Raw genomic sequence first — 102,255 nt, 5'->3', positions numbered from 1 at the left:
CGAACGTGCAGCAATCAGGGGAGCTGTCCCGGGAAAAGAGGGACAGTCGCGACAGGGAAGGCCCTGAGCCACGGTCACAGGCCCTTCTCCAGCCGCCGCCGCCGTAAGTCCCTGGGCGCCGCCATGACACCTGCGGGCCGCCGTACGTCCCTGGGCGCCGCCATGACGCCTGCGGGCCGCCGTAGATCCCTGGGCGCCGCCATGATCCCTGCGGGCCGCCATAGATCCCTGGGCGCCGCTATGACCCCCGCGGGCCGCCGTAGAGCGCCCTCCTCAGGCTGTGCTGCCAAGATGGCTACCGGGCTGCGCTCTGCACCGCGCGCCCGCTGAGGAGCTCCCGGCCGCGGTGCTCGGCGCTGGCCGTGCGTTACGGCGCCGGCGCGGCCTGGAGGCGGAGAGCGGCCAGCCCCGGCCCTGCGCGCGCCGTCTCTCGGGGCGGGGCGCTGGGCCCCTTCCGGGGATGGGCCCCGGCGCCCGCGTCGGCCCGACTCTGCCCCGGCTCCTCCCCGCTCGGGCGGGCGCTCCGCCGCGTCCCCGCCCGTCAGTGCGCCCGGCCCGGCTGGCCGCACGGGGAGCTCTAAGCCGGCGGGCGTCCGGAGGCGTCAGCGCTGCCGCTGGCCCGGGGCGGGTGCCGGGTTGCGAGCGGGCCGGGGCGCAAAGGCGGCCGCACCATGTTCTCCTTCAAGCCGCCCAGACCCACTTTCAGGTCCTACCTCCTGCCGCCGCCCCAGGTAAGGGAGCCCCTCTCCGCGGCGCTTCCGGGGAGCCACCCCAGCCCCTGTCCGCGCCACGCGGGGGCCCGGGTCCCCAGTGGCTCCGGAGAAGCGCGTGGAAGGGCGCCGCGGCCGTGCTGCGCCCCGAGACCCGCGGTGTCGTCGGGGGCAGGACCCAGGGAGCGTCCACCAGGGGTTCCGAGCCCGGCGACGGTCCCCACGGGGGCCGCCCACGTGACTGCCCCGCTCGTGGGCACCTGGCGGGATGGGTCACCCGCCTGTCCCGAGAGGGGAGCACCTGGGAGCAGTTTCCATCTTTTCCTGGCCAACCCCCGAGTCACTAGCGAGCCGATCGCGAAGGCTCCGGGAACACGCGGAAGAATTAGACAGGGAGGGAGGGTGGTGTCTGTCATCCCTGTGTCATCGCGTCGGAGCAAAACTTGGCTTCAGTGTCTCACGGGGAGAAAAAGGGTCCGTCTTGATGTGTGTGGCTGCTGCGTTTCAGACTGACGACCAGATGAACTCGGAACCGAAGATTAAGAAGCTGGAACCGGTCCTCTTGCCAGGTAAACGTTCGCGTCCCAGCAGGTACTTCCTTGAGGGTGCTGGTCCGCCTCGCTCCACGGGCGAGCCCCGCGTGGTTAACTGTCCCCTCTTCTTACTTCACCTTTGGTCTGGTTAAAGCATCTGCGCACTCGGGGGTCAGACAAAGTAGCTGAGAACTAAATGTCATCCTCACAGAGGAGTGACTCATTGGTGTTCGCTCCCTGAAAATGTAAGCGTCGTCAGGAATCGTCAGGAATCGCACCCCTCCTTTCCCTGTCTCCTGGAAGGCTCTGTTTTTTTTCAGCAGACTCTGAACAGGTGGGTGGTGGAAGTATTCTCTGCCCTTGTCTGTGTGCAACTTCATGCGTTAATGCTTAGCGGTCAGGTCACCGGGTGAATAGTACAAAAAGCAACTTTTGTTGTGTCTGGAGGTCTCTGTACCAACGGCACAGCTTCGTGAACTTTGAATTGCTGACTTGGCAGTTTTGGGTTTTGTTTTTGTTTTTGAAGGTGCGAGCTGTATTTGCAGATTTACTTGGTTCAGTGTGGGGCAAGGCATTGCCCAATAGAGGTACTGCTGACGTTTTGGCGCCCATAATTCTTTGTTGTTGGGCTTGCTCTGTGCATTATTGGATATTTTATCAGCCTGGCCTCTACCCACTAGATGCCAGTAGTACCCCCTCTTCCACCTCCTAATTCAGACAACCAGTGTGTCCCCAGCATTGCCACCCTCCCCCTCCCCCAACCTCCACCCTGGGGCAAAATTTCCTCCCAGTGGAGAAGCACTGGGTTAGAATAAAATTTACTTTAGGGAACCTTAGACGTTGATATAGGCATTGCTAGTAGATAGTTTAGTTTTCTCTTCTAGAAGACTCAATTTTTTTTAATTGATTTTAGAGTGAGAGGAAGGTAGAGAAAGAGATAGAAACATCGATGAGAGAGAACATTGATTGGCCGAAGGCTTCATGTACCCCCTCTGGGGATTTGGCCCACAACCTGGGCATGCGCCCTGACTGGGAATCGAACTGGCGACCTCTTGGTGCAGGGTCGACACTCAGCCACTGAGCCACACTGGCGAGGCGATGGTTTAGTGTTAATGCACATAAAAGATTTGATTGGTATTTCAAATAGTGGAACAATCGTGTAATCATTACGAAAATTTGCTGTTCACTGTGACTCTTGGGATAAGTAGCCAGATACTTGGGGAAAGTTTGTTTTACCCGAAATATAATCAAATACCAGTTTGTATGGCTACTATCAACATTTAAAAACCTGTCATTACTTGATACTAAATCTAGTAACATGATTTGACTTTTATAGGTAGTCATGGAAGAAATATGGAACATTTAAACTTTGTGCTCCAAAATTTTAAATATTAAGTGGGAACAAACACATTAAAAACACCAACCAGCTCTGACCGGTTTGGCTCAGAGGTTAGAGCGTCATCCTGTGGACCAGAGAGTCCTGGGTTCGGTTCCCGCTAAGGGCACGTGTCTTAGCTGCAGTTTGTCCCTGGCCCTGGTTGGGATCGTGTGGGTGGCAGCCGGTCGATGTGTCCCTCTCACATCGATATTTCTCTCTCTTCCTGCATCTCTCCCTCCCGCTCTATCAAGATGGATGCAAAAATGTCCTCGGGTGAGGATAAAAGAAACAAAAAACACCAACCATGTTATACACCCATGATTTAAAAGTTGTTTTAAACTTTATTGTGGGAGTTAGTCAAAATATGCTTCCGTGATTTTGTGAATGCTTTTTATCCAAGCTGTGTGTACTAAATAATCCTTTGTACTTTTCCTCAGAGTGAACAATAGAACTACTAGGTGACCTTTGCCCCTTGTGTATGCTCTGTTTTTGGCTTAGTCACTCCAGGAGTTTAAAAGTCAGCTGTGGGAAATCACTTCTCTTGTGAGCTACTGAACTTTGGCTTCCTTTGCTTTAAGTAGGCCGTTCTCAGGCTTTGATTTTCTCTTCCAGTGATAGGATTTGACACTGACAGTGTGGTCTTAGCTATAAATACAGTACTTGATTTTTAAAAATTAGCTTTTATATTTAAAATGTGCTTATGAAAAGTGTTAATATCAGTAAGCTTGAAGAACTTTACCTTGAAGGATCATCCATTCTGTGGAATTAATTAGAAACTTACCTTTCTACTAAAATGTCAGTTTTCTGGGGAAGGTAAACTTGTTTCCTGACTTAGGTGGTTTACACGTCCTAGAAATCACAGCTGTATCTGGATCTTCTGACCTATGCTGATCTTTTGCGTTGGCTCCGTTTGCACATAGCTTGCATTCTGTTTGCACGTCACCTTTTCCTCACAAAACATTTAGCCAGCCCTAAATTAGTGTGTCTTCTGCCTTCTCATCCTGTCCTTCCCACATTCTTCCCGGTTTCTTTCCGTCTGGCCACCCTGTCGTGGTCTCCGTTTCTTGCTTCACCTGTCAGGTCGCTTCTCTGACTCCTGCTGGAATCTCCATTGCTCCTTTGCTCTGCAGCTTACTCGTGAGATCCGGAAGACAAGTGGAAGTAAGTGAAGCCTTGATGACCTGGCCTTCACCAGTCAGAAACCACAAGAAAACTTGGCCAGGTCACCTGTTGCTTTACATAGGCACACGGAACAAGAAGTAATTGTTCCGAGATGTGGTTTTGCATATTATGCTTTGGCATAGTGCCTTGGGTTCAAGGATATCCTACTTCAGTTGCCCAAAGTTTGAACTTGTAATTCAATAAGCAGATGAAATTAGAACACAAAAATCATTGTTTAGCCCTGGCTGGTTTGGCTTGCAGTTAGAGCGTCGGCCTGCGGACCAAAGGGTTGTGGGTTTAATTCCGGTCAAGGGCATGTACCTGGGTTGTGATTTGGTCCCCCACCCTGGTCGGGGTCGTGTGGACGGCAACCAATTGAGGCAACCAAACATCTCACATCGATGTTTCTCTCTCTCTTCCCACCTCCCACTCGATCTGAAGATAAGTGGAAAAATATTCTTGGGTGACGATTTAAAAAAAAAAAATCATTGTTTATTTGTGTGCAGTTACAGAGTTCTCTGTTGGAACTTAACAAACCTAAATTTAAAATGAGCCTCATCTTTTATAAAGCAGAGAAAAACAAGAAACTGACGAGTAATTTAGACTGTGATTTGTGCTACTGATTGTCAACTTGCTTGGTTCATGAAGCTCCTTAAGATGGAGATTGTATCGATTGCACTTTGTGGCTCTGGTGTCTAGCACAGTCTGCACTGATATGTTGATTGAGTGAATGGCTGAGTGAAAGAACCCCTCAGACCGCCTGCTCAAATTGCTGCATGGCCATGCACACACACACACACACACACACCCATGCACACGCACGCACGCACACCACTTCCGATTGAGCAGGAAGAGGAAGACTGTGTTTCACGCCGTCTCTGCCCTTTTCCGGAGCCACACTTTTCAAGAAAGTTATATCTGCGCCTAGAAGTGAAATACAGGGCCCAGTGAAACTGTTCGCTTTGCCTAGGCTTTCTCTTCATCTTTCCGTCATCACATGAATCTCATTCTTGTAATGACTGTATGATACATGTATCACCCCAGTCCTTTAGAAAGTAGGGCGAGGATGAACTGGAGAGTGTATGTGCAGCATGATAAGATCAGCTACTGCCAGACTGCTGTTTTTTTGTTTTAGCTGCTAGATCAGTTCATTGAGCATGTGGGCCAGACTGGTGCCTGGCCTGGAGCTGGACGGGGAAGTGCTAGGACAGCGGTGGGCCTGGGTCCTCAGCGGGGCCGGGGGCAGCTCCACGCTGCCTGTGACGGGGGAAGACCCAGACCTGTGTTCCCAGTTCCTACCAGGGCCTGGCTGGCCTCAGATCTGGGTGAGGTCTTTGCCAGCCCTAGGTCAGATGGAGAAAATTAAGAAAAATGCAACTTTTTTTTCATAAAGGTAAATGGATCTGATTTGAAGGATTGTGCCGTATTCTGAGATTATGCTGTTCAACTTTAGTGCAGGTAGGTTTTTTTTTTGTTGTTAAATGATGGTAATAGTAGCTGTGGCTTTTTTTAAAAAAGTTTTTAAGTTAGCAAAATAAAAAGTTAAGAAATCTGTTGGTTCCCTGAATAATTTTTGTAGTTTACCTGATTTGTGGAATCTGAACTGGAAATCACTCAATTAAATTATTATAATATTTTAGGTACGATTTAGCATCAGTTTTTCTGTCAGCCTGGGAGGAGTCTCCGCTGTCCTCTGAAAAATTCGCCCACCGTCTTTTAACGAGCGGGTCTTCTTCATCTCCATCCAGCCTTGTGTCCTGGCGTGACCACCCCAGTCTGCCAGTGTGCCACAGGGTCATCTTAGGTTGGTGCTAAGTGCTACCTTGATGGTGATGCTGCACACGATGACAGTTCCAAAGAATCTGTGCAGAAGAGCGAAGCCCTGTCCTGAGAGGCAGAAGGAAACACCAGGGGAGGGCCCCACTGTCTTGAAGTCCAGCTAATGCAAAAGCCACAGACTGCTGCTGTTTACTAAGCTAGTTCCGGGCCTGTGTCTGATGTTTTCAGCTAAGATCTGTAACTGATATATCGCCCCGCTAGCAAGGGCAGAACTGGAGTTTTGAGCCCCTCTCCCAGGCTGTGCCTTTAAGCACTAAGCAGGAGGGCCTGCCTGGCTGCACAGGTGACATTTGGGTGTAGATTTGTGCTTGGAACTGGGCACAGTGGCTTGGGGTCAGCCGAGGAGTTCTCCAGTTAGGTCAAAAGAGCTCTGTCCTTTCCCAGCGGTGGCAGAGTTTGCCCAGCTTGAGGAGCAGCCTTCAAACCATTTCAGAAGTGGAATGTCTTGGGAGGCAGAGAGCTTCCTGTTGCTATTCGTGCTGAAGCAGAGGCTGGTGGAGTGCCAACTGCTTTGTCGTGAGGAGGTGGGATCTGCAGGGAGTGGGGCTTGGTGACCTCTCTGCTGACTCTGGGACCTGATCTTCAAGGCTCCATGAGGGGGCAGAGGGAGGAGGTCCTGGAATGCTATGGCTGACAGCGAGGTAATTGTTCAGCAGGTACCCAGCTCGAGGTCCATGCTTATGGCAGACGAGTTAAAAGCTGGAAAAGATAGGATCCTGCCCTAGACAGTTTCAGTTTACTGGGGCAGTGCTCAGTACAGGAAGGCAGAGGTGGTAAGGGCTTAGAGGAAGGTCACCAAAGCCAGATCTGGGGGAGGGGGAGGCAGGTCCGGAAAGGACTCCTGCTCTGCATCTTGAGTGCCTGCCAGGCCTCAGCCCCTGTGCTCGGCCGTGTGGCAGCTCTGCTCTCCCCTCTTCCCATCTGCTGTGCCCACAGCATGTTCATGACTGAGGTTCACTATTCGATTGATAATGAATGCGCGGATTGTCAGAGTCTTTTGTAGTCAGATCAGAACAGCACACAGCCACGGGGCCAGCTGGAGAATGAAAATGGCCATTATTGGATGGAAGTCTTGTGTGATTTTTACACGTTCATTACACGTGTGGACAATTTTTTATGTACTGCTCTTGTTTTCTGCCTCATTGCCAGTCTTGTTTCCTCAATTGGATTATGTGTCCCTTAGGTAAAGACTTTCTCTTTCAGATGTTTTATGTTGTGTAATACCTTTTGTAGATAGGCTTTAGAGGTGATTGTAGACTGACTTGTGTAGTATTTTGATTCATAGGCACATTGCTTCAGACAGAGCAAAGGGCTCGGAACCATGAACGGTGCACCCGACTGCAATCTTAGCATCGGCTTGTGCCTCACCTCGGACTGCCTGGGTGGAGCTCTCCGCTCCCTGGGCTGCTGCTGCCCTGGCTGGGCCAGCATTTGCTTCCTCCCTCCTTTCTCCTCACCGTCAGTCTGTGCCTTGCAGCTCCTGCTCAGAAACTGTTCAGGAGCCTCCATGAGTAAAATCCTGCTTAGACAGGACCAGATTCAAACTCTTCAACCTCTGTGATTTGCTAGTGCTCCACCTTGCTGACCTCTGCACTGTTTCTCTGTACAGCAGTACCCCCCAATCTGCATTTCACCTGCGTAACTTTCAACCAGTCTGAAAATGCTACATGGGACATTCCAGAAATCAACAATTCATAAGTTTTAAATTGTGCACCAATCTGAATAGCGTGATGACATCTCTCACTCTCTGGCTCTGTCCCTCCCAGGACATGAATCAGCCCTTTGTCCAGCATCTCCATGCTGTGTATCACTGAGTCACAGAGAGAATTGTTTGGAGAGTATAACTGGAATCTTCGTGAAGTGGTCGGTGTTTGGGGCTTGTCAGGAAGCAGGTTCTGTCTGTTCCTGTTAAAGGGTTTTATACTGATAGAAATAAACAAAGTAGATCAGCACCCTAACTTTGCTGTCATTGATCCCGGAGGCGGATAGCTTAAAAATGTCTCTTGGCCCTCGCCGGTTTGGCTCAGCGGTTAGAGCGTCGGCCTGCGGTCCTGAGAGACCCGGGTTCGGTTCCCGCTAAGGGCGCGTACCTCGGTTGCAGTTTGTCCCCGGCCCTGGTCGGTTGTGCGGGTGGCAGCCACTCGATGTGTTCCTTTCACATTGATGTTTCTCTCTCTCTCTGTTCCTCTCTCTCCCTCCCACTCTACCTGAACAAAAAATGGAAAAATGCCCTCGGATGAGGATTAAAGAAAAAAAATGTCTCTGGGCCCTGGCTGGTTTGGCTCAGTGGTTAGAGCATCGGCCTGTGGTCCGGAGAGACCGGGGTTCATTGCCCGCTAAGGGCATGTACCTCGGTTGCAATTTGTCCCCGGCCCTGGTGGGTTGTGCAGGTGGCAGCCACTCGATGTGTCCCTTTCATGTCAATGTTTCTCTCTCTCTCTCTCCTTCCTCTCCCTCCTATTCTAGCTGAATAAAAAAATAGAGGAGTGTCCTCGAGTGAGGATTAAAAAAACAAAAACAAAAAAAACAAAAATGTCTCTGGGTCGGGTGAAGTTTTAGAATTTGAGATTAAGAATTAATGATAACTGCCCTGGCTGATTTGACTCAGTGGTTAGAGTATTGGCCCGCAGACCAGAGAGATCCGGGGTCGGTTCCCGCTAAGGGCATGTACCTTGGTTGCAGTTTGTCCCTGGCCCCAGTTGGGGTTGTGTGGGTGGCAGGCAGCCAATTGATATGTCTCTCACGTCAATGTTTCTTTCTCTCGTTGATGTTTCTCTCTCTCTCTCTCTCTTCCTTCCTCTCTCCCTCGCGCTCTATCTGAAGATAAATGCAAAAATGTCCTCGGGTGAGGATAAAAAAAAAAGAATTAATGATAACTAAGCGTTAAATAAATGATGGAAAATTATTCTTTTCAAAGCATAATTTAAATTTTTATTTTGGTTTCTTGTTTTTATTCTTTAATCTTCTCTTTTAACTCTAAAACTATATTTTAAAGTTTTATTACCAAGTTGTTATTTGATTACAGAGGGAAACTCAATTTGAATTTATGGAGTATACTTAAATAGATTGAATTATTAATTTTAAGGTTAAAGCTGAACTCTTTTTCTCATTTCTTACAAAATAAATCAAAGACATTGGTTTGAGAGATCTAGTGTGTTAATAAAATGGAACGATTCCATCAAATAATACTCTGAAGGGGAGGGTATGGTTTATTTCTTCAGAATGCCTTTTAACAAGCAGGGGCCAAGAGTGCAGACCTGGGTTCAGCTTTTCTGGTTGAGCCGTCTCAGGCCTCTGAGCTCATTGTGCCTCAGTTTTGATGTCTTGTAAGTGGAGCAAAAAGTCTTGTTGACACTTAGTGTCGTGAGGGTGAAGGTGCTCACTGTTCTTACTGTCACCATGATGAAACGGTCCTTCTAGGTCACATTATAGTGTAGTTGTAGCTCACGCTGTGATGTTTTTCTTTTTTTAAAGGAGAAATTGTTGTAAATGAAGTCAGTTTTGTGAGAAAATGCATTGCCACGGACACAAGTCAGTACGATTTGTGGGGAAAACTGATATGCAGTAACTTCAAAATTTCCTTTATCACGGACGATCCAATGCCATTACAGGTACGCTCCATCTGTGTGCTATTTGTGTCAAGGCTTTGACCCTAAAAATAAGTTAAGGCTTATATGACCATTGCAAGGTTATTGGGAAAAGAATTAACGTGACCATAACTTTTTATTTCAGAAATTCCATTACAGAAACCTTCTTCTTGGTGAACATGATGTCCCTTTAACCTGTATTGATCAAATCGTCACAGGTATATGTTATTCTTTACTTAGTCCATAAAGCTGATTCTGCCCTGGAAGAATTGCTTAAAGATACTCAGATACTTGTGTTGGAAAAGGGTTGTTTTCCCTTTTAAAAAAAATTTTTTTTTCTTTATTATTGATTTTTAGAGAGAGAGGAAGAGAGAGATAGAAACATTGATGAGAGAGAACATCGATTGGCCGCCTCCTGCATACCTCCCACTGGGAATCTGGCCCACAACCTGGGCATGTTCCCTGACTGGGAATCGAACTGGCGAGCTCTTGGTGCAGGGTTGACACTCAACCACTGAGCCACATTGGCCAGGCTCTTTTCCTCATTTTTTTGAGTCCCAGGAACATTAATGAAAGACAGAGGTCAAGATACCTTTTTTTTTAATCCTCACCTGAAGACATTTTTCCATTTTTTTGTTCAGATAGAGTGGGAGGGAGAGAGAGGCAGAGAGAGACAGAGAGAGAGACATCGACGTGAAAGGGACACATCGAGTGGCTGCCTCCTGTATGACCCAACCAGGGCCAGGGACAAAATGCAACCAAGGTACATGCCCTTAGCAGGAACCGAACCCTGGGTCTCTCTGGACCGCAGGCCAGTGCTCTAACCACTGAGAAAAATTGACCAGGGCAAGATATTATTTTTAAATGGAGCTATAGCCCAGCCAGTGTGGCTCAGTGGATTGAGCATCATTCCAAGGACTGAGAGGTCCCAGTTCAATTCCTGATCAGGGCACATGCCTGGGTTGCTGCCCAGTCCTTAGTAGGGGGCGTGCAGGAGGCAGCCGATTGATGTTTCTATTTCTCCCTTCCTCTCTCTTTAAAAAATAAAAACATTAAAAATAAAATGGAGCTATAGAATATATACCTTTTTATATTTTCTAGTATTCGTTCTCATTTAAGTTAAAATTTTAATCATAAAATGTATTTGGATGGTGGCATGTGGTATGCAAAGAATCATTTGAAGTGTCTTCAAAAGCGAAGTTAAAATCCATCTCCGGAAGTTCTAGGCACCAGACAAATGAATGTGAGAGGCCAGGGGAGCGACGCTCAAGTGGTGGGGGGCCTTCCAGTGGGTATTACTCAGAACTTGTTAAGGTCTTAAGGAGTGAGTAACAATAAAGAATTTTTTCACATGTTAATTTTTTTCTTTTTTTTTCTTTTCTTTTTTAGTAAATGACCACAAGAGGAAGCAGAAAGTCCTAGGCCCCAACCAGAAACTGAAGTTTAATCCAACTGAGCTAATCATTTACTGTAAAGATTTCAGAATTGTCCGATTTCGCTTTGATGAATCAGGTCCTGAAAGTGCCAAAAAGGTAATCCTTTCTTTGGTTAAGCTTTATCAGGTTCTGAGTTTTGCATTATACTTACCAATTTCAGTTCTATATGGAAGTTTCTCAGTTGCTCAGGGTTTTCTTTAAGGGGAAGTAATCAAATATCTCTTTAAGTAAGGTCAAAGCCAAGGATGTTAATAAAACTATTTCCTTGGATTAGTTTATGGCTGCTTTAAAAGATTCTATATACTTTTTTTTAATCAGCTCCTAAAGTATTAAAAAGTATCATGTGGAGATTAGTGTATCTTTTACATAAGACAATTACTGGCTGGCTTTTTTTTTTTTTTTAAAAAAGATGGAAAAGTTGGAGGTGTCTTGTCATTGAGGTTTGGTAAGACTTATAATTCAGTACCTCAGAACGTGATCAGCTAACTAAAAGTTAGACCTCGTTACATTGAGTCAGGCAAATGTATAGTACTGGGAGGGGTCTAATGAATATTAGTGCTTTAAAGAAGCCTTAGTGGATTAATCTGAGTGACAGTCCTTAGGGGCAGCTAAAAGCCAGGGAATTCTTAATTGGTTTGTTTTCCCCTGCCTTCTGGGGAACGTGCCTGTTCATGGAGTCAGAGTCAAGGACAGACGTCCTCACTTTGACTCCGCGTTGTGGCTTTGGGAGGAGTGGAGCCGGTGGACCCCGGGCCTCCTGGTCCCGCCTGGAGCGCAGCAGACGCAGAGAATAGTAGTGGAGTTCCTCGGAGAAGCTCGCTTCTGTGTCTGGAGGCTGGAGGGACAGTCCCAGTGGAGCCTAAGTGCTTTCTCGGCAGTGTGGCAGCTTGGCATCACCAAAAACTGGGGGTGTGTTTTCCATGAGCACTAGACTCACTGCAGCAGTTTCTGTTGGTATCAGAAGGAGGATGTCAAAGTGATCTCCAGGCAGCTGCCTGCCTCTACCTTGGTCAGGAGGTGGGGACCTTATTTTTAGAACTAGAGCCAGCAGTTTCTTCACAGGAAGACTGCATGAGATGAACATCTGAAAATGCATGGCCACTGGGACTAAGTTATCTAGCAGAGTGCTGGTGGGATCGTTTTCGAGTTGAGTCTGTAAAACCACCTTTCGGCAGGCTGCATTATTGGAAATTCAACTAGTTCCCTCTGAAGGCCCTTTTCAGCTGTTCGGTTCTGTAGTTCCTGGTTTGGGCATTTTACTAATTTGACATGCCCGTTCTTATATAGAAAGACTATAGAATTAATTAGGGAATAGACTGTATGTAAAGTATTTTAGCCAAGTTACTACTTTGAACTTAAATATCTGCTAGTAATTTAATCAATTAAAAGTATCAAGAATCTGTTTATGAAAACCCTGACTTCAGAATGTATAGAATGTCAAGAATACGGACAGCTCAGGGCTGATGAGACTGACTTAGAACAGAATATTTTTTAAAGAAAGAACCTGATACAGCAGCTCAGTATTCTTCCAGAAAGTTTACATCTCTTCCACTCTGCTGTATTTTTCAGATGACACCATTTCAGTCATTGGAAATCACAGTTACTTGGCTTGGTTCTTGAGCCATTTAGATTACTTGTCGGTCATTTTTGATGTCTGAGACAGTGTGCTGAGTTCAGTTGAGAAAATTAACCATGAACAAATGAAAATTAAGTATCAGTACAAAGTAGCAACATCAAAGATGTTCTCATATAAATGGTCAGTTGCCAGATGAATGACACACAGAGTCGGGGCTCTGGAGACTCAGGGTTCCCTTGTCTGTTGTGCTGCTTGTAAGTGGGGAGGGGTCATTGAACTAAACACACAAAACAGCTAATCCAGCTTTTTGTGCCCTTTCCCAAGACCCATTTTCTGGCAAAATCTTTTCCCCACTGTCTTAAAATAGAAAAAGCATGTTACCGCAAACCCAAAAGAAATACTCTTTTTGTCTTTTGTATAGTCATAAGGCGAGACATGCAGGAAAAAAATATATAAATAGAACTATTTTTTCCTGATTTACATGTCTTCAAGCGCAGAGGGTCACATGTCGCTGCCAGAGCTTAATTCTTTCATGAGTAATAACAAGAATTCTAGCTCACTTTTATTTCAAGGGAAAGTTTCACCTAAAATTAGGTAAGTTGGGAAGCTACAGATTGATTATCTCCTGGAAATTTTGAGTGCTGTTTTCTCTGGGACTGCTTTGATTTTATATATTGTTTTAAAATGACCAGATGCATGTTCAGACTTCTCTGGTGGGTCAAGTATTGATTACTTTTGAAATACTGAGAGTATTTCTATTTCTGTCTGAAATATGAAATCTCAAAGTGCTAAATTGGCTCACATTTTGGTAACTGCTGCGCTCAAGCCCTCCACAGTGCAGTCGGTGTGCGGGACGGTGTTCCGACAAGGCTGGAAGGCTCGTGCTGCTGCAGCGCCAGCCTCTGCCCGCACGGCCCTTGGGCCGTCACAGTGCATCAGGGCCTTGGGAAAGGCCCAGAAAGGAACCCGACGGGCACAATTGGACATCAAGCTTCAAAGCGACTTTGAGCCACCTTTTCCTTTTGAAGGACCTCTGCTCAAAGAAGGGTAAAAGAAAAAATTGTAGTGATTTATCACTTGTAATATACATATCACTTTATATTTATCATATATACATACACACACACACACTCACACATAAAGTTGGCAAGTGAAATATGTGCCCTTTGTCTCCATTTATTCTCTGATTCGTTGGCTATGGGCCACTTGTCTAGGCATCCTTTCTACAAGTGAGAATTCAGCTCATCTGTTTAGAAGACAGTTGGCCTTCCCTGCACTGTCATTTCGCCCTGAGTCTGAGGCTTGTCTCTAGGTGGCTGTAGACCACAGGAGCAGAGGAAGCCAGTTCGCTCTCTTCTAGGACAGGGCGCTCTGACTCCTGCTGCGCCTCCAGCTGGTCCTCAAGGGGAAGCCGCCGTGGGCGTCTGGCTGCTACCCAGACAACACCGCCTGGTCCAGAATCACTTCCGAGGTGGTTTAGGTGGTTTTTCCTACAGTGAAATATTTAATGTCTTTAATACCAAGATTTTCTTCATTTCCTTTGATAGCCAGGGCAAATTAACTATTTCAGAGGCAGTTTTTAAAGACATAGAGTTTTCCTAAAAAATTTTGATGCTTAAGGGAGTACGTTAAAAAATTAGAACAATTTTATATAGAAGTGAGACCTACTTTTTAAAGTCTTCCAGACGTAGTGATGGGAGTAGGAATGTGGACAGAGGCTTTTAAAAAGGTGTATGGAAAAGCTCAAGGAAGAGGACTTCTGGCTTGCTTTCTCTTCTCAGAATGTCCTGGACTAACAACATGAACGCAGCCCCAATAACTCACGTTGTGTGTGCCTTTGTCTGGGATCCCAGAGACCCCTTACTCAGGTCCTGTGGAAACGAGTCGTGCACATTTGTAATCCCACTACCAAACAGCTAGTTCAAGCAGTGCCCCTGCCCCCGAAATCCACCACTGTGCAAGAGATCGCACCGAGGTCCGCTTCAGTGTTTCTCAGGCTTCTGTACGTGTCCGTGCTGGTAGACACGCCGCTGGTTCCAGGCCCTTGTATATGTGATGTGCTGTGTTTAGGGCTTTTTAGAAACAGGCCACGTTGGGTTGTGCCTAGAAGATAGTTTTTGTTTGTTTTTGCTGTATGGCCATAGAAAACCTATTCTGTAATCAGTGTCGTGTGACTTTTGCAAAAACAAGGCCAAGGACTGCTTTCTAAAGGTCTGAGAGAGAGAGTGATGCAGTATTGGCTTGGAACCTTTTCCTTGTTATATTAGTAACTGATTTTGTCTAAATGTGAAAAATAAAAGGGAATTGGGTTGCATCTTCAGAAAGCTACTTCAGGGCTTCACTCGGGTCTGCACAGAGAGGTCTCCTGATCTCTGAAGAGACCTCTCTTACTAACCTGCTGCCTTCTTCCCTCACTGGAGTGCTTCATCTCCCCTCCCCTGCTGGATTCTCCTAGCACTGAGAGTGGTCTCACTTCTGGTTTTCGTATTTCTCTTGTTTGTTGTCTGCCTCTCCCTCAGGAATGGAAGCTTCATGAGGGTGGGTTTGTGTCTGTCCCGTTCCCTGCAGCTTCCCCAGGGCTCAGGTCACAGGGCTCAGTGACTGACTGTTGAGTGAAGAGATGTGGCATCCACCCTTGAGAAACTGAACTTAGTGAGGGAAGGAAAACAGAGAACTGTTTTTTGGTTTTTGTTTTGTTTTTTTTTATCCTCACCCAAGGACGTTTTTCCATTTTTTGTTCAGATAGAGTGGGAGGGAGAGAGAGGAAGAGAGAGAAACATCGACGTGAAAGGGACACATTGAGTGGCTGCCACCTGCACGACCAACCAGGGCCGGGGACAAACTGCAACCGAGGTACATGCCCTTAGCGGGAACCGAACCTGGGTCTCTCTGGACTGCAGGCTGACGCTCTAACCGCTGAGCCAAACTGGCCAGGGCCACACTCATAACTGTTATGTGACTACCTTGGAAGTGCAGCTACACAAGCACAGCTCACTGAAGAAACACTTTATGTTGGAGCTGTTGTTATACAGAGAGAACAGAGGGTTTCTGCCATGTGCTGTGAAATTGGCTCGGTGTGTGAAAGCCTGTCAGGAGATGAGAGCTGAACAGAGGTGGCAGGTTCAGGGAAGCCTGGTGGGCTGAGCAGTGGGGAGTGACTTCCTGAGCAGAGTGTGGCAGAGAAGACGCTGGGGCCAGGTCAGAGTATGTGCGGAGACGGGATGTTGGGAAGGGGCAGGGTGTGTCTGGAGAGGAGGGCCAGCTTGTCAGGAATCAAGGAGATGGAATTTGTTACGGAGCTCTCTGGGACCGCAGAGATCATCCAGAGAGTGGAGTTGTTAGTCAGAATTTCGTCTTTGGAGAATTAAGTGTCGTGGATTTTTTTTAAGAATGTAGGGCTGTGGTAGTGCAGAGAAGTGGGGCGAGAATGAAAAATAGACTTGAGAAAAGCACAACGGAGCTTATAAACTAAGCATGGTGCCCAGGGGAGCAGGAAGTGGTGGGGACGGTCTCAGGGTGCAGCTTCAGAGAGACTGAGCAGGTTAGGGACAGGACGCAGACAGAGAGCTCCTGAGTCCTGTTAGTGGGGCTCCCGCCGAAGGCTCCCATGGGCATTGACAACATAGAGGTGGTCTGCAGGTTTGGAGAAGTTTGTGGTTTCTGTTCGTGAAAACTACAACTACTACTAACTTGTCTTCTTAGTTACGTGTTTTAGTAACACAAGAAACATTTATTCTGTAGAAGGCTTTTTAGTTATATTTCCAACAGGAAGCTGACACCAGCATGTCAGTTAGTAGAATTTACATCAGCCTACCCCAGACTAACAATTAACGAAACTTCTCTTGCTTGCTCACTGGCAAAAGTATATCATGCTGGCTTAATGCTTTTCCTTCTAAGTGATATTTACTCTTTTCATAAGGTTTTCTCCTATTCTTTCCTTGTGTATGTCTTAAATTTCTTTCTTCTTGCTCATTTAAGAGTTTTTCTGCCACCATCTAGTCCAGGACTTTGTAAGCATAGGGCATTTTATCCAACTGCAGTGAAGAGTAAAAAGAACCAGATTTCATGAATGGAGCTCCTCCAGAGGCCCAGCATGCATTAGGGTTATTAACCCCTCCCACAGTTGCAGATGTTGTCATCATTTTGCAGATGTGCACACTGAGGCTCAGAGATGAGTTGACTTCACACAAGTTGCATGGCCAGTGCTCACTAGAGCTGGTTAGTGTGTAAGATTTCATCTGTTTGATGTGAAAGCCCACACTGTTCCACCACAGGTGTAGTCTCAAACAGTTTTACTTAAACACGGGTTTTGGGGTTTTTTGTTTGTTTGTTTGTTTGTTTGTTTCTTATGTACCTCTTTGAGCCACTCATGTATTTTAGGGTTTCTTGCTCATTTTTATTTCTTGTGATTATAGATTTTCTGTTACGTTTACATTTTTTAATCCATGATGTGTGAGCATTAACACTTTCATTCCGTATACTGAGCTTCCACATTGTTGGTTCTAAGGTATTGCAGTCCACCAAAAACGAAACTTCTTTCTTTGTTTCAGGAGTGGGGGCAGCACTGCCTTGGGAGAGTGCTTCTTTAGTTCTCAGGTGTCATTTACCTGAGTCCACTGACCTCCCTATGACAGGTCAGCTCAGCGGCACTTGCTGATTACTTCCCTCTACTCACCAGAGATCAGACAGTGTCTTGGGGACACTGCAGTGAAGGAGACCCCTGCCTTACGGATCGCTCACACCTTAGGTCAACAGGAAACGTGTGAACGAGTATCTGGTCACTGCCCCAAGATGCTCCCAGTAATCAAGGCCTTATTGTACATTTCATTTAACCAAGTGTGTTAACATCAAATTCTAAATGTAGAATTTTTCCTAGGTATGCCTTGCAATAGCTCATTATTCCCAGCCAACAGACCTCCAGCTACTCTTTGCATTTGAATATGTTGGGAAAAAATACCACAATTCAGGTAAATATGAAAATATTAAATATTGTGACTAACTTTACATTGTGTCAATTTTATTCTTATGTTTCTCAGAAGCCTCCTACTACCTGAGCTTTAATGATTGTTAGTTTCATGACTGTTAGAGAAGGGGCACTGTGTACAAAGAGATAGTGTTTGTCAGATTATTTCTTAAAAAGTGACCAGGAAGAACCTGTGAGCAGCTGTAAACAGGAATCATGTCAGTGTTTTATTGCAGTTGTCGGCTTGTATTTCATGGTGAAGAAAGATACATTCTCCCCTTTTTCATAGGTAGCTTGAAGAAAACTGGCAGAAAATTTAAAGATATTTGAAGTGCATGATCTTTTCGGGCAAGGTGTGATTTCATGCAAGAGCTGAAGTGGTTCAACTTTTTAGTGGACTTCATTACGACAGAGTGGGATTGAGGGAAGGAACGTGAGCCCTGTCCAGGACAAGGATATTCCAGGCAGTTTTCATAAATGTGGAAGAGTTCTGTTCACATTTGTGTCAGCAGTGACATCACCAAGGAAAAGTCTAGATGGTCATGTCATTGTGCACATTATGTTTATATACTGATATAATTTTAATCACCCATTATTTATTTATTTTTATTAACTAATTTTTGTTACAGATGCTTCTCCTTTTTCCCCCATTGACACCCTCCTCCCGATCCTGTCCCCTGCCCAGCATTGTTGTCTGTGCTCATTGGTTATGCGTATATGCATATAAGTTCTTTTTTTTTTTTTTATCCTCACCCGAGGACATTTTTTTCATCTTTTGTTAAGATAGAATGGGAAGGAGGGAGAGGAAGAGAGAGAGAGAAACATCAACGTGAAAGGGACACATCGAGTGGCTGCCCACCCCCACGACCCAACCAGGGCCGGGGACAAACTGCAACCGAGGTACATGCCCTTAGCGGGAACCGAACCCGGGTCTCTCTGGACCGCAGGCCAACGCTCTAACCGCTGAGCCAAACCGGCCAGGGCTATGCATATAAGTTCTTTGGTTTATCTTCCCAGCCCACCTCCTCTGAGGTTTGTCAATCTGAACCCTACTTCTATGTCTCTGGGTCTATTTTGTTCATCTGTTTATTTTGTTCATTATATTCCACAAATAAGTGATATCATGTGGTGTTTGTCTTTCTCTGATTGGTTTATTTCGCTTAGCATAATACTCTCCAGGTCCCTCCTTGTCATCTCAAAGGACAAGAGATCTTTCTTACAGCTGCATAGTACTCCATTGTGTATATGTACCACGACTTTTTTATCCACTCATCTATTGATAGGACACTTGGGCTGTTTCCAGATCTTAGCAATTGTAAATAGTGTTGCTATGAACATAGGGGTACATATATTCTTTCTAATTGATGTTTCAGGCTTCTTAGGGTATATTCCTAGAAGTGGGATCACTGGGTCAAATGGCATGTCCATTTTTAATTTTTTAAGGTAACACCATATTGTTTTCCATGGTGGCTGCACCAGTCTGCATTCCCACCAGCAGTGTACTACAGTCCCCTTTTCTCCACACCCTCGCCAACACTTGTTGTTTGATGATTGTTGATGGCGGCCATTCTGGCAGGTGTGAGGTGATATCTCATTTAATATTTGGAAAAACCGCAATAGAGTGAAGCCGCGCAAGTCGAAGTGCGAAGTGGTCAGGGACGACTGTATGTAAATAAAGAATCCTACTTCACGGAAATTCATTTATCGCAGTAGAGTCTGGAACTGATTAACCGTGATAAACGAGGGCAGACTGTAGTTGTTTTAATTTGCATCTCTCTAACGATTAGTGATGTTGAGTATTTTTTCATATGTCTCTTGGCCATTTGTATGTCCTGTTTGGAGAGGTGTCTACTTAGGAAAAGTCTAGATGGTCATGTCATTTTGCACATTATGTTTATATACTAATGTAATTTTAAACAGCCATTTTTAAAACCTCATAAAAGAATGGAGAGAAAATGGAGAGTTCGTGTCTTACATTAGCCCCTGTGGGTTAGTGACTGCTTGTCAACGTGCTTGCTGAGTCACGTGGCCCCTCGCTCTTCAAGGAAGGAAATAAATCAGTTCCATATGTGCATTGAAAGACCCGTTCACCCAGCTTGATCTGGATGGGATCTTACAGAATTATTAACTGTGCTGGTCTTTACATTTTGTTGTGTCAAACATATGGTAGTGGTGTAAATAATCTAGAATGAAAGTGTGTTCCGGTATTACTATATTGTAAACACATTAGAATGTAGGAGTAGTACCTAGTATCTGCAGATGCATATGGTATAAGTATAATTCCACTGCTTTAAAAGACACTTGGAAAGTATCTATCTTTCATGGATGACATGAAAGTCATGCTTTACATAACGAGTTGCTCTTTTCTTACGGCACTAGATATATAGAGATTGGACCACAAAGTGTTTGTAACTTAATTTCCTTACCAAAATATAGCTAATTATAACCTAGACATGAGTGATACAGTTGATTTTTCTTTTTAAGTTTGTTTTTTTAATGTAAAGAAAGTCCACTTACTGTCTGAAAGTGAAGCAGTGTAGACCCTACACTGTTAGTTAGGCGAGTATCCCTTTGGGTCATCACCACACTGTAGACTGATCATCAGGGCACTGTCGAGAACACAGCTGAAGTGGAAGTTTCAACAGGTGCGAGAGTCTCTGATTCTCGCTTACATTTCTGTATGGTCCTTTCCTGATAGAAACAGTTGAGCCCAGTGTGCGGATCTGTGACGTCTGCAGGACTGGTGCTTGAGCTCAGCAAGTCCGGTACTTCATATGCCTCGGCAACTTGATGCCTGCTCCAGCGACTTCGCGGTTTTCTCCATCCAGTCCGTGTGGCATCTCTGCGTTCATTATACCTTTAGTAGTTTGCTCAACACATAGCTCTTCTGCTGAATTTTCTTAGGTGCATCAATCAGTTCTCTAGATCTTGTATATAGTTCTTTGACAAGATTGATAATTGATACTTAATATACTCAGGAATGTTTTATTTACATCCTTCAGACTCCTCTTCCCCTAGCAAGTACTTCATAAACATAACACTTGTCCAGTGTTTTGTTAAGATTCCTTGCAGGGTAATGATCTTTAATATTCTTCCATGCTTTGCACAAGCATAAACTGTACCTTTCAGATCAAAAGAAGTCTGAGATTTCCACACACTGCAGTCAGAATTCATTAATCTGTGAGTGAAAGATGCCCAACAACCCACTCTTGAACCTCTGGATGACATCTTGATTCATGGGCTGGAATAATGAAGTTCTTTTTGAAGGCAGGTAGGGGACAGAGCTGTTTCCACAAATAAAACCTGAAGATGGAGGATGTCCCCTGCAGTTATCTAAGAAAAGTATCCTTCAGATGGCCCCAGGCATTCTGAGGTTTTCTCTCCTGTTCAGCATCACTTGAGTAAAACTGTCTGAGAAGCTGAGCCCTCGTCCAGGTCCTCCTGGGAGGGTCCTGAAGTTCAGAGGGATGCACAGTCCCCACACTGCATCCAGCCTCTCCCAGGAGGCCCAGCCCAGGAGAACAGTGGTTCCCTTTGTTCCCTTTGACTGGAAAGGAACCATGAGGACTGTTTCAATCAGTCAGGTTATTATTGGGCAAGTAATGTCCAAAAAGCACAGGCTTATCTTTGTTAGAAATTGATAAGATGTCAGGTTATGTTTCTAAAGAATTGAAAACCTCATGAAGTGACCTGCGGCCACAGTGCTGACATCTCCAGCCCGCAGCAGATGCCGTGCCTGGAAATACTGTGGATGCCCAGCAGGTGGACGTTTCAGTGAGGTTTATCTTCTTTTTCTCCTCAGGCGAGGACATTTTTGCATTCATCTTCAGATAGAGTAGGAGGGAAAGGGGAGGGGGAGAGAAACATCGATGTGAGAGAGAAACAGACTGGTTGCCACCCACACAACCCCAACCGGGTTGGGGACAAACTACAACTGAGGTACGTGTCCTTAGCGGGAACTGAACCCGGGACTCTGGTCCGCAGGTCGATGCTCTAACCGCTGAGCCAAACCGGCCAGGGCAAGATTTATCCTTTTATTAACACAGGTCTTGATACTTAATTTTCCTCCAAGTGCTTGTTGGAAACCGCTTGCAGAGTACACAGTTCATTGGAAACAGTTCATTGGAACTTTAGAAGTTTGTTGCTTGTCAGTTCTCAGATTCTCAGAGTAGCTATAAATGTTGTGCTTGGTCCTCCTGTCTCCTGAATACTAGTGGTGCCTAACCAGCCACATGCATCTCAGAATCCCAGGAGGAGCTTCAGGACACACGGCTGTGCTGGCCCTGCCCCAGGCCCACAAGTTCAGGTCTCCGTCAGAGCCACCGTGTGGCTCACCTCTGTGAACATTTCTGTGAGCAGTTCTGTTTCCCTTCCGCACGACATCTGACTTCTGCAGCACTGGTGAGGTGATAGACTTTCTTTTTGTACGTGAACCACTTTTATTGTCTCTGCTGTTGCTTGAGGCCATTCTACGTAGGTATGGGGTCTCTGAGGTGCTGTCAGCACGTCTGGGATGGGACTTCTGGACTGTCACACCATAGGCAAGGCCATGGGCACCCAGAACCAGGTTTCACTTTTAGTTGGCTGAGGGGCTGTGTCCTCAGACCTGTCAGCTAAGCATCAGGGGCCCCAGGTCTTCCTAAGAGGAGTGGCTTTGCAGGCCTGTTGCCGTGGAGCAAGCTACAGGCATGGTCAGGCCTTTCTGGAAAGCGTGGACCTCCATCCAGCCTCTGAAGCCCGGTGGAGAGCCCGCTGCGCGTTCTGCAGCAGCTCTCACTGGGGGAGGTGTGCAGCGCAGGCAGGCCTGGAGCCCGGAAAACAGCAAGCTCTGTGGGCGCTCTCACTGCAAGACCAGCGTGTGCTCAGCCCAGATCCCAGCAGCCTGACCTCGCGACAGGACACATGTCCCGTTTAGACGTCAGCTGGGAGCACTGCCTGGCTGCCGACACAGCTCTTTGACATTTTTTAGTGTGTTTTTTCTACTTCCTTGGTTGCAGTTGTGTGGCAAGGGCCTGGTTTTAATGCAGAGGGTGCTTGCTGTGAGTTTCTGATAATACTTTTTATCAAGTTAAGGAAATTGCTTTTATTCTAATTTGTTAGAGTTTGTTTCCAATCACGAGCAGGTGTTAAACTTGGTCAAATGTTTCTGCACTTCAAGCCAATCATATGGGGTTTTCCCCTTTAGCTTGTTCACATGATGGACTACTTAGATTTTCCACTATTGAGTATCTTTCTGTGGTTTTGGTACCTGGGCCCACCGCATCCAAAGTGGGCATGCCTGGCGATCTAAGGCTCTCCGTTCTGGAGACAGCATGGCTCCCGAGTGACCTCCAGTGCTTTTGTTCTGTCAGAGGCTCAGACGGGGTGGGCTTCCGGAGCATATGTGCTCGGAGTGAGCACGTTAGTTTTTAACAAGTTCTGCCAAAATCAGAATTACTGGGTAGTTCTGAGGCGCTTCCAGTACCCTGCATGGTACTGACACCCTTCACAATTCAGAGGAGCACCGATGGGTAATGAGGGTGCTCTTATCTGCATCGCCCAGTGCAGGGCCCACAAGCCACGCGTGGCTGCTGCACTGAGGAGCTGCGCCTTACATTTTACCTCATTTAATTTCAGTTTCAGTGGTCACTGTTTAGGGCAACACAGATCGAGAGTCTAGGCCCCATCTAATTTTCTAGCCTCTTTTCCACCACCCCTTGCGTCCCTAATGCTCTAGCTTATTTAATTATTGATGTTGTACAGTTGTATCATGTTATTATGATCTGTGTCCAGCAAGTCTGCCTCCTCACCGGCCACCTAGCAATGTGTGGCTCATTCCTCAGGACTCTGTGTGGATGTGGGCACGTCCTGCACCAGCCTCTGTCTCCCTTGAGAGCCAGGGGCTCCCTCTGCTGCCCTCTCAGTGACGTGTGCATCCAGCGCACGTGGACAGTGTTAGTGCTTCTAAGCTAGACAGCAAGTCTGAATCACTTTTTCTTCCTCGTGCCTTAGCACATGGTCGGTTCTCAGAAAAGACCTGTTTCTCACCAGTGTTAGTCAGCAGTGTTGGAATGGGCATGGGACAAAGGATGGTTTTCCTGGCTGCAGAGGAGCATGGGAGTCAGGGAGAAATGGGAAGTCAAGGTCAGGTCAGCTGTGTGAGGGAAGCCATTTAGGTTTGCTTGATTCAGTTGGACAGTGAGCACGATGGCAAATTGGGGGCAATGGGATAGCATCCTGAAGGCATGTTCCTCGGGAAATGGTCATGTAGCAGGTGCATCACAGCTAGTCGGGTGTCAGCTGGGAGGCCTGCCACCCGTGCAGCCAACAGCAAGACACCGGGCTGGGAAAGGTGTGCCATCTGTCACCCAGATTGGCAGGGTAGGGGAAGCTGACTGTTGGGATACCTTCTTCCTCTTGAGTCCCTCTGCAGGCCCTCCCTAGGCTGTGGCATGCTCCCAGGAGAGAGCAGCGCTCCTTGGCTAGAAAAGGCTCCTTGCTACGAACTTAAGGTCCAAATGCTTTTCTACTGAAATTCCCTATGGACTCTGGTACTCCAGTGGAGTCCAGGGAATCCCCGTGAGCTGTCACAGGAAAACTGAGCAGATGTAGAAGATAAGAATTTTATAATGAGCCATAAAAAGGGGTTGAGAAATCACTATTAAAAAGGTGATGGATTTGATGGCCTGAGGACAGAGATGGTCCTTGGATGCATTTATTTGTCTAGGCGAAGCATGGAGAAAAAGAGCAACAATTTGGATTTCCCACAGACTGGGGAGAGGGGTGAGGGAGGATCATGAATGGTTCCCACAGACTGGCAGGGGCAGAAGAAAAGTAGAGGGAGAGGAAGTATGGGCAGCAGGCATCGTTCATCACTGGGGCAGGTGGTCAGTAAAAGGGAGGAGGGAAATGCCGGAGGGTCCCGAGTGACCAGGAAGGTCTTCAGACCCAAGCGGACCTGTTGTCTGTGAAGGGATTGGAGGTGGAGCCAGGAGGACAGAGAGCTGGAAGGCGCCGAAGGCGGGGCACGGGGAGCAGGGCTCTTTGGTCAGGACTGCTGGCAGAGGAGGCTCTTGGAGAGGCTGAAAGGACAGACGGGGGATACCACCTCCGAGGGTGTTTACGACAGGAGGCACCGAGGGGACGGGGGTGTCGGACGACGTGGCTGTGAAAACAAATCTGATAACACTGCCTTTTCTTATAGCCAACCAAGTCAGTGGGACGCCCGCAGGGGCCGGCGGTGGCAGCAGCAGCCAGAAAACTCCCCTCTTTGAGACTTACTCAGACTGGGACAGAGAGATCAAGAGGACGGGCGCTTCCGGATGGAGAGTGTGTTCCATTAACGAGGGCTACATGATATCCACTTGGTGAGTCGGAGTTCCCCACGCCGTGTGCTTAGGGATAACAGCAAACCCTGCTGTCGGCGATAACGTTCAGGTCAGGGTCAGTGGAACGCTCGTTTCTAAGAATGCTTTAATGGATGTTTATGCTGAAGGTAGGGTTTTGTTTTTTTTCTTAACATAATGATAACATCAATATCCATTGACAGATTGACAGTCATTCCTTACTGTCGTTAGTAATCCGGTCAGTGTTTAAATGTGTTTACGTCTTGCAAATGTCTTGTAGTCGGCTTGTTCAGTCAGGAACACAGTGAACTTGTTTGGTATGACTCGTAGCCTTTTGATGGATGGTAGTCTCCTCCCACTCTCTTTTACAACTGCCATTTTTCTTGTGGACAGAGCCTGGTCATTTGTTCCGTAGAATTTTCCACTTTCTAGATGATGCTGGTTTTATCCCAGTGGCCACCTTCAGTGTGTTCCTCTGTCTCCTGTACTTCTTGTAAAATGTTAACTCATTCCAGAGGTTTAATTGAGGATTTATTAGATTCAGGTTCAGGGTTTTGGCAAGAATGCCTCAGTGGGTGGCGCTGTGTGCCTCCCGCTGAATCACATGGGTCTGGGCACCCCTCTGATGCTGACTGACAGAGGGCCCAGCGGCAGGCAGCCTGGTCCATGCAGGTCAGCGTTCCCCGTTTATGTAGTGGTGTTCACCAGCAGTGATGGTCAGTTCCAGATCCATTACTTCATTAGGATTGCAGTTGGTCATATCTGATTCTATCATTCTTTCTATCACACCTTTCTCTCAGCTCTTTAGTACCCTGAAATACAGTTTGTACAACCAAGGCAATACCTTGAACAACTTGGGGGTTAGGGACACCAAACCCTGCACGGTTGAAAATTCTGTGTAACAGTCAACTCCCCAAAAACTTAGCTACTAATAGCCTACTTGACCAGAAAAGCCTTACTGATAAACAGTGTTAATGTGTATTTTGTATATGTATCTTATACTGTATTCTTAAAGTAAGCTAGAGAAAATAAAATGTTTCTAAGAAAATCATGAGTAAGAGAAAATAGAATTACCGTATTCATTGAAAAAAATCCGTGTGTAAGTGGACCCCTGCAGTTCAGACTATGTTGCTCAAGGGTCTACTGTGTAAATGTTTACTTTTTCCTTTACTAACCAGTTTTGAGAATGATGAGCCAATTTCCTAGAATTCTCCAAAAGTGACCAGGAAATTGTTTTTTAAATTTGTATGTTTATATCATTTAATACTCATGGATTTGGCTGGTCATGTGGAGGAAAGAGCGGAGGTATCTTGAGGTGCACTGAGCTTCCCACTGGTAACTGCTGTCTAGTGAGGTCCTAGAGTCTGCCTGTCTTTGGGGTGGGGAAGGAGAGAAAAGAGGGAAGGCTTCTTGGTAGGTCTGTAGGTTGGTTGGTTTGGTGTGCTTGGTATCTGCTTACCTGTAGCCTGTTAGGCCGTTGTGTTTTTCAGAAACGGCAGTCATGTTGATAGTCTTTCTGGGTAGCATTCAGATCCTCCTTCCGATCTCCCCTGCTACACGTATACATTTTATGATTGTCGGCCACATCATACGTGTTTTAGATTGAGAGTCTGGGATCCTCAGTGTCCTCCACACTGCCCACTGTGTGGCTGCTAAGTGGGGGTATATGAAGTGAGGATACACTTGTTTAATTACATATGGGGTCTGCAGGGCACCCTGATCCTGCCTGAAGCACAGGGCTCTCACGGTGTGGTTTGCTTCCTCCCCTCAGCCTTCCAGAATACTTCGTCGTGCCAAGTTCCTTAGCAGACCAGGACCTCAAGATCTTTTCCCACTCGTTTGTCGGAAGAAGGATGCCAGTAAGTGATATCTGCTGGATCGCATGGGTACTGGTGTCCATTGTTCTTCCCGCTCATGCCGAGGCTCTCTCTGCCCTAGCTCTGGTCCTGGAGCCACTGGAACGGCAGTGCCGTCGTGCGGATGGCCCTCATCAGAGACGTCCTGCAGCAAAGGAAGATCGACCAGAGGTGACCAAGGCGTGGCCTTTTTTACTTTGGACATTTTTAGTTGTTGGCAATACCATAAACTCCCTACTAATGGAAACTGGTGGGGAAACGACATAGTTTTTTAGCACCATGCCTTTTAGAAAAGAATTATCATTTCAAAAGAATATGAATATTAAAATTAACTTACATATAAGTGATACTAAATATAATTTGGGTCTCTGGCTCCTAAGACACTCGAGGGTCCTGCAGTGCTGTCGCCTTGCTGTCCCGTTGCCTTTACCGCACTTGCAAGCGCAGTGCTTCCCAGTCGAGATCCTGCAGGATGAGCCAGACTCTCACGGGTTCGTCATCTCAGGTCTGCAGAGTCACAGCAGCTCGCATGGGGGTTCCAATCAGCCATCACAGGCAGGTCTGGCAGCGTCAGCTCAAGTCACCAGTCACCTCCATGTCCTTCAAGTACAGAGCGTTTCTTGGCCCTCAGAGCAGCGGGCGCCACCACGGCCAGTCTCCCCTCCAGAGCTCCTCCTCCCTGGCACTAGGTGCACGCCCATTCTGCTCTCTCCGAATGTCACTGTGCAGTCTGTCAAAAGCCACTTCCTCTTCCCGCTCTGCATTTCCTTCCTGAAGAAGTTCACCCTCGGCTGTGGCTTTAGTGACTGTCAAATTATATCTCCAGTCTAAATGGACATCTTCCATGTTGAGGTGTCAAAGTCTCCTTAAACTCATCATGTCCAAGACCAAACTCCAGGATTAAGCCACCATGCCCCCTGTCAGCCTGCTCTTCAGAAACCTCGGGGTTCTACCACAGGCCCTTTGCACTAGCTATTCATCTACCTAGAACACTTTCCCCCAGATCTGTGCGTGGCTCCTAGTCATCTGGGGTTTGGCTTCAGTATCAGCTATATAGAGGAGCCTTTTCTGACCGTGGGACCAGAACTAGTCTGTAACCTGATTACACCACCCGTGGCGTTCACCACAGCCTGTTATTTTCTCATGTACCTCCACCAACACCACCAGGAAGGTAAACCCATGAAGGCAGAGGCCTGGCCTGTCTTGTTCATCTCTCTATTCTCAACTCTTAGAAGTAGTGTGTTGGCTCATAGTAGGTATTTAAGAAATGTATGTTGAATAAATGAATGATCAGTGACTAAACGATTTTGTCTTTATTAGGATTTGTAATGCAATAACTAAGAGTCATCCACAGAGAAGTGATGTTTACAAATCAGATTTGGATAAGACCCTGCCCAATATCCAAGAAATTCAAGTGGCTTTTGTAAAACTGAAACAACTATGTGTTAATGGTAATTTCATTTTTTTATATGCATGTGTGTGCAGCGAATAGGCGATACAGTATTGTGTGAAATGCCAGGAAAAGTGATATTCCTTACAGACAGAGAAATAATATATTTAAGGAGAGGCTCATTGAAACACTTATACACATTATTACTGTGTGAGAAGGTCCAGGGCCCTTAGAAAATGAAGCACAGACGCCTTCTGTCTGGGGGAAAATGAACCAAACCAGTCACCCTCAGAACATGAAAGGCGTAGGGTGCTGTTGTGGAAGAACAGCTTGCTCGCTTACGACAGGCTGAGGTCTCGTGCCCAGTCCTGCTCTGAGATGTGTGGCTCGCCAGCCACTCGTGATCTGCGCAGGCTCAGCCCTCTGGTGCAGCCCTGTGAGCAGACGTCAGGTGCTTCCGCTGTGCCCGGAGGGATGGCTCACGGGAAAGCATCTTTGGTGAAGGATGTGCAGAGTGAGCTGGGAGGCAGGGGAGGCAGCCGTCACCACCAGTCTAGATGAGAGCGGGCACAGGCCTGGAGGGTGAAGTGAGAGGCACCTTGGAAGGGTCGGGACATGACTGGGCAGGGCAGGGCAGGGCAGGCCCTGGCAGGAAGGTGCCCTCGGTCCCGCTGTGGTCAGCCACCAAGGCCATGTGAACCATGCGAGGGGAGGGCAAGGCTTGCCGAGAGGAAGCTGAGGGTTGTGGGCTGGGGTAGCTGCTCACACAGACGGGGAAGGCCTGGGCTGACCGGAAGGCCGGGGTCACTAGCTCTTTGGAGGCAGAGGTGGTCCAGACTCTCCCCAAGATTTCCCTGAGAGAGCCCGAGAGAAGGTGGAGGCCAGGGGAACATTGTTTTTTTTTTTGTTCTTTTTTTTATCCTCACCTGAGGACTTTTTTTTTTTTTTTTTTTTTCATTTATCTACAGATAGAGTGGGAGGGGAAGAGGAAGGAAGAGTGAGAGAGAGAGAGAAAGAAACATCGATGTGAGAGAGACACATTGAGTGGTTGCCACCCACACGACCCCAACTGGGGCCAGGGACAGACTACAACCGAGGTACATGCCCTTAGCGGGAACCAAATCCAGGACTCTGGTCCACGGGCCCACGCTCTAACTGCTGAGCCAAACCGGCCAGGCTTGTTTTCTTTTTTTTTATAGAATTGTAGCATCTACTGAAATGTTCATATTATTAAGTGAAAGAGCATGATACTTCCTTCAAGCCAGCTTTTAAGTATTCAAGACTAGCGCAGCACTTAACTCCGATACTGATCATGTAAAATAAGCTTAAAAAGCCTGAAAGTGTGTGTGTGAGAGAGAGAGAGAAAACGTGTATATACAATAATATACCTATATAATTTTATGTTTATTACAGAGCCTTTTGAAGAAACTGAGGAGAAATGGTTATCGTCACTGGAGAGTACTCGGTGGCTAGAATATGTAAGGTTTGTACAACCACTTTCCTTTTTTCTTTAACTTTACATTTTGAAATATTCCTAGACTCACAGGAGGTGTAAAGATAGAGAGCCAGCCCACCCTCTTCCCCCAGCTTCCCCACGGCAGCATCTAGGGTACCAGACTGGTGTGGAAGCAGGAAGTTGACCGTGTGCAGGCTGCGGGCCTTGTTCATGTCACCAGGTACACATGCTCGCGTGCGCGTGTGTGTGAAGATCCCTGTAACCACCACGACCGTCAGAATACAACTCCACAAGGCTCCCTCCTGCTGCCCGTTTAGAGCTGCAACACCCACATCCGATCCTTGTCCCCTGGCAACCAACTAATCTCTTCTCCATCTCCATAGTTTCATCATTTTCAGAATGTTATCTAAATCAACTTCTTCCTTTTCATAAAAGGTTAATGAACTTCCCTGATATAAAAATCAGACTGTTCTCTGAAAAAATCACATAGCTACTGAAGAAATTCATAAAGGTTTTTGAGACTACAAATGTATATAGTAAAAGGTTAGATTTGCTTGATTTCAAGCATGTTAAAAAAAACTCTTTGTAGTGGAAATTGAGTTTGTAACAGTGTTCTTTCCTTTCTCCTCTCAGGGCGTTCCTGAGACTTTCGGCGGAACTTGTGTTCACACTAGAAAGCAAGCGTGTCTCTGTAGTCCTCCAAGGTAACTCACCGCGGAAGCACCGGTCGCCAGCCAGCTTGGCACTGTTGTCCGCGTTCAGGTCAACTCCCTGTCTCAGCCGTCTCTCACTACGACACTGCCACCAAGCACACTCCAGGCTTTGCACATCGCTAGAGTGAGCCCGTGGCTCAGAGACTGCGCAGGAGAAGAGAAAGGAGGCCAGTGTCCTGCCCAGAGCTTCCACTTCCTTCCTGTATTGTGGGGGTGGGCCGCAGGCCTTACGGAATCAGGACCACGCACCTCTTCTCTCCAGTCTCGCCGTCTTTCTGATTCATTCCGTTTTCGTGTAGACGCTGCTGGCTCATGCTAGGCTGTGCCTCTATAGAAACCGTTTGGTGTCAAGCAACTGACTAAATCGAATAGCCAGCAGTGTGAATTTTGTCTAATGTTCGGTAGGAATCATTGCAATATAAAATCAGCTAAGCAAAACATAACTATATATTAAATAACTTTATAGCTAATAGAATTTCTGAGCTTACAGATAAGGTTTAATAAACCATGAACTACCTAATAATACAATAAATTCACATTGCATAGGATATGAAGACACAATGTTGCTGAAGCTTGCAGTAGTATTTTCACCAACTCTCAAATTCAGATGACTTTAATAAAGATATCTGAAGCCCTCCGAGGGAGAAAAAATAGTGATACCCTCTTTCCAGCAACTGCTGACTGATGCCGGCAGTGACCCACGGTGCACGTGGAGCGGCCTCCTCCCCAGCCACTGGCTGTCTCGCCCTGCACACAGTCCTGCTCGCGCATCTCTTCACGTGCTTGCTGGGCTGCGAACGGCTGCACGTCACTCACACTCTTCTACAGATGTGCTTTTCAGGGTGCGCTGAGGTCTAATTTGCACATTGTCAAATTCACCCATTCTGAATGTCGAAATAAATACTGAGTAAGTGTACAGTTTCAGAAATGTTCTGTGTGTCCAAGCCCGGGGCAACCACTGACCTCTAGATTCCAGCTTTACTTTCTCTGGATTTTTCATATGAACGGAATCATACAATGTGTGGTCTCTGGCTTCTTTCATTTCACATACATGTTCTTGAAGTTCATTCATGTAGCAGGTGTCAGCAGTTATGTGTTATTTCCGCATAGGGTTCCGTTGTTTGGGAATACCACATTTTGCTGGGATTCTGATAGAAATCAGTAGAGAAAGCTGAAGGAACACCATCTTACAGTGTCCAGCCTGCCGATCGTGACAGAAATGCCTCTCCAGTTGTTTGGATCTTCTTTCATTTAGTCAGCAGTGTCAGTTTCCAGTGTACAAGTCTTGCGCTTATATATCTTAAGTATTTTACTTTTTATGCTATTGTGTATACAATTGTTACTCTTACTTTCTGGTTTATAATCTGTGGACTCAGATTGTTATGGTGTCTACAACTCCTGTGACCTTACTGAACTCATGTATTAGGTTAAGTGGTTATTTTGTGGGGTCCTTAGGGTTTTTTACATGCAGGATCGTGTTGTCTGCTAATACGGTTATTGCATTTTTGTTTTTGAGCTGGATGGTTTTGTTTTTTGTTTGTGTCTAATTTCCCCAGCTAGAGCTTCCAGTACAGTGTGGAATAGAAGTGGTAAGAGCAAACATCCTGGTCTTAGGAGCAAAGTGTCCAGGCTTTCACTAATAAGGATGAGATTAGCTCTGGGTTTTTGTAGATTCCTTGTATCAGATGGATGTTCCCTTCTGGTCCTAGTTTACTCAGAGTTTTTATCCAGAACGGATGTTGGATTTCCCACACAGATGCTTTCTGTGCATCTAATGAGCTCACCGTCCTTTCTTACTATTATGGGACAGTAACATTAATTGCTTGTCAGATGTTGAGCCAACCTTGCATTCCTGGGATGAATTCTTGCATTCCTGAGGTAATCTGGTTTGCTCCTATTTTGATGATGACCTTTACATCTAAGCATAAGGGATATTGGTCAGTAGTTTTCCTTTGTTTCGCTTTGATATCAGGGTATGACTGGTCTCATTAAAAAGGGCACCAGCTGTAAAAGATGGGAGGGAAATGTTTGCACCTGTTCGGATGGTGGTGGGCAGTCCCATTCCTCTCATTCACCATGTGAAGTTGTCAGTAGAAAGATTATATTGCATTTAATGTCCTTGATTGGACTTGTGAAAAGTTCTGCCACAGACTTTGACGTGGGAAAGCTGTGGGGATACGCCTGGCACTGGGAGCACTCACGCAAAGGCCACCTCCCCGGACACTCGCTGGTGTCAGGTCTGCCGTCGCAGAGCTGCTGGTTTCCCCACGTGGGTACTCTGACGGCGCGGGGCGCTTTCCCTTCCCTCCCTTTCTCAGCGTCTCCTGCGTGGTCATGATTCTCTTTCCATTTTATTGACAGAGGAGGAGGGAAGAGACTTGAGCTGCGTGGTCGCGTCTCTCGTGCAAGTGATGCTGGACCCCTATTTCAGGACGATCCCTGGGTTTCAGAGTCTGATTCAGAAGGAGTGGGTCATGGCAGGATACCAGTTCCTGGACAGATGCAACCACTTGAAGAGGTCGGAGAAGGAGGTAATCCACCTTCGGGGCTGGCGCCGGTCCGGGTGCAGAGCGCAGCCCTCGGGGCTTTCAGTGCTGCACTCAGTACAGTGTAGCCCTTGATCCAGGGCCGCTGACTGGATGAGAGCCCAGGTGGTGATGCATTGATGAAGGTGATGTCGCCATCTAGGTAAAATCTAAAGAGGTGTCTGTTCAGTCTCTCTAAGGTCAGAACTTCTTGAAGAAATGTGTTAAACTCTTCTTCAAAGTAGATAATGAGCATGTTAGATATTTTGAAAATGCTGTTTTGAAATATCACATTTTCTTACAAGGGAGCACCTGTGTTAAGAATGGTACATTTGCCCTGGCCGGTTTGGCTCAGTAGTTAGAGCATTAGACTGCAGACCAGAGTCCTGGGTTTGGTTTCCGCTGGGGGCACGTACCTCGGTTGCAGTTTGTCCCCAGCCCTGGTTGGGGTTGTGTGGGTCACAACCACTTGATATGTCTCTCTCACATCGATGTTTCTCTCTCTCTCTCTTTCTCCCCCCTCCCCTCACTCCCACTCTATCTGAAGATAAATGCAAAAATGTCCTCGGGTGAGGATTAAAAAAACAGCCCTGGCCGGTTTGGCTCAGCGGTTTGAGCGTCAGCCCACGGACAGATGAGTCGTGGGGTTCAATTCCGGCCGAGGGCACTTGCCTTGGTTGCAATTTGTCCCCAGCCCTGGTGGGGTCATGCGGGAGGCAACCAGTCGGTGTGGCTCTATCACATCGATGTTTCTCTCTGTTCCTCTCTCCTACTCTATCTGATAATAAGTAGAAAAGTATCCTCAGGTGAGGTATTAAATAAAAAAGAATGGGACAGTTATCGCAGACTCACTCTGCACCCGGCTGCAGTCCCAGGCGGGTGCTTTTTTCGTCTGCCACAGAAACATTCCAGGGTCCTGTGACTACCTTGACGTGTCAGGGGTGATGCAGCTGCCCAGGGACATGGTTAAAAAAAAATGAAAGGGAAGTTTGAAGGGACAGGCTTGTAACAGCTGGGGTGGAGGGGGCGGGGGCTGCCTTGGGTGCCAGCTGAGCTGCGAAGGGTCCTGCAAAGGTCTTGCTGCCGGGGTTGTTTCAGAGAGCCGGCCGGCACTGTACTGTCCCGTGTTTGGTGACAAGCTGTGTGCTCCGAGGAAACCTTCACTTTCACATCATAGGGCTCCTTGGGATGCACCGGGCAATCCCGGTAGCTATCGGCTTGCTGTGCTTGGGGACGCGGCCTGGGACCTGGAGGCCGATGGTGCCAGCTGTTCTCTGAGACTCCAGGAGCTTCCGGAAGCTGAGCCTGCAGGGTCAATCAGAAGTTGACTTTTGGTTTTGGGTGGTTTTTTATGTCCTAAAGAACTGTTTGCAGGCAAAGCTTAAATAATATTTCTCTGTTCCCCATCCATGCAGTGACACATTACCCGTCTGTGTACTTCTCAACTTTGCACACTTGTCAGGCAGTAAGGGCTGTGCAGTAGGTGTGATGTGCACTACGTTACATCCACTCACGCAGCCTCAGCTCGCCTAGGGGCCAAGTGCTTTCGGCTTGTGTCTCGTTAGTAATTTCTTCCTTGTGTCAGTGATAAATTTGGAGGTAAATGTGTAAAAGGAAGCACACACTAAATAATCCCGTCCTGGTTTGTCCTTGCCAGTCTCCATTGTTCTTGCTGTTCCTGGACGCCACGTGGCAGCTGCTGGAGCAGTACCCAGCCGCCTTCGAGTTCTCCGAGACCTACTTGGCTGTGCTGGGCGACAGCACCCACATCTCCCTGTTCGGCACCTTCCTGTTCAACTCCCCGCACCAGCGGGTGAAGCAGAGCACGGTAAGCGGCGTGGCCACTGCACTTGGTTTCTGCCGCGTTGTTGAGATGGAAAGGAAGGGTAGTTAGCTGCGTATTTAAAATACATGATTTAAAATGATTTTAGCTACTATTTTAAGCCATAATGAATGAGTATTCTGAGTGAATTATCTAAAGACATAAAAACCTATGAACTTGTTTCTTTTTACTTTTTTTATTGATTATTTTGAGAGAGAGAGAAACATCGATCTGAGAGAGAAGCGTTGATCAGCTGCCTCCTACACACCCTCTGCCTGGTGTAAATTATTTAACCACCTTTAATGTTGTGCTCTGTGTTTATGTTTTCACATTTGGGTTGTCCAGTGGGTAATCCAAGAGATCCTGTTTGGGGACATTTACTTTTAAGTCCAAAGGATAAAAGTTGTGCAGAGTAAGGTCACGTTCTTAAGAGCTGTTTGGAGAGGGAGTTTCGGAGATGCAGCGTGGCGTGGTGCTAGACTGACAGCCAGTGGGGCTGGAGGCCGGCTCCTGTGGTCTTCATGGTCTCGGCCAGATACGAGGACCCCGGGGAGTGGTTCCTTCTTCCCTGCTTCTGGGCTGGGGTTCAGATATTGTGTCACTAGATGGGTGGCGTGTGGCTCTCCACTCAGACAGGTGGTGCAGGGTGGACGGCAGTGACTCCCTCCACAGGCAGTCCCATGCCTGACACGTCGTTGCATAAATGTGTGATCATGGGCTTAACTAGTAAGATGCTGCAATTGCAAAATAACTCAGACGTCCGTGGTATCACGTGTGATATCTGACTTCCCAAAATAACGTCCTCATGGCCCTGATGGTCCAGCTTCCTTCTGTCTTCAGGAAGAAAAGGCGCTTGCTCACGCAGGGTGTGACGTGTCCTCGGGCCTGAGGTGCTACAAAAGTCTCTGCTCTGGAGGAAGACCTGTCGTTCTTGTGAGCTGGAGCAGCTCTTGTCCTGAAAATGTTACTTGTGTGGTGTGAGCGGCCCATCCAAACACAGAAATCCACGTGAGAACATCTTCACTTTGACATCTCTTTACAAAGGTTCACACATTTTGTTTTGCAGGAATTTGCTATAAGCAGGAATATCCAGTTGGGTGATGAAAAGGGTTTAAAGTTCCCCTCAGTTTGGGACTGGTCTCTGCAGTTCACAGCGAAGGATCGCACCCTCTTCCTCAACCCCTCGTACGTCGGGAAGAGCACGCCCTGCATGCAGAACGGCGCTGTGAAGTCCTTCAGACGGACAAAGGTAAATGGCCAGGCGCTCCCTGGAAACCCCTGCTGTTTGCTCATGTACCCAGAAGTCCCTTCCCATGGCGGGACTGCCCATTTTGAGGGACATGTACCTTTTATCTGACTTGGCTATAGTCTGGTTTTTCATCTTGGTGCCTGGGGCCCACAAAGCCCTGGGCAGCATCTGAGAGTCAGCAGATCACAGCTCTGGGCCTGAGGCCCCGTTCTTGAGACCCCTGAACTCTGCCTATTACTCTTTCCAACATCGACCAGGTTAGCCTTTTCCCTAAGCCAGAAATCCCCATGCAGGCGGGGTGGAGCCACGGCCTGGAAAAGCTCAGCTCCGTGGAGAAGTGTTGGAATAAGCAGGACAAGGGAAGAAACGGTGTTCTTTTAGGCCGGAACTACCCCAGTTTCTTGTCACTCAGAGTTTATATTTGCCATTGCACCTTTGCTGACTTTCTAAAAAGGGAAGCCCCGGGACAGTAACACGCACCTCTCTCTCTCGCACAGAAAAACTACAGCTCCACACTGAGGCGCATGCCGGCTGCCTTCAAGAACGGAGTCATTGACCGAGAAATCCTCCCTCGGAGAAACTCGTTCACGGCACAGGCAAAGCCAGACCCTCTTCCGCAAGCCGACAGCCAGGACGGCGGCATGGAGCGGTTCTTCCGAGAGTGGTTTTCCAAGCCGGCCGACCTGCACGGCGTTCTGCTGCCCCATGTGTCTGGAACGCACATAAAGCTCTGGAAACTGTGCTACTTCCGCTGGGTCCCCGAGGCCCAGATCAACCGCGGGGGCTCCATCACCGCCTTTCACAAGCTCTCGCTGCTGGCCGACGAGGTGGACGTGCTCAGCAGGACGCTTCGGCAGCACCGGGCCGGCCCTCTGGAGGCCTGCTACGCGGAGCTGGACCAGAGCAGGATGTACTTCCGAGCCAGCGGCCCCCACGACACCTCGGGGACACCAGACTATCTCTCCTCCTCATTTCCCTTCTCCCCTGTCGGCAATCTATGCAGACGGAGCATTTCAGGAACACCACTGAGCAAATTTTTAAGTGGGGCCAAAATATGGTTATCTACTGAGACACTAGCAAACGAAGACTGAAATGGAGTGTTTTCTGAACATTTTGAAGGAGCTAGAGACTTTTTTCTCTGAACTAAACTTGCTAACCTAGGCATTTGAAGCTCTAGTAATTTTATACATAAGAATAACTGTTGAGATTTGCACTAATGTTTAAAAATGTGTTGAATTCTGCTCCCTTCACTATTTTTAGAAGATAGCCATACATTTTGGTTTTGATGCCCTTTTCTGTCATTCTGCGTTGGGCCATTTCTCAGTGATTTGCAAGCAGACATTCCTACACTCTTATCACTGTGACCTCGTGTGAGCAACCCAAAGCAGCTCACCAGGAGAGGGAAGAAATTCGTGTTCGGCATATTTTCCAGAAGCTTCTGCTTTCTGTTGTGCCGATCACACTCACCCGAGGGGTCCGTGTCCCCGCCAGGACTCCCTTCACGTCACTCTGTCCGGGACTAGATCCCTATGTCTTCAAAGCCTGAATTTGCTCTTAACTTCTTAGGACTAACTTTAAAATGTTACGCACTGTTAACTTTAAAAGCATTTGCTATAGAGAATATAATTCAACTTAGAAGTGCCTTTGACATTAATATTAAGGTATGAATAATACAGCTAAATATAATTTGTTTTTGAAATTACGGAGTTAAAATCCCACTGCAGATTGGAAACAGGCTTTTCCCACTAACCAATTGGCAGGAGTTCCCCAAACTACGTCTTCATCCGTCTGTCCAGGCCTCAGGTGGGGGGCAGAGCCCACCCCCAGGACGAGGGCTTTCCCCTCAATATTTCCAACGGTGTCGAATCGACTTGTTGACACTTTCTCTGGTATTAAATAACTAATGAGGTCATGAGTCAGGTCACCTGCACAGAAGTCCCTCCTCCTCAGACAGTGTTCTTAAGATGCTGAGGAGAGAACAAGCGAAATAAAAATGTCTCCTCAAAATCCTGCCATTTTTAATAAATAGCAAGAGAACACCGCCCCCCCCCCACTCCCCCCAACCCTGACAGCGGTGTGGGAGACATGGAGGTGTCTTCCCGGCCCAGCACTCCGGTGTTCGCACGCCACAGCCGGGGCCACGCTGCGGTCAGAGCTCCGTTCACAACGCCCCACACACAGGTCCCGTTTCCTGCTTAACAGACGAATGTTTTCAAATTTGGCTGTTACTCCACTTTATCTTAAACTCCAACCTAAGTTTTAAAAAGATTCTATAGTACAGTGTCTAGATTATTTTTTCTAAAACAAGCTTTCTCAGAAATAGGGTCTACCTTTCCATGTAATGAATAGCTGTTTCTACTTGAATTATTTGCCTTTTAAAAACTGTGTGGTAACGTCTGTGGGCTCAAAGGGACAGAAGTTCCTATATGGTGTCTTAGAACACATCTTGTGGATAAAACCAGTGTTTCTGCCAACTTGTTGCCTAGAAAATACGGGCTCTTTTGTTTATATGATAGCATTGTTGCTGTTAAACATTTTATAGTCCTCTTTGGAAAACTGTCCGATCCCCCTAAAACTCCACAGCCGATGTTGTGCCATTGGAAGAGTGCTAATTAATTACCCCCTTTTCACTAAGCTGCTTTTTTAATTATTACAGATTTTCTAAATTTGATGCATTTAGAGAGGGTGGTGCATTCATTTCTAATTTTATTCCATTCACACATCTATTTCAACTCCTTTGGTAGTATTTTGATTTACAAGTTTGAGAACAATTAGGTACTATTAATACTGTTTTCAAACAGGAAACGTGTATTTTTGTATGATAATCAAATGCAGTGAGCTGTGGTTTTTTGTTGTTTTGCTGGGTAGTTGTTGTATCATGATTATTGTGCCGCAACTTACTGTGCATAATATGAAGAACAGCTGTGCCAGCCTAAGTCCCGGCACCTCTGGGATATGACGGGGGTGGTGACCGGTGCCTAGGGGGTTTGTACCAGAGAGCTTCACGCTCGGTTCCACAGCCCTGCACCAGGGCCAGACCGCCTGGACTTTCTAGTACTGAATCAGAGATGTACCATGTCTTCCTGTTATTTTATGATGGAAACCAATTTTAAAACCAAAAACGTCTAACTTTATTTAAGAGAAGTATATTAATTTGTGCTAACAGAGGGTGAACACTAGTCAACACACCCTCAGCGGTCGGCCTGCTGTGGCAGTCACTCAGGCAGTTAAAACTGGACTAGGAGAGAAAACAAACCTTTGTGCCTAAAACTGAATGGCTTGAGTTGAAGTAGCAGGAAGACAGGTCTTGCTCAACAGGAACAAATGTGAAGGACATTCTGACTGCTAAATAAACTCCTCGGAACTGCTGGTTGTTGTGATCCGTGTGAAATCCTCTACGAGAATAGTGATCGGGAAGTGAAGGCATTTCCTTCCAGCTATCTGTGTGTTGTGATCCACTCAGCATTTCTGCTTCGAAAACAGCAGTGATCTGACATTTCTAACAGCACTGCAGAACGGGCTGTCACTAAGGCCTAACTTGTCATTCCATATTGTAATAAAAAGCTGTCAGTAACATTTCTACAGGCCCAGACCTATTCGGGAGACTGGGAGCCCAGGCCCTGACTCCTGGGCCTTCCTCACACCTTGTCCAGCCTAAGGCTTCCAACAGGTGATGAGCAGCCCTGTTTCAATTGATTCTGTTGACTAGAAAATTCTCTCTAGTCATTAGGGATGTTCCCGAGAAGGATGAAAAGGGACAGTTGCCTTTGATAAAGGCTGTTCACTCCTTTGGTGACAGGCCCGATTAATAAGGGAAAACATTGACTGATGGAATAAGGAACTTCCTAAGAATTTAATTTTTAATTCCCAAAGAAATCAGAATTTCAACCACTTACACCCTTGGGTAATCACAGAGCAAGAAAGCAACATTGTGCTTGCTGCTTCCATACAAGCTGTGAGCCGTCCCGTTGGTTGGGGCTTTTTCAGCGAGTCTAATAACAGATGTCTCCACCTGCTGTGTGGAATGAGTGTTTTCAAGCCAATACCAAGTTCGCGCTCAGGTTTATTACTGGCAGTAACAAAGTCAGAATTCAATGTAGTTAAACGCTTATGCTTTTGAAAACGTTGGCTCCGTGTGTGACCACGTGCTCCCAGTTCCATGGCTCTTAGGTAAGGCCTCTGCTCTTAGCTCCGACGGCAACCACGTGGCAGACCTCGACGTCAGCCCCCAGCTTCTGCAGCTCGTCCAGCCAGATCATCTGCTTATGGGAAAGGCGGTCACTGGGGCCCTTGACTTCCACCAGCTGGAAGAGCAGTTTCCGAATATTAACATCATACAGAAATGGAACGGCCATTCCCATAAGCTAGAGTAGTTCTCACTAGTCCTTTAAACAGTTCCTCCTACTACACCACTGTCAACATTTAAAACTTCTCCTCTTAAAAACAGACTATTAAGCCACAGACTGGGATGAAACATATCTCATAAAGGACTTATATGAAATATGGATGACTCTAGGGATTCAATCTTGCCAACAAGCAGGCAAGAAATGGCCAGACAAGGCCTTGGATGAAGTTGCTAATCGAATTACAAATAGGATTTTCCATTCTGGCTCAGCCGACCTTGCAGCGATGATTCTGGGAGTTCCACACCACCAGGTCAGGGAGGCCTCCTCGGCAGTGTCGAAAGTCTGCAGCCAGGCGCCGGCACACCCCACTGAGGACAGGGCCCCCCAAGCAGGAAACCAGGTCCTGAGCACAAAATACAGGGGTGATCAGCCACTCCCTGGCGACCGAGAAATACTCCCAGTGATCATGAGACGGGGAAGACTCGAATCCCACAGGCGTGGTCCACCGGCACCACTGTGCTGGGCTCCAGAACCACGGGCAGCTCTGCTGAGTCCGTTTTCCTTTGTCTCCTATCACACTTCTGCCCAGCGGGAGCGTCCTGGGAGCAGGGGAGGGAGATGTGGAACGGGACTGACAGAGGCCAGCAGCCACAGGGACAGGGAGAGCGTCCTCACTGCCGGGCCATAGGGCAGGCAAAGGGAAGCTGTCGACCAAGGCGGGAGAAGGCATAACGGGCTTGTATGGCCTGACGTGTTCCTGTCGATAACTGTGGCATCTGGGCTGGGATACCGTCATATACGCACATGTACACCACACAGCATATACATATGCATCCTTGGATACACAGATGCGTGCATGCATGCAAACACATATACACATCCGAGTGTATGTCCTACGGGCAGATTTTCACCTGAGCTTGCTGAAGAGAAGCGAAGCGATCCCAGCTGACGACAGAAGCCGCTGTGCCTTCCTGAGCCTGCCACGTGGCTGCCACCCGGGCTCGCAGGTGCTCGGCGGGGGCGGCGTGGATCAGCTGCAGCCTGGCCTCGATGGCTGGCTCCCTGCTGGTGAAGAAACTGTCCGTCCACAAGTCCAGCGGAAATGCCTGGCGAGAACCAATTCATCAGACTGCACGCCTGCAAAATTTGGAGACTGGCCCATCTGGTTCAACTGGCCCATTTCTTTTTCTCAAGAGGTACGTAAAAATATCTACTCTAACACAAAAGCAATGCGTTACACTGGTTTTCAGAGTAATGATGTGGGGGGAGCTTTTGGGGGACTCAGTGGAACAGGTAGGCACTAGTGAGCGCACCGGTGACGGCACCTGGCATGCACCTGGCCCGACAGGTGCTCCAGAAAGGCTGAAGCTGCAGGTACACGCATTTCTAATGGAACACTGAGAGCAAGTTCGGCTTCAAGTTTCAAACTTCACAGTGGAGTCATCACCATGACAAAAGGCTGCAGGCATGGCCCAGGTGGGCGTGAACCACGGACGTGCAGAAGTGTCTGTTCACCTAAAGAGCACCCGCCTGGGACCTCGGAACGTGGCTGGTTACCTGGTAGGCATTTCTGAAGACGTCTGGTATCCCGTCCATGAAGATGATGTCCCACAGGAGGAGGCCGTACAGTGTGATAAAGGTGGACCCTTCCCCATGGATCCCTTGAGGCAAAGGCACACACACAGAAACATCGGTCTTTTCCTTTTGCTAAAAAACCACCACGTGACCTGCCTACTTGATTTGAAGGAAATCACAGATCTATTTTGGATTCAAATGCCACTGGCGTGCGGTTCCTAGCTCACTCTTGGTACTGCTCGGCTCGTCGACAGGAGCCAAGGCCAGCGTCCGTAACCGTGGGAGAATCCACATGCGCATTACAGAGCCATAAAGCAGCAGTCCTCCGAGTTGAGTGGAAAACCTACGGGACGTGTTTAAAAGGAAAGGAAAGAAGCCCCCCCAGGCTCTGGCGCAGGGCCCTCGGTGCCACCAGAAGGAAGGCTTGTGGCCGCGCGGGGCGTCTCCACCCACCTCCCTGCCCAGCGTCTGGACAAGCCAGTGCTTCTGAGGCTCAGGGCTTTCACGGAACCTCCCGCTCAGACACGCGGCTCAGACACGCGGTTCCGACCGCACAGCGTCAGGGACGTGCCCCAGCCTGCGTTTCCATCGAAGGCGCCACCACTGTGCTGTGGGGACCCTCGGGCCCACCAGGCCAGGTGCCGAGGAGGAGCGGGGTGATCGCCACCCACAAGAGAAGCCCTGCTTGTCCCTGACTTGTATTCTTCCTGCTCATCCAGGATGGAGAGAGCTCGTTCTAGAAGGAATTCTAATCGCTGCTCTCCCCAGCGCCTTCCCCGGCCCCCTGCCCCGGCTGAGGCTGCGCACTGCCGGCAGAGGCGTCCTGGCCCGGCCGCCAACTCCAGCAGGTCGGCCGCCTGCCCTGCCGTGTCCTCCCCACGCACAGGAGCGACCTGGAGCGAAGCCCGTGGCCCCGTCCTCGCAGGCGCTCGGTGGTCGCAACCTTCCTGGTGCCGCGACCCTTTAACACAGTTCCTCTGTTGTGGGTGACCCCCAACCATAAAATTATTTTCGTTGCTACTTCATAACTGTAATTTTGCTACTGTTATGTCTTAGGCGACCCCTGTGAAAGGGTCGTTTGATCCCCAAAGGGGTCGCGACCCACAGAGTGAGAACCGCTGCAGGTGGGGGCACAGGGCGAAGGGAAGGAGATGCCTTTAGCAGCACAGCCAGTCAGATTCTCCCCCCTCCCTGGGAGCCAGCAGCCGACGACAGCACAGGTGCCCGGGGCCAGGGGAGATGCCGGGCGGCGGTTACCTTGGTCGAAGCCGCTGCGTCGGTAATGGGCCAGCGCCAGCTCCTCCACGGAGCACAGGACGGTGGTGGGGGCGGCGGCTCCCTCGGCCTCCAGCACAAACACGGACTTGCCCATCCCGTGCTGCGGGCACAGCCGACCCGTGATGGTCACCTGAGAGGGCGGAGGAGAAGGTCCTCGAGCTCACCTCAGCGCCGTGCCAGCCTGACTTCCCCGAGGACACTGTCCTCCACGCCCCCAAGCCACCGTGCGTAGCACACCTGAGGCCGTGGGACCCGCACCGTGGCCCCTTGGGGACGCAGACAGGTCACACCTTGGCCAGGGAGCACAGGGATTCTGCAGCTGCTTGCCAGGCACCCGGCCAGGAAGGCGAAACTGGCAAAGGCTGAGCCGCTGGCTCGGATTCCCAGGAAGTCGCTCAGCCTGAGCCCGCCCGCCCCAGGGGGAAGGAATGAGACGCAGCAGCGGCCACGCCGCGTCCAGTGAGCCAGAGCTCCCCAAGTCGGAGAGGACGTGACAGCACAGGTCACGGGCTGCACCCACTCAGGAAACCCCCACGGCACGGACTCACGTGCTTCACGTCGCGCACGGTGACCTCCGACAGCTGACGGAAGAGGTGTCCGAGTCCCCGGCAGCGGGGGGACGCTCTGAGGCGCAGCGCCCTCTGATACAGGGACAGGCGGTGGCCCGTCCGCACGGCGGGGTCCGCCAGCCCCTCTGCGATGCACCTGACGGCCTGCCGAGAGCAAGTCCGCGTCAGGGCCGGAGCCCGGCCGCAGCACTGACCTCCTGGCACAGAAACCCCCGCTGGCCAGGGAGTCGGTTCTTCTAACTGGCAATGGACCAAGCGGCCCTCGGAGAGAGAACGAATATCCCGAGATGTCAGCCCAGTGCTCCGAGCGGGCAGGTGACTGGTCCGACTGCAGACGTCAGCAGCACCGGGGCGCTCCTGCCTCGCCCTCCCAGGGAGAGCTCCGCTCCACACCCTCGGGGGGACAAGGGGGTGCAGGGCGCCCTGGATGGTGGGCCACCGGACGGCAGAGGAGGCCCGGCTCGGCGTTCTCGGCCTCGCCGGGGAGAGGACAGGTGTTCCTGCCCGAGCCACGGGCGAGCCCTCCAGCCAGGCCAGGCTCCAGGGGCGTCTCCCAGGGCTGCCCAGACTCCCACCCATCAGAGAAGACACTTAGGTTTGGAAGCGTGAAAGTGAAGTTATTCAGACTTGGACAAATAAACAGAAATACTGAGAACCACAACAGGTTACACATCACACCCGACGGGATGACTCTCATCAGAAAACAAACTCGTGCGTGTTTGGGAAAAGGGGGGCAAACCGGAGCCCTCGTGCATCGCTGGCAGAAAGTGAAAACAACCCAAACGTGCGAAGTTTGGCACGAAAGCGAAACAAGACTCCATGTGCCCAGAGAACCAAGCGTGCACGCCCGCGTCCAGTGGTGCGGTTTGCAGCTGCCGCAGGCGGACACCAGGTGTCCCCCAGCCGGTGGACAAGAGGGGCTCTGTCCCTGTGAAGGAGGGTCCCTCAGCCTTGCGGGGGAGGAGCTGTGGCACACGCTGCCCAGGGACGAGCGCAGGTCGCTGCCGAGCGACGCAAGCCAGCCACCAGAGGACGAGCTGTCTCACTCACGGACACGACGCGTCCGGGACAGGCGAACTGACAGGCAGAGGTCAGCTCAGAGGTCACTGCCAACCCTGCTCCCCGAACTGTCCTGCTCGGGTTCCAACCTTGGTATTTCTTTCAGGGTTGGGAGAACATGGACAGAAGAAGGTTAAAAAAATAAATGTCCGAGCCCTGGCCGGTTTGGCTCAGCGGTTGGCGCGTTGGCCTGTGGACCAGAGTCCCAGGTTCAGTTCCCGCTAAGGGCACGTACAAAAAATAATAATAATAAAAATAAAAAAAAAATGTCCTGATTACATTTTACTGTAATGAAAGCTGTTTAAGGTGTTAGTGGTCTGCTATACTTTTAAGCGTATGAACACGTCAGCGAGAACGCTCAGGCCATCGAGAACTGCGTACCAGTTCGGGGCGTTTCAGGTGCTGGTGCAGGTTGAGAGCCAGCCGGTCCCACCACCGGCCTCTGCTGTCAGGACAGTAGGTTTTCTGGGACAAGAGGTCCTCGAGGTCCTTGACGGCTTCCTGTCGCAACAACAAAGGCAGCTCGTTAGGCTCCTGCACCAAACACAGGCGGGATGGGCCGTGTACGCGCAGAGCCTAGCTCCCCTCCGCAGGGAGGCCCAGGACGTGCCTGGAGGGCCCGCGCGCCACGGCCTCGGGCCGCACTGCAGACGTCTCGCAGACCAGGCACCGGCGCAGGGCCACGGGGGACCCGGTTCTAGGCGGAGTCGGGGCTGCAAACCCACCCGATTCCGGGAACCCAGTGGGTCACAGGGCCCCCGCTGGGAGGAATTTGGGGCAGGCAGGACACCTTAACAGGGAGCTTTCTGGTCTAGATTTATACAGATTGGGGAGTCATTCCTTTTCTTAATCGTTTGTGGTTCACGGCTCTCTCTGAAACATCTCATGACTCTTAGAAAAACACACAGTTGTGGGGTCCACAGAATCCCTGAAACCCATCCCACGGACCCAGGTCAAGAAACCAGCTTTGGCATAATCTCTGTAAAATACAACTTTCCAACACAGAATGTCAAACGTAACAGAAGTTAACTCCAGCAACCTCCCAGTGTTTGTATAAGAAAGGACCAAACTTCGGACTTTCGTTACAATTTATTTTCCGACGGTCCACAACGGCGTCAGGGAAGCACGACAGAGACCTTGGAGACCTCCCCAGTGCCACACGGCATTCGGGAGACGCTCAGCTGCAGAGACTGTCCGGGCCCTGCAGGGCCCTGTCTGTGGCCCTCAGGCCATATTGGTGGACACTCCTCGACTATCCAGCCACGTCCCTACTGACCAGGAGACAGCGGGCTGGCCAACCCTCCACAGCTCACCGCTGACACGTCCCCAAAAGCCGGGCGAAGTCTGTGCTCTCACCTCATACATGTGAAGTCGCTGCAAGATTTCGACGGCCCGAGACAGAATCCGCGTATAGACCCACCCGACGGTGAAGCGCCGGAGAAAGAGGGGCAAGTCCTCGTGGGGCCTGGAACAGACACGGTCACTCGGTTTACTTGCTGTGAGTCATAAGCTGACAAAGCAGACTGAGCGCCCACCTTTGGGAAACAGGCCTATTCTCAGTACTGTCAACTGTGTACCACTTTCCACACCCGGATCTACACGCTCACGGGGGCCACCCTCCCCTGGGTCACTTAGCGGAGCACAATGGGAACCAAGGGCCCTCAGGCCAAACCCAGGACCGGCCACCGGCCTTTGTACGTTCTGCAAACTGATCATGGTTTTCACACCTTTAAATGGTTCAAATAGCCCAGCTGGTGTGGCTCAGTGGTTGAGCATTGACCAAGCACCAAGAGGTCACCGGTTCCCAGTCAGGGCACATGCCCAGGTTGTGGGCCCGACCCCCAGTGGGGGACACGCAGGAGGCGGCCAATCGATGTTCTCTCTCATCGATGTTTCTATCTCTCTCCCCTTCACCCTTCCTCTCTCTCTCTAAAAAAAAAATCAATAAAGAAAAAATAATTTTAATGGTTCCTATAAGTCAAATGGAGCATGACAGCCTGTGGCATGTGAAGCGAGAGGAAGCTCGCGTTTCCGTGCCCGTAGGAGGGCTGCTGGAGCAGGGCCGCTCCTCATCCTCATCCGTGCTCCGCCCGTGGCTGCTCTCACCGGTGGCTGGGCCAGCGGGACCCGAAATAGCGACCCCCCAGCTTTTCCCAGAAGAGGGCTCCCAGCCTCTGTGCTTCAGCAACCGAACCCTCTGGCTCTGATGTCTTTTCCTTTTTTTTCAGTCCTCACCCAAAGATATTTTTCCATTTATCTTAAGATAGAATGGGAGGGAGGGAAAAACATCGACATGAGAGGGACACGTCGACTGGCTGCCTCCTGCATGACCTTGACCAGGGCCAGGGACAAACCGCAACCGAAGTACGTGCCCTTGACCAGAACCAAACCCGGGACTCTCTGGTTCTCGCTCTAACCACTAGGCCACACCAGCCAGGCTTCCTTTTTTAATGGTGAAAGTCATCTGTTAACTTTTCTTAACCTTTTGTTTTGCTGTCTGGTCTGAGAAACGTTAACGCACCTACCACAATTATATTTAATAATGCTACTTTTTCTCATCACTCTAAGAATGAAGGAGAAGTGTCTTAAACACGAAATACATTTAACGTTTATCCAACAAAACAAACGAAGGACCACGCGCTGTGCCCTTGAACTCCGCAGGTAATCATTCAGTTCCGTTCCTTTTTGAGAAGAACACCTCTGTCTGAAGTTCCCTGAGAGAACACGTCTGGCTGCTGTGGGTCCCCCCGGGTGGAATTCAGCTGAGCGACACTCCCAGAAGCCAGCACCCGCAGGTGCCACGACAGCCCACCACTGCTCCCACGGACGCTGCACGGGCTCCGCCCCACGCACAGCCCCGCCCCCAGACGCCTCCTCTGTCCCACGGCACTTCCGTCTGTGCGAGCTCCACGGCAGCTCTGACCACGGGACCAAAGAGGAAAGTTCTTCGTGAAGAAAATGACCCAGTGGTTGGAACGACTTGGTCGGGAAGGAAATTTGGACAGGTACTTAAAAAACAACAATCAGCCCTGGCTGGTTTGGCTCAGCGGTTGGAGCGTCGGCCTGCGGTCCAGACAGACCCGGGTTCGGTTCCCGCTAAGGGCACGTACCTTGGTTGCAGTTTGTCCCCGGCCCTGGTTGGTCGTGCAGGTGGCAGCCGCTCGATGTGTCCCTTCACATCGATGTTTCTCTCTCTCTCTCTCTTCCTCTCTCTCCCTCCCGCTCTATCTATCTGAACAAAAAAATGGAAAAATGTCCTCGGGTGAGGATAAAAAACAAACAAACAAACAAAAAAAACAATCACAGCTCACCTCAGGGAAGGGTGGTGTTTCAGCTCATTCCACTCCTTCCTGGCGCGTTGGGAGAGCTCATAGGCTTCTTTCCAGTCCCCACTGGCCATGGCGGTGGAGATGTCACTCAGCATGTGGGCGGCAGCTGCATACCTGGGGAGGGTCCACGTTTCAGGTGTGAATGAGCACCTACAGGGAACGTCCTGCCTCCCACTGCACCTAACTCAGAAGGGAAAAAGCCAGCTTTTGAAAAAATTTAAATGATCTCAGTCTTTTTCTAGTAATAACTGAACCTGTGACTTCACTCAGGTGGCCTAGAAGAACGAGTCCAGGCTACTCGACTGAAGGACAAAAGCATTCACATTGCACTGCGACATGACCTGTTCCAGGCACAACTGTGACGCTGATCAGCTTCCCGGTGCTCAGAGCACACTCAGTGTGCTCACCAGGTCCCCGAGGCCAAGCACCCCAGCCCCGCAGTCCCGTGGAACTTCCCACAGAGACCTCCCGAGCTTCCGGCTCCGCCAGCTGTCCCCGTTCTCAGGGCCTGTGCAGACGCTCCTCACGCTGCCTGGAGACGGGCACCCAGACCCTGCACGACCAGCTCCTACTCTCAGGCCTCAGCCCCGATGCCACCTCCGCAGGGATGCGGCCTGCCTGAGGCTCGGTCAACAAGGCCGAGCCTCCCCGCCTGCCCGTGATCATCCTGCACCAACACTGCTCTGAGTCAGCTATTTCAATACCTTACACGCGGGACAACATTCAACGACTTTCCTGATATCAGATACCAGAATCAAGTTCCGTTCATTTGAATCATCAGTCATCCTTAAATTGAGAATCAGGAGTGACATTTTAGGAAATCCAAATTTATTTTTCTTTTAAATGGTGTGTTTTCAGGAAATGCAAGTTTTTTTCCCCCTTGTAATACCTATAGAATTTTATTTTTTAAATGTTTTTATTGATTTCTTAGAGAGAAAGGGAGATAGAAACATGGATGAGAACATTGATTGGCCGCCTCCTGCACGCCCCCTGCTGGGGATCAAGCCCACAACCCGGGCATGTGCCCTGACCAGGAACTGAACCGGGACCTCTCAGTCTATGGGACGATGCTCAATCCACTGAGACCAGTGGGTTAGGCTACCTATACAATTTTAACTGAAACCTATTTTTGCCAGTCAAACCAGTCACTAAATCCAGTGAGCAGACCCGTGAAAGTGCCTAAGCTACCACGCACTTGAGTCTGAAGCGTGATCACTGGGAAAACACGCACCAGCCTCGGTGGGGCCAACACCAGGGCCGCGAGGCAGTCTGTTCAGGGTCTGCACTGTAGAAAAGGCTCCCGGCCAGGGTACTTGGGAACACTAGCCGGGCAGGGTTGGAGCTCTAACCCAAACCTCACTGGTCCTGGCAACTGAAACCGAAGCTCCTTTCTGCATTGTCCTTGGAGTGTTAGACATGTACACACGTGAGGCAGAAAGACAACGAAAACCAAGCACACACGACACTGCCCTGCGAACGTGAGCTCCTGCTCTAGCTGGGAGTGACGAGAGCGTGTACGCGAGTTGGGAACACACAGCCGAGACGGCAGCCCGTGCGGTCTGACCTGAGGAGGTCCTCCCTGTCCTGGAAGATGCGGGTTTCCCGGCGCACGGTGTACTGAGGGAAGGCCACGCGGCCCAGGCTGACCAGCAGCACCGTCGCGAGCTGGCTCTGCCCCCCGCAGGCGGCTTCCTCCTCTTCCAGGGGTTCGGTCAAGTTAAAGAGCAGCAGGGCCCGGGAAAACACGGCCCGGGGGCCTTCACACACTCTCAGCGACGGGCCTGCCATGTCCTTGGCCCTGGGAAACAGACGGCACAGGAATAACCTTTCAGCATTTGGAGAGCAGATGTTACAAATTATTTCCAGACAAAACGAAGCTAAGGGGCCTGCGTTCGAAGCCCCAGGGAAATCTGCCCCTCCAGCGGCGCGACCCTGAGCATTTCTGTCTCAGCCTAGTCGCAAATGACACCAGCACTCCCAGGTCAGGGCCGTCACCGCCGCAGGCTAACAGGCTGTCAGCACTTTAACTGCTCGTTACTGTGCGGGAGCCAACAGCACCTTTTCAGAATCACGGCCCCGACGCCCGGCGGATTCCCGGCCCACGTGCAGACGGAAGGCTGTCTGGCCAGTCTGAGCAAGGCGTCCACCAGCTGCTGTTTCTGTCCGTTGGGGTTGGCCAAGTGGAAGGTCTTGGCCAAGGTTTTCAGCTCAGGAGCAGAAAGTAGTTCAAGCACTTCAGAGAGTTCTTGCAACTCAGATTCTGAAACAGGTTAAAAAAAAAGTTTTAAAGGATATGAGCATGGCCCGGCCAGTGTGGCTCAGTGGTTGGGTGTCGACCCCTGACCCAAGAGGTCACCAGGTCGATTCCCGGTCAGGGCACATGGCCAGGTTGTGGGCCCGATCCCCAGTGGGGGGCATGCAGGAGGCGGCCGATCGATGTTCTCTCTCATTGATGTTTCTCTCTCTCCCTCTCCCTTTCTCTCTAAAATCAATAAAGAAAAAAAATTAAAGAATACGAGCATGGCCCTGGCCGGTTCGGCTCAGTGGTTGGAGCGTTAGCCTGCGGTCCAGAGAGATCTGGGTTTGGTTCCCGCTGAGGGCACGTACCTCAGTTGCAGTTTGTCCCCGGCCCTGATTGGTCATGTGGGTGGTAGCTGCTCGATGTGTCCCTTTTACGTCGATATTTCTCTCTCTCTCTTCCTCCCTCTACCTCCCACTCTACTGAACAAAAAATGGAAAAATGTCCTCGGGTGAGGATTAAAAAAAAAAGAATACGAGCATGTTCTAGCTTTACTGACTCTCAGGAAGCTTGGTTAGATGCAAATGAGATGCAGTTCACTGTCGAAATGCCAGTTAGTTTGCCAAACCAGTTATCTAAGGATATGAAAAACAGACGACTCAGAGAAGTTATAACAGAACTTCTCACTAAAAGGAAAGGAAATCGGAATCCAATAAAGACACGTGGGCAGCCACGGTGGTTTGGGCAGCCTCCTTAAAACCTCACTGGTATATTCACTCTCTCGAATCACAAAACCTCCAACTGGACCTCTCTGGAACAGGTCAGAGCCAACCGACCATCAGCTGTCCTCTCTCCCAGTCCTCTGGCTGGGTGCTCTTCTTCAACATACGTGTAGATGGCATGTATTAGGGACCCAGACCCCATTCTGCACCCACAGATCCAGCTCAGTCAGACCCGCGGTCTCTGGCTGGAGCCACTCACAGCGAGGGCCACTGCCGTCTTCCTCCACCCAGCAGATACTGCCGGGGTGGCCCCTGCCTGCCAGGCAATGTGCTGTGGCCCTGGGGACACTACAACGAACCACCCAGTCCTGCCCACGGGGAGCGTACCTGCTAGCACAATAAATAAGCGATACATATATATGACAGGTGGTCGCCACGGCTACAAAGCAAAACAAACCCGAGTGAGGCAGAGTGAACAGGGCAGTGAGGCTGGACTTTAAACAGGTGGTCACGCAACTCTGAGGAGGTCACCCGGAGCGTAGCTGGGGGAAGTGAGGGTGATCACAGGAGTCCCGGCTGTGACAGGGAGGGCTGTGTGGCCAGAGCCAGAGCACAGGGCTGAGCGGATCCCAGGCAAGACTCGGGCTTGGCTGAGGGCAACAGTGAGCACTGGGGTCTGGCTGGCTGCCTAACGGTCATTTAACGGCAGCTCAAGGCTCCCGACGGCAGCCGCCTGGCACGCCCGTTGAAGGCGGAGGTTCAGGGGCCTGCACAGATCTGGGTGACATGGGGACCCAAGTCCCCAGGAGGCCCTCATGGCACTGGAAACACTGGTCCATGAGGGTGCCGGGTCCCACTGCCTGACTGCTCCCTCCCAACCAGGGCCTCCATGCCTCCCGTCGCCCCCGCCCCCACCCTACCCGGGACCCACCAGTCACCCCACCTCCTGTACTCACAGCAAAGACACCTGGCTTTGGCTTGATTTGCTTACTTCAGCCTAAACCTCCAGCATCTGGAACCCAAGACTTCCATCTATCCTTCTCCTGCCTAAGTTTCCAGGGCAACGCTGTGTGCAAGCAGGTGGGTACTTGATGCTGCTGCTAAGACATCCAAGGTGACCTGCTGTTCACATAGGCTTAGAGCAACCACACAGTTCCTGGGACAAGCGACTAGGAACTGCAAGCTGTGTGGGGGGAGGGGTGGATGACGTTTCCAGAGGCAATGTTAGCATCAGACAAACCAGCTTTGTTCTGTCCTGCTCTGAACTGGGGGAGAGCCGCATGTTCTCCCTGGACAGACACAGCAGGGGAGGGCTGAGTGGCTCCTGCTGCGACACACCCACAGACCTGTCCCTACGTGGCCGTGTGGTCCTGACCCTGTGACAGTCGAGACACCACCAACACACCCCCAGTATCCTGGCCGTCTTCACCCTAACGGAAGAATGGCTTTACCATCACTGTCCCAAGATGAGAAACAATGTAAAGTAACACCCAATGCCTGTTCACCAAGCAGCGACCGGGCGATGGCACCCTGCCACCATCACCACCGTTCGGCAGGTTCCTCGTGCCCGATGCCCACTTTCCGTTTCCTCTGGGGCACCGTACCTGTCTGCAGAAAGCCGGCCTGTTTCAGTTCTCCGACCACAGGGGTTAGGTCAGGGCCAATCTCTTCATACTCCAATTTGTGCGTCTTAATCCAGCCGAATTTACGTTGGAAAAGTCTCACATACAACTTCTGACCACTCTCTGCAATCGGGTTAAGAACAACGGGGAAATATTATCTTTCTTCTCCAAGTCAACGTGCAAACGTCGTTTAGTTTTTAAAACCGAGGTAACATGTACTCTATTAGGAACACGTGTATGCTTCTTCAGTATCTTGCAGGAAAACCTTCTCTTCCTGTGGAAGATGTAACTCATTTCACACAGCAAGTCGCCAGGGGACTGTCTCCTTGTCACGAAGGGCAGGAAGGGTGCCCAGATGGACAGCCCGTGGCCAGTTCTGCTACTTGTGAACTGGGTGAGAGTCACTCTTCCTTCCTACGACTTCATTTCCTCTTCTATAAAAGGAGGGGCGCCCAGCTGGTGTGGCTCAGTGGTTGAGCGTCGACCCAGGCACCAAGAGGTGGTGGGTTCGATTCCCGGTCAGGGCACATGCCCAGGTTATGGGCCCAATCCCCAGTGGAGGGCATGCAGGAGGCGGCCAGTGTTCTCTCTCATCGCTGTTTCTCAGTCTCCCTCCGCCTTCCTCTCTAAAATCAATAAAGAAAAAAATATTTTTTTAAAAAAGGAAGGGATGGCAGAAGGCAATAACACAATCTTCCTAAAGTTGAGGGAAGGATTACACAAGATGAGGTACTCAGTGATTGGTTATAAACCATTAAGAAAGTTCCAGTGTTGCCCTGGCCGGTTTAGCTCAGTGGTCAGAGCGTTGGCCTGTGGTCCAGAGACCCGGGTTCGGTTCCCGCTAAGGGCATGTACCTCGGTTGCAGTTTGTCCCTGACCCTGGTTGGTCGTGTGGGTGGCAGCCACTCGATGTGTCCCTTTCACGTCGATGTTTCTCTCTCTCTCTCCCTCCCACTCAATGTGAACAAAAAATGGAAAAAAATGTCCTCAGGTGAGGATAAAAAAAATAAGACAGTTCCAGTGTCGGTAATGATTACTGTTTCAAACTCCTAAGCACCGGGTTCCCATTTTCTACCTTCTCGTCCGGAGAAGCCCCACCCAGACTTCCAGCTGTTCTGTGCTCTGCTCTCAGTTTAACGTGCACCATCCCGCTTTGGGTTGAAAACCATTTCAACCAAAAGAATTTTCAAAAGTTGTCAAGCTTTGCTAGGGCAGCCTTCTCCCCCTGTGACCTCAGCCAAGCGGTTTCACCTGCTTGGTTTCACTTTCCGTGTTACCCAGACTGTCCCGCAATTTCTGCCAACTCTAACATGGTAAACTTATATTTTTAAATTTTTCAACATCTGTTTTTTTTCCTTTGAGGGGCAAAAGCAATTTGCAGTAGCTACTTTCACACAGAAGTTGTAAATGAGTCTCCGTGGACGCCAGGGTACACGAGGACACACAGAACTTGTCCTGGGGAAACTGGTCCTATTTTTCCATTAGATGGAAGTACAGCCACTAGTTGCTCTAACAGGGGTTTGCACGAATGCACCCAGCACCAAAGATGCGACCACAAGTCCATGCGGCATCGTGTCCACGGTCAGGTGAGAACAGCAGAAGTAGAGGCCGAAGCTGTGTGGATACTGATGGAGTTGTGCCCGCCCAGCGCTGCTCACGTGTTAAAAATAAAAATACAAGGAATTCTGCCCTGGCCCATTTGGCTCAGCGGTTAGAGCGTCGGCCTGCGGTCCAGAGAGACCCGGGTTCGGTTGCAGTTTGTCCCCGGCCCTGGTCGGTCGTGCGGGTGGCAGCCACTCGATGTGTCCCTTTCACGTCGATGTTTCTCTCTCTCTCTGTTCCTCTCTCTCCCTCCCACTCTACCTGAACAAAAAATGGAAAAATGTCCTTGGGTGAGGATAAAAAAAAATTAAAAAAAATAAATAATAAAAAATAAAAATAAAAATACAAGGAATTCTATAATCATTCCGCTCTGTGAATTTAAAATAAAAACCTTTCACTTAAACGTGAGTATTCATGTTCTGGATTTTTTAAAAATCTGCTGAGGAGTCCTATTACCCGAGGCCAGGGTGGCTCCGAGCAAACTTTTCCTGCCTGGGGAGGGATTCGGTTCCATCACGCCATCGTGGCCCTTTGGACAAGCAGTGCGTCTGTCACAAGGGTGGCTTTTGTTCCCAACCTGGACCTCTGGCTCAGAGCCCCAGTGGCTGCTAAGGAACCGAGGCACAGACTAATATTTTTAAATGGACCAATTTAGCTCGAACATTTCCATTTCCTCCACACCCAGACTTTAACAGGCAGAGTCCAGGAACCTAAAATGTTGTTGAGGCGGGGGTAGGGGGGCAGGATATACTCAATATGCCTTGGTTTTTTTCCTGTGTTTTCTTTTGCTTCCATTTTTGAGGAAAGGTTGTGCAAAAACAAAACGACCTACCTGAAAACATGTTGAGCCCTGGCTGGTGTGGCTCAGGGGCTGGAGCGGTGGCCCGCACACCGATTCCGGTCAAGGGCCCGGTCAAGGGTTGCGGGAGGCAACCAACTGATGTTTCTCTTTCTCTCTCTCTCTCCCCCCCACCCCCTCCCTCCCTCCTGCCCTCCCACTCTCTACAACTCAATTGAAAAAATATTCTCTTGTGAGGATTAACAACAAAAAGACACTGAACAAAACGTGACCGGAGGACCTGCTGTATACACACAAAGGCATGACCCTGCAGGAGCAGACATCACGGCACACAGTCTCTCTTTCCATTCATATCCTTCCCTAGAGGACACCTGTAGAAGGCCGATTCCTATGAAGAGTCCCGGATGATTCTCAGAACTACACTGACTCCTTGTGGTCACTAGACTACTACTCATCACATCACAGCCCCAGTCAGGATAGCAAATGGGAAACAAATAGACTTAAGATACCTGATAATTGATAAAATTTAGTTACAATTCCCTTCTCGTGTTCATCGAAGAGCATCCTGTCATCTTCGTTCTCAAAGACGGCTCCGAGCACCACAAGGAAACTCCGAAGATAGTAAGGATGACTGGGCAGTGCGGGAGTTGTTTTCCCAGGAGCATGAGAGCTTGACCCCTGCTCCAAAGGAACTGGGCCAGTGATTTCATGCTTTAAGCCACTGTCACCTTCCAGAGGGTGGTTCTGGATGTCACTCCATTTAGAAGCATCACATGCACAACTCTGAGCTTGTGCCTCCGGACTGGACATCTGTGTCTTAGCTTCTGTAACTACAGTCAGTTCGACTTCTTCACCAATATCAGCCTCAGGTTTTCCAGCCCCTTCACCACCTACTCGTTTGGTTGTCTCCTGCTTTGCCAGACTGTCCTCCGATATAGACTGTACTTTGTTCCCAGGGGTTAATTCCCATGAGAACATAGGAGCATTATCTGCAAATGCAGGAGTGAGGGTGGACCTCCCACATTGCTGGGTAGGTTTCTGGTTTGCAGCTGCCATTAATTTAGTGCCTTCTATGGTATTCTCAGTATTTTGTCCCTTAGGCGAGTCACAGGTAAACAGGTTTTCCTTTTGAGAACTGTTCTCCAAAAGCTGATCCTTGTCCTCAATCTCTGAACAGTTATCAACCATCCCGGCCACCGTGGCTGAGGGACTCTGTGGAGTATGACCGGCAAAGTCGTTTTCCTCTATTGATCTTTTCGCCTTTTTGTATCTTCTGGATAATTTAGATGACAGACTTCCCAAAGGAATGACTTTGACATTATGAGGTCTCAGCTCATCCTGAGTTTTGCACACCACATCATTACTTTTAAAGTAGGGACTGGTCTGCTTGTTTAAGCCCGTTTTTGCTGAATCACTCTGGTCAGTGGTTAAATTTGTCTTTGATGGCGACAACTTATCTGGTGTGACATCTTCTACGGCAATATTAGTTATTTCTACAGTGGACACATTTGAATTCATTAAGCCACCATGCCCAGGGTCAACAGGAGTGATGTCATCATGGTCAGCACACATCTCATCAAGGTGCCGGTTTAAGTCATATCTTGGCACCATTTTACTACAAGCCGGGCAGGCAAGTTTAGCAGGTGGTACATTGTTAAAAAACAAAACAATAGACTTAGATTCCTTTTTTTTAGCCCTGCTGCTTGACAAACTTCTCCGGGGCCTTTTTTTCAGAGGCGAGTCCCCTCCTGGCATCATGACTGTTAGGAAAGCTGGGTGTCTCAGGTAATAAAACAAAGGAAATCACTGCAGAAATACAGCAATACTTTGCTTTTACTTCCGGGACTTGAAATAAGAAGTGGGCTTCTATTTGCCTTCATGTTATTCGTTCAGTCAATTTCTTCTTCCTGCAAAATAAAACACATATGGAGTAAAGCCATTTTTTTTTTTTGGCCCTGGCCGGTGTGGCGCCATGGTTAGAGCGCCAGCCCGTGCAGCACCCAAGGGGCTTGGGTTCGAGTTACAGCCAAGGGCACATACCTGAGTTGCAGGTTCTGGATCCGAGTGGGAAGCAACCAAATGAGTGTCTCTCACATGAATGTTTCTCCCTCTCTCCACCCCCTCCCTCTCTCCCACGCTCTCTAAAAATCAAGGGGAAAAATATATCCGGTGAGGATTAAAGAATATGTATTAAAAGGACAAAAACCCACAATTTTTATGAATCCAACACGGGAAAGCGAGCTCTGGAGCATGCATTGTGTTGGCCGCACCTGGCGGGACAAGGAAACCCGGGCTTAGGACAGGCGACCAAGGCGCCAAGTGCCATCTCCGCGTGACCTCGGCCCTGGGTGGACTTGGCACCGGGCGTGTCTAAGACCTTCAAGATCTCGAGCTACCTTTCCAAAGAGGGACCACTGGGCTGCTCCGGATCTTTTTTAAGACCAGTGTATCGGTAACTGTTCCCGACACAGAGAAGAGCCAGGGTCGTGGCCTCTGTACACGTGCTTGGCGCCCCGACTGCAGCTGCGGCCACCGAGCCCGGGGCGCGGGGGAGCCCGGCCGGTCCCTGGGGCCATGTCCGCGCACCTGGGGCTCCGCTACCGAGCCGGGCATCCCCCCCTCCCGCCGCCCCGCGCCCCGCGCCCCGCGCCCCGCGCCCCGCGCCCCGCGCCCCGCGCCCCTCGCCCCGCGCCCCGCGCCCCGCGCCCCGCGCCCCGCGCCCCGCGCCCCGCGCCCCGCGCCCCGCGCCCGCCGCACCTCCCAGCGGGCTCCGCGCGCTCAGGCATGCGCAGCCGATCCCCGCGTCTCGGCTCGCACAGCCCGTTCAGTGGAGCCCGAGCGATCGATCCCCTCTCCCCGCCTCGCTGAAGGTTTCCTTTTATCCATCAGGGGTGGCGGGGCGGGGGTGTTAGGGGAGCCCCGGAGGGAGCCTGGGCACCAGGCACGTGCACTCGCTCGGAGTGCACCCCTTCCCCAATCGGTGGTAAGGGGTTTGTTGGGGGTGCAGTGTCCACGTGAAGCGGCCTCCTGAGAGGAGACAGACACAGGTATGGGCGCTGCTGGGCTTTCCAGAGGATAGGCTGTCCAGGCCTGGGTGCGGTCGATGTAAACAGTCTCAAGGGCAAAGCGGTAATAAAATGTAGTCAAGTAAAGCGGCCCCCCTTATTGCCTGGGATAGTCCCAAGACCCCAGCGGATGCTTGAAACCGCGGATAGTGCCGACCCTGCATGGACTGTTTTTCCTATAACTTCGTCCCCTGTGAACACAGCCAGGCCCGCTGTGTTCACCTTCCATTGTGTTTAGATCACATCTGTCCTCTACCCGACTGTGGATGGTGCTCAGTGGCAGGTGATGAGACCCTCCCCAAGGGGAGGATGTCAGGCACAGGCATAAGAATCCCACTGTTTTGTGAAGGGTGACAGCGTTGTGGGAGACAATCAGGACCCAGAGTGGGGACCTCTGCTGTAGACAGTGGGTGGTGACGGGGGGCTGGCTGCTGTGCCCTCAGCCTGCAGGCCTGCGTGCCCCAGTGGCTGCCACGTGGGCTCAGGACAAGGGCCTCAGGAGCAGGTCCTGCTTCATACCCAGAAAGCAAGATGGCACGTTCCAAAGGCACTTCGGAGTTTGTGTCTTCACACTGAGGAATTCTCAAGTATCTGCCATCCAGGCCAAGAAAAGTTTTCAAAAACTTTATTTATAAAACAGAACAATGACCAAATATAAACGTATGCATTCATATTTACACTAGTTAAAATATATTACAGCTTTAATTTATTAACAGAAATGTCCTGTCTTTTCTTCTTTTTCTTTTCTGTCTTCTTTGCGTCACTGATTTGCATTTTGACTTGATCTTGCAATTTTGAAAAGAATGCCTGAGATGACTTCAAGGCTTTATCTTTACCTTCATCCTGAAATGAAAAAGAATACATGCTCATATACAAAATGTGCTTACAGGTGAAAATCCCCAGTGATGACAACATTCTAAGTGAAAACAGAAAGGACGAGGCAGAATTTTGAGAGCCCACCGGCCAGCACAGGGTGTTCTGCGTGCTCTATGCTGCTGCAGGGGTCTGCAACTTCAGGGAGAGGGAGCAGCAGAAACTGAGGACCCCTGTTCCTATGTGGATCAGAGTGTGAGGCTGCACTCCAGCCAGTCACCAGGGGCCTCTGCACTCCCAGGGGGCGGTGTCACTCCAGTGGACGGCAGTCACCTAAACCTTGCTCCTCCCCAGGCTGCCTCAGCCGGCCCCCGGCCCACAGCTCACCTTGAGCAGCGAGGCTCTGCCCGTCTTGGTCAGCTGCTTTAACTTCTCGGAAGCCACGGCTCTGCTGTATTTCCCTGCTTGGTCCGGGTTGTTCTTCTCAAGGAGTTTCCTCCGCTTTTCCTTCTCCTTTATTTTCATATGCTTCCTGTATTTCTTTTTCCTCCTTTCTCGTTTCTTGTCTGTAGCTGTTTTCTCAGCAGCGGTTTTTATATCTCCAGCTTTATTTTTTTCCTATTCAAAAAGAACCACCAACACACTAGTTAGTCTAACCTGGCAGAACTAACAGTGCCAGCGAAACAAGCCTACAGCACTGGGACCAGCATGAGCTCCGGGACGTGCTGAGGTGGCCCCGGTGCTGAGCTGCTGCTGACAGCCACTGGGCTGGCTACAGGGTCCCAGAGACAGAAGGAAATCCACCTGGTGACGCTCAGCTGCCTCTCGTCCCCTCAGCTACCAGGGCTGTCACCCACACCGGTGGCAGAAGAGAAAAGAGGGCTGTGCTCCTAGGCCAGCCGGGAAGACGGATCCTGGCAGGAGCCATGGTCACTGTGTGAGGCAGGAGCGCCATGTTCACAAGGCAGGACGGCCTGCACTTGCCACGTCCAACCCCTTTCGATATCCAATCGCTCATATTCTAGACCCTGACGCATTCCTAATAAGCATGAAAAGGATGACGGGAAATGTGGATGTTAAAAGATTGCTAGTGTGGAAAGTCCCTTGGAGCATTGGCTTAATCTAGTTTTTCACTAGAAATAAAGCTTTGAGCCTTAATTTAAAAATAATTTTAATAAGCATCAAAACAACTCCAGAAGTTCCGAACTATATGGATGGAAATAAGCTGCAAAAACTCTACATGCTTCAGGGGGAGAATACCACCAATATTCACTTGATAATGACTCCAACTTCTTGCAGGAAATTAGTCTCCATAAATTTTCCACTCTAACTCTGAATAGTTCTTCCTCCTGAAATTCTCCAAACTGTCTGCCTGCCCACTTGCAGCCAACCAGCAACTGCCAAAGGTACCTAAAGACTACTCAGAATCTCTCTCCCGCTTTCAAAAAAACATATCTTACTGAAATGCTTGCCAATCATACAATGACTTATTATTTATTTATGTTACCCAATAAACACACTCTCTTTCCTAAAAAAAAAAAAGATTGCTAGTATATGTGCAATATAAGTAATTTGTTTGGACCGAACACTGCTAGTATTCAAATGGATTATATCACCATACTGATGTTGGCTGTTTCCAAACAGCTTTTATAATATTTATAGTAATTCTCAAACCTGCACCTCATAATCACACCTGCTTATAGGAGTCTAGTACCTGGACATTATATGCACTATTACATTATTGCTTTGATTTACACTTAGAAACTGCTGATACACATTAGGATAAAAACTAGAGACTCCAGGACAATGACATGAAATGGAGATGTGGCCATAACAACTGACTCATCAACAGATAGCTCACATCTCAGCACAGCTCCTCACCTTGACTTCCTCCGGGGCCAGGAGAGCCGCGTCACTCGTGCTCACTGGGGCGACTTCCTCCATGGTTATAGCTGGCAGATTGGACACAACTTTAATCTCTGGAACAGGCTGGAAAAGAGACAGGATATTTCGCAGGGGTCAGAAGTTGTCCTCACATAAAACATGTGAATTGTGAACCTACTCATTTAAAGTCTAATACAGCCCTGGCCGGTTTGGCTCAGCGGTTAGAGCATCGGCCTGCTGTCCAGAGAGACCCGCGTTCGGTTCCTGCTAAGGGCATGTACTTCGGTTGCAGTCTGTACCCAGCCCTGGTTGGGTCGTGCTGGTGGCAGCCACTCGATGTGTCCCTTTCACGTCGATGTTTCTCTCTCTCTCTCTTTCTTCCTCTCTCTCCCTCCCGCTCTGTCTGAATAAAAAAATAAAAAATAGCCCTGGCCGGTTTGGCTCAGCGGTTAGAGCATCAGCCTGCGGTCCCCAGAGACCCGGGTTCGGTTCCCGCTAAGGGCATGTACCTTGGTTGCAGTTTGTCCCCGGCCCTGGTCGGTCGTGCGGGTGGCGGCCACTCGTGTCCCTTTCACGTCGATGTTTCTCTCTCTCTCTCTCTCTCTCTCTCTCTCTTCCTCTCTCTCCCTCCCACTCTACCTGAACAAAAAATGTCCTCGGGTGAGGATAAAAAAATAAAAATAAAATAAAAATAAAAAATAAAGTCTAATACATACAATACTTTAGGGAGATTATTTTAAATGTGAGCTGTGTGGACAGTGAGTCTCGCTAACTGAACGATGGCAGTGTTGGTGGGCTGCTCTTAAGGCACCTGAGTATTTTGGGGTCCACTCTGTCTCCACTCTCCACCGGGAGCCCCAGTTCCTACACTTCTGTACGACATTTCGACCATAGTCAAACACCGGTTCTTTCATCAGTTATGAAGCTATTTCCATCTCCCATGTTTGTGTACATTCTCAATCTTACCTACTGTTTTTTAAAAATTATTTTTATTAATTTGTTTTTGTTACAGATGTTTCTCCTTTTCAATCTTATCTACTGTTTAACAGAATGTTGATTTCTGTAAATATCACCTTGCCCTTCATTATGGGGGGAAAAAGCTCACTATAAGAAATATATGGCCCGGCCGGTGTGGCTCAGTGGTTGAGTGTCGACCCTGCACCAAGAGGTCACTAGTTCAATTCCAGTCAGGGCCAATGCCCAAGTTATGGGCTCCAACCCCAAGGGGGGCATGCAGGAGGCAGCCAATCGATGTTCTCTCTCATCGATGTTTCTATCTCTCTCCCTCTCCCTTCCTTTCTCTCTAAAACTCAATAAAGAAAAAAAATTTTTAAATAAAAGAAATATATGAAACAAGACACCAGGAAAAATGCTCACTGGAACAAGAGTCGGAATAGACTACTTGATCATTTTTCTCATTTTCCAACTATTAAAAACAATCTTTTATAAGTAAAAACCAAATAAAGAGCTGGTCTCACAAAAGCGCAGAAGGAGCTGAGATCACACCTGCTCCACTCACACGCACACTAGTCAGCCTACTCACTGGTTTAGGGATGAAGTGGAAGTTTGAGAGGGCGTCCAGCTTCAGGAAGAGAGAATCCATCATCTTCTGGATTTCCACATGCTCTGGATTTTCTTCTTCCACCGTTTTTTGCTTAGAAAATAAATTCAACAACATCAAACTAAGCAGCTGAAGACACATCGCAGAACAACACGCGAAAGGCTAATTAGGGCATCCCCGTTTCCCATCACCAAGGCTTCAGCACCCAGGAAACACCAAGGTGGGTTTGAGAGGCCGATAACACAATGTACAGCATGTATCGAGAAGAAAGTGATGAGTCCGGGGGCTGCGGCAGCCCTCGCCTCCAACAGGCAGACTTACAGCTCGACGCCCTGGTATCTACTCCTGTCAAGCACTGAGCCGCTCCCACTAGGACAGCTCATTACGAGAGGGAAAGAACAGTGCTGGCGAGGACGTGGAGAAATGGAGCCCTGTGCACTGCTGGTGAGAAAATAAGGTGGTGCAGGCACCGTGGAAACGAGTCTGGCAGTTCCTCGAAAGGTTAAACAGCGTTGCCATGTGACCTGGCCTTTCCAAGTGTAGGTATGTAAACTAAAAACAGGTATTCAAACAGCACATGTGCTCGTGTGTTCAGAACAGCACTAATCGCAATAGCCAAAAACTAGAAACAGCCTGAATGGTCTGATGACTAGATAAACAAACGGTGGTATGTACATACAGTGGAATATTATTCAGCCATAAAAAAGAGGACGAACCGACACATGCCACAGTCTTGAAAACATTACTGTAGGTAAAAGAAGTTACACACAACAGCCCACATAACCGATTCCATTTACATGAACCATTGAAAAAAGACAAATCCAAGTCTGTGGTCATCGGGAGCTGGGGAGGGAAAATGGGGAGCAGCTGCTTTACGGTTGTAGGGTTCTATCTGGGGATGAGGGAAATGTTTTTGGAACTAGACACAACATTGCATGAAATGCCCCTGAACGGCTGACTTCAGAAGGTTAAGTTGATGTCACCTGGTTGAGTTTGATGTATTCCTGCTCATAAATTTCAGCAAGGCTCAGCTTGCTCTTCTCATGGTCCAACGTTAACCGCTTCTTGTATTCATACACATCCTCTTTGGGTTTCTCTTTCCGGACTACATCATCCCAGGCCTGAAACAGGAGAGGCAGGTAGAACGTAAATTCACGAAATCTGTCGTTTCTTTCTAGGCTCACTTAAGAATCTGCCACTGAAATATCGATTATCATCCCAGAGGAGGCAAAATGTCACAAAAAGGAAGTACTTTTCAATCCTGAAATGACTATTCAAGTCACAAAGAAAAAGGATTACGAAAAGCAAAGAAGGCATCACGTAAGTATTCTTTTTTGTTTTTGTTTTAAATGTGTCTCTCTCCTGGTTACCCATTTAACTTCTCTAGTTCCCCATCACGGTTTATTTAAAAGTCAAGATTCAAGTTTGCCTGGTGTCATTTCAAATACAAAGATCTCTGCATATAGTACCCACTCTTCAGACCTTCCCATTTTAAGCATCACACACACCCCAAAGCCATCTTTGATCACACACAGCTTACACTGAAGTTCACGCTAAGTGCACAAAAGATCAATTCCTAAACAGAAGCTCTTTGCTAGGTTTTCAACAATGGAAAAAACCAGACCCCTTGTTTGTCACACCAGATTCTGTGCTAGAGCAAAGTCCTGGGTGCGACACCAGTCACCACACCTGCCACCCTCCATCAGCTTCCCCCCACACCACCCAGCAGGTCAGCGGGCATGGGCGACACTGGCAAGGGCTCTGGCTGCTCCCTGCCCCGTCACAGCACCCGTGTTTCCGGGGTGCCAGCGAAGACGCCTTCAGTGCAGGCCTGGGCTTATAAATGAACTGACACAAAACTTCTACAGAGTGTTATTCCCACTCCCAGAGAACACTCGTGTCATTTCTATAACTGTCGGTAAATTTTAAGTGAAGGTCAATGTCATTTTGCTGACCTGATCTCTTATCCTCTGCTTAATGATCTCTTCCAGTTGAAGGGTGGTTTCCTCTGTAATCACAGGTGCTAGAGGCAATAAAACGTGGACTTATTAGGTAGATATCAACTAGGCCGGCAGTTTTCCAAGGGTGGTCCTTGGGCCAGCAGCATTAATACCTGGGAACCTGTTAGAAATTGAGTTGCCCCCCCCACCTCCTGAATCAAAGTTGGGGAAGGGGACACCTATCCCCAGCCCTGCTGATATCCCCTCCAGTGTCTGAACCACAGAACCCAAGACTGTGGTAGTCCGTGCTGATGCTTTAATCCACGCACCAGGGGATTCTCCGATTCTCCCTAGCACTGAATAAAATGAAAATTCATTCTGACATCACAGGTACAAGAAAGAATCTGGTGAAATGATCAGCGGTTCTGGCTAGAGTCCACAATCCCATCACTGGACAGTGACAGCAGGCACTTTAAACAGACCACGAGCAAAACTCTGATCATGGGTCATCCCGTGGGCGCCGGCAGCGCATCAGTGACTCGGGTGGACCGAGGTTACTGTGGCTGTCGGGGCATGTCCCAGTTCTGAGAGCTACACAAGGCGCTCAGGAGTGGAAGGTCATGCTAATGGCAACTTACTTTCAAATGGTTTTCAGGGGGAAAGTACAGACAGTCACACTCCTAGCAGATACGGCAAAGTGTCAACAATGGGTAACCCAGCTGAGTGGCAGGCACTTGCAGGAGCCCGGGCATGGGCGCACGTACCCATGCGGACTGCGTGGTCGAAGTGCAGGGTCTCCTCCAGAAGGCTGTTCTCCGGCCGCTTCTGCGCTGTCACTTCCCCTTGAAGCTGCCAAGGTTTCTTTTCCAGCAACTCTTTTTCTAAAGACGCAATTTTTTCATTCATCTGAGAAACAGACCAAAAGAGTTATTACACATTTAGGAAATGAAATTAGACGTATAGTTGAGTAAAAGCAACTAATATATTTTTAAATGTTTTTTTTGTTTTTAATTGATTTTTTAGAGGGGGAGAGATAGAAATATTGATCGGTTGCCTCCTGCACGCCCCCTACTGGGGATTGAGGCCCCAACCTGGGCATGTGCCCTGATCGGGAATTGATCCGGGACCTCCCAGTCCAAGGGATGATGCTCAATCCACTGAGGTACATATATATATACACTTTCTTTTTTTAAATCCTCACTCAAGGATATCTTTCCATTTATTTTCAGACAGAGTGGGAGGGAGAGAGAGAGAGAAATATCGATGTGAGAGACATTAATTGGTTGCTTCCTGCAAGACCCTGACCCGGGCCAGGGAATGAACCGCAACCAAGGTATGTGCCCTTGACCGAAATCAAACCCACAACTCTTTGGTCCGGGGGCCAGTGCTCTAACTGCTGAGCCAAACCGGCCAGGGCACAACTAATATATCTTAATTAGCCATATAGCTGAGTAAAAGCAACTAATATATCTTAGAGTGGGGAAGAAGTGTGTTGTTCCTAAACATAATCCTGCTGTGCTCCAGCCCATTTCACTGTGTCAGTAGTGACTTCCTACTTGGTCACCTGCAGTGGGGTGAGGAGCTGCAGATGACCTCTTTTCCCCACTGAACTGAAACGCCAAGTTTGTAATTCACTAAACCGCCCCCCTCCAAACACTCGGGTATATTTCTGTGCTCTACTAGTCAACGGTCCATCTGTTCAGAAGTCACCAACAATTTCAGTTATTAGATCATTCCAAGACTAAGTCATGTTTTCACGACACCAGGATCTGACGGAGCCCGACACTCTGACTCCACACACCCGTCCACGTATCTCTAACTTCTAAGACAACGTCTGTGATGACTATAGAGCAATAAAACGCCAGCCTTCTCAGCTACCTAACTGAATTCTCTTACTTTTCCTAATAGCTTTTCAGTTCACCTGCTGGGTTTTTCCAGTATTATTTGCAAATACGAATGCTCTCATTTCAGTTTCTCTTACCCCTTATCTTTTTCTGTTGTAGCTGCAATGGCCAACGCTTCTATAGGAACGTTAAATAACGGTGGTAAGAGTGGACATTTGGTCTTATTCTTATTTTAAAGAGATGTGCCTAGAATTTGCCACTAAGCACGATGGCACTTACTGCCTAATGTATTTGCATTCTACTAGGAGTGAAAAAAATTAGAAATGGAGACTGAACTTTAGCAGATGTCTTCTGACACATATGGAGGTGACCACATGGTTTTTCTCCTTCACCTGTTACAATCAAGAATTACAAGAATAGATTTCCTAATCCTGAATCGAGAGAATGAGGCCCACTTGCGTGTGTTGGCATTATTTTCCCACTGTGCCATTTTGAATTTTTGCATCAGAGTGTGAGTGTGTGTTGTGTGTGTGTGTGTTTAAAAAATAATACAGCATTCTGCCAAGAAAAACAGGGTAGATTAGCAGTCGCAAGATCCAGTCATGTCAAACATATAACAAATTCCTTAAATCCCCATTACCTTTTCTTGTCTTTTTTCAAAAGAGGATTTAACTTCAGCATCAGACTCTTTCTGTACATTAAAGATATTTGTATCTTCAGTTTCCTCATCATCTGGCAAAGCAAAGGTCACTCTTTTCGAGGTTTCTTTATGTTGCTTATTGTCTTCAGTTTCTTCAAGGTCATCATCTTCATCCCTACAACACCAGAACACTTATCAAAGGGAAAACACCACTTCTCATTCAGAAAACAAAAAGAAACAAATTTTCTAGTAATTCAAGTTTTCTTCTGTGTACCTAATGTAAGTCAACATCCAGAACTTCTAAAGGCATTCAGTTACTAAGGAGCAACAGAAGGAATTATTTAGGTGAAATAGAACAAAGTGTCCAACATAAAGAAAATAAGTTATTGTCCGGCTGGTGTGGCTCAGTGGTTAAGCGTCAACCCATGCACCAAGAGGTCACTGGTTCAATTCCCAGTCAGGGCACATGACCAGGTTGTGGGCCAAATCCCCAGAGGGGCATGCAAGAGGTGGCCAATTGATGTTCTCTCTCATCAATGTTTCTCTCTTTCTCCCTCTCACTTTAAAATCAAGAAAGAAAAAAAAAATTGCTCTGGCCAGTTTGGCTCAGCAGTTAGAGCGTCAGCCCGCAGACCAGGGAGTCCCGGGTTCGGTTTCTGCTAAGGGCATGTTCCTTGGTTGCAGTTGGTGCCCGGCCCTGGCTAGGGTTGTATGGATGGCAACCAGTCAATGTGTCTCTCTGACATCGACGTTTCTCTCTCTCTCTTCCCTCCTCTCTCCCTCTTGTTCTATCTGAAGATAAATGCAAAAATGTCCTCAGGTGAGGACAAAAAAATATAAAGTTATCACACACAAATAACAATAGGGTATTTTTATTGGCGCAAAAAACAAACAGAGCAAAGCTCCTTGTAGTAAAGGTTTGATTGCTGCCAGCAATGTTTACCTGCAGTATGTGATCTGGAGCGACATTTTTAGTTGACTTCCTTCTGGTTATCTTGAGACTACGTGATCTTAGCGAATCTGACTTCGTAGGTGACAACTGTGAGTATACATGTGAATGGGCGGCTCCAGTCTACAGGCAAAGGATCACTCAAAATACTCACGTTTCAGAGATGCTTTCCTCTCCTCCTTCTTCAGCAACTCCTTCCTCTCCTTCATCTGAACCCAGTTCTTCATCAGGACCCCTTGCTATGTCTTCATCACTTTCAATCGGATCAAAGAAATCTTTGTATTTCAGGTTTCGGGAACTTTTTTTACCTGACTAAAACAAACAGACAGACGTTTAAAAAGTTTTCATTAAGGGCCCTGGCCGGTTTGGCTCAGCGGTTAGAGCATCGGCCTGCGGTCCAGGGAGACCCGGGTTTGGTTCCCGCTAAGGGCATGTACCTTGGTTGCAGTTTGTCCCTGGCCCTGGTTGGTCATGCAGGTGGCAGCCACTCAATGTGTCCCTTTCACATCGATGTTTCTCTCTCTCCCTCCCTCCCACTCTATCTGAACAAAAAATGGAAAAAAATGTCCTCAGGTGAGGATAAAAAAAAAAAAAAGTTTTCATTAAGAATAGGGAAGTGCATTAAATCATGGTTATGTGTGGCCCTGGCCAGTTTGGCTCAGCGGTTAGAGCGTCCGCCTGCGGTCCGGAGAGACCCGGGTTCGGTTCCCGCTAAGGGCATGTACCTCGGTTGCAGTTTGTCCCCGGCCCTGGTTGGTCATGCAGGTGGCAGCCACTCAATGTGTCCCTTTCACATCGATGTTTCTCTCTCTCCCTCCCTCCCACTCTATCTGAACAAAAAATGGAAAAAAATGTCCTCAGGTGAGGATAAAAAAAAAAAAAGTTTTCATTAAGAATAGGGAAGTGCATTAAATCATGGTTATGTGTGGCCCTGGCCAGTTTGGCTCAGCGGTTAGAGCGTCCGCCTGCGGTCCGGAGAGACCCGGGTTCGATTCCTGCTAAGGGCATGTACCTCGGTTGCAGTTTGTCCCCGGCCCTGGTTGGTCGTGCGGGTGGCAGCCACTCGATGTGTCCCTTTCACATCGATGTTTCCCTCTCTCTCTTTTCCTCTCTCTCCCTCCTACTCTGTCTGTACAAAAAATGGAAAAATGTCCTCGGGTGAGGATAAAAATAAAAAAAAAATCATGGTTATGTATGTATTGAAGTATTATATAGGGAAAAGTGGCCATCTAATAACATTACCAAAAACCCCCAAGAACTGCTGGACCAGAACAAACTGGAAGTATGGATTCTTTATAACTGCGACAGCGCACATGCTCCTATCTCTAAATCATCTAACTATGATTATTTCCAAAATATCCCTCCCTAAATAAAGTATACAAATGCCTTTCTTTCACTATTACTTATAGTGCTCAATGAAAATACACATTTGAGGAAAAATTCTGAATATCTCTAACACATGTGATTATGGTTCTTTTTTATCTTAAATCCTCACCTGAGGATGTTTTCCTATTTATCTTCAAACAGAGTGGGAGGGAGGGAGAGGGAGAGGGAGAGAGAGAGAGGGAGAGGGAGAGAGAGAGACAGAGAGAGAGAGACAGAGAGAGAAACATTGACATGAGAGGGACACATCAACTGACTGCCTCCCCTGGCAACCAAGGTACATGCCCTTGACCAGAATCGAACCTGTGACTCTTTGGTCTGTGGGCTGACAACCTAACCACTGAGCAAACCGGCCAGGGCTGAATATGGCTGTTAAACTAGAACTGTTCTGTGTTAAGGAAATGATGGCTTTGGATTAATTTTTCTGGTCAATTTCTTTTAACCGATCTAAATATTTCCCTTATGCCCTGGTGAGCTCTGAGGTATTTTAACCTCTTCTCAAGAAACAGAACAGAATCTAATTTGAGGATAGAAAAGTCCTCTTTCTCTCCTCTCCCAAAATTTTACCTTAAGTTTTTGGCTTCCAAACAGTCCTCCCTCATCTTCATCAGAATCAATATCTTCAAATAAATCAATCTCTTCCTCCTCTGCATCATCTTTCTGTTCCTCTTCTTTTTCCATGTTTTCTAAAAAGGTCTCCATGTCAGACAGTTTGAAGAATTTATCATCCACTATGGACTTTTCTCTTGGTTTCTTGGGCACTTTGCTTTGCACCTTGCTCTGCACCTTGCTCTGCTGTTCCAATTTGCTGATATCAAAGTCAAGATCAGAATCCTCATCACTGAAAGCTGGGCTTGTCCTCAGATCACATTTGCCTGACTGTTTCGTTGTCTCATCCCTCTTGGGATCATCACCACTCGTGTCTGAGACTTCCTCCTCATCCACACCTTGTTCTAGGTCCTCCTGGCCGTCAGCCTCCATCTCTTCCCCATCCTCTTCCCCATCCTGCTCTTCATTCTCTGGGAGAAGACTGATGTCTTCATCTTCAATGGTTTCACTAACTGCATCCTCAAAGTACCGTAAAACTGGCCCGTTTTGCAATTCCAGTTGTTGCCAAATCTGCTCATCATCAAAATTGTCTATCACCAGTTTCTGTAAAGGACTTCCCTGGATTCTGCCATTCTCCAGTATTTTATTGAAGTCATAAAGTACTTTTGTTAAAGAAGTGAAGTTTGATGCCAATTCATCTTGAATCCTATTAAGGGAGCAGGGGAAAAAGTTAAATGAGTTTTATCATTATAGGTAATAATTTCACAGACTCTAAAATTAAAAGACAAAAAAAAAGCCCCGTCAAATTTGAATGAAATGTCAATTTGAAGTATAGATTCTGGTCCCTAAGAGTGAACAATCTTGCTGATAAGTCACCTTCATAAATAAAAGTTTGAAATAAGTATCTGTCAACCTGCTGCAGGATTTTAGGCAGGGAATCGGTCACACATCAGTTTGCCTAGAGTTATACTGTGAACGCATCTTACATTCTCAACTCTGCTGTATCATATACTGCTCCATTCATTCAGTCAGCCAATGGTCAACGCTTGCTTTGGCAAAAGTAGACAGAATCTCTGAGGAGACCTACACATAAGGATCTGGCAGAAGAAACTGTGAGAATAAATTTCCTGATATGGAAATGAGTTGGGTGAATCTGAGGAACAGAAAGGTCAGCATGGCTCGGGTGTGGTTAGAGAGGTCAGTGTCAGCAAGGTTCAGAGTTAAGCATTTGCCATTTTAAGTGTAAAGAGAAGCCACCCGAAGGTTTTCAGCAGAGGAGCAAAATGATGTAATTTATATTTTGGAAAGATGGCCTATGGAGGAAAAGGAATGAAAATGAGATCAGAGCACTGGATACAGTAAGTAGCTGACGGTAGACTAGGGTGTGGGGATAGAACCGACAGGATTTGCTAAAGAGCCCTGGCCAGTTTGGCTCAGCAGTTAGAGCATCGGCCTGCGGTCCAGACAGACCCGGGTTCGGTTCCCGCTAAGGGCATGTACCTCGGCTGCAGTTTGTCCCTGGCCCTGGTTGGTCGTGTGGGTGGCAGCCACTCGATGTGTCCCTCTCTCTCCCTCTCTTCCTCTCTCTCCCTCCCACTCTATCTGAACAAAAAATAGAAAAATGTCCTCGGGTGAGGATAAAAAAAAAAAAAGAATGCGATGTAGACTTGAGGGGCAGGAAAACAAAAAGAAGTGGCTTAGTTATGTGTCTGAATGACTAAAGGCAGAGGTGCCATTTACCGAGACAGAGGAGGCGGGCGGTGGGGCACAGGAAAGAATGTCAGACTACAGGGGAGCAGGCAGAACCTACAGTTCATTGTGAGCATATTAGACCTGAGATGGAGAGTACGTGGCTGTCAGTGCTGCGAGCCTGGAACTCGAGGAGAGGTGGGTCTGAAATGTAAATCCGAGGGCCACACAGTCACAGATCGTATTTTAAGTCCTTCAACCAAATACAAAGAGCTTATGCTGGGAAGGGAGAGGAGGGACCGTCCTAATTCTCCAGAAGCTCAGTCAAGGAGGTGGAGGGGGGACAACGACAAGTTAATACTTTCGATAAAGTCTGGGTGCTCCGGAGGTGAAAGGGGGAAAGAAACCAACCTAGCGCCGGGCGGGTGGGTGGAGGGGTGCGGTGTGCACAGGACTCAGAGGCTCTGGGCGCTAATACCTGACCCCGGTGTGATTTCAACAGCACAAGACTGTACAGCTTTTATTTTTAAAAAAATTTTTTGATAGGTTAAAGGAGCGTAAACTACCTGAAACTTGGGGAAAAAAGATCTACGCTTCCCTGGGCCTCCCCCCGACTCCAGAAACGGACGGGCCCGCAGCCCGCGCCCACGCGAGCCCCGGGCGGACCCCGCGCACTTACGTGAGGAAGCGCTCGGGCCGGCCGGTGTTTTTCCCAGCCTCGTCCAGGCACCGCTTCAGGGTCCGCTGGCGCCAGACCCGCTGGGCCATGGCTGTTTAAAATCCCGCACCCGGCGCCGCATGCAAAGGAAAGGGGTGCGCGGAAGTGCGTCACAAACATGCGCCAGCGGAACCTGGAGCGCAGAGGAAAAGGTTCCCCGGCACACAAGTTAGGGACCCACCTCCAGCCCGAGCCAAGGGCAGCGCGGGAACCTTCCCTGCGCTTGCTCAGGGGGCGGGGCGGGGCACGGATAACAGCCATTGGTCAGCTCCAGCGCCCTTGAACAGTCTCCAAATATTGTTTTGCATTCCTGAGAGTCCCTCGGTGGGCGACGCCTCCTCCTTTAAAATGTGTGCTTGAGATGCACTAGGAAACTTCCGTACGTTGTATCGTAAACAAGGGCCAGTAAGCCTGGCCGGGTGGCTCAGGGGTTGAGCATGGATCCCTGCACCAAGAGGAGCTGGCCTGCCCCGGATGCGCCCTTCGCGGTGTATGCCCCACCCCCAGCTCTCGCCCCGCCCCCTCAGCCCCCAGCTCCGCCTCTGGCCACATTGCTCCACCCCTTGTCCCCAGCCCCTCCTCCAGTCATGTTACCCCGCCCCTTCACCCCCAGCCCCGCCTCCGGCTATGTTATTCCGCCCCTTGGCCCCAGCCCCGCCTCCAGCCACGTTACCCCGCCCCTTCGACCTCAGCTGCGTCTCCAGCCACGTTGCCCCGCCCCTTGGCCCCAGACCCGCCTCCAGCCACGTTGCCCCGCCCCTTGGCCCCAGACCCGCCTCCAGCCACGTTGCCCCGCCCCTTGGCCCCAGACCCGTCCCTTGGCCCCAGACCCTCCTCCAGCCACGTTGCTCCGCCCCTTGGCCCCAGACCCGCCTCCAGCCACGTTGCCCCGCCCCTTGGCCCCAGACCCGCCCCTTGGCCCCAGACCCTCCTCCAGCAACGTTGCCCCGCCCCGTCACCCCCAGCCCCGCCTCCGGCCGTGTTATTCCGCTCCTTGTCCCCAGCCCCACCTCCAGCCACGTTGCCCCGCCCCTTGGCCCCAGACCCGCCTCCAGCCACGTTGCCCGCCCCTTGGCCCCAGCCCCGCCTCCAGCCACGTTGCCCGCCCCTTGGCCCCAGCCCCGCCTCCAGCCACGTTGCCCCGCCCCTCGGCCGTGCTCCTCTTTCCGTCTGCGCAGGTCAGGATTGCGCCTGTCACTTCCCAAGATGGCGCGCGTGTTGAAGATGGTCAGTGTGGCGTCTGTGTGCGCCGGAGGTGAATACCCCGCGCCCTCAGGGTCGCCATGGGCGGGGCGCCAGGGGCAAGGAGGCCCGGGGCTGCAGGGGGCGGGGCTGCCGGACCTCCTAGAGCTGCCGCCCTCCGCCCGCTGGTGGCATGTTCGGTTCCGCGGCCGGCTCAGCAGCTTCAGGCTGCAGGTGTCTTCCAGGAGCGCCGTGGGGTAGCGGGGGCCGGGGGTCCTCATGCTCTGTGAGCCTCGCAGCCACGCTGGGAGGGGTGTGCAGTGGACGTGGCGAGGACACCTGTCCTTGGGGCAGGAGGCCGGGGCGGAGGTGATCGGCCGTGAGCTTGTGCGCTTGTGCGCTTGTGCGGTGCATGATGAGAGATGAGGGGACCAGTCTGCAGGGCAACGAGGGGCCAGCCAGCAGGGCACAGCCTGTAAACGACGTGAGCTGCCCTCAAGGTCAGTTGTGGGAGGAGGCCGGTTCTCCACCTGCTGGAATGTAGTAGTTCTTTTCTATGTGAGCAGGGAAGAGAAAAGTAGGCGCATGTGTTAGGTTCCTTGAGTTCTCCACACTTCAGTTTCAAAAAACAAACAAAAAGGGGTGCAGAGAATCAGTGATGACAAACCGGTTTTCTGACTCCCCAGGTCACCCACTTTCTTCTTCTTCTCTCCCTCTGCCTCCTCCACCCTCATCAGAGGCAGCTGTTTTCCTTCCTCTGAAACTCCCCCTCAGGTTAGGAAGGAAGTGCCAAGTGTCTTGTGTCCCAGTGACTCCTGAACATTGGTGATGAGCCCTTCAGCTCAGCACTTGCAAGAAATGCTCCAGGGGTGAACCGTTCATAATGTCAGGTTTCTCTCCTAGAAAGAGAGCCACCTCTGAAGCTTACAGTTCTGCACGTCCTTTGAAGTCCCATGTCAAGCTGAACCAGTTATTTATTGATCACTAAAGTCTCTTAACACAGTTGCCCTGGCAAGTCACCAGGGCCAAGCAGTGAGCCACGTACAAACAGGTGCAGAATAATAACCTCCACACCATCAGTTTAAAGAGGTGACGTGTCCGTGAAAAAATACAGGCCAGCATCTTATCTCACATACCATTGCAAGTAGCCCTTTGCAAGAAACAAAACAAAACAACAAGAAAAATCCTCATAAAAGAGTCATTTCTCTTTTTTTTAAATCCTCACCCAAGGATATTTTTCTACTTATCTTCAGATAGAGTGGAGGGAAACATCGATGTGAGAAACACATCAACTGGTTGCCTCCTGCACAATCCTGACCAGAGCCGGGGACCGAACTGCAACTGAGGTACGTGCCCCTGATCTGAATTGAACCCGTGACTCTTTGATCCGCAGGCTAACGCTCTAACCGCTGAGCCAAACCAACCAGGGCAAGAGTCCTCTTTTTTTTTTTATTCTCACTCAAGGACATTTTTGCATTTATCTTCAGATAGAGTGGAGGGGAGAGAGGTGGGAAGAGAGAGAGAGAAACATCGACATGAGAGAGACACATTGAGTGGTCGCCACCCACCCAACCCCAACAGGGGCTGGGAACAAACCGCAACAAAGGTACTTGCCCTTAGCGGGCACCGAACCCGGGACTCTCTGGTCTGCAGGCCAACACTCTAACCGCTGAGCCAAACTGGCCAGGGCCAAGAGTCATCTCTTAATATCTCTCAGGAAAGCCATCTCTTAGCAGGTAGATACTGCTTGTAGAGCATACACTAAAGATATTAAAAATTGAGGAGCAAAAGAATGGTAAAGAATTTCAGAGGAGCGAGACAATTTAACATCATGGTTTAACAACATTAACTTTGATGTCAGACGGACCTGGGCTTGAGGCCCAACTTTGTCACCTAAGGTGACCTTGAAGAAAATGACTTAATCAGGCCTATTTTCCTTGTCTCTAACTGGGAAAAATAATACCATCTGATTCATAGAATTATTGTGGTGATTTAAGTGCTCACTGGTCTGTGACTATTACCTCTCTTTTATGGCCATGAGGACTCATGGGCAGAGCCGAGCAACAGGGCTGTGTCAACTTATTGATAATGAGAACCTTTAGATAGTTCAGTCATCAATAGTACAGGCTGGAGCACAGCAGACGACCATGTGAGGCTGAATTTTGCCTCCTACTGACCTGTGGTGCATCAGGTTTGTCAGGCAGAGCACCATGCAGTTACCAGTCCTGGGGCAGGACTAACCAGATGCCCGCTGCACGCAGTACAAGAGTCTCCAAGCCTTGGGAGGAACGTGCTTACTTACACAGGGAGCAGACAGACTAAGAGCAGCTTCAGTAGTGGGTGTCAGCCCCCCTTGGCCAACGGGCCTCTCCCAGTGACCCACACAGGACAGTTTGCCTTTGCATACCCCTCTCATACCACAGAAGGAACAATGTCCCCTCCCCCTCGGTAGACAGATATAACAGTGGGGTTGGCCATAGGATGCTCACGCTGTAAGCAGAGACAAAGGAGCATTCATTGAGCCTGAAAGAGGAAAAGATGTTCCCAGCACAAGGTGGTCGGCCTGGCACAGGCTGTGTGGGCTCTTTATTTCTTCATAAGGATGTGTTCAGGCCCATCCTTATGTGGCTGAGTGGGGGTCGAAGGACTGCATGCTTGAGCTGCCTTTCCCAACAAGATTTATGGTCTTAAAGACATAGTGTCACTTTAATTTCCTTGTTATCGAAAGTTTCAGTAAAGGGGAATTAATTTTATGTTAGCTGAAGCTCTGTGATACTAGGTACTGTTTAAAGTGTAAGAAGCGCGCTAAGTGTGAACTGGACCCTGTTGCTAAGCCCCAGCAAGCAATCATATCCTAGGTAGGGTTAAACCCCCAGTAAAATTGCCATATTGCACATGTCTTAATGAAGTTTGACTGTTAAATAAATTGTATATTCACTTAAAAAAAAAAAGTGTAAGAAGCGCTAAAAAGAAAACCTATTATTTAAAGTGTGATCTCCAGTTTGCTATTTCATACTTTTTTCTTAATGATGTAGTTTTACAACATTGTATTTAGACCTTGTACGTGTACATAGCTTTCATTCTAGGGAGAGTCTGGCTCTTAGAGTCCCGTGTGTAGGGGCAGGGGAAGCGGAGTGATACACAGAGAGGCCTCTTCAGTTTCCGAATGAAAGAGGTTTCTTCACATTTAGGAGCAGTTTGGCTTCTAATCCTTCAAAATTATAAAAAACAATTTTTAAAAATCTGTTCTCAAAGGAAATTCTCATTAGTTTAAGTACCTTCTTGATGTTTGCTTCTTTTTCCTCAACAATGAGATATTTTGCCTGGTTGATAATCATTTAAATAAACTGCACATTAAAAAGTACTGTATGCACACCGGTGGGCACTGACATTAGTTTGGGGAAAGCAGGAGGGGAGTGGGAGCGGGGAGGAGGAGGTCAGTGGGGGAAAATGGGGGGACATCTGTAATACTTGCAATAATAAAAAATAAATTTAAACATAAGTAGTCTGGCCCTGGGTGGTTTGGCTCAGTGGTTGGAGCACTGGACAAGAGAGTCCTAGTTTGGGTCCCGCTAGGGGCACGTACCAAAAAATAAATAAATAAGTAGTCTGGCCCTGGCCAGTTTGGCTCAGCGGTTAGAGCGTTGGCCTGCGGTCCAGAGAGACCTGGGATCGGTTCCTGCTAAGGGCACGTACCTCGGTTGCAGTTTGTCCCCGGCCCTGGTTGGGTCGTGTGGGTGGCAACCACTTGATGTGTCCCTTTCACGTCGATGTTTCTCTCTCCTTCCCACTCTATCTGAACAAAATATGGAAAAAGTGTCCTCAGGCGAGGATTAAAAAAAATTAATAATAAGTAGTCTGGTCATGGCTTTAATGAACTCATTACAGACTGTAACACAAAAAGTCGGTTATAGCTAGGGAAGAAGATTGCTTGTCCTCATCAGTAAATGTGCTACTTCAGTATCACACTCAAACTTACCCTTTGTGAAATGCAGAGAATAGCAAGTAATTCTTAATAATGGCAGCTACCCTTTACTTGTTATCAATAAATGTAAACTATTATGAAAAAAAATTTTTTTAAATGTTTTTCTTTTTATTGATTATAGAGAGAGAGGGAGAGAGAGATAGAAACATTGATGAGAGAGAACATCAATTGGCTGCCACCTGCATGCCCCTCACTGGGGATCGGGCCCACAACCTGGGCATGTGTCCTGACCGGGAATCGAACCAGCGACCTCCTGGTGCATGGGTTGATGCTCAACCACTGAGCCACACCGGCTGGACAAAAAAAAGTTATTCTTTATTCTGAATCTAAATAGCTCAGACTTAACTTTTTAATTCCAGATGGTTATTTCAGAAAGAAGTGAGTAATCTTATACAGTTTTGCCATTTATCTCCTCTGATTTATTTTCAATAATTAAAAAAATAGATATGTAACTCTGGCTGGTTTGGCTCAGCGGTTAGAGCGTCGGCCTGCGGTCCCGAGAGACCCGGGTTCGGTTCCCGATAAGGGCATATACCTCGGTTACAGTCTGTCCCCGGCCCTGGTTGGTTGTGTGGGTGGCAGCCACTCGATGTGTCCCTTTCACGTCGATGTTTCTCTCTCTCTCTCCCTCTCTTCCCCTCCCACTCTATCTGAACAAAAAATGGAAAAATGTCCTTGGGTGAGGATAAAAAAAAAAAAAAAAAGATATGTAAATAACTTTTACATCTTATTTGTTTAGTTTAAAAAGTTAATTTTAGAAGCACATTAATGGTAAAAGAAGGTTCTCGGTGACTTTCTTTTTTTCAGGGCTTTTTCCCCTACTTTCGGCTTTTGGTCCAACAGTTCGAGCTTTTACCACCTCACAGTCCTCACATCGAGCGGCAGGTACTGTGTGGACCCTGGGGCGCCTCAATCATGTGGCCGTAGCAGTGCCCGACTTGGAAAAAGCCAGGGCATTTTATCGGGACGTTCTGGGGGCCCAGGTAAGCGAGGTGTCCTCTCTTCCTGAGCACGGAGTATCTGTCGTTTTTGTGAACCTTGGAAACACCAAGATGGAGCTGCTTCACCCCCTGGGAAATGACAGTCCCATTGCAGGATTTCTGCAGAAGAACAAGGCTGGAGGAATGCATCACGTCTGCATTGAGGTATTTCAGTTGTTTTCATGCCTGGTGTTTTCAGTTTCTCTTTCACAAAGTGTCTTTGGCTTTTTGAGACGACATAAGTGTTCCCATCAGAAATTGTATGAAGATCTTGAAGGGGATGGTATTATTGGTGCTACTCAAAGATGGGACCCTAGATATAGTCTCCTTTCCTCTAGAAAACTGCAAACAAAAAAGTGATGTCGTTTATTAAGTCTGGATTCAACAGCCGCTATAAAAGCCAGCGAAGTGCCCTGGCTTGTGTGGTTCAGCGGTTAGAGCGTCGGCCTGCGGTCCAGAGAGACCCAGGTTCGGTTCCCGCTAAGGGCATGTACCTCAGTTGCAGTTTGTCCCCGGCCCTGATTGGGTCGTGTGGGTGGCAACCAGTTGATGTGTCCCTTTCACATCGATGTTTCTCTCTCTCTCTTCCTCCCTTTCTCCCTCCCACTCTGTTTGAAGATAAGTGCAAAAATGTCCTCGGGTAAGGATTAAAAAATAATAATAATAAAAGCCAGCGAAATTGGCCAGAACAGGTTTGAGCTTCCACTGTAGTATTTATCGAGCAGGTATGACCTCCAGCATAACAGAAACACAACCGCTTCGCTGTCAAGGCAAGTAGAATAAGCACCTAAAAGGACTTAATAAAGTAAGAAGTTCATATCCATACTAAGGATTCACGTACTTGTTTTCTATCCTCGAGATTCCGGGAACTTGTTTCTTGTTACATTTTCCATTACTGACTGGTTTTTCAACATCTCAATTGCGTCTGCTAACAATTCCCGAAGAAAACGTGAACTGTTAGACTGGAACTTCGTCATCGGGTCTTCCTGTTCCGATAGCTGCCTTTGGAATATCAGCAATAGCAATTCTGCTCCAGTGAAAAGCCTTTCAGTGGAAGGAAGGACACAGTCAGCAGTTAGGCCCCCGTCCTGGTCTGGAAGAGAGGCGTGTGGGTTTCAGGCAGGCACTTAGTTCCCCCTGCAGACATGGTGAGAACCTACCGTGCCGCTCTCCTGAGCACATGGTCCAGCGTGGACAGGACGGGGGCCGTGTGACGTGAGGAGGGGCAGCTGTGCAAACAGGCAACCTCCGGGCACTGTGACAGGCAGAATCAGTATGTGTCTTCTCTGTAGCACAAATGAGGGAGAGATCGATTGCTCGCGGCAGGCCGAGGCGGTGGGAAGTCGTCTGGTAAGGAATTCCCCGGGTGGGCAAGAGGAGGAAGCTCCTCCAGGCAGAGGGTCCAGCGAGTGGAAAAGCAGAGTTAACGTAACAGCTGCCACTGGGCCCCCTGGCAGCGCACCAAGTACTTGACGTGCGTCATTTTCTTTCATTCTCATAGCTACCCTGGGAGGGCGCTGTTCTCCCCATTTCACAGGTGAGGAAACTGAGACTTAGAACAGCTTGCCCATAGTCACATTAGTAGGAAGTGGCAAGGCTAGGGCTCAAGCCCCAGGGCCCTTGCTGTTAGCCATGGTGGCAGGTCGCCGGCCCTGTGTGAGCTGAATTCAAAAGCTGAGGTGGGGGAGCCGTGATATGTTAGGCAAGGGAACTAACAAGGCCTAGGATTTAATCTCTGTCCCTTTTCTTTTTTCCTTTTTTCTGGTAGAGCAGGAGGGAGAGAGGAAGAGAGAGAGAGAGAAACATTGATGCAGGAGAGACACATTGACTGGTTGCCACCCACACAACCCCTACTGGGGCTGGGGACAAACTGCAACCGAGGTACGTGTCCTTAGCGGGAACCGAACCTGGGTCTCTCTGGACCACAGGCCGACGCTCTAACCACTGAGCAAGACTGGCCAGGGTTCTTTGTCCCTTTCTTAGGAGGTTGATTTCGGCTGCAAGTCTTTACTGCAGTGGACTTGAGGGTTTGCCTGAGACCCCCAGGATGACCAGCAGGATCCCCACCTTTGAATCACTGTCCCCTGCCCCGCAGTATGTCAGCATCAGAGCCCAGGCCTGCAGAGGGAGCGCTGGAGTTCAGTGAAGCGAGAACAGTGCGAGCAGTGACTCAGGAGAGGCGGGGGGAGTGGAGCTGTGTTTCCGGTTGAAATGAAGGTCGACACTAGGAGAAGGTGACTATTTACTAGTGATCCTCACGTAGGTGAAGTTTTCATTTCAAAAGCACTAACCAGGTGGTTTGGCAAGTGGGAGGTTTGAGGATCAGGGAGACGACCATATTGTTGAGCACCTACTATAAACTGCTAAAAGCTTCTTGACTCCATTGTGACCCTTGCCCATGTAACGGCAGGCCTGGGCTCCGTTTCAGATGAGGAACCCACGGCTCTCAGGAAAAGACAGTGGTGCAGTATGATCACAAAAGAAAATACTTAAAAATGTAGTCTATATTATTTAGGTTATAGGAGAAATGTTCACGAATGGTGCGAATTCTCAGCAGGGCGGTGGCTCACGCAGGAAGGGTGGCAGCAGCTTCTCTGGACCACTGGCTTGTCTCGGGGGTGGGGGGTAATGACGGCTCTGCGCTTGCTGTGTTCCCCAGGTCCCAGGGCACTGTAGTTCCGTGTTTTCATGGTCTCAGGCGTGTTCTTTTTTATCTCCTTTTCTCAAGGTGGATAATATAAATGCAGCTGTGAGGGATTTGAAAGAAAAGAAGATCCGCAGTCTGAGTGAAGAGGCCAGAATAGGAGCCCACGGGAAGCCCGTGGTGTTTCTCCACCCGAAGGACTGTGGCGGCGTCCTCGTGGAGCTGGAGGAAGCCTGAGCGGGGCTCGGAGAGGCTAAGCTGGTGGCCGAGTCACTGCCAGTGTGTCCTGAGCGTCCACTCCTTCGCGCCTCTGTCTGCCAATCACAGAGTGGGAGTCAGAAGTCTAGATATGTGTATATTACGCACGCACATAATAGATATACGCGCATGTGCGTGTGTGTTGATTACTTTGGGCTTTTTCCTGATTTGGAGAAAATTTTGATTACTGAACACCCAGGGAATATTATTAAAATCATATTCATGGAAATAAATTATTTCTGTTCTCAGATAGGATGATGGAGTGCATTAGCTGTGTGAAAGGGTGTGAGTGTGAGTGAATGAGTGAGGAGGGACAAGTACACAAAGGAGTGATAATCTCGCCCTGGCCGGTTTGGCTCAGCGGTTAGAGCGTGGGCCCACAGTCCAGAGGACCCAGGTTCGGTTCCCGCTAAGGGCACGTACCTCGGTTGCAGTTTGTCCCCGGCCCTGGTTGGGATCTTGTGGGTGGCAGCCACTCAATGTGTTTCTCTCGCATCGATGTTTTTCTCTCCCTTCCTCTTTCCCTCTCGCTCTATCTGAAGATGAATGCAAAAATGTCCACGGGTGAGGATGAAAACAAAGGAGTGATGATCTCAGGTCTTTTGCTGTTCTGGAACAACTCACGTTCATGAGTTCTGACTTTGTTAGGTATCGACGTTTCTTCCCTCCACACAGGTAAAGTCCCGGAGTTAGACTTAAATTCCATCACCCTTGCCAATGATGGGCTCACAAAATGTACCTACATCTTTTTCTGGTTTCGTAAAGTGGAAGCTGAAGATTATTATTATTTTTTTTTTCTTAATTTTTTTTTTTTTTAATTCTCATTCGAGGACATTTTTCCATTTTTTTGTACAGACAGAGTGGGAGGGAGAGAGAGGAAGAGAGAGAGAGGGAAACATCGATGTGAAAGGGACACATCGAGTGGCCGCCACCCGCACGACCAACCAGGGCCGGGGACAAACCGCAACCGAGGTACATGCCCTCAGCGGGAACAGAACCTGGGTCTCTCCGGACCGCAGGCTGACGCTCTAAACGCTGAGCCAAACCGGCCAGGGCGTGAAGATTATTGGTATTCTTTTCTGTTACGTGCATTCATTGTTATACATTTCTTTTTAATCACTGCTTTTGCGCTATCCCACAACTTTTGATAAGTTCTGTTTTCATTTTCTTTTAAAAATGTGTTTTTATCGATTATTTAGAGAGAGAGGAAGGGCGAGAGAGAGAAACATCGATGTGAGAGAAACATGGATCGGCTGCCTCCTGCACGCCCCCTACTGGGGACCGAGCCCACAACCCAGACATGTACACTGATCAGGAATCAAACTGGGACCTTTCAGTCCATGGGACGATACTCCATCCACTGAGCTGCACTGGCTGGACAAGTTCTGTTTTCATTTTCATTTATTTAGTTCAGAACATTTTGAAATGTATCTTGAGATTTCCTCTTGGACCCACGTGTCACTTGGAAGAGTGTCGGATCTCCATGTGTTTGCAATTTCCCAGCGATCCTCCTTGACCCTGGTTCGTTGTTCAGTGCTGGCTCCCAGTGCCTCTCCGACATGAGCATTCAGCGGTCAGCATATTGTCGAACAAATTAACGTGTGAAATGGTGGCTTCTTAGTCTTGGTAAGTTTCCTTAGAGCCAGTAGAGGCAGCTGAGCCATGGCTTTGGCTTTGAGCACCACAGGGGCACAGCAGGTGCACAGCTTCATCGCCGTCAGTGAAGGTGATGACAATTTTGGGGTGTTAATGTTGCCAAACAAGGCCCCCAGAGAAGACAAATACTCGTGAGCCGTTCCACTGGACACTTGTGTGACAGCTATCGGATCACATCACTTCCTAGGGCGACATAATGAGCACTTTGTACCAGCGCTTTCAAAGGAGTTCTGAATTCACTTGTTCTAGAATCACTGAACCATCTTCCATGTCTTCCATCCCTTCCTTGCCTGCTGTCAAATCTTCAGAGAAGCCAGCCAGACGAAAGCGTCTTAACCAGCAGAAGTGGACGACTGAATTAACAAGCGGCCGGGAGTCGGCGGGAGGAAGCACAGGTGGGCTGCCCGCAGGTGCGTTCACGGAGGGTCAGCCAGCAGCCTTGGCTTGGCCAGATCTGGGTACTCAGTGTTCCCACTTTCTAGAATGTTGATCTTCCAAATCTACAGAAGCTGTAGGGAACCTGGGGCAGCATCTCAAAGACCCAGTAGAATGTTCTTTGGGGGAAAGACAACTCTATTCAAAGCCCAATTCAGGTTTTCCTAAGGTTCCTATTACTGTAACCTTCTTCACCTGAGGTTAGTCTGGGAGGTACCCAGGGTTTTATTTTTTATTTATTTCATTTCATTTCATTTCATTTCTTATTTTATTTTTTTATAAAAATTTTTATCCTCACCCAAAGACACTTTTGCATTTATTTTCAGCTAGAGCAGGAGGGAGAGAGAGAGAGAAACATTGATGTGAGAGATAAACATCAAGTGGTTGCTGCTCACACGACCCCAACCGGGGCCGGGGACAAACTGCAACTGAGGTACATGCCCTTAGCGGGAACCGGACCCGGGACTCTCCAGTCCGCAGGCCGATGCTCTAACCGCTGAGCCAAACTGGTCAGGGCCCCAGGGTTTTAAATTGTGCAGAAGACAATCCTTTGGAATGAAGAAAGAAGATACTACAGTTTCCCTTTATATTTACCTTTTACATCGTCTAAAACTCCTGCTTTTGTTTGCGTCCCATAAGGTCCATTCTGTTTGGATATTTGTTGTGATAATTAAATACACCTGCCTGGGGAGGCAGCCTTGATCTTTTCACCGGAAAGGTGCATACTCAGGAAAGTCTGAAGACCATCACACTCGCTCATCTCTGTGTGGAGGACAAAACAGTTGTCTGGAGTCAGCCAGGCTTCCGCAGTGAGAGAGACCCCCGGGATGTCAGGCAGTCGGGCAGCTCTGTGCCGCTGGGCAGGGGAACCGACAAGTGCAGGTTCTGCTCACAGCACAGGAAGACATTGGGCATCATCAGTGGCTTCTCTGAGTGTCTCCACGGTTTGGTGTTGGCATTGTGGCAGGTGGAAGCTGGACCCAGCGGACCCGGCCACCAGACCCTTCACTCTGGAAGGGACTCTTGTCCCTCATGTGCCCCAATGGGGTTGCTCCGCTGCCTCCTCCCTTCTCTGGGCCCCCTGCCTTGGTAGAAGATTCTCACCTCACCCTAAACATAATTTTTATGGGGGCACAACCTCCATCCCCATTTTATGCTAAACCTTTTCAACTCAACCGAGCTATGAGATTGGATGTGAACATGAACCCATTTCACAAACAAGGGAACGGCTGGGTTCGGTAGAGACCCACTCTGCCGGACCTCCCGAACCGCCACCGCCACCGCGTCTGCTTCCAGGGAGCAAGAGCCACGTGTTTTAGGGGACTCTGTCTGTGTGGGCCGGAATCGACTGCTCTGAAGAGTCCCTCTAACTCCTTGCGGCCCGGGTGCAGTTCCCACGCAGCAGGCACGTGCCGGGTGGGGCAGGGCCCAGAGCAGGGTGCCCGTGAATGAGTGGGGCCAGCAAGTCCCTAACACTGTTCTGGAAAGTGGGGGTAGGAGACCCCATTTGGGTAGGAGAGACTTTCTGCATCTCTCTGCCTGTTTTCCATGTTGCCTTTCCCTGAGCTGCTGGAGCAATGCTCAAGTCCCGATGGGCGGAGAGTGCTGTGGCCTCGTGTGCCCCCTGCTCCGATAGCCGTGTTTCTGTGTCTCAAGGTGACTTCCAAATGTGACACAGGCTTCCCAGCATCCACAGGGTGTGAGTGTGGGTGGCACCACCCTGCTGAGCTCAAAGCCAGAATAGCTGTTAGTCCCGCGCCCCTCGCCACTGGACAAGTATTTATATGCTTATTGTCTACAGAAAGCTACCTCTTGGTTGTAATCCAAATCTCAGTTGTTCAAACGCCAACATATATTCTACACCATTATAAATGGAAAGAATTGGCTTTTGTAAGAGAGGAAGGCTGCCACGTTTTACTGAGATGAACGCCAAGAAGCTCCCCTGAGAAGCTGGGGGAGAACAGAACTTTCCCTCCCAGGTACACAAGCGAAGTCCACAGGCAGTGGACTGGGCTGCAGTCCTCGGAGTAAACCAAGAGGTGGTTTCCAGATGTCTGGCTGCATGGTTATCCCCAAACGCCTCTCAAGGCGATCAGAAGAGAGATTTTAGCTCAGAGAGGAAAACAGGAATGGAACTATAATTTACTAATGAAACATTTAATTGTTTGCAACAAGGCTATGAACATAACAAGGCTGATTGATTGGGAACAGAGAAAAGGGATGCCCAGAGAGCTGAAGTTGGCAGAACCTAGAGTTGACCACCCCAGCCATGTATGCTGGGCCCTGGGGTGGTTTTGTTCCCATTACTGAACGTGAAATTAACCCCCTTTGTCGACAGTCCCTGTTCATCAAACGTGTATGTAAATGCCAGCATTCGAGGTCTACCCGGTGGATATATTTGTCATCCTAAATTAATAGTACAAAATTCTGGCTTACATATCAGTCTCTATGGGCTTAGTTAATGTGAGTTTATCCCTGTAAGAGAGGATTTCTTGGGTATGCACAAATTGCTTTTTTGAGCTGGTAGGCTGGGAGACAGACCATTGTAAATGTCACCTCTAAGCCCGTGGGCAGAGAGCTGGTCTTCAGGGAGCTGGCATTGTTACAAGACAGCTTGATATGATTGCAGCCAGACCCTGCACAACGAAACCAACATTTCATTTGTTTTTGGTTTTGAATGCATCTTATTATATGTTGCCTTGTTCAAGGGCAACACTTTACTTGTATGTTACAAAGATACATACTTGCAACAGAATCAGATTTGCATAGGCACAGCCATTGGAAATTGAGGGTACGACACGACAGGGATGCACCTCCTTAGTTCCTGTGCCATTTTCAGAGGTCGGCCACACATCTGTCTCTGAGCTTGTTAGCAGCCAAACACACAAGAACACAACCAGTTGCAAATCTCACAGGTTCGAGAAGATAAAACCTCACCTGTAGTATAAGACAATCAGGTTTTTCTAGTAGTGAGACGGGAGAAAAATTTCCCTTAGGTTCTCATAGAGAAGACACTTGGAGCTTATGGAAAATGTTCTCATCACCCTCCCCACAATAAATAAGGAGCTCAGGCATGAGAACCACCAGAGGGTGTTACAATCTAGATTTCTGGGCTCCGTGCCCAAGGGCTTCTGATTCCGGAGGTCTGCGGTGATACCTGAGACTTTTCATCTGTAGCCAGGTACCAGGTGATGCTCATGTCGCTGGTGGGGGGACAGCAATTTTAGAATCACTGACCTAGACAGAGGAGCAAGGAACAATTCCTCCCTTTCTGTCTCACACTCAGACCTTGGCTTTTGAAGTTATCAAAGGCAGGAATTAGCCGGCTTCACGGGCTACCTGGGAGAAGCCATTTTCGGGGAGCCCTGTCCATCTGTATCATTTGGGTGAGTTGTTTAAGCAGCTTCATCCAGGCCTGAACTGGGCTCCAGGTGGTCGCAGCCTCTGCCACCTCCTCCCCCACACAACCCTCAGCACACTGTCCACATGTGATACAGGACCTGAGGTCCTGGCACAGCACTCGGCATATGTGATTCACTAACTTGGTATTTTTTTATTTTATATTTTTTAATCCTCACCTGAGGATATTTTTCTATTTATCTTCAGATGGGGGGAGGGAGAGAGAGACAGAGTCATCAATGTGAGAGAGACACATCAACTGGCTGCCTCCTGCATGACCCTGACCGGGCCGGGGACAAACCGCAACGGAGGTACGTGCCCTTGACCGGGATCGAACCTGAGATTCTTTGGTCCACGGGCCGACGCTCCAACCGCTGAGCCAAACTGGCCAGGACCTAGCTTGGTATTTTAAAGAGGTGAAATCCAAACTACGTGTTAAAATGTAAAACTCCGCTGAGGTGTAAGAATAAGGTCCAGAGTATAGTAAATGCAATGGCTCTCAAGGCAACAGTGAGACATATTGTCTCTTCCCCCACGACCCTGCCTCACTGAAGGTCCCCACTTTTCTTCAGGTCGCACAAGCCAGAGACTGAAGCTGAATCCTGCCACGACCTCTCCGCCACCAGCCGCCCCCGAAATGCGTGAGCACACAGCCCTCACAAAGGCCTCTTTATTTAGTCTTTCAAATAGCTGCAGCCCATCTTCTGCCCCCACCCTCTCGTCTGGGCTCCCTGCATCCCCTGTCACCCCCACAACTCTCTCAGCAGCCAGAACGTGTGTTTGTTTAATTTATAATTATTTTTATTATTTTTTAATCCTCACTCGAGGATGTTTTTTTCATTTTTGTTCAGATACAGCGGGAGGGAAAGAGAGGAAGAAAGGGAGAGAGAGAAACATCGATGTGAGAGAGACACATCGACTGGCTGCCTCCTGTACGACCCCAACCAGGGCCGGGGATGAACTGCAACCGAGTTACGTGCCCTTGACCGGAATCGAACCTGCGACTCTCTGGTCTGTGGGCCGACGCTCTAACCATTGAGCAACACCGGCTGGGGCTACAATGATTATTTTCTACAATGCACCTGTAGTCATGTCAGCAGCTATTAAACATGTCCAAAGAATCTCAACCTCACACAGAATATGGCAGGATAATGGCAGGCCTCCTGGAGGTACTGTTTCCCACGGATCCGATTGGCCAGATGGACACCTATGGGAGAAGCCGACGGCCTTCCGTGCTGACGGCTGTGTGAAGAAGGAACCCTATCCAGCCAAGCCATTGCCGTGGCGATTGGGCAGTATTTGTCTAAGTTAGATATCCACATGCATTCGGACCCAATTTTAGAAATTCATCCTATGGAGTGAAATGGGAGAGAATCAAGACTACCATGGGTGGCTGAGATCATGTTTTTTCTCACACATCCTGGACCTTGGGGATTTCTGAGGCTAATTTCATCACTGGTACCATCGAGGACCCAGATGAGCTACCCGAAGCCTTGTCCTGTTCAGGGCACTTTTGACTACACAGGGTAAAGGGGTAAGTAACAACTCAAGTGCTTGGAATGAATGAAAGAGGTGAGACCATCCAGGTTTGTGCCAAGCAGCAACCTGTGGGGTGGGGACAGGGGAGCTGCTCTGCCATCCCCATAGAGGGCGCACATGTCTTGATCCATCAAACCCCTTTATACACTCAGCCTAGGAATGAAAGGAAATTAATACTCTGTCATTCAGGAGTTTCATTGCTTTGGGATAGATAACATTTCAAATTATGACTGTATACAAGCGTCGGCTCGCTCCTGTCCTTTGTCTTTACACACGCACTGGCACACCACACACATCTATTCATTCTCTCATTAACAGCATGTCTTTGAGAACTTCCCGTGCTGATGCATCACATGGTCCCTTGTTTTCCTGCTTTTATGGCACATACTACTTTGATGTTTGCTTGTGTCCTCACGCTTTTAACACCATAATTCCCTATTATGAATAAGGAAAGACACCCTACAGATGTTTAAAGATCATTTTCGTTCCCTTTCCTGTAAACTGTCTGCTTCTTACCTTTGCCTGTTTCTTTCTCCTATTAAGTTCTTCTTTCCTTCTCTATTTCTAGATGCTATAACTATATATGAGGGAGATGAACTATTGTTGATATCAGTTGCAAATGTTTTGTACCTGGTTTGTTGTTGATTTTGCTTATGGTGGTGGTTGCCACGCAGGGCTTTTTCTGAAGTTGAATTTGGCTTCAATCTTTTTATGTTACAGCTTCTGAGCTTTGTGGAAATCTGAGGAAAGCTCTCGCTACTTTGAGATGCTTTAAAAACTCACTGAATAGTGAGGCTTAAGCCCACCCGATTCAGGAGTCCTGAGTGGAGCTGTGGCAGGCCTGTGCCTGTGGCCTGTGGGAACAGCCATGATGGCTGCTGGGAGCAGCCTCAGTGGCTGCCCCAGCCCTGGCCCATGGAGAGCTCTAGCGAGGTTGTAGAAGGGAGGAGCTCAGAGCTAGCAGCTCACCCACATCCACCGACACGCAGGGCTGCGTGGATCACACCTTCAGACACAGGTGTCTGGCTTCCCTGCAGGATTTGACTACAGTGGAGTCAGGCTAGAAGATGAAAGCATTCGGACCCCAGACTTAATGTTCAAGGCTATGGGTCATTTCTTCCCAATCACTGCTATCCAGTCATTGGCATTTGGACCAGAGCAGCCTGGATGAAGATGAACGTTTTGTTGGCTGGGTGACCAGAATGTTTAAGTAGATGAAACACCACAGTGAAGACAGTACACCTGGGGGGGGGGGGGAATTGCCCCTTGCCCACTTCTGGGTTCTGTCTTTGCTGTCTGTTTGGCAATGGGGTTACAAAGCTGCCCTACCAGGACCAGCGCCCCCCTTCCCCCCGCTGGTGGGTCTGGCTCTCTGGGTCAGTGTGAGTGTTTTTTTTTGGGGGGGGGGCAAGATCTCAAGGCCACCGGAAGTCCCTGCCAAGTCGGCCATAGTCTGACTCAGGACTCAGCTTCTCCAGCCCCCTCTCAGGGTGGCACCCCACGAGGCCCCCTCTTCCTCCTGTTCTTCAGAATGCCGCCCATCACAACTTCCCCCTAACCCAGCAAAGAAAGGGAAACACAAGGCCCAGGTCAGGACTTGGGGGAGGAGTCACCTGAGCCCCGGCTCTGAGCAGACAAGGCACCCCGCACTTCTCCAGATGGAACCACAGGTGACCACATCCGAATGGAAGGGCAAGAGGGGTCAAAGGTGACACCAGCGTCTCCAGCACAACCTTTAAGGGCTTGGGGGGGGGGGTTACTGGCACTGTGGGGGTGGATCACCAACTCTCCTTGGGTGTGTGTGGGGCTCTGGAGGAGGACTCGCTTAGGGTCCTCTCCATTCAGGACAGGAAGAGAGAGAGGCCTGGGTGAGGCCCTGCGGTAGGGGAGGCCCCCAGACGAGGGCTAAGGCAGCGCAGCGTACTAGAAACGGGGTGATGGGTGGTTACCAAAGACGCAAAAAGAAGAGCTGGAATACAGCCCGCAACCCGGGGATCTGCGGTGGGGACCTCCCCCCGCAGATGGGGCCTTCCGAAGCTGCAACCTCCGAGGTCTTCTCGCTGGGGCCCCCCACTCCCCTCAGCACCGCGCCGGGCCGAGCAGGGCGCGGTCGCCACAGCCCCTTCGCGCCGCACGCGCTCCCGAGCCGCCAGGGGGCAGCACAGCGCGCGGGGCTGGGTGCGGGCGCAGTGGAGCCTCCCGTCGCCCGCTCTACGCGCCGGAGGACCAGACCCCGCCGGCTCCCGATCCGGCAGGTCCGGGGCGCGCCCGGGAATCTGTGTGCTCCCCAGGCCCGGGGCGCTTGGGGCGCCGCAGCTTGCAGAGCCTGGGCTCCGGTCCGGTCCCCACGATCAGCCCCGCAGGACCCGGCCCCAGGTGCGCCCGCCCTGCCGAGTGTCCCGGCGCCGGGCTCCGGGGAGGGGGCTGGGCTCGACCGCATCTTTGTCCTTCCTTTCTTCCCGCCGCGCGGGGTCCGCCGGCGCTTCCCGAGCCCGCGTGCCGGGCGGGGGCCGCGGGAGAGGCCGGTGCGGGGCGCGCGGCACAGGGCCCTGCGTGCCGCACGCCGCGTCCGGGGCGCGCCCGCCGCCATCCAGCTTCCCGGGCTCGGCAGCCGGCGCGGGCTCACAAAGGGCTGCGGCGGCGGCGGGGGCGGCCGGGCAGCCGCGCAGCCCCGCGCCCGGGCCAGGTAAGCGGGGGCCCCGGCCGCAGCCTGGGGCGCGGGCCGGCGAGGGGCCGGGGTGAGGGGAGCGGTTGCCGCGGCCCCACCGCTGCTCCCCGGACCCGGCGGGGCTGCTGGGCGGCCGGGTGCCCTGGGGGTGGGGGTGCGGACCGGCGCCCCCTGGACCCGCGGGGCCGAGCCGGCGTCTCGCGCATCCCGGGCGGGGGCTCCGCGGCGAGGGGCGACTCCGCGCGGACGAGGGGCGCTGGTCGGCGAGGGCTGGCGACTCGGGTTCCGCCGGGCTGGGGTCCCCAGTGCGACAGGCGGCCCCGCTGGGCGCTGGCACTAAGTCCCGTTCCAGGAGGCAACTCCCGAGTTTGGGGGCGCCTCGGGGTTCCCTGCCTCCCGGGAAGCTGAGCCCCGATCTTCGCCCCCTCCCCCTTGTCGCTTCCTAATGAGGCCCAGTGGGAGAAACTCCTCAATTAACAATTCCGCACACCTGGCCCTCTGGGCCCCGCGCGGGGCTGGGGCGCGCGGGTGCTGCCCCACTGGCCCGGCCTCTCCCCGCTGGAGCCGGGCGGTTGGACCACTGATGGACTCGGCCAGCATCGATCCCCCGCCCCCAAGCTGGGCTTTGCGCCGGGCCTGTGTGCCAAGGCTGGGGACGCACTGCTCCGGGCTGGCGCCCAGGGGTCCCGGAGGGCTCCTGCGGGTGGCGCCCTGCCCGAGTCTCACCGAGGGCCGAGGCCGAGATGGACCCTGCTAGTCTTAACTTAACTTAGTATTTACTTGCAGCAGGAAGACTTTATTTTTTCCCAGATCTATTCAGATTCGGCCTTTCAAGGGCCAGACTCCAATCTGTGGTCGAGCCATCTCACCGACGGCCATACAGGTTGTGAAGTGCCCCTCGTTGGGGTGTCTCATTCCAGGGCTTGGTCCTGGGGGCTGAGCCAGCTCTGGCCTAGTCAACCTCTACTCCCGCCCCCCCTTTCTGGGATTTTTTTTTTTCTCTCTTTCTCTTTGAGAAAGAACAGTTGTTTTAGGAATAATGATGCCAAAGCTTCCAGGGTGCAGGGGAAACAGCTTTTCCTGAAGTGCAGGTTGGGGATGCCCAGAGCCTGTGGGTGGCCCTTGCTCAGGCCTCTGGGGTAGAAGCCCCACTGGTGAGGTGAGGTGGGGGTGCTGGGGGCCTCTCCTGGGTGGTGCACCAGGCAGGGGGCAGGTCTGGTTTCCTAATTCAGAGCTGCCAGGACTCCCTGCCCTGTGCCCTCACGCCTGGGTGGCTGGCTGGGCTGCCTCCATCTGTAGCCTGGTCCGCACAGAGTCTCCTGTGCGGAGAGCGGAGAGCGAAGCAGACACCTGTCCTGGGGAGCTTGCTGGGGGTCCCTTTGCTGAGCTGCAAGCCTCCCTATGGACACCACAAGGGGAGGGGGATCCCTTGGAGTGGTTTCCTGTACTGGGCTGGGGCTGGGTGACAGCACCATCGATGGGCTACCCTGACAGTCCTCTGTGGAAGCCTGTCCCTCCAGACCTCTGGTCATTTGTTCGGGAGCACGGCTGTGCACCTCCCCACCGACAGCCATTCCATCTCCAGGGTCTGGGAGAAGTGTGTACTGAACCAGATGGATGGGGGGGCGGGGTGTGAGAGGCAAGGTGGGCGCTGGTGGGAGGGCCAAGTGGTGACGGTCAACTTCTTACTGTCTCCCACCTCTGCTCGCTTTCTCGGACACACCAGACCCGACCCGTGTTCACGTGTTTGCATAACTGTCCCTTGAGTACGTCTAACCCTTTTTTTTTTTTTTTTTTTTTGGTACGTGCCCCTAGCAGGAACCGAACCCAGGACTCTCTGGTCCGCAGAGCAACGCTCCAACCGCTGAGCCAAACCGGCCAGGGCTTTAACCCTTTTAAAAAATATATTAGTTTCACAGGAATAATGGGTGGGGAGGGATTGTGAAATGGAGGCACATAAATAATCCAATCTGCCAACTGAGCTAAGAAATGCTAGATAAAAATAAAAGCTAATTGTAAAAGACACCAGTCACACCCCTGGAAGCTGAGAGAGGTCTAAAACACCTCGATTTTTCCTAGACACAACCGAGGAACTCGGGAAAAACACGCTCGACGGGGAGGCTGGCATCAGGCTGGCTTCTGTTTCAGGGGGCAGCTGAAGCCTGTCTCAGGGGACGGTGGGGGCAGAGCCTGGGTGCCTGTCCCCCCACCCCCAGGCTGTAGCCTCTCCCCAGCACTTGTCCCCATCCTCGGGTTTGCATACCTGACCTGACAACTCAACAGGTGAGGGCCTCTGGTGACACTGGTCTGAAGACTTGGAAAAACCTTTATGGTCAGGGCGAGTCCGAGAGGACAGGTGGCACAGTGGTATCAGCACCAGCTGCCACGTGGTTCGATTCTGGCATGGGTCACATTTGAGGTGATTGCTCACCCAGAGGTGGCCCAGATGCCCCATTGGTGGTTGGGCCACGTGCCCGTGGGGAGGATTCCTGGCTCCTTCCCCTCCCGGAGGCCCCCACCCACCACCTGGGTCGGGTCCAGCTGGCGTCTCAGAGCAGCCTGCTAGCACAGGCTGAGTCAGCTGCCGTGGGCACAGCCTTCATTTCTACTGCATCCAGTCCTCAACTCTGTCCTTGTCCTCTCTCCGATGCACACGGGAGCCTGGGGACGACAGAGACCTCAAGGTCACACCACTGTGGGCTTGAGACTCCCCCGTGTGCTTGGGAACCGAACACATTGGTGGGGTGCTATTGCTGTGTGAACTAGGGTTTCCTTACCGGAGGTGCGGTTTCTCAGGTGGGACTGGGCCCATGGCAGGTGGGGCCCAGCCAGGCCTGGTGTCCCTTGTTCAAGCCCTCAGTGGCTCCCCAGTGCCCACTCCACTCGCGCATTCCTTAGCCTGATTTTCTCCAGTTCCTTCCCTTCATGCCAACCATGGTCCCTCCAACTGTCCAGGTTCCAGGCAGACAGACGCACCGCCCAGGCTTGCTCTGCGCTGTCCCTACCCCACCTCCACCTGTCATCTTGGCCCCGGGGTCCTCGTGTCCATCTTTGATGATTCCTGCTGAATGTGGGCTTTTTTCCTCTTATCCTCTGCCCTCAAATTTGCCAAGCTCATGCTTACCTCAGGGCCTTTGCACCTGCTGTTTCTGCAACCTGGCATGTGCCTGGTCCAGCTGTCCACCTCGCTCTCTCTCCCTCACCTACTTGGATTCTGACTCTGTGGCAGCCTCCCCCTTTCTCACTGACCCTGCTTCGTGTTTCTTCTCACTACGTAATGCAGTTTGTTATTTACATGCAATACTTGTCTGCTGATTGTCTGTCTCTTCCCCTGCCAACGTAAAGACTTTGTTCACCTCTGTGTCCCTGGCAGCTGAACAGCGCCTGGCACCTTGTAGACGCTCAGTGCTACTTGCTGGGTGAATGAATGAATGAATGAATGAATGAATGAAGCCCCAGGAGCATGATTCTTCCTTTGAGCACGAGCTTGGCTCCCTGACCCTCCTTCCCCCGATACCAGGGCTGGGAGTGAGTTGCATTCCCATTTAGAATCCCTCCTAGCAGCTGGCGCTCAATGGGCAGGCGGGAAAGAGCCGGGGAGTTGTACGGCTTAGGTCATTTGTCACCTAGACCAGAAGACAACCTGGCTGGGGAGGCAGGCCAACCCAAAGCACGGGCGTTCTGATTCTTGACAGAAATTCCCTTTTGGATTTTCGGTCGTTTGGATGGTTGACAGTCGGGCTGTCCCTGCCCTCCCTGCATTCACCCGAGAGACGATGTGCTGGGAACGAGGCCCCCGGTGCCCAGGTTCCCTTCCTCCTCCATCTGGATGTTTCTAAACTCGTCTTGTACCTTATGTCGGACCCGGTGTCTCGAGGCTCCCAGCCGCTCCGCCTGTTGGTTTGCCAGCCTTCCCTTCCCGAAGCCTCCCCCGCCTGCCCCTCCCCGGCCATGCCCTGGCCTTGCGGGGAAGGCACGGAGGTTTTACAAGGAGGAAGGTCTTATAGTCAAGGAAAGAGGATGGCGTTTGGAGTAAGGTGAGCTCAGTTCAAACCCGGCTCTGCCGCTCATGCGTAGGGCCTTGGGCGAGTCACTGGCTTTGGAGAATCTGCCCCAGCATCGCCATCACACATTGTACCTTCAGCCTCGGTCATTCTGAGGCATAAACCGAAACGCAGCATCGAACAGAACAGAGATACTGCTGTGATGGCCGAGGTGGGGTGTCCCTCGTGGGTGCCCGTGAGGCCTCAGACCTGTGTGGTCTCTGCTGTCTCACGGGGAGTTTGATGGGTCGTTTGCTAGTTTCTTTTCTTTTTTTTTTTCACCTGAGGACATTTCTCCATTTTTTGTTCAGATACAGTGGAAGGGAGGGGGAGGAGGGAGAAAGAGAGAGAGAAACATTGACGTGTGGCTGCCACCCACACAACCGGGGACAAACTGCAACCGAGGTACGTGCCCCCAGCGGGAACTGAACCCGGGTCTCTCTGGACTACAGGCCAACACTCTAACCACTGAGCCAAACCGGCCAGGGCTCGTTTGCTAGTTTCAACCACAACCTATTGAGAGAACAGTGCCCGCACTTTCCGAGCTACGAGCACCATCCTGCCCTCAGGCGCTGTTTTGTGCCCGAAGGATCAGAATGAAGACAGAAAAACCTGTGGTCGGGATTCTTGCATGTGTTGACTGCGAAAATACTTGCATCTTGCGGTTTTCTAGAAGTTGACGCGCCCAACGTTCAAAGGAGGTTTTGGGTGGAGGAACCAACCAGAACAGAGCGCACTCATCAGGCAGTCCTGCGCGTTGAGTTCGGTTCCTCTCTCCTTTCCCGCCAAGCCCGAGAGGCGATAGGAAGCAGAGGACCAGCAGCTGTGACATGTCCCCGAGCACAGAGCATGCTGGGACTTCAGGGAAGGACCGGGATTCCAGTTCGTGATGGACAGATGCAAGGCCCACATTCTCTATTCTCTCCCCCATCCCACCCGGGGACCCAGCTCGCATCAGATTTACTTATAAACTGGGTGGCATGACAAGGACCTATGACCACTCGTGTGACTTGTGCAGGCATTCATTTCTAACCTGTGCCTAGAGAATCTGACTGCTGGTGACCGGTGGACGTGAGCACTGGGTGGCAGTTGGAGAGTATTGGACGTGTCCCAGCTGATCGGGGTGGGGGCCCTTTGTGGGGACGGCAGGGGCGCTTGGGAGCTTGCTGTGCAGGAAAAGGCTGAGTCCATTGCTGGTGGGGCCGTGGGCTGGTCTTTCACCCGGAGCTCAGTGGGAATCATCCACGCGGAGACACAGGCTCTGAAATGCTCGGGGACTTGTCCCGAACACGTTCTGTTAGAAGACAGTCGACGACGAGAAGAATGTTGGCATTTAGAATTTTCAGTTGGGGTATGTGCTTCCATGTACATATAGTCCAACTCAGAATGGGAATTTCTCTGGACTATTCTATACATTGTTAATTTTTAAAAACTCCTCACCCAAGGATATGTTTTTGTTGATTTTTAGCGAGAGAAGGAGGGAGACGGAGAGAGAGAGAAACTTTGATGTGAAAAACATTGATCCGTTGCCTCCCATATGCGCCCCGATCAGTGATTGAACCCACAGCCCAGGTATGTTCCCTGACTGGGAACCAAACACGCAACCTTTCTTTTTTATTTTTTAATTCTCACTGAAGGGCATTTTTCATTTTTTTTTTGTTCAGATAGAGTGGGAGGGAGAGAGAGAGAGAGAGACATCCACGTGAAAGGGACACATCGAGTGGCTGCCACCCGCACGACCCAACCAGGGCCGGGGACAAACTGCAACCGAGGTACGTGCCCTTAGTGGGAACCGAACCCGGGTCTCTCTGGACCGCAGGCCGACGCTCTAACCGCTGAGCCAAACCGGCCAGGGCCAAACACGCAACCTTTTGATGTGCGTATGGGACGGTGCTCCAACCAACCAAGTCGTGGTTTGATTCCCAGTCGCCGTGGAAAACCCCACTGCTCCAGGAGCAGGAGACCGTTCTCAGTGGGCTGACGGACTTCCCGGTGAGCGTCTGCACCGCTCCAGGACCATGCAGTTTCCATTCTCGGTCTCTCTGTGTTATAAGTGAGCCCTGTGCTTGAACATCTGTCCCTTTACCCAGCGCTGGTGGCAGCCATCGAGGGTGGGGACCCTGTGTCCAGGGTCGGGGGCCCTGGAACCAGGCTCTGCCCCTGCCCGCCAGCCAATGCGGCTGCTCAGAGTTGGGCTTGAGTCCTGAGACATGCACACGGGGCTGTGCGTCCTCCTCAGCCGGGTCACTGCAGTGAGAAGGGGAGATGAGATGGGGCATCGTGTTACCGTGAGTGTGGGGTTCGTGCCCATCATGGGGTTCAGGGGTGTGTGTTTCTCCCTCACGTGCAAGACCTCAGCCACCGGGCACTTCCTGGGCTCTCCAGCTGGTCCCGGCTGGTCCCAGTGAAAGCCAGTGGCTGACTGATAGATGCTGGGTCCTGGCCATGGTCCCAGTGCTGCCCACCAGCCTGACTGGTACCTGAGCCCCTGCGGCGGCCTGAGCGGGTGGTGGTGGTGGTCTTGGCCGTGCGCTAAGCCTGACCCACAGCCCCACTGCGCGCGCCTGCCGTTGTGGTGAACATTCTGCCTCGGCTTTTCTAGGCGCTTCGGGGACCGGCGAGGAACGTGCCCATGCGTGACGGGTGCGGTGCGGTCTGCCTTCTGTTCTGGGGGGACGTCCCTCCGCTGTCTCTTGGGTGGGGAGCTCTGAGAGTTGAAGCCCCACCGGACCTGGGGCTCCTGGCTCTGTCCCTCCTTGGGGCTTTGACAGATTTGGGCTTTTACATTAATTGCATATCACGAAGGCTGGTTTTCTTCTAGACCACGGTTGGTCTGCAGTGGTGACCGGGCTGCTGCAGTGGGCGCGACCCCCAGGGCACAGGCACCCCAGCCTCCGCCAGCCTCATGTGGGAGCTGCCCGGGGACTCTGGCTGTGGCAGCACCTCCCTCCTTGCTTTGGGGGACCCTTGCCTTAGCTCTGCCTGTCATTCCTTTTGCCCACCTTATAGGGTGGCTTATCTGATGATGGAAACATGGGGGTTCGGGCACTTAAGTGGCAGCCCTGAGCCCCACCCCTGTTCTTTATCACTTAGTCCTTTGATATAAGGGGCTCTGCAATGCTGCACCAAGGCAGGTGCCCTTCACTTTAGTCACCCCAAACTCCTTTTCTTTGCTGGGAGCTCATTCACCCACCCATTCGTTTACCCATCCATCCATCCATCCATCCATCCACCCATCCATCCACCCATCCTTCCACCCATCCACCCATCCACCCATCCATCCACCCATCCACCCACCCATCCACCCATCCACCCATCCATCTACCCATCCATCCAGCCATCCATCCATCCATCCATCATCCATCCATCCACCCATCCACCCATCCATCCATCCACCCATCCATCATCCATCCATCCATCCACCCATCCATCCACCCATCCATCCACCCACCCATCCACCCAGCCATCCACCCACCCATCCACCCACCCATCCATCCACCCACCTATCCACCCACCCATCCATCCACCCATCCATCCACCCACCCATCCACCCAGCCATCCACCCAGCCATCCACCCACCCATCCATCCACCCATCCATCTACCCATCTATCCATCCATCCATCCATCCATCCATCCATTCATCATCCATCCATCCACCCATCCATCATCCATCCATCCATCCACCCACCCATCCACCCATCCATCCACCCATCCACCCAGCCATCCACCCACCCATCCATCCACCCATCCATCCACCCATCCACCCATCCACCCACCCATCATCCATCCATCCACCCATCCATCTACCCATCCATCCAGCCATCCATCCATCCATCCATCATCCATCCATACACCCATCTATCCATCCACCCATCCATCATCCATCCATCCATCTACCCATCCATCCAGCCATCCATCCACCCATCCACCCAGCCATCATCCACCCATCCACCCATCCATCCACCCACCTATCCATCCATACATCCACCCATCCACCCACCCATCATCCATCCAGCCATCTAGCCATCCATCCATCCATCCATCCATCCATCATCCATCCATCCACCCACCCACCCATCCATACATCCATACATCCATCCACCCATCCACCCACCCATCATCCATCCATCCACCCATCCATCTACCCATCCATCCAGCCATCCATCCAGCCATCCATCATCCATCCATCCACCCACCCACCCATCCATCCATCCACCCACCCATCATCTATCCATCCATACACCCATCTATCCATCCACCCAGCCATCATCCACCCATCCATCTACCCATCCATCCACCCACCCATCCACCCATTCATCATCCATCCATCTACCCACCCATTTATCCACCCACCCATTCACATAACCACCCACCCATCTATCCAGTCACCCCCCACCCATTCACCAACCTATCTGCCCCCCCCCACATCCATTCACCCACCCGTCCATCTGTCCATCCAACAGGTTTTTCCTGACCCCTGTTTAGAGCCAGGTGAAGTCAGGAAAAAGAAACAAGAGAGGGACTACCAGATGTTCACCCAGATGTCTTTTGTCCTTTGACTTTGTTTAAAGGCATCTTTGGCCCTCGCTGGTTTGGCTCAGCGATTTGAGTGTGGGCCTGCAGACCAGAGTGTCCCTTCCGGGTTCAGTTTCCGCTAAGGGCACGTACCTTGGTTGTAGTTTGTCACCGGCCCCGGTTGGGGTCGTGTGGGTGTCAACCACTCAAAGTGTCTCTCTCACATCGATGTTTCTCTCTCTCTCTCTCTCTTCCCCCCTCTCTCCCTCTGTTCTATCTGAAGATAAATGCAAAAATGTCCTCAGGTGGGGATAAAAAAAATAAATGAATAAATAAATAAAGGCATCTTTGTGCAAAATGGGGAAATTTCATCAAGCTTTTTTATCAAAAAATTTTCAAGAATTTTTGTCAAATCTGTTAAGCTTTTCTTTTATAACCCCTGAATTTTGTCTCTTACTCAGAAAAAGGACTTCCCTAACCTAAGTGTATGTAAACACCCCCTGTATGTATGTGTGTGTGTGTGTGTGTATTTTAATACTGATAGTTCAGATTTTTTAAATCTTTTGTTCATCTAGAATTTATTTTTAGCCATGGCATGGAGCTGGAGATGTACATTTTTTATATGAACATTCGTTTTCTAGCATGAGTTATTAATAGCCCATCTTTATCTGTTTGGAGAGGCTGTGTTTCTCACACGTTGAGGCCGCTCCATGTCTCAGGTTGCTTTTCCCATATTTCTGGACTCAATGCTAATGGATTGGTATATTTTTGTGCTAACATCTGCCCTGTAAATTACTTTTATTTTGTTACATTTTGTTATCTTATAGGGCATTACCTCTTCATTCTCCTTTTTACTTTTTTCCCTAACCTTTCTCATATATTTCTTCAGCTAGATACACTTTAGAATAAGCTAAATTCATCCCAAAATATGGAATTTCAGTTGGGATTGTTCTAGAGGTTTCTTTGTGGGGAGAGGAGACTTTTTTTCTATTTTCTTCTTATCTGGATATTTTGATTTATTGACAAGGCCTCTCCGTCTTCCCATTGTGTTGTATTGCTTTGCTCACCTGCCCCTGGACAAGTTCTCTGGGTGCGTTGCTGGGCGTTACACACTCCTGTTGCCCTTGTGGGCGGGGTCGCCCCGCCTCCAGCCCCGTTGCCCCGCTGATTGGTGCAGAAGTGCTGACTTCTGAGTTCCAGCCTGTCTGCCCACTTACTTAATCTCTCTGTTGGTTTAATGGCTTGTTAGTTTTCTCTTGGATTTTCAAGTGGGGGGATCATTTGCCCATGTACCACCCTCAAACTGGCGGGGACCCCAGGTAGTAGGGATGATTGCGTAGGTGGGGATTGAGGCAGGGGGAGGGGTGGGGCACGTAGGAGCAGGTGAGTCTGAAGCTGGGTGGCCCAGTGCGTGGGGTTTGGCTGGGGGAAGACCCCACCTGGTTGGGGCAGGGGATGCCGCCCGTGGGAAATGCAGGTGAGGAACTAACTGTCGGTCGGTGCCGAAGACCGCCATTATCACACCACTGCGTTCGCGCGGCTAAGAGAGGCCCCACTGTTTCTTTCAAGAAATGGACTATTTTTACAGCACTTTTAGGTTCACAGTTTTAGGTTGAGAGGAAGGTACAGAGCCCCATATGCCGCCTGCCCCAGCCATGCCCAGCCTCCCCCGCTGTCCACACCCGCTCTGGAGCCGTGCATTTGTTACAGCTGGTGGCCCTACACTGACGTAGCAGTCACCCCACCACAGCTCACATTAGCATTCACTCTTTGTTGTACACTCTGTGGGTTTGAACAAACGTGTAATGACATGCACCCACCATCAGAGTATCATACAGTCATACAGAGTAGTTACACCCCTAAAAGTCCTCTGTGTCCTGCTGTTCACCCCCTCCCCACTCCTGGTAACCACTGACCTCTAGGTCCCCATAGCTTCTGCCTCTTGCAGAGAGTCATATAGTTGGAATCGCACAGTATGTAGAGTTTTCAGATTGGCTTCTTTCGCTTAGTAATATGCACTTGATGTCTTGACCTTGCTTGACAGCTCATTTATTTTTATTGCTGAATAATATTCCATTGTCTGCATGGACCACAGTTTACCTATCCATCACCCACTGGAGGGCATCCTGGCTGCTTCCAAGTTTTGGTGATTGTGAATGAAGCTGTTTGAACGTCCAAGTGCAGGTTTTGGGATGGACGTAAGTTTTTAGCTCCTTTGGGTCAATGCCAGAGAGTGTGGGTCTTATGAGAAGAGTATGTTCAGTTTTGTAAGAAGTTGCTCACTGTCTTCCAGACGGCTGTACCACTGTGTGGGGTTCTGTTGTTCCTCATCCTTGTCTTACCTGGTGGTGTCAGGTCTGCATCTGGCCGTCTGACAGGTGTGCAGTGGGGCCTCGCTGTTGTTTTTTAAGTATGTTTTTATTGATTTTTTAGAGAGAGAGAGAAACATCGATCAGCTGCCTCCTGCACGCCCCCTACTGGGGATCGAGCCCAAAACCCAAGCATGTGCCCGGGAATCGAACCGGGACGTCTCAGTCCATGGGACGAGGCTCAATCAACTGAACCACACTGGCTGGGCCTGGGACCCACTTTGAGTTCATTTTGTGAAGGGTGTGAAGTCCATGTATGGCTTTGTGGCTTTGCCCATGGATGCTCAGTTGCTCCAGCGCCGCTTATTGAAGAGACAGTCCACGGTATTGCCTTTGCTCCATTGTCCAAGATCAGTCAGTTATTAGTATGTCAGCCTATTTCCGGGCTCTCTGTTCTGTCCCATCGATCAATATTTGTCCCCCAAAGGAGGGTCACTAAATGAATATCTCACATTTTCTGGTCTTTCGGTAAGAAGCATTAATTCCGCTGAAAAATGGATCGTTCGCCGATGTGATTTTAATTGTGTCTTGGTAGAAATACGTCCAAAACAGAAGGTGCCCTGTGCATGAGTTCTGCTCTTCTGAGCTGGAAACTGAGGGGCCCCCAGGGCCGACCTGCGAAGGGGGCACCTGTGCGCTGAGCGGTTTGGGCTCTGCTGGCTGCCTTCCCGCCCTTTATGCAGGGAGCCCGGGGCCCGGAGAAGGGTGACAGCAGTCAGGTCTTGTTGGGAAGAAAGAACACGGCCCAGCACCGGAGCACGGAGCTCCCCCGGAACAAACAAGACAGTGCTGGCGTGGGCCCGCGCGGCCGCGTCTCGCCTGCCGCCTGCCCGGCCGAGATAAGATGCTCAGACCCAGGGCTGCTGTGCTGGGCTCAGGGAAGGAAG

General features: G+C 50.0%; 4 protein-coding genes and 1 non-coding gene across 6 annotated transcripts; 3 read left to right on the top strand and 2 right to left on the bottom strand.

The window, feature by feature from the left end:
- The first annotated feature begins 9,093 nt into the window (after positions 1–9,093).
- On the top strand, positions 9,094–36,625 carry MTMR10 (myotubularin related protein 10). Its single transcript, XM_036277849.1, has 14 exons — positions 9,094–9,232; positions 9,354–9,426; positions 10,598–10,740; positions 17,097–17,187; positions 24,367–24,529; positions 26,280–26,367; positions 26,447–26,535; positions 27,685–27,815; positions 29,168–29,237; positions 29,844–29,914; positions 32,285–32,454; positions 34,106–34,276; positions 35,337–35,519; positions 36,017–36,625. Exons 1-14 carry the CDS (start codon positions 9,221–9,223, stop codon positions 36,608–36,610), a joined length of 2,049 nt encoding a protein of 682 aa, XP_036133742.1. The 5' UTR covers positions 9,094–9,220; the 3' UTR covers positions 36,611–36,625.
- LOC118641037 lies at positions 33,291–33,416 on the top strand. Its single transcript, XR_004961505.1, has one exon. It is a non-coding gene; the product is annotated as a small nucleolar RNA SNORA77 (small nucleolar RNA).
- Positions 36,626–39,309: 2,684 nt separating the features above from the next.
- On the bottom strand, positions 39,310–68,383 carry FAN1 (FANCD2 and FANCI associated nuclease 1). Of its 2 annotated transcripts, XM_036277839.1 has the most exons (15): positions 68,368–68,383; positions 56,700–56,713; positions 55,169–56,566; positions 52,241–52,381; positions 49,734–49,935; positions 49,240–49,473; positions 47,658–47,789; positions 45,703–45,811; positions 44,728–44,847; positions 43,267–43,431; positions 42,698–42,848; positions 41,423–41,526; positions 40,777–40,971; positions 40,140–40,268; positions 39,310–39,823 (listed from the first exon to the last, which is right to left on the bottom strand). In XM_036277839.1, the coding sequence occupies exons 3-15, from the start codon at positions 56,415–56,417 to the stop codon at positions 39,686–39,688; spliced, it is 3,069 nt and encodes a 1,022-aa protein (XP_036133732.1). In that variant the 5' UTR covers positions 56,418–56,566; positions 56,700–56,713; positions 68,368–68,383; the 3' UTR covers positions 39,310–39,685. The 2 variants fall into 2 exon arrangements, with proteins under 2 accessions (XP_036133732.1, XP_036133733.1); XM_036277840.1 differs by lacking the exons at positions 56,700–56,713; positions 68,368–68,383 and adding an exon at positions 57,056–57,184.
- MPHOSPH10 (M-phase phosphoprotein 10) lies at positions 58,334–71,782 on the bottom strand. The gene is made up of 11 exons (XM_036277847.1): positions 71,656–71,782; positions 69,306–69,993; positions 67,510–67,667; positions 66,407–66,581; positions 64,687–64,828; positions 63,938–64,005; positions 62,966–63,103; positions 61,965–62,075; positions 60,419–60,526; positions 58,925–59,155; positions 58,334–58,567 (listed from the first exon to the last, which is right to left on the bottom strand). The coding sequence occupies exons 1-11, from the start codon at positions 71,742–71,744 to the stop codon at positions 58,418–58,420; spliced, it is 2,058 nt and encodes a 685-aa protein (XP_036133740.1). The 5' UTR covers positions 71,745–71,782; the 3' UTR covers positions 58,334–58,417.
- Positions 71,783–72,876: 1,094 nt separating this feature from the next.
- MCEE (methylmalonyl-CoA epimerase) lies at positions 72,877–81,017 on the top strand. The gene is made up of 3 exons (XM_036277858.1): positions 72,877–72,949; positions 77,669–78,006; positions 80,570–81,017. Exons 1-3 carry the CDS (start codon positions 72,901–72,903, stop codon positions 80,720–80,722), a joined length of 540 nt encoding a protein of 179 aa, XP_036133751.1. The 5' UTR covers positions 72,877–72,900; the 3' UTR covers positions 80,723–81,017.
- The last annotated feature ends 21,238 nt before the right edge of the window (positions 81,018–102,255 follow it).

The sequence above is a fragment of the Molossus molossus genome, unplaced genomic scaffold, assembly GCF_014108415.1.
Source record: "Molossus molossus isolate mMolMol1 unplaced genomic scaffold, mMolMol1.p scaffold_m16_p_24, whole genome shotgun sequence".
NCBI lineage: Eukaryota > Metazoa > Chordata > Mammalia > Chiroptera > Molossidae > Molossus > Molossus molossus.
The sequence above is the reverse complement of the archived record's forward strand: the minus strand, read 5'-3'. Positions and strand labels throughout refer to the sequence as shown.

Excerpts from the sequence above, each read along its gene's own strand:
- MPHOSPH10 (XM_036277847.1), bottom strand. The coding sequence starts at position 71,744 with ATGGCCCAGCGGGTCTGGCGCCAGCGGACCCTGAAGCGGTGCCTGGAC. Across the intron at positions 64,006-64,686 it reads CGACCACGCAGTCCGCATGG|CACCTGTGATTACAGAGGAA; the intron begins GTACGTGCGCCC and ends TATTGCCTCTAG. Across the intron at positions 59,156-60,418 it reads TGGCCCCGGAGGAAGTCAAG|GAAAAAAATAAAGCTGGAGA; the intron begins GTGAGGAGCTGT and ends CTTTTTGAATAG.
- FAN1 (XM_036277839.1), bottom strand. The coding sequence starts at position 56,417 with ATGATGCCAGGAGGGGACTCGCCTCTGAAAAAAAGGCCCCGGAGAAGT. Across the intron at positions 52,382-55,168 it reads TAAATTTTATCAATTATCAG|AGAGTGGTCAGAAGTTGTAT; the intron begins GTATCTTAAGTC and ends ACCCGATTGCAG. Across the intron at positions 41,527-42,697 it reads ACGCAGCGGCTTCGACCAAG|GGATCCATGGGGAAGGGTCC; the intron begins GTAACCGCCGCC and ends CTTTGCCTCAAG.
- MTMR10 (XM_036277849.1), top strand. Across the intron at positions 17,188-24,366 it reads GAAAAAATACCACAATTCAG|CCAACCAAGTCAGTGGGACG; the intron begins GTAAATATGAAA and ends CTTTTCTTATAG. Across the intron at positions 35,520-36,016 it reads AGTCCTTCAGACGGACAAAG|AAAAACTACAGCTCCACACT; the intron begins GTAAATGGCCAG and ends TCTCTCGCACAG.
- MCEE (XM_036277858.1), top strand. The coding sequence starts at position 72,901 with ATGGCGCGCGTGTTGAAGATGGTCAGTGTGGCGTCTGTGTGCGCCGGA. Across the intron at positions 72,950-77,668 it reads GGCGTCTGTGTGCGCCGGAG|GGCTTTTTCCCCTACTTTCG; the intron begins GTGAATACCCCG and ends TCTTTTTTTCAG. Across the intron at positions 78,007-80,569 it reads TGCATCACGTCTGCATTGAG|GTGGATAATATAAATGCAGC; the intron begins GTATTTCAGTTG and ends CCTTTTCTCAAG.